The sequence below is a fragment of the Chelmon rostratus genome, chromosome 14, assembly GCF_017976325.1.
Source record: "Chelmon rostratus isolate fCheRos1 chromosome 14, fCheRos1.pri, whole genome shotgun sequence".
Lineage (NCBI taxonomy): Eukaryota > Metazoa > Chordata > Actinopteri > Chaetodontiformes > Chaetodontidae > Chelmon > Chelmon rostratus.
Window position 1 is genome coordinate 17,876,769 of NC_055671.1, and position 120,008 is coordinate 17,996,776.

Sequence of the window (120,008 nt, forward strand, 5' to 3'; positions counted from 1 at the left end):
AATGTCTATCTTAAAAAATTATGTAGTCTGGGAACAGAACTGTTCCACACCTGTGAATTTCATTCCTATTACGGTTTTGTTGTCCTTCAGTTGTCACTGTGTGTTTATTGTATTCAAATGTGATGGAGTTGCAAACTATTAAGGTGTGCCTTAAATAATGACTTTCTTTTTCAGAACCAATCTTAGTGTGCCTTGTGCTTTATTTCACATTGTCTTTCTGAATTATCATATTTAATTGAATAAGGACTATAAGTAATTAGTAATGAAAGCATCTCAATAGGAATAGTAAAAGGTAATAAAAGGGGAAAGGTGTTAATCATGCTGAAAGGCCTTTATCCTTCTCTAAACTTATATGATATTTATTGTATGAGTGTATATGTTGACTGCTCTCCACCATCCTAAATATAATGCTGCCCCCCAATGTTAACTGACTTGTAGTACAGTTAATAACTGACAGAGGGGTGGAGATACTTGGTATGACCACCCATGGCTAACGTGCAAAGAAAAAACTGAAAATAATCGAAGTGAAACATTTGAAATATAACAGGAGAAGAAGTGGAAACAAAAAGCAGTCCTCTCCAAAATGTCAGTGGCTGCTGTGCATCTTCAAATGAATCAGATCTAATTTGGCAAAGTGCTAGAGTACTCGTTTTACTCTCTCTCTCTCTCTCTCTCTTCCAGTGTGTCTCAGGGAATTCATTGATAATGAAGCAAACATTAACATATGCTTTTCCTATTCTCTCTCCCACCCACACGCATCCACAGTTTACAGATTTGTGTACACCACTTCCCTAGGTCATCTGGAGGGTACAATCTCTTCTCTCACACACAGTGGGCTGAGCTGAGGCAGCTCTTTTACACATTAATGGCTGATCTGAGGGGGCTTTCCAGTTGATAAATGCATTCACAATCTGCCTGGAACATCACAGATAAAAGCAGAAAACCTCGGTGTAACATAAATGTTTTAAAATACTTGTCATTATCTATCCGCTGTGCATGTTCACACAAGATCTTTCTTGTTTAAGAATTGGATAACAAAAACTAATGTGCATTATCCTCTCTCATTACAGTCAGACACATTTTCTCATTTGGTAACCGACAACACCAACATGCAACCACCACACACACCACTCTAGTTTAGCTTGAGGTTGCTGACTCATCTCACTATCCAGACCTAGTCAGCATTTTACGATCGTCATCTCTGCCATCAGACATGATTGCTATGATGTCATGAGACATTTACGCACCATTAAACAATGCATGTGGGACCTCACAGCAGTTTTACTGGTGGACCTCACATTGAGGGTGAGTGTGTATAACCCCTAATACTAGGGAACACTGTGGGACTGAGTCGATACTTTATTCAGCCAAGCAGGTAGACTCCAGAGTGAGAGTGTCATAAATGTGCTGTTTTGTTAAATTACTTTCACAGTGTGAACCCTTCATACCAGTAGGCTAATTTACACAGGGCAAAGCCTCTCATGACAAATATGATCAGAGTCTGTGATGCAGGAACACTCCTAATACTTATCCATTTGATAGAAAAGACAGTCTTTTAAAAAAAGACTTAAAGAAAAAAAGGTAAGAGATGTGACTTACTTTTGTATTTTTGCCCAAACAGCCATACGTGTGTCTTTTTTTGCCATTCCTCCCTGTAATATTGACAAAAAACACCTACATTTTCATATGTTCATGTAAGCCTGCTGTACTTTTACACCCTAAGGATTTAACAAGCAATAATGTTGTTAACTAAGGCCCCAGCAAACTGTAGGTGCTCCACAATAAAAGGCTTACAAAGGCAGTGAAAAGTGTTATGTTATCTCTAATTACTTTACAGCTGTTTGAAACTACTGCAGTCAGACATTACACATAATATCCTTTTTTAAAAAAAAAAAAAATTCTGCTTGTTACATTATGTGGGATAAAGAAAACTAGCAGTGAAGAAAGTAGTTAAAATTAAAGTGATGCTTAATGTGTAATGCATCAATAATCATAATACCATAATGTACAGATTACTCCAAGCATCCTCCATAATGAGGACTTTTATTTTTGATACTTGTAAGTATATTTCAATGTTAACTGGTGAAACTTTTGTACTTTTACTTATGGGTAACAGGTCTTTTTACTTGAAACAAAATACTTCTACACTGTGGTTTAGCTACTTTTACTTTACTTTTACCAGAGAAACCAGGTTGCAACACAAATTAAGCTTACCTGGCGTGTTGACAGATCTCACAGCAGTTTCTCCTTAACACCAGAGACCAGAGTTAGCAACCAGCCAAACTACGACCCCTTAGCTAAAACCAAGCAATGTACAGTTCTGTCCTCACTGAACATTTATGACGGGTCCCATCATCATTAAGTTGAATGATGCTGTCATAAACTAAAAGAATAAACGCTGCAATATGAATACAAATTTACCTCGAGGTGAAACTCCTCTATTTGTGGGAATCACGTACGCTCGTTTGTAAGTGTATGCTAACGTTAGTGGCGCCACCATGTTGCCATAGTTACTGTAGGTTGAATTAGCTAGCTAACTGTAGCCAAAACGTTTAACGGTCTTTCGGAACCATTTTTACACAATCCAGGAGGCCCATGACAGGTGTGTCGCGCAAATTAAGTGGCTTGTTGAACACACGCTTAACCTGTGAACAAACAGCTGCACAGGTGAACTACTCAGCATCAGCGAAGAAGAAATTTCGTCGCGCGCAGGTGGATATGTGCATTGCTGCCCCCGGTGGCCGTATAATAAATTGCATCAAAATAGGAGCATACTGTTGTCATTGACCTTGAGCTGTTGAGCTGTTGAAAATGTATTTGCCTTAAAACGCAATATTTTTCTTTTTTTCTTTTTTTTTACTAGGCTATTATGTGTGTGTGCGTGTGTGTGTGTGTGTGTGTGTTTATATATATATATATGCCCCATCAGAGAAACTCTGTGCCTGTGAAGGAGGTCAAGTGTCTCAGAGAGGCTGGAAATGATGATGCTGGTGTCAATCAAACCTCATCCACTGTTACTTAGATTATGCATGTTGCTCATTCAGTCTAAACCTCTCAGCTCAGTCACAGCCATGACTGACAGTCTAAATAAATGGGCTGTTCATTTACTGTGTAAACAGAGGAACAGACCCATAAAAGTGGGATTTGTAGGTGTATTAGCACCCAGAAAAGGTGTTGAGAGTAAAGCAATTCTGGTTTATTGAGAAATAATTTGGGATGATTTACATAAATTCATGCAAATTCCTTCCGCCTAGCGTAAGAGTACACTGCATATGGAATTTAGAGAGCTGCATATGATAACTATATCTGCAGCTTTGTATGCCTTTTTTTTATTGTTATTAGTATTATTATTTAAAATGCAAATGTAATGTTAATGCATATGCAAACTGAAAAAGTTAATCCATGAAACAGGGCATTTTTGGTTATCATTTACAATAACAATATATTATTAGATAAAAAATTGTTGCTTTCTTTTACACTTTATACCTAATGATAGTGAAGCCAGTAAGTTTAGATCTCCCTCTTAAGAGAACCATTTTATGTATTAATAAAGATGCATATTTAATACTTGAAAAATATGAATAAGACACCTAAGTCAGTCAGTTGCAACTCATGTTTATTCAGGAAACAAATCATACCTCCACAACACACCTTATTTTTGACCTGCCATCTCTGGGTTTTGATACAACAGTAAAAAAGAAACAACATAAAAACAATAACAAAGGTTGTCAAACTAACATAAATACATCAAACCACCACTTGTGCCTGCCTCAGAGTCTGCCACACCACTGCCAAATGAAAACGCCATCTCCTCCCCTCCCGCCCTCCCTCCCCCACAGTGGAACAGCGACAAAATAAAAGCTTCCCTTACTGCACCGCAACCCCCTGCCTTATCAGAAAAACAGCAGAGATGTAAAAAAGAGCTCCAAAGACCCCCAACACAATCAGATCCAGAGTGTTTCGGTACACTGAATTGGACCCACAGTTGTATTTAGGCTGATGTTCAATTAGTATTGGTCAGGATTGCGTTAGAAGGCAACGTTGGGATGACAAGGGAATGATGGTCTTCCTCTTTGTCCTAAGATGAGAGCCCAGTTTGTCAGCAATGAAAAAGTAAAGCCAGAGGTGAAGTGCTGTTATCTGAAAGCAGGTTTTTGTTACATATTCATTTCATTGCATCTGTTTTTTTGTTTTTTCTTTGCCCTCGATTGCAAAGCTGGTTACGGTTGCACTACAAGGGACAAGTTGAGTTTATTCGTGCTTCGTATGAACAGATTTTAATATTGTTTTTTTCCTCTATTCTCCTTCTCAAGATGATTTCAGGATGACAGGAGCAGGCAAATAGCTAGAAGCAAATGCAAAGGACGGTTTCTTACAATTTTTTTTTTTTATAGAGCCATGATGGAGCGCAGGAAACAAAAACTGATATAAACCTTTAGGGGATAAAGCATATTAAAACCCTTTCTAATATTTATTTTTTCTATTCTTTTGTCTGCACAAAATCTTCTCCTAAGCAGATGTGTCTATCTTCCTTTTTTAACACCAATAATTATGCAATCAAAACATCATGGGGATGGCATTTATCAAGCACCTCAGAGGAGGGGGGCAAAAGGATCATGGATCACGTCACCCATGTTAATGTGGCCCATGCAGCTCCACATCCGACAGCACTCCTGCTCTAAGACATGATAAATACCTTTTTTTGGTCCAGAAGGACCAAACAGGCTGCAACAACATCATTCACAAAGCTACATTACGGTTACCGTACATACAATGCCACCTAGAGCTAATCAATGGTACTGCATGAGAATACATGGCTAATGTGGGATCTAGTGTTTCGCTTTGCTGACTATGGAGAAAGCAGGCTACTGAAAACGGGGTGACATTGAAAGCCAAACAGGATGAAAGAACCATAGCATCATTCTGAGAAAAGCAGCACCCATTTTCCTTCAAGAGCATAGTTTGTTTTCTTGGTTGAATGTGGTGGTATGCAGATTTACCGGTGTATTATTCCATTACCAAAGCACCAGGTGAACATTTTCACTGTATTTGTGGTGTATTCTATACTGAGAGGACGTGAGGCTAAGACTGTTCATGTGTATTGTGCTTTGGTGGTGATTTTATTCTTTAGTAGCAACTCCAAACCACTTCAATACTTTAAATTCCCCAGGAAAAGGGATACTGTTCTCATCTGAGCAAGGTAGCATTGTGACAGGTAAGGCATGAGGATTCAGTGTTTTGCTCTTTTAACTTTTAACTAATCATGGTCCTATGCATCTCCTCCTCCCTCCCTCCCTCCCTCACTTCCCCTTTCCCTCCCTCCCACCCTCAATCCACTCTGGCTGCTCTCCTTTTCTGGAAGCGACCCCCTCGTCCTCCTGCTGTTTAACTGAGGGATGTGATGTTGGAACGACCACCAGGGGGCACTACGATACGGCGGCCAGCAGGCCTGATGGGGATGTCATCTGGGGTAGGGGGACCTGGACGGAGAAAAAAGGAGAGAAGATGAAGCAGGTTACATGGAGGCAGTTGGGGAAAGACTGTGGTGTGTACTCATGTTGTTCTGAGGGGAAATTAAGACAAACATGGCCTCAACTATAACAGCATTTAACAAGAATCCATCTTCATGGACCAATAAGGCGATGCAGATACTGATGATGAGATTTACTGGTATCATTTGTCAAGCCTTTCAAACTTACTCTACTCAGAATAGCCTTTATGCCGTCATAGCACACAAATAATTGTTGTTATGCACACACATTATTACTTTCCAGGCACTAGAGGTTTTTCAAGACACGTTATTATGGCCTATGATATACGGTATGTGTCACCGAGATGACAGGAAGTGCAAATTTCAGCAGACCGTGTGCTGCGTGAGCGCTGCTGAAATATTAACAGAAGGAACTACAGTTTGACATAAAGCATGCTGTTTCCAAAGGATGAGCCAGGGCTGCAACAAATCATCAGCGAGTGTGTATAAATGGAAAGTGGAGTGATGTCAGACTATGATACCCTGCATCTAACCAAACAATCCTTTCCATCTCCTTCAAGACAAGTAAATTAACTCTGCAGGTGGTGACCCTGGAAAAACTAAAATAGATAAGGGACTGACTCATTCTGAGAGAGCGCACACACATAGCAGAACACTTAAACACACATAGCCATTACAAAGCCTGGGAAAACCAGGAGCAGCCTCACTCCCCTCTAAATTCATGCACTCAAATCTGCAAATTCTTTCCAGCGCAGGTCACCTTCTTTTTTCATCGATGAGGTATCGCACATCAGCTACGCTTGTAAGGACAGGCTACCCAACAGGGCCGAAGGCTAAACACCGTTCTGTGGACTTCTCGTTCAGAATGAGTTATTCACCGTTAAAAATACTACAGGCACTCACAAAGAGGGCCCATATTGAGTGCAGCTGTGTGCTGTCCAGCTAAAAGGGGTAGCTGCCATTGATTTAAGGTCACACATGGACACATTTAGTCTGTCAGGGAGGACAGAATGACTGGCTACAACAACAGCTATCATTTCTCTGTTTGATTATAAAACAGTGGAAAAACTGATTGATCTGGTTCATCATTTAACCACGTGTACAAAAGTTCCACTATTTGGTAGCCTGACAAAAACAATTTCTCACACTGGTTTTCTAAATCTGAGATAATCCAAGGCTGACTTTACATATGGGCACAATCAGACTGTCACTCAGCAGCTCTGCATAACGGAACAGATGTTGAATGTGGATACACAGTGTTGTGATCTCTCACATTAGATAGGCTTTCTTAATGGACTGTGTCCAGATGCCTGGACTGAAATCTTGCACGCTGTATGGTTCAGGCCTCGAGCCAATTTGCTTATCCAGCGTGACTTACAAGTGCAACTCTGGAAAAAAAAACTAGATTTCCGACTATAGCTTGACATTACAAAGAGGCTGCAGTTAGAGGTCACAGTGTCCTTAAAGAGCTTTTTTTTTTTTTTTTTAGATGAGTCATTACAGAGAGTGACTGCTCCACCTGAGTTAGGAACATGGAGCTATTAAGATGTTGAGTTGAGCAAAATGCATGTTCCAAATATACTCTTGAATCTGCATGCATGCTTCAAATAAAATACAATAAGTGCTACAAAATACATGCAGGAATGCAGGATAATAGAAACCATCATTTGCTCAGTACAATGTGCACAACACAGAGATACACGAAAGTACTGGTCTCCCATCTTGAATGCTAACTCATCTAAAAAAGGTAGAATATAGCTCACGTCATGAGTGTGGGTCAAAAGTACTGTTTGTGTGGTTTTAATCTGGGGAAATGTTGACTTCATGTCAAACCACAAAAAAGCACAAAACAGAAAACCAGCCAACTTCAACTGGTTGTGTATATAAATTGAATTTAATGCCCTCTGCAGTGTGGCTCATTACAACTCAAAGGAGCTAAGGCCGCCAACTTAATGACATGCATAAACAGACAAATTGTCATATAAACAGTGAATAAACCCTTTTACAAAGGAGCGTGATGGACGGCAGACAACTGCATGCCATACTGTGAACTTCCTTAAGTTTGAAACAGGATAATGAGAGATTATTAGATTGCTCTACAGGCGTCACGCTTAACGCCACGGACTGTGAATGCATCATTCATGACGCAACGTGTTAAAAATCACATGATTGTTGTCCTTCACAGCATCAAGTAGTACCTGAGAAAACAGGGGAAAGTGTGATGGTAGATTGACTGATGCACATGCACAATCCTTTGATGTTTCCACATAAAAACTGAAAACTGATGAAACATAGGGCTGGGTGGTAGAAGGGTGGGAGTTGTATTCAGAAGCTGGGCTCACCGCATGGTGCAGGGTTACCTGCTAGACTAAATCCAGACTGGTGCAGGTTTCTGACGGGCTGTTTGGTGGGAGAGGTGCGTGCCGAGGCGGAGGGAGTACCACCACGGGACATGGAGAATTCGGACACCGGGCCGTCGTACATTCCCCTGGGCACTGCCCTCAGGACGGCCAGCTACGGGACATACAACAAGAGCAGAGATGGAGGAGGTGGAGAGAGAAGGCAGCAGAAGAAGAAAGGATGGGTAAGAACAAAGAGACATTATGCCGTTCACAAAAGATTTAATGTAACCAAATCCACACCTGTTTAGCATAATATGGTTGTTTATGCAACTGCTGGTGTCTGAATTATATGTGCATTTTCTCAGAGAGCCTTTTTCCTGCCAAGAACCAGTTCCAGATTTACACACACAAACACTAACCCAGACATACAAGTAAGCAAACTCTTTATAGACTGGAGCAGGAAATCACAATATACAGCATGTGTATGTTTTCAAAGCAAGTTGAAACTGCTAGTGAACAACCATTGTCTGTCTGTCTGCCTGTCTGTCTGTCTGTCTGTCTGTCTGCCTGTCGGCCTGTCTGCCTGTCTGTCTGTCAGTGGCATGACTCAGTGGAATCTTGGAAGCTCCGTCAAGAGTTAAAAAGAGACATCTGTGAATGAAGAAAGCATAACAGCGACTGCTACCAAGATAAACAGCGCACTGTTACTACAGCTCCATTTTCTCATCACCAGCCAGCTGCAAATTAGGAAATGGTTGAACAATGAGATTTCTGGCCCATAAATAAGACTTCAAGAGAGCAGAGAGCAGGGTCTGCTATGAGTTTAAATTGTTAGAAATCAAATGTTAACTCTTTATGCTTTGGAGGAAATTTCCTTTCCTATTGAAGTGCCTTTATGAGGCATTTTGAAGTCATTTGTGAGGCATTTGTGGAATTTTTCATTTAATGTAGCAGCACACTTCACACTTAAAATGCTATTTTCTTTTCATATTGCTTATATGCTTGAGGAGCAAATTTTAGATCATAACAAAGACTGATCTCTACAAATCTTACGGTACAATGTGAAAATCATTTCCAGTACACTGTTACAATTCCCATGCTAAATAGGGAAAATGCTACAGAAGCATTTAGCTTTTAGTGGAAATGTTTACCACCATGTCCATTATGGAGCAATTCTTTCTTCCTGGCAGGTGGTAAAACCCTTAAAAGTAGCGTATGGCTGCAGCACAACATGAAACAGGTGGGGTAGGTGATCAGAAATGGAAATATGGTCCCTTTCAGTAGGTTGAAAACATAGTTTGGGCTTTTTTCTATATAATTAAAAACTATTAATAAAAACATAATTCAGACTTTTGATGAATGTGTGACATGAGGCCTTTCTGTGTGTGTAGCTATAAATTTTATCCTGTAATTACAGTGTAAATGTTCACACTGGCTGCTGCTCAGGCTGTAACGTTGCTGTCGCAGTAAAGTCTTTCCAAACCTTTTGCCAAACTAGAGTCAGATCAGTCTTGTGTGACTACAGTAAATTGTCAATTTGGGACTCTTTGGTAACCCCTTTACTGTGTGTGTGTGTGTGTGTGTGTGTGTGTGTGTGTAGGTGTGTGTGTGTGTGTGTGTGTGTGTGTGTGTGAGGTCTCTCTGGAAAGTTATCCAAATCCAAACTCACTGCATCCTTGATGATGCAGTGCATCCATGATGACAAGGCCTCGACCACCCTTGCTGCGTGGACCCTTTACAGTACAGGGTAAAAGCGCAGCCAGCACCGCGTGGCTGAACTTTGCAGGCTGATGTCAGACTGTGTCTCCCCAACGTCCCACTTCACTGCCTCCACCCTCATTTCTCTCCACCATAGCAACTCCTGTTTCGGCTTCCTCCTTTACAATCCAAAAGACCTTGAGTTCTACCTTCAACCTTCCCTTATGGTCTATTGTGTGTGTCTTTAAATAAGTGTTATTATCCAAAGCAACAAATGTTCCTTCTTCCATCATGTTTGTTTTGATTTAGGCAAAAATTTTTTGTGCAAGTACTATGTTGTTATTTTGCAGTAACCTTCTCTTTCTGAATTGATCCTTTTTGTCTTCATCTGTGAAGCAGTTCAGTTTCATTTTGTATTAAAATGATTGTGTGGGTAGCTTCGAACTGCACAATCTAAAGAGTTTGCTTTTCAAACAGGATATAGCGTTAGATACAGTTTAAAGACAACTGTCTCGACAAAATGAATGTAAAACATATGTTTACCTGCTTCCTGGCTTTCACACGCTTGTAGGCAAAGTCAGGGAAGCCAGAGCAGGGGATGAAACGACCCACGCCGGAGGTCACATGCAGGTTCCCATCTTCCAGAATGATCTTCCCCTGGCAAATCACCACGAGCGGGGCTCCACGCAGCTCCATGCCCTCGAAGACATTGTACTCAGCAGCCTGAAGGACAAATATGAAATTCTTAGATGCTTGAGAAGAAATTAGGTTGTTGCAGCAGAAAAAGCAACAGAGCAGCAAGGGGAAATGTGCAACACACCAGCAAAAATGAACTAAAGCTATGAAATAGCCTAGAACACAGTACCCATTATAAGTGATGCAAAATACATACAGAATGTCTACAGTTTGGAAAGAAGTTAAAGAAGTATGCAGAATGATCATATGATGTTCAGCCCTGCCACACAAGCAGGTTTGTTAAATGATAGTTTTAAATTAAATTAAAACTTAAATCCATCCCATGACTCAGATCAAAGCTTTTAAGGTGGACGTACTGTTTAAAATTAACCAGAGGAGGAAGACAAGAGAGTAAATTCAAAGTACCAATAATCAGCAGTTACAGAGCTTTAACGTTTGAACAAATAACTCCACTGAGAGTTTTCAATAATTTGTCACGGGGGCTTTAGCATCATTTTGAGTCGGAAGACTGAATCAAAATTAAATTAGGTCAATCAAATTCGATTTCAAGAGAGAACATAAACAACAAATGAAACCCCCTCTTGAACCGTCCCTTGAAGGACTGATGACGGGCTGAAGGAGACAACAACAGGGGGCGCTGTAGGAGGATGGATGAGGTGACAGAAGGTGGAGGCTCCTTCTCTTTCTCCTCTACTCTCTCTTAATCCCACACTCTCTCTCGCCCACTCTTTATCATTCATCACCTTGCTCCTTCCACTTGTCTGTTCGGCATGTACAAACAGCTGCCGTCATCCAGCTGCTGTGTAACGCCCCTGTAGTGCTGCTCGCTCTCTTTCCCGTCCTCTCACTCTCTGCCTCCTTGCTCTTTCCAGTTGTCTCCTTCATCCATATATCCGTCTTTCTGCCTGGTTTTCATGCCCCATCTTTCCCTCCTTCACCCGTTCTTGCTTGATTTATGGAATTCTTCCAACTTCCTGTGTGCCAACTTTCTTTTCTCTACATGTTTGTGATCTGTGATGGTCCCCTCCCCTCATTCCATTGTTGCTTACTTCCTCTGCACACGGCCCTGTTTTCTGCTGCCGTCCAAATTCAGGCCAGAACAGGACATAACTAAGGCCCGCTGCGTGCCAAACATGATGTCATGACTAAGCCGAGTGTGTGTCAGAGTGTGTGTGTGCTGCTGCCCGTTCTTGTCTGCGTGTCAGGATATCCTTGTGTGCATCTATGTGTTTGTGTTGACAACAACAAGCAATTTAGACCAGATGTGGGCTAACTGATAACAAACTAAGGCACAGCAAGGTCTAAGTCATATTTGCTGTGCAGGGGGAAGCATTCCCCAGCAAAGTGCGCTGGTAAACAGGGCCGCTCCTGTTTGGCCTGCCATCAGACCATCCATTAAGGTGGATTTATTGGAACTGGGAGCTGCCGTGCTCTGGTCTTCTGCTCTCGTCTGTTTTATTTTATCTGGAAGGACGAGCAGCAGGAAATGAAAGGGTGACATCATTATGTAAGAACCCATGGATCCTCAGTGGATGTACTCCACATTTGGAGAAGGCATATTATTAGTCCAGTTCTCCCTCTCTTTCCACTCCTCTATTTGGAGGCGCAGCAATGTTCTTTCTCTTCGGCTAAAAAAGCCGCCATCAGGCCTTAAAGCAAGGCAAATTAAAATCTCTCATCATTCCTGAGACCAACCTACATTATTGTTAGTTTGCATTCTTCTCTCACTCATGTATTTCTGTATAAGCAGGATTTGTGCTACACTGGTAAAGCCTTAATTTCCTGTGTGGACACTTCCTCTGCTGCGAGTGGGCTGTTTGAGATGCCCTCATGTCTGTGTTATGGTACGACCCCCCATTCTGAAACAGCTGGGACGTTGCATCAAACATAAATATAACAGAATGTGATACCTCGCTAATCCTTTTTGACGTAAACGCAAACTCAAGTCAAGATATTTAATGTTTGACCATCATTAACTTCATTGATTTTTGTAAATATGTGGTTATTCTGAATTTGATGAGCAAACTCATTTCAAACAGGAGCAACAAAAGACTGGGAAAGCTGTCGAATGCTCCAAAATCACCTGCAAACCGGTTCATTGGTAACAGGTGATAGTATCATGACTGAGCATGAAATATACACATGGGCTCAGGAACACTTTGTAAAACTGTTGTCAGTAAACAGAGTTCGTTATTATTTACAGGAATATAAAGTGAGTGCGTGAGTATGACGGAATGTGTGTGTTGTGTGTTAGACCCTCAGACGGAGGACAAAAAACATCTGCAATGGGGTAACAGAGTCTCACATGTTTCTGATGCAGTGTCACTTGTTTCAACTCTGAACACATGACAATTGATAAAAATTGCTCAGTGTCAGAATGTCATTAAGGGCAATTTAAGAGAGTTATTGAATCACATGTCCAGACTAATGGTCTAGACGTTCAATAAAGAGAATCACTGGGACTGTTTCATCACATATGCAACACAGCTAGGCAGACCTTGAAGGACACAGCAGGACAAACGCAAATCAACACTAGCAGGCAATAGCATGTCAGTAGTTTTTTCCGAATATTAATATATGAAAATCGAGCAGTCTTCTAGCTGCGATTCATGGTCAGAACCTGAAACCCCTTTGGCCACCACGGCGCCCCAAATTGCAACAACGTCTGAGTCAAAGAAGTGGGCTGCAAGGGAGGAGGATGGAGTAAATGGCGGCCACGTTACACTCCCGCTTCTGATTCAGACTGCGTGTTGAGCGAGAAGTTTCCCATGTAATCAAACGTCTTATGACCAAAGCTGTTTGAGACGAGTTGTTTTTCCTACCAGCAGTGTGTACAGATGTTCCAGATCTCTGGGGTTTATGAAAGTATTTGAAATATTAGTGTTTACACAATCCTGTGCAATGAATGACATTCTTCAAACCCACTATGGTCGTCCAATCATGAAAACATTTTGAACGGATCCGTTCAAGTGAATGTGATATAGAGGATGGAAATACCTCTTGATTACACAGCATTAGATTCCCTGTAGTCGGACTTAACGGGACGTTTTGGGGAATGTTTGCATCGCTGGCAGAACGTTTGTTGCATCTGAATAATCCGTATGTTTCCCAATCTCTGCGTCAGTCATTACTGAGGGTTTGTGGATTTAGTGAGGTTCAACTTTACATCGAGAGCCGGTAATGTGGCGAGTAGAGTGTGAGTCGTTTTAGTAGCGAACATCCACTGAGACTTCATTTCCGTTCAGAGGAACTGAGAGCTCTCTGGAAGCTGCTCAAAAATGTGCTCTCTCTCCCTAACCACTCTCTCTCTCTCTTTATCTCATGTCTCCTGCACACACATACACACACAGATGTAGACACTTATCTCATATTCTGCTTTACTCTTTCCTTCAAAATCACCCTTTTTAACAGCATTTTTAATCTCTCTGAACAGAACATATTAAGTGATGGCACCGGGAATTACTGTAACAATAACGCCATTATTTTTTTAAATGTAGGTGTACATCACTCTGCTTTCACCCGCTCTAGTAAGATTGGGGATGTGCAGCGATAAATTTTCACTAGTTTAAAGCTCTACTTTTTCTTGAAGAGTGGAAGGAAAATCCCATCAGCTGCGAGCTGAGCAAACATTAGGACAAGCTTTGACCAGCGCACGCCGCACGTACCGAGTTGTGTGTCTTGGCGGTGATGGTGCGGATGGAGTCTGTGTCCCAGATGACCAGGTCGGCATCAGAGCCCACGGCGATCCGACCCTTACGAGGGTACAGGTTCAGGATCTTAGCTGCGTTGGTGCTGGTGACTGCCACAAACATGTTCTCGTCCATCTTGCCTGTAGTCTGGGAGGGAAATGAGCAAAATTGGGATTAGACAGCATTTCTCACAAAAAAAAGGGGTGACTGGCAGCTCTCTCGCCTGGTATGGAAAAGCATGTATGATGTTCATTGATATATGTACCTCTAGCTGGATTACATCTAGATGACATTCTCCTTTCAACACTTTAATCCTTACATTTCACGCTTAATTTTGTTTTCTTTTGTTGACTTTTTCTTAATGCCACTGATAAAGTGATACATTATACTGTAAATGACCTGATGTTGGATACTATGAGCAAGATATTATAGAAAATCTTATCTTTGGTTTCTAGCCAAGAGTTAGATGAGAAAGATCCAAACCATTTTTATGTGTGCATGGTGCTTTCATCAGGAAGCGATTAGCTTAGCTTAGCATGAAGTCTGGCTCCACAGAGAATTAAAAAAAGGCTGCATTCAGTCCAAGTTCGGTGTGAGCTTGGATTTGAAGGAACCTCTCTCGGGAAATTGATTAAGTGTAACTTTTTAAGGCCCGTCCACATTATGCAGGGAGTGCTGCACTCCACAGCTGTATAAACCTACATGCTCTGCATCTGTTAGCACTACACTGATGCAGTGATAACGAGAGAGAGGGAAGGGAAAAAAATGAGGGCAGTGTGCTGTATCCGAGGGTGAAGGAAAGGACAGATGTGCAGATAGAAAAGGAAAGGATAAAGACAGAGACAGTGACAACAAGACAGTGAAAGAAAGCTGGAGGGAGAGAGAGATGAATAGCTGAGGAGAGAAACGTCAGGAAAAATTGTGAAAGCCAGATAAAAGGAGGGAGACAGGGAACAAGAGCGGTCTTATAAAAATACGATAAGTAAAAATAGAAAACCACAGAGATGAGAAAGACGTGGATTTGACTGCCGAGCCGCAAGCTGCTCAAGCTGAGCATCACAGAACGGAGACCGATGATGTCTGGTTTAAAACAAAGCTCCGAAAAATAATGATTTTACTCTGGGGAAAAGGTTAGAGAGCAAGTGAATCAAGATGAAAATAAAAGCCAAGAATAAATCTCGCTCAGTGTTTTGTCCTCCTTCTTCTGAAGTCCTCACCACAGCTTTATCCCAGATGAGGGACATCCTCTCCTCCACTCCGTTGACACCTTCTGGGATCTGAGTGAAGTCGTCCTTGCCGATGGCCTTCTGGGACACGCTGAAGGTGCAGTGAGCGCTGCCGGTCACGCTCAGGTCTCCACTGGGGGACAAAGAGACAGGACAATACAGAGTTAAGGTGGAATTACATCAGCGCAGCATTCAGTGCACACAAGCAAAGTTCTGCAATCAAAACTAAAATGTTTATTTACTTCAACAGGATATGTACAACAAATCAGAAGGAGGACTGTGAGTGATTTAAATACGCCTCGTGCCAGAGTTTGCTCTTCCAGTGCAAACCGTTGCTAATGATTCCTCTTTCCACATGCGGCTCTAACTCACATGCCAGATGAAGTCCGCCATTAGCAGCTCAAAACCGCACAACTCCACTTTCATGCATTCGTTAAACTAAATGTCTAAATCTGTGCACACAGAGGCAGCAGGTGCATAGAAGGTCAAGCTCCTGTGGGCCATCAGCACTGCAGGTACATTTCTGAAGAGCTACGTTTCTATTCAAAGATCTTTATCATTATTTTCAACCGACTTTTGGATTCCAGCTCAAAGCAACGGCCTGGCCGAGGAACTGCCCTCTAATGAGGGAGTAACCTTTCAGCAAAGCATTGTAATTAAATCAGTTCTGCTTTATTTGTTGCTATATAAGCATATATGGCAACCGTGGAGTGTTTAAATGCAGTTCACTAACAAGCAGTGTGTGGTTTGGACAAGAATTTATGAGTACAATACGAGTGACTACACCATTTAAGCGTGCTGTAGTACTTTGCCTTGTGTTGTGTTACTTATGTGCACCAGTTATGATATACAATGCAGCATCATGTCAGATACTTAATAAAAACATGTTGTTTCACCCCCCCAGTGAAGCACAAGATGATAAGCAGGTCGACCAGAGGGAGGTGCTGTGATACCAACCTGGACAGCAGTGTGTTCAGATAGTCTGGAGTGGTGGGATCCGGGCTGAGAGGAGGTGATGTTACAAAAGAAGCCGCCTTGGCCCAGTTCTTGCTCCAGTAATGCGTCCCGTCAGTCCCCAGGCTGGCCGTGATTGGCTCCCCAAACACAACATTTCCTGGGAAAGAAACAATGGTAAAAATCTGTTAAGTATCCAATGACAGTGCATCAAAGTGATTTATTTTAGCTATTCTTGGCATTGCCAAAAAAAATTGCATCAATCAAGCCTGATTAATTCGTCAGCAGTTTAATCTCACTAAAAGCTTTGGTAATTCATCTGAGTGTTTGCATGAGAGGAACCACGCCTAATCTCTGCGAAGCCAAACATCACCCTTGGCAATGTATGAATTTCGCTTTGGCTCGGCTGTAGCTGAGCTAGTTCCTCCGTGCACGAAGAGCCGGGGTTTGACTCCTGTCACTAGCACTTGTCTGCTCTTGAATTGCTTCACGGTGCTTTTTGCTCTAACGCCTCGCAGTTTGATGGCCTTCCTGCTTTAAATGGGAAAGCTTGGGAATAGATCCGAACAAAGGTGTCAAGCCCACTGAGGTCCCAAAAGAGTGCACGTGACTGCAAGAAGTCGTCCTTTTGAGGTCACCAAAGACATTCGAGCACACATTCTTTCCTTTCCCTCCCCCGTGCTCCAAGTTCCATTCTCAAAAACTGTATATTTCATAACCCATGGCAGCCAGGCAGCCCCTTAGTTCACCCCTGCTCTTTCCTGGGATTGTGAGGAGTGGTCTGGGCGACAGCTGAAGCACCCTGAATGACAAAACTGAGAATTCCTGTGTGAATAGCATCTTTTTTTCATGACGTCAGGCAGAGCCAAAGTCTGTGTACATCTGCAGCTTCAGGACAGACGGTAAAATCATCTTATAAGGGCATAGGTGCAGCGATAGCGGGATGTGCATTCCAAACGCCTCAGAAGCCAGACAGAAGGATGGCAACCAATGAGCAGAAGGAAAATACCAACAGAGCGAAAAACAGCGGAAAAGTGGGCAGCAGGGTTAGGAAGACTACATTGTTTTAAAGGGAGGTTTCTTGTTTGTTTGTTCTGGTGTGAGGACCAAGAATTCGCAACAATGAAGCTAAACGAGAAAAACATGTAAAAGCTGTAAACAAGATCATAAGATGGGATCAAAATCATGTTTTGTCTTATTTAGTGAGCAACATGCGTTACTCTACTCTTCCACTGTTCCACTCTGATACACAATTAACTGAAGCACCGCAACATCCACAAAATAAAGCGCTTGATGCCCAGAGATTAAACAGATCTCAAGCGAGACGCAGTATCTGAGCTAAGAGCCATCAGATGTGCAACAACTATCACCTGAAGCTCAACATCAGCAGAACCGTCGAGCTTGTGGTGGACTGCAATGCTTCAAATATGGATGTTGCTGCAAAGAAGCTACAGATTGGCTGCTTCACACACATCGAGGTGGGACACCCAAGATTATTGTCAGCAGTTCAGTCGTGAGTGACATATGGTCAAACTCTCCCCTGTGATGGTGTTGAATAATGGCCAGAAAAGCGCTTTTGCACGTTATGATGTCACAGTGAAGTTGATCTTTAAGCTTTTGGATATGAAAAATTAGAAATTTGTGTGAAGTTTTGTCATAGTTTCGTTTGAATTCTTGAATATCTAAATCTAATCTAATCTAATCAGTTGGTCCATGAGCCCAAGTGGGCATTTGAAACGTGACGAAATTCCTGTCGGGTTAAAGAAATAATGAACGGACAACCTGAAATTGGGATTGTTGCGGGAGTGTACGTCACACCATCATGTACCTGGTCTGCAGGTGTATAGTAGTTTAAGATCTTCTCCATCGCTAAACACTGATCTTTACCTTTTTTCCGGGCCTGTGAGATGATGTCGGCGGCACTCTTGCTCATGACTCGGGTCACATAGAGAGGACAGTTGGTTTGGCTGGCGATGGTGATGGCACGAAACACCGCCTCGGCCTCCAGCTACAGAAGGGACAGGACATTGTGGTTGACTTGGAAATGTTTTTCCCATTAGGATTTTCTCAAATAAACTTCAAGCATCTTAACCACAGCAAATTATGTATTTTAGGGGCTATATTGCTGGACTAATTCATTTTGAGCCCAAATGAGGGGTGGAAGCTTATAATTTTAACATCATAATCTGGTTTATTCAGCTACAGTGAGTTATGGTACTTAAAAATAAATTAATTAGAGGAGCAAACAAATGCTAAAATAAACTCTGGTGAGGTCGGACATGAACACCTCATTTACTCTTTGCCTGATTTGAAGACTCTGAAATATTCACAAAAAAGTCAATAACATCCATTTAAACAAACACCTCTGGACACATTTTGGAGGCCTGTTCCACACTGGAGACCACCCAACAATTCATTGTGGTTATTAAAGTCCTACAATGTTCAGTTCTATATTTCCATGTTTGTGAAATCAAGTGTGCAAGTGGTTAAAAGAAGCCAAGCATGCATCCATTCGGGACGACAGCCTCCTGCTTGTGTTTTGTAGTTTGCAAGGTGACGCAAACACTTATTGTGCTCTAGTACACAAGCTAAACCCAGGACCAATAACCAATAAATTAAAACCAAACAGGACACCAGACCCTGATAAAACACTCTTCCAGCTCGGCCTCCGCACAATCAAATTATGCACCGAGCGCTCAAATCTTAAGACTCCACTTCGGGATGTGACACTCGGAGCGCGGTGGGACAGCCTCACTCCACTGCACCGCAGAGTGGAAAATTCCAGTCAAGATAAAGGCAGACAAGTTGCTGACTTGAGAGCATGGCTTTCATTTTGCTGTTTGTTGAAGAAACATTAGCAGCAACAGTTGAGGGAACCGGAGAATTTTCACCCAACGCCTCTAATATGTCTGAAACCACATGTGTGTAACAAGAACAATGTGTGTGTGACGACCAGTCCAACAACGTCACTGTGGAGAACGTGAGTGTGAGTGTGTGTGTGTGTGTGTGTTTATTTTACACATACCAGGGAGGATCATTGAAAAAACACGCTACAACACATAATACCCCAATAAAAACTAAGAATATGTATTAAAACACATGTAGTACCTCTTCCGGCCTGCTCAGCACATGTCCCTCTGGTCCAGTGATACCCATCTGCAGCATGCGGGCCTGCTCCTGTTGAACAAACACGCCGAAAGTGGGCCGTTAGCTGCTTGGCTCATAGATACATGCAAGGGAGCTTTTTTAATGTGTGAGTGCTTGGGCTGATGCAAAGTTTTGGTCACACTCCAAGATGGTATTCTGTTTCTGTGTCTTTGTGTGAAGGATGTGAGCAACAGTTTTGTCATCTGGGTCAGGCCACACATGGCGGGCTGCGGGTATCCGCGAGGGCCTTTGTGTACGCGTAGATCCACCTTCCGAAAGATCTGGCTGCACGTTTGTGTCGTAGTAAAAGCACAGGTGATGCCTGCGTGGAGACACTATTTTTCAACCGCTTTGACTTTGGTTCATGCTAACTTTGAGATACAGGCCTCGAGCTAAGCTACGTATATCAGCAGTAATTTGCGGCTCAGATCAACGTTGCTGTGGTGGGGACCGTTTCATCTTCCAAAAATCAACTAGAAGAGGCCAGCAGGACCAAACGGTTTAATCATAAAAACTTGTAATGACTGAAGAGTAGGAGGCATCAAGCTTGTTTCTTCCTGGAATTAGATGCCTATGCAGGTAGCTCCCATAGTGGGTTAATTTCTGTTTATTTCTGGGGGGCTCATGCTGTTTGCCCCCTTTGTCTGATGTTTGTCTATAGAGGAAAATTTCATTTAATATTTTCTTGATGTAAAAATGTTTTTCAAGACACTTTGTCAGGAAGTCAAAGTCAGGTTTCCTCAAATAAGCACCTAGTGGCCATAGGAGGAACTGCAGTGGTTTCAGCTCTGATCCACGGTGGGTGTCACTTGGTAACAGTGCTAACAACATTCATCACACGCAGGTCTAAACAAGGCCGGTCTATCTCAGGAGATCGAAAGCAAAGCCAGGTCATGACATAATCCGGGGGTTCAGACGTTTTTCGTCTTAAAGCTGATGAAAATCAGACTCCCTCAAAGTCTACGGCTGGATAGATCAGATCCAACACACACACGCATGCACACACAGTGACAGAACCCAGGCCCGGTCTGGAGCTCTGACTAATGCCTACCCCTCTCAATCCACCAACTATTACGGCTCATTCATTTTCATTTGTCCACAGTGCAGCGCAGGCCTGTGTATACTACACCCACACATTACTGTCCTCCAGGCAACACATTCTCCCTCTCATCAGTAACGGTGTGTTTAGTCTGCAGGTAGGGGAGATGCACCACGATAAGGCCCGACTACAAGGGTACACTGAAGCGAACTAAACTGGAATAAATCACACCAAACTAAACAGAACACACAGCTGGACATGAGACAAGTGCTTAGGTAGTAAAGAATATGAAGCAGGGGGGAAAGGGAGAAGAAGAAATGTCCAAGGGCTGAAACTGACAGTTTATTTATCTTTATTCTTACCTCAGCGATGATCTCGCCATTCTCAGCGTGGACCTGAGCGATGCCTCCCCTCTCTGCCAAGAAGGTGAAGACCTCATAGAGCTGGAGGAGGAAGACGCAGAAATTACAGTGGCGCTGCTTTTTATATTTAAAATCCCGCCCGGCTGTTTACACAAGAATCAGACGCTCACTTTTATCCGAGGGGTCAGCCTCAAGCCACAATTTTAAAGGAGCCCACAATTTACATGACGTCTACCACGACACGCTGCAATTACCGCGTGTGGTCTCCAGAAATGGTTAAACTCATGTGGGGCGAGCTGCAGTTGTTGGGATGTTGCTGCGCCGCAGTTCCTCAGCGAGCTGCATGACATCAGTTTTTCAGGCTGGACTATTTCAGCTGCCTCATGTGCTTCTCCAAATTATCTACGGCTGCATGAGAAACACGAAGAGTCCTGCCTCACACCGTCTGGCCGTTTGTTTTTCCACATCTACCGGCCAGATTTACAACACGAACTCACAGTGCACATCACGGGCTACAAGTTACATAAGGACAAAAAAGATTAATGAGTTTCTAAAACTTTACATTAAGTTGTAAATCTTGTGTTTTACGGTGAACACCAACAAAAGGTCATGATCTACTCACTTTTTAAGACACTGTGTCATACAGCCAGGTCACTGCTGTGTTGTCATGCTTCTTGACTAATCAGTTTCAGTCAGCAGTGATTGATTATACTGAGTGCAACTGCTCTTATTTCATTACTTAAATAAGATCATGACATTTAAATTACACAACCAGTGAAATCACAATCATACCACCACATGTTTGGGATTTCTGGTGCCTGAACCCTAACCCTGGCTCTCACCCTGACCATAACTCTAACCCCCTAGCCCTGTGGATCCCAGTGTGAAGTGATGAGGCACAAAAGCCACCGTCCTCGTCCCGTGCGAAGCTAATGTTAGGGCTTCGGTAGTCTGACATAACGAAACCCAAGTGGAAACCTTGCTTTTTAGTACAAACGTTCCAACTTTGTGTCTCCACTGACACAGTTTCCTTGCTGAGCTGCAGTGAGAGTCAGACTGCAGAAGCCTCATACTGGCTTGTGCATTTATTGACAAAGGAGGAACTGTGGATTTCGTCCCATATTGCTTCACTGCCAGTATGGAAAGAAAGACGAATTTCAGTGCGCAAAAACCTGTTTTAATGCATGTATGGCATACAAGTATTGTGTTCATACAGAACTAACCGAATCTTTAAAGGACCAGTGTGTAGGATTTAGTGGCGTGTAGTGTTGAGGTTGCAGATTGCAACCACATGAATACCCCTCACCTTACCCCTCCCTTTCCAAGCGTGTAGAAAAACTGATGGCTGCGAAACTAAATTTGCAAAAGAACCAGTGTTTGGTTTGTCTGTTCTAGGCTACTGTAGAAACATAGCGGCAGACAAGAGAGCTTATTCTAAGCTAACAAAAACACAGTGATTCTTATTTTCAAGTGATTATACACTGATGAAAACCTAATTATGAACATCATATTATACTTCTGCCAATAGACGCTCTTAAATCCCACACACTGGTCTCTTAAAGCTCACTAAGTTACAGTTATTGTACCTCACTGTTGCTCATCTGGTAGTAGTCCTTGTAAGCCATGTAGACCTGGAAAGAGTTCACACCTGTAACAAAGGAATGCAAAATGAAGAATGTGAAAAATGCCACTAAAAGCTCCCTAAAAAGGTCAAAGGTATATATATATATAACAATAGGAGGGAACAAGGGAAGCATTTTTGCTGTTCTGTTTAGGTTTCTAGCTTTATTTTTATGCTTTATACAATCAGAAGTAGTGAAAGCCTGCAGACAATCACTTCTTCAGGTAGAGGTTATGTTACACCTTCACGGCCTACCCTTCTCCTTGATGAGGGAATCCACCTCCTGCTTTATGCTGTCGTTCCAGTGGGTGATATCCACGTGGAGGGAGTAGTCGCAGCAGGCCTTCTCGTCAGCCCACTGCCTCCACTGGTCGTAGGCCTCCATCAGGCTGCTACCGGGCTCTGGGATCACGTGGTCCACTGGAGGAGATGGATGGCAGGGGAGAGAGGACAGAGGGATGAGGGGGTGATGAAAGGAGGAGAGGTTTACAGGGAGAAAAGGTCACAAAGGGGTGATGGAGAGGGGTGGGGTGGGGTTTTGGGAGTCCGGGAGAGGAAGACAGGTTGATGTCAGGACTTGTCTGCTGGTGTTTCCACTTTCTCCCTGCTCTGTTTATCTTGCGTAATCAGCTGTCTGTTCCTGCAGTGCTCAGCCACCGGGGACCAACCTTGTCAGATGTCACATTACATTTTGAGCGTCTGTGTCGGGGTGCGGGTGTTGATAAATGTAGGGGCCACTTCAACTGGGGATGTTTTCAGACTTTTGATTTTGGTTATGTAACCATGATCAATTTTTCATGAGTTCAGTCTAAAAATGTATTCAGTGGTGCGGCAAGGTGACTGCAATGGCGTACAACACATTATATGGACGCTGTCTCAGTCGCCCAGGTCATGGGTCAGGGTTATTCTTCAGTTCTAACTGACTGGTAGGGGGTCTCACCAGTCCCACTGGCTATTTATTAGAGCCGTTGGAGTCACCTGAGGCCAAGTGTAGACGACAGTATGGAAGTTCTTGTGTTACTGCATTTCGTGTATTTCATACACTCACTGAAGTGTGTAAACATAATATTGCCAGTAAGATTTAGCTAAGAATAGCGCCACAAAGCCTCCCTGCTGACGCATATTTCAATAAAGACCACCGTTTAAATGCACAAACTAGCAAAAAGTTTGATTGACAGACACTTGAGTGCACATTATAACAAAAATAAAAGAGATTATCTGAACAAAACAGCCCAACACCACTTTGACTGACAGTCAAAGTGGCATCTGCTCTGGTCGCCATTATCTGAAACAGATCTGAAAGCTATTCTTCACATGAAATCATATTTATCAACAAGCAAATAAGGACTAAGCTCAAGTACATAAATTACAAATATAAGAAAGTACATAGACGTGGATGCTGATGCTTACATTTGCATGATCTACTGCGCTTGTTGGAATAAAGAGAGCGCATGTTTGCCTTTGAGCATGGCCCTGAGGTGAATATATTTACTTTGGGAACATCTTTTGCGCCTTTTCTCACTGAAATTATTCATGGACAGTAAATCCTCATTGTACACAACAGTATCGACGTGCCCAGAATATCCCCCTCCATCTTACTCAGCTGTAATACAATAAGGCCGCCTGCCGGTTCACCACCTGACTGGCCTCTTTATCTCATTAAGGATGACCTAATCTCCTTATCTGGTCTTTGCATGTTAATGGGATAGAGCTGAAAACGGCACTCACTAAAACTGTTGTTTTCTATGTCAACCGTCTGAATCACTTGTTTGTTCACTGTCGCACAAACACAACATCATCTGTTAGTGGAGACGGACATATATAATGTACTACATGCACAGATACAAACCACAGTGCTTGTTTTCACTGTCTCTCCCACACATCAGACCCCAGATTATAATCCCTGGATGAATGGGGCCCATGAATAGAGCTACAGTAGCACGGCTGTTAGTGAACGTATTTGTTTAAACACGGAGCAGCAGAGCAGCAGCCAGCTCAGCGGCAGTTACTGGTATTAATGAGAGTGTGGTGCCTACCAGCTGTTGGCTGTGATAGCGTCTCTCAGCTACAAGAAGCGCACACATAAACCCACACTGTACCCAGACCAGCACGCAGACAGACACCGGTGTTGAATTTCCGTGGGAGCAGTGTTTTCACTCCGCGCCCCCCTTCCTGATCCCACCCCCTCGGATTCAGCCTTTTGTATGGTCCTCTTTTGGAGAGCTGCCCAAAAAGAGACAAAAAACCGCTTCCCATCCCTTCCTCTTGTCCTCTGTTGGGGCCTCGGCCCTCCTTCCCCTCCCTTTTTGCCCCTCGTTTTAGCTTTAGCCTGAAACTCAGCTTAACTGCGCGGACCTTTCCTGCAGCCCTTACCGATCATGGTCGTGCCCCCGGCGAGAGCAGCCTTTGATCCCTGGGTGAAGTCATCCACGGTTGTGGTTCCACGGTACGGCATCTGGAAGTGGGTGTGGATGTCAATGCCGCCGGGGATCACCATCTTCCCGTTGGCCTCGATGGTCTTCACCCCACCAGGGACGATCAGGTTGTCGCCGATCTGCCTGTTGAGAGCAGACAATGTTGTCATGAATGGATGATGATATGATGTCGCATCAACAAACGATGCTTAGACAGCAGAAAATTCTGTTTTTTCATCACTTGTGCTATGCATTACTTTCAAAGCTGATATATTTCCATGTAAATGACATGACATTTTATTATTTTGGCCAGATGTTTACAGTGCACCCTCAAACAAAGTCAGCCACACTTGAGCACATTGTCACCATGCCAACACATCAACATTCACCCCTGTTAAAAAACAAAATCCTGTTGTTCAGACTTTATAGAGGACAGGCAGAGGCTAGTGTCTCTGTGAGTTTGCCAGCAGCCCCATGGTCCAGCAGGCATCTGGGTGTTTATTATGCAACACCAGGCCTTCTGTGGGCGCCTCTCTCTGAGCTGCCTCACTAAGGGGCGGAGGGGGGGGACAAGGGGCCTATAACCGGAAAATCAAGTGGGAACAGACCAGGGGGAATGAGACGAAAGGCTGATCAAACTACCTCGTCTTCTGGGGCGGGGACATGCTCGTACTAGCACACAAAACTGGGGACGAGGACCCTAGAAACAAGGTTTTCGGTTCAGGTCAGCCAGCAGGACCCGGTGTGCCTGATCAAGCAGCTTGTTCTCATGCATTTATTCTCTGAAGTTTCCATATTACTCGTTCTGGAGGGAGAGTAAATTAGACTGCTATATTTAGTTTGGGTTCATTTAGACAATAATAGCGATATTTGCACTCGACTTGAAGTTTGTATCACTGAGAGTGATGCAACCAGTTTTACCTGCTAGTGTCACCTGTCTCAGGGTCAAGAAGTTTTATTTAACCTGTTACCGTCCCTTTATCCAATTTTTTTTAATCAGAATTAAACACTTTAATAATTAACCGTCTGTTTGAGATCATTACGAGTGGCGTTACTCTCATCTTGCCCAATTCTGACAAACCACCTTTGTTATGGACGACACACAGCAGCGAGTTCCAAGGGACTACTTTCTGTGTTTACTTTCAGTCGGACAAATTGAGATCTAACATTTTGCCCATGTCAACAGGAATTGTGTATTTTAATTTCTGCAATAGCCGTTAAATATGAGGGAGAGGGAACAGCTGGCATACCAACGACTTCACCGAAAGACAGCAAATGGATGATAAGTCTGAGTAGGAGCGGAGAGATGAAAGCAAATGGGAGTGAATAAAAGTAGAGGAGAAAGGAGGGCAGCCGAGGACTTACTTAATGAGGCCATCCTCCATGTAGATATCGGCATGGAAGGACTGGTCATCGTTCACGATCCTCCCGCCTTTGATCAGAAGCCGGTCGCTCTGCAGAGGAGAGAAGAGAGGAGGATAGAGATCATTCAGTGCGATTTCATTCCAACAAAGGCTCAGTTTGCCTTGAAACATTGTCAAGAAAAGCTTAATTGGATCATTCCTGTTCTATATTTAGAGGTGGTCAAGTTTTTTTTCTGTTTCTCTGTAGTTAGATTACGTCCTTTTTCCACCCACAGGAGACGAACAATGCTTCATTCAGTCATTCGTTCACTCCTGGCTAGGAAGAGACGGGACATGTTTGTCAGTCTTGTTCCATGTATACACACCGCAATTCAGTTTAGCTGTGGACCACCCTCTCGGTCTGTCTGCCTAGCTCTGCCTGCGGTCTTTTGCAGAAACGCGGCTTTGATTCCCCCTGCAAGCAACCCACGTCTCTATCAACATGTTCTCGATAACCTTGCTGACAGAGTCATCAAATCATGTAGCACTATCCCACAATGGTAAATGTGCATGAACTGAAGCAGAGACTTATTCTTAAACATGCACGATCAAAGAAAACCTCTCTGTTAACTTTGGTCATTTAACTTGCCCCTGTTGAATTTGCATGGATTTGTCATGCATGTGTCACCGCATTTGTAACGGTCATTTTAAACCTGAAGTTTGGGACTTTCACATCGAAATGAATGTCAGTTGTATTCAAGTCCTTGCCAAAAGAGTTCAAACGGGGCTGATTTAGGCGATCACCGCCAAAGGGTAAATAATGGAACGGAATGACTTTCATCATGGCCCACATCAAATGTTAGGATGTTTTTTGTGTTCGTGTAGCCCTCAGCAAGAATTTGTCAAAGACACAAGTGCTTCTTGCATCAAGGCTACAAAGGGTGTGACTGATTTTCTCTATTGCTTGTCTGCTCTGCGATCAGCGCGCCCTTTCAAATATGATTTAATGCAGTTGTTAATATAAGATTACTGGGGCACAAAGTGATGCTTGTGATCATCATGATCGTCAGCATCATCAAGGTATGTGCCTTCCAGCTTGCAAAGATAACATTGACTGCTACAGCTCTTGACTGGGTAGATCTGGGACTGCCAGTTTGATCACATGCTTTACAAAATCAGCAGCTAGAAGGTGTTCATGAAGACAGACAGAGCAGCTTTCTCTGTAACTTCTGTCCCCCTGCAGTGACATGACTTGGACCAGTCATGGCGATACATCTGGGAGGATGACAGTTTGCTGCTGGAAGCAGAACTGAAGCTGCTTTTAAGGACTGATCATGGATTAACATCTTAACCGAGTTTATCCAGATTTTGTTATGCAACAATCCCAGCTCTGGATGTCATTTTGTCAGCGTAATCCATTTATCCAACAGACCAAACCCAATCGCCAATATTGATTATTGATCATTCGAGGCAGGATAATTTTAATCTGCATGAGAAAATAACCCCTGCACACATCCCCAACTACATTGTTACATCTGAGGAACCTTTCAACTCCACATCCAGTCATATGGTCTGATCTGGGCGTTGCCATGGCGCCACACAGTCAGACATCAAATCTGCTGCTGCACCACAGTCTGACTCTAGCAGGCCGTTGTCATGGCAACGAGTTGGCTGCAGGGAGACAGACCAGAGAGGAGGGGAGACTGGGCCCTGGTTTACTTGTTGGACAGCTAATTCAGTGTACGACTGGCTGTGGAACTGGGTGGAGGGCTGCATGGATAGAGGACAGTACAGGTTTCTGTTGTGCACATTTATGCAAAAAGTGCATATTTAATTAGACAATGTCTCATTTGCATATTTCCACATAAAACATCAGAAAGTTGTAATAGCAAAAATAATTGTCTTAATACAAGGAACCAACTAGGGAAGTTTCATAGTGATATCTGTTAAATAGTTTAAAACAACACGTCAATGGAAATGATTCCAATCTATTAGTTGACTGACGGGAAATTAATATGCAGATATTTTGATGATGGATTCATTGCTCATTTTTCTCATTCAATGACTTGAAAAAGACTTCTTTGTTTTACTGGATACTAGACTGACTTTCTTTGGGTTTTTCAGCCAAAACGAGCTATCTGAAGGCAAATTACGACTGGCATTTTTAACTGTTTTCTAGTATTTTGCAAACCAAGTGATTAATTAGAAAAATAATCGGAACTTTGGAGATAAATCAATAATGCAATGTTGTTAGTTGCAGCCCAAGTAATGTATGCTACATTTTTGCTGATACAAGTTTCTCAGATGGGAAGATTAGCTGCAATCTCTGTTTCTGCATTTTAAGTTGAATGTTTCTGAGACAAAACAAACAAAACTTCATTAAAGGGTCAATTAGTCGTTCAAGGAAATTAGAGGCTGTCATGAACAGGTGTGGGTGAAGTAGACATCCCCTTTAAAGCAAAATAAACTATGCATCGGTCTGGAAACGCAAATGTGTCTCTCTAATTCATGACATTACTTGTTTTTTTCTTAGGTTGCAGCCTGAAAACAAGTGTCGCCTCAGTAATACGTTCACGCTCAGCTCCTCGCCCTGCTGAGAGAAACAGGCGTCCATATTTTCAGCCCATGTGTGCAGTGATTTGCACCCCTGGCTGTGGCCCCAGCGTTTCATCACTATAATGAACTGCAGCCTCTCCTTCACACGTCAGAAAAAAAAGAAAAGAGAATAATACGGGTTTGTACGAGGCTCCGATGACACAAGCTCAACAACGGCTGAGCTCATCAACAGACGTAATGTGCGTATTCTTGCGTCTTGGTGTTGGTGTGTGTGTGATGGTGATGGAGTAGTGTGAAACCCAAGAAACCACACCCTGAAGCAGCACATTGCAACACACAGTCACCAGCGACTGGATCGTACCGTAGAGCTGAGAGCGTTGCTTACTAGCTCACAGACAAGTCCTTCTTATTCTCATTTTGGACTTGAATACGGAACCTCACTTCACCTCTTTCATGGAAATACTGCAATAAGACGCTCAGTCTCGTGTGGATAAACCTTAAAATGTTTAAACTAAACAGAGAAGAAGAAAAGACCTTCGATCCAACATTTCCTGTTTCCAGCTTCGTTTTCAATGAATTGTTGCTTTTCTCTGTTTTGTCTATAACTATAAGTTGTCTTTGTGGAAAAAAAATATCTACTTCTAATTCCTTTCATTATCGAATAATGTGTCTCAATCATTGAGTCTAAATGGCTTGTTTTTCCCAACAACCAACAGTCCAACAGTCCAAAACCTTAATATACTCAATTTATTATCATTTGTGACAAATAAAAGCAGAAAATTTGAGAAGCTAAAACCAGAGACTGTTTGACTGATACATTAACTGAGCTGCAGAATATATTCCACTGATGGACTAATAGTTTGTTAAACAACTTGTTGAGGCTCTGAGGCAGCCGATTAATAACCTTAAAGCATTCAAGCATTTTAAAAGCAACCGGGATCAAAATGCACATTTATCGCTCAAAATGATGAGTTTGGGAGCTTTTTTTCTATTTTCTGTCATTTTATAGGCTGAACAATAGATTAATTCATGAATAAAAATAACCAGTAATAAGTGCAGCTCTTATACTGGATCATACTACAGTCATACTAGAGTCCAGCACAGCAGCACAGACCTGCTCTCATCAACTGTGTCAGGCGAGTGAAGATTTTTATTTGATTTATAAGACTGCAGTGAGGGGTGTGCCCCCATGCATGGGTGCCAGTCTCTCGCTCTCTTTCTCTCTCTCTCTCTCTCTCTCTCTCTCTCACACACACACACACACACACAAACAACATTGTGTTTCAATCACTTTTGGGGACTTACCCAAACCATAACCATTTAATTTAATGATTTACATTATGGGGACTTCTGTCCTCATAAGTAACAATGTGACTGTGTAAACAGATTTATATACCCACAACATGGGTAGTACATGTCAACACACACACACGCACACACACACGCACGCACGCACACACACACACACACACACACACCCCTTTGTCAGTTTCTGCCCATTCATGCAAGAGACCACAATCATTTCACAATCAATAGCTTTCCATTTCCATTACAACCCAGCAACTATCAGTGTGCTGATTTCAGTATTCCTCCGTTAGTGCATCCGCCAGTGAAATACATAATGAACTCAGAACCAGACTCCCGGTCGAGTGGAAAACTCCATGTTAAAGTGCTCAATGTCAACAACTCAAATCCTCATTCATAAAATGTAATGGCACAGGTCTTTTGAATGGAAACAAGCACGGCAAAACCGTCAAAAGAAGATCAAGAACACATTTCTTAGATTAACGGGTGGACGAGCTGTCAAGCTCAGTCAAAGACACATAATCTGAGGCAGGAGTTCTTTCATTAACACTCGCTAATCTCACTTCATAAATTCAAACTCAGACCCAGCATTTATTGTGGCCTTTCCCTGGAAACTGTGACAAACAGGCTGCCACGCTCGCCAGCGCTCCTGTCATTTAACCAGACACAGCAACATGCTAGACTTGAAACATTTCATGGAAAGTACAGACAGCGACACGATGCTGTTTCTTGCTGTGGCCACAGACCAAGATGGCGCCTTTTTGCTCCCGTTTGGGGTTTTTTTTGTCCTTGTTTTTGCTTATTTTTAGCATATTAGAGTTTCCAACAGCGTCAGTTTTTCTGAGAAACTCATAAATCGGTCTTCTCATCCAATCACTGCACATTTCATCTCAAAACTTAAAAACAGACTTTATACATGTGTGTTTTTTGTTAATGTTCCTGCTTGATTTTTGCTGAATTTTATCATATGCTCTGACCTACTTCGGCTCATTTTTTATTCTTATTCTTTTATGTTGTATTTATGGAGCAAATGCCAAGACACATTCTCTGTCCGCCTGCCTAATAAAACTGATTCTGATTATGCAGCGACTGTGTGCCAAAAGGCTGTGTATTGTTTCACAGTTTATCCACGGTTCTGTCACTTTTTCCTAACATTGTTTTGACTGTTTATGAAAGAAAAAAAAGGAACGTGTTTTTCCTGTAAGTGGGGACATTGTGGGCATGCGCCCCAGCCAATCATGTCACCAGGAGGTCTTCCCATCAGCTTAGTTCATTACGTTTTTACGATTTCCCATTAAAACAATTTTCTGCCCTATGAAACCGAACTCAGGCTCTTGTGACTGTTTAACGGTGACATTGCTGGAGTTAAACCATGTGTGCTATTATGCGGTTATGGGAATAAACCTAACCATTTGTTACAACATTAGCAGGACAGCGCCATCCACATGATGAGCGGATACCGCAGCCATAATGCTGGTTGAATTGCTGTTGCTGCTCTGACTTTGGGAGGGCCGCTTTAATGGCGTGCAGTGGCTGTCGCGGTTTTCACATGACGGAGTCGTGAGTCTGCGATGAGGCTGGTTGTCCACTACTGTTTCAAGATGGCGGGTTCAGACAAGGATAACATCACAGTGCACATGTGATGTGAAGCTTTTGGAGCAAGAACTCTGATTTCAAACAAGCTGGGAAGCTGTGTCAAACACAAATAAAACAGAATGTGATAATTTGCTGATCCTTTTTGAAATAAACACAATAAAAACAGTACAATGACAATATATTGAATGTTTGACCGCATCAGCTTCATTGATTTTAGTAAATATCTGCTTGTTCTGAAAAACACCTGTTTGGAGCATTCCACAGGTAAACAGGTTCATTGGTAAGAGGTGATAGTATCGTGACTGGGTACGAAAGAAGTATCCTGGAAAGGCTCAGCCGTTCACAAGCGAGGATGGAGCGAGGTTTTGTTAATGTTACGCTTATAGTCTGAATAGTCAAAAATATTGATTTAAAACTACACTACCCTTCTTCGGCACCCTGAGACATGTCTGTTTTTTTTTTTTAATTTCTTTTTCAAAAGTAAAATAATCATATTAAACCCCAAAGATTGATTTTTGCTTCATATTTCAGATTCTTGGCTCAGCGCAGGATTTGATGTTGGGTTACAATATTAACACGAGTCATCGCTGATGATCCTGATTTGCTCCGACCTTCCGGGGTCACCGACCATGGCCTTGTTTGTCAATCACGTCACTGCTACAGCGTCCAGTTTTTTGGAGGGGAAAAATAATCTCACTGGATGAGCTGTGCACGGCAGTCATAGGGAATAATGAAGGGGGTCGTTGCGTTCAGGCTGAAAACAGAGCACGAATGTTGCAGCCCGTTTTCATTTATGCGCCAAGCTGTTACTGGCCCATCAAAAACAAAGCAGACTGTGCGGCACGAATTGAGGCGCTAACACAAAACAACCAACGCAGCTGTAGAGTCCAACAAATCTACATAAAATATGCAACTTAAAAAAAAAATGATGTTTGGCAAAACATCCAGTGGAGCAATCAGAAAACCTCGCAGCTGATCTAAACCCTGGAAAAGAAACGTATCTTTAACAGATAATAAATAATCATCTAACAAATGTGTGTTTGCTTATTTGGGGGAAAGCAATGTACAGAGAACAACTGCTAGCAGAGACTTTTATGGCTCCAACCATCATACATGCTTCTTACACTTCCACATGTGCGCTTGCTTGTGCGTGTGTGCGTGACTGTGACCTACTCTCATTACTCTGTCTCTGGGTTAACGGTAGAGGATTTGGAGTTTTACTACTGTAAGTCACAGAGGGCAGGATTTCTTCAGCTGGCTGACAGTCGACGAATCAGGACAGTTGGAGGAGGATTAGCTTTTTTTTTTTTTTTTTTTAATGTCTTTAGGTCGGGGGGTTTTAATGCTCAAAGAATGTGAGCAAAGGTACATGTGAGAATACATTCACGTAAGTCAGCCTGAAGGGAAAACAGGGGTTGAAACTGAAACCCGTAAACAAATGCATGCACACAGATGTGCAAATATGATTAAAATTAGGTCATTAATTAACAGCCATCATAAAGATTTGTATTAAGTAACTGCATACAGTGTCTAATGATATACCTCCATACCGTCTTTATTTTTATTATTTAATTTTAAAGGTTCAATTGTGAATATGAAGGATTCGCTTTAATTCGACCACAAATGCTCACAAAAGGTCTGTTCCAAGTTCAAACAAATGTATACTGTCCTGAATATAAGCTGATGAAACGAACATCATAAACCTGCAGGGTTTAGAAGACTGTGAGCTTCCAGCTGCTCTGCTCTTCTGATGCATTTTAAGTATTTGAAGTCACTGGAAAAACAGTCATTTAAGCTCTTTCTACCTTCCTCCGCTGCATCTTCTTTCTTGTGCTGACAAGCTCATCAATTACAGCAAATGTCTGGCAACAAAGTAAAGTTCAGGTGGAAAAAAACACACAAAGCACCAAAAATAAAGCACTCCTAGCTGCACAGGAAACTGTCATTTTCTGCTACACAAGCCAGCCGAAATCAAAAATAGACAGCAGGATGTTGTTCTTGTGCTACTACGCTGATACGCACTGACAACTTTTTTCCACTTCCACCAGACTGGAGGGAGAAGCGCTCATAAACCGGGATGCAAATTACTGATCGCCACACCTCGGTGCTTAATAAGTGGGAATGACTGTGGAAAAGTCCACAGCAACAAAGTGGGCCAAAGGGACTGAGAGGATGTTGGAGGAGACCCTTGTGTGGGTGGAGAGAGCAGTGGGGAGGCAGACGGGAAACCAGTGGAAGAGGGAAGTCATCCTGAATGTGCACCAGGGCCTCTGCTGCAGCCCTGTTGCCTAGCGAGCAAAAATATTTACTCTTTACCCAAAACTGCACGGGACTTTTTTTCACATTCTGGAAAAGTGAAAACAATGAGACTTATCAATCTAAATTAATTGTGGCGGGTCCTGCCAGCCACGGTCAAAGAGAAATCCTGCTCGTCTGGAATGCTGATCTTGTGATAGGCGGGAGTCGTGTAACCATGGCGACAAAAACAGGGAAAAAAAAGAAAAAGAAATTAGAAAAACCCAGAATGGATTTGATTGAACCGGACAGGTTGAATTATAAACTCTCAGTCGAGAAGTGTCTGCTCGTGTGTGACTGAATCCAAGTGTGTGTCGATTCACATCCCCACACGGCAAAACCAAACAGGGGTTGTATTTTCCTGCTGGTCGCCATGGTGAGTCGCAACGTCTGGGTGGCCGCGGGGTATTTTGTTTGCACTCAAGCCCACTTGCGTGCCCACTGTTTTGTGGCGCGGCAACAAGGGGAGCGGGTTTCATTTCCCGGGCAGAGCCGCCGTCTGCCGGCCCAGCTTCGTGCCCACAGATGCCCGCTCCAGCTGGAGGGGATTACTGATGACATGTACCAACCTGGAACAACACTGAGGCTGAAGGGAAGAACCACACCTTAAAAATCTGACAGAGCCACTCTGGCAGCGAGCAGGCGTAAGGAAGCAGCTGGAATAGAGCGGGCAGGCTTGGAAATACAGGAGGAAAGTCTGGGAGGGGAGGAGGGTTACGAGCAGGTATGAGGTTGTTGTGTGGCAGTGTTACACCTTTACTGTAGAGTCTATTGTCCACTCAGAGATGATAACTTTACATGACATATTAAGTGAATGTGAATTTGTATTACGTGGTTAAAGAAACACTACAGCTGTTGACCATAAGCATCTTATGCTCCAAAGACTGGCTGAGTATTTCCTGCTCCAACTGAGGCCAAACCTTCAGGATTGCAGTGTTTCTGCCTTTGAGGGTTGCAGAACCAAGTATATGGCAGTTTTCCCTGTTACTCGTGGAGTCTGCTTTCCTGTTCAGCATTCAAATTGCTTTTTGATGCACAAGGGACTCACAGGAAATGATCAGTGCGGTAGTGGATGTGCCAAAGAAGAAGAAGAGTCATTCCTCTTGTAATTCAGTTGAAAGTGGAGTCTTCCTTCTGGCATTGTCGACCACCTTCTTTAGTGTTCTTCACTAAAACAATGTGACGATCCTCTCAGGTTGTTTGGGTGCGCCATCAACCAAAAGGGCTGCCCCCAGTGGTTGATGTAGGAATTATTTCGAACAGCTCCACCAAATTAAGCTGCCGTACCCTCTAGAGCAGGATGACCGCTCCAAAACACTTTTACTTACTTATGACCTCCACTTTTGCAGCATAGAGCATCGCTAACGTTCCTCCACCTTTCACAGCCTTTAGCAGATAGTCGTGCCTCGCCCCATGAGCTCAGCCTCACTGTTTGTTCTCCAGGGGATCTTTGTTTGCCTGCGTTTTCTTTCTCCTGGCCGTCTCCATTTTAGGGCCACTTTGAGGACCCGCTCTGGGGGTGACTGTTGTCGCATCCAAGCCATCTCTCTGTTAAATTTCTCTTGCTGACTTCGCTAATGTCGCATTCGCTTATTTGCCAACACTCAGCCCCATACAGTAGAACCAGACCAATTAAGGTGTTGTACAAGCGGATCTTGGTTTTGAGGGTGCAGGCGATAGACTTCCAGATCTGGACAGCTAAAGTACAGGTGCTGCAAGCTGTCCAGAGTGTGCTGTATACATTTTTGGGCGCTACAGCAGTTTGGCCAAGGTTTGATTAGATTCAGGCACAAAAACATCTAGAAGCCTAAAGTTACAGGACAACAGGAAACCAACGGGGCTCCTCTGTGTTAAAGTTTGATGTTTTGCTGACCCATGATCCACTCTGTCCTCCCTATGCGGATACTGTAGCTCTATAGTAATGTCACCTGACTTCCTCCTTTGCTCCCATTGTAACTATTATAGCCGGGCTTTGTCACCTGCAAAACAAACGTTGTTTTGCTGAAAAGACTGATTCTGCTGTTCGATCCAGGGAGGGCAGTGTAAGCGAATACGTGCGTTACTCTGCTGCATGTCTGAGCAGCCGCTAAGGGCGTGTTTGCTGCCCCCAGTGGTTGAGGCAGGTATCATTTTGAACAGAATGCTGTGCCTTTGTATCCTCACTTGCCATTACCACAAGTAACCATAGGTGTCGCCAAATCCACGAGGATTATACATTCAATCAGTTGAAATACAAGACTGGATTGACATGATGTGCTGAGGGCAGATGATGATGAAAGTGGTGGAGCAGTGTGAAAACCTCGCTCCGTTACATCACCTCTGAAAGCCAATAAATCAGGCTCATGTGAAGTGACGTGGTGTGAAGCCACCTTATCTCTGCTCTTGGCCGGAGATACTTTGTGCTGTGGTGGAAGCTGTTAGCATGTTGGCCGCAACTGGGTAGAGCTTGTCTGTGAGGATTACAGCAGTTTCCCAACTGAAGAATTTAACTTCCATGCCCAGATTGCGCGTGTCTTGAGGCCGTCACACTGCACACAACTCATGTTAAGGATTTTTCCAGTGTGTGACTTCTTGCCTCGGTATCAAACTCAGATGAGAGGAGACAGATTTTATTTTAGTGAATCTCTGCTGCAGTATCATATAACTGATTTTGTCTGTGGATGTGGGTGTTTTGACATAAATATGACACCTTATGCAAGTTTAACTCTGCGAAATTCTACCATAAGAGAAGTCTAAAGGAGAATTAAAAACACCTCTCTGTAGGCGGTTGGTAAAATTAATTCCTACAATGATTGTGTAAAACATGCGATGGAAAATTCTGGCCCACTTTAGCATATTATAGCGACATGCCCTACTTTAAGAGTAATGGCATCAAGAGCCTGTGTTTAGAATATGGACCCCTACAGGGCCAAACTACCCCAGTCTTCCCCCATATCACCCCTTTGGTATAATATCAGCTGAGGAGACGAGACAAAGGCTGTGTCTCCCACACCCCTGACTGCAGCCTGAGCTGCAACAATGAAAACTGGAAGGCAGGCATTTAGCACACACACATACAGAGAGAGGCAGAGGCAGTGGGAGAGGCTTCTCTGCAGCTGTGACACACACGCCAGCAACCAGCCGGCTGGCGGTGTGACACCAACCTGCCCTGAATTCAACCTCCAGCCGAGATGCTCTGACAGGAGCCTGAATCTCTCCCCTTCGCGTGATGCAGGACTTCGAGCGCCCCGTTACTAGGCCGGCTTATCACAGCTCATCACAAATGGGCGTGTGTGTCCCCCACCTCTCCTTCCCCTCCTCTCACTCTGCTCTGCGCCAGCCTGCAACATGCACAGCAGCCCCCGTCTGCAGGCTGCAGGGGACACATTTCATCCTTAATGTTAATATGAACGAGGCCTCGTGTGGAAGCAGTGAGCTGATTTCACATTGCTCGCTTTTTGTTCTGATTGTTTGCCAACTAAGAGCTTCAGGATAATATAACCAGGCGAGAGCATCTTTAGGACACTTTCAAGTCTGCCACTAAAAACTGTGCAGGAAAATGGCAAGAAAGGCTCACTGAGAATGAGGCTAACATCACTGCTGAGTAGCCTCCCACAGCAGTGATCAATTAGGCCCGAAACAATCTCCATTAGAGAGAAAGGGCTGAACACATTCTCATCAAAAAACATGATTTTAATCGCTTCACGCACATTGAAATGATGAGATCATCCTATTTTCGCAGCATTTCAGTAAAAATGTGTGAGGAATTGATTAAACATACAGCACAATATTATAACAACATGCTACAAAACTACATTAAAAATATATCATTAAGTTGGATCGGGTCACTCTAAACTGACAGCTGTGCGCTGCAGACAGCACAGGAATATTACAGTGATTTTTTTTTTTTTTTTTTTATGGGCGAGCCGGCTCTCCAGGCGCATGGATCCCCTCAACAAAGAAAGATGCAGGACACCTTTAAGAAAACGCCTCATCTCCCTGCCTGGCTGTCACTATGGCAGCCAGTCATGCCATTTCATGGTGCGCATTTTTTCCAGCGGCTTCCTGCAGTCAAGTCTGACGGCAGAAATACAAAAAAAAAAACACCTCACGCCCGGAGTCGCGCTGGTGGCCGCATATGTGCGTTTATGATCCATCGGCTGCGAAACGGCGGCGACACGCAAACGCAGTGATTTGCAACAGCGCGCATCAAAGTTCCCGCAGCCAATGAAGCAGAAATAACTCCCTTTACTCACTGTGATCTTTGGGATGTTCTTTTTTCCTTGGTAAGACATTTTTCGTCCGTTTCCACCTTTAAAACCAAGCTCTTGAAGTCGTATTCCCCTCTTTGCGGATGCTGCAGCGGCCCTCGCCTGGATGGGAGCTTCAGGGAATGGTCGCCCCTCTTGTCAGTGCGATGTAAAGTGCCTCGCTGAGTGCTATAGGAGCGTCTGTGGGCCGGCCCCTCCCTCAATAGGCTCGACCGGAGAGCGGCGCCGTCGCGATCTTTCCACCGGAGGGCGCAGTGGAGCAGCTGCTGAGCGGCCTCCAGCCGGCATCCAGCTGTCTGCGTGACTGAGCTGTCACACATTTTTCTTACACATATAAATCACATATTAGTCCTCACTCACCTGTCAGAGGGGGTACTATTGCTTCACATGAATCTGGTTTAGAATCAGCCAGTCTGTGGTCTGTTCTGCATCTGTGTATCACTGCCTCTGTGGTTAATGGATCTGAGTAGATTTCAGTAATGACTGATTGATTAGAGGAGAGTGTGCAGCACTGTGTAGCCAATAGGAAGAAGCAAAAGCATGACCCTCTGATCCCTGCAGGATAGAAATCACCATCATTATACCTGTTACTGTTATATTATCTGCTTTAGGTATTGAAATGACGTGGCTGCTTTAAGATCCTCCTGCATCACTGCGAGACAGTAAACCAGTTTGCTAATTAAATTAAATTAAATGGACTGCTGATACAAGGAAGTATATAAGTTGTAAGCAGTTATTGCCTTCACATTTTGGTGTTTTTGTTTTTCTCCAAACAGAGGAGGGGCGAGATGGTGTAGCAGCTGTCACAGAGCCTGCCCACCACATTACACACCCCACATGTCTACTCACCATGACACACACACACGCGCACACACACACTCTGCATGTCCCCACCCAGCCATGTGTCTCTTTTGTTTGGACCTAAAGTGGATCCCCCCTTCACTCCACCAGTCGTTTCCTCCGCCGCTCCCCCCTCCTCAGCACTAATGCACCCATAATGAGGAGGCACGTGACTGAGGGTGTGCCTGTGCATGTGTGTGTGTGTGTGTGTGTGTGTGTGTGCATGTGTGTACATCTATGACCATCTACTGGAAATCATACTCTTATTCATTTGTCTTTTTTTTTTTTAATTGCAATGTTTAAAGGTTTTACGCAAAAAAAAACTCATCTCTCTTTTTAGTATATTTATAAGTTTTATCATAGAAATCACTAACCCTGTGATTAATATTATGGGTTGAATATGACATTTTTTGGGCCTATGCAATGTGTTTATTGAAAACATTTCAAATGACTTGTTTTGTACATTTTCTGAGAAAATTTTTCACTGTTTTCAGATGTTTCAGAAATCCGTAAAACAAACATTTGTGGGATAAAAACTAAATTCCCCCATGTTACTTTCAGAATGCAGAATCATAATATATCATCATAATGTGGGTGTACAGCATCAAAGGGCTTAAACAGGGAATCATTTCATACTGTGCACATGTTTTCTAAGCTTCATTGCATCAGTTTTATCTGTTTGTGTTGGTGCTTTACGTGTGTGTGCAAAATACCTAGAAAACCTTGTGTTAATGCATTCAAGTGCACATGATTACTAGTGAAGTCATACAAAATAGACATCATATTTACTTCATATTTCTAAATATCTTTTTTTAACATTTAAATGCAGTATCTTAAACTGTGCATACAGGGAGGACACAAGCTTTTTTTCCTACAGACACCAGTCACCACTCATTGTTGTTCTCCTGCCTTTGGCTACAAGAGGACACAGCGCCTGCATGCTGACATGTCCTTTCATGGCAGTCTGGCAGTAAGGCATTACCTCAGCATTCCCAGGCCTTGGTGAATGCATCAACAACGCACATCAAGTTTGCAGGCTTGCTACCTCTGCAGAGCGCGTTGACCAGCTGACACTGACAGACAGACTGACAGACAGGACTCAGACAGATCAAGGATGCAGAAAAGACTCAGGTCATCACCGTTACAGCACACTTAGCACCTTGGTGATGCTAAATGGAAAAGACAAGTGAAAAACTTTCGTACTCTGCAATCATAGCAAATAACATCATTAACTTATACGCATGTCATGGTCATGTATCCTGGCTAATATGAGATCCCTTCAAACCAAAGGATACCAGAGAATTTAGGATCTACTGTGACAGTGTTTTTTTCTGGATGAAAAAGGCAACACACACACACACACACACACACACACACCAGAACAAGAGCCGCACATGGGTAATGGGACAAATCTGTGAGGAATTACAGACGTACTCCGACAATCCAGTAATGTATTTCCATACCGTTGGGAGGCAGATTAAAAAAAGATGGTCAACGCTGAAGAAGCAGAGGCTGAGATATCCCCAGTCTCTCCTATGAGTCGAGCCCCAAAAACACCAGATCCTACATTTCCCATAATGCAACTCAACAGTGTCTCTTCATTGTACCATCCAGGTTTTTTTAAACTTCACATCCCAGTATGAAACACAGACTTTCTGTTTTACAACCCCGATTCCAAAGCAGCTGGGATTCTTTATCCAATCATGTGTTCACAAAGCGGTGAACCTCGCTCCATCCTCGCTTGTGAACGGCGGAGCCTTTTGAGGATGCCCCTTTCATACCCAATCGTGATACTATCACGATGGTTTACCTACCATCAGTGTTATTTTCCTCCAGAGCCACTGAAGAAGCAATACAAACTGTTCTTACAGGCTGAGTAACACTCCCCATGACTAATAAACTGACCATTATGTGTAAACTTGGTGGAATGCCCCTTTAATCACTGGGCCTGATGCTCTCTTTCTCTTTTGGTGTCTTGAATCAAGATTATAACAACGTGTTTTACCCCTAAAGGATGCCTTCAAAATTGACTTTTTACACTTGCACCTCACATGCAGTAGGTAGATGTGTGTTTACATATAAGCTTAAATATGTTAGTATAGCTTAGTGCGAATTTTTACTGTGCATGTGTATAAAAGTGTATTAAGTGCTCCTCCCAGTCTGAACGCCATCCTGCAGGACAATGAGGGGGGTCGTCCTCAAACTGGCTCCCCTGGACATCTGGCTGACCACTCCCCATTCTCCACTCCATTACAGCAGCCGATTGCATTAGCTCTCGAGACAGGAGGAAACCAATAAAATCTATAATTATGATCATTATCATTTGCTGCTACTACAACATCAACACCAACTTGCACATATCTATTTTAACACAGCCATAAAATAACCCCATAAGAGCTCAAACAACTGCAGCATTATGAAGTCGATTAAACTCTGAATTAATTATAATCAAAGTGAAACAGGTGCATTTGATTGTCATGACAAACAGGCTGCTTCTCCACTTGACATGAGTGTGAGCATGACAGTGTTCCGATAAGCCTCACTACCATCCAGACTGTGCTAGATAACGTGAAGAGGAGTAAACATTATCTGACTCTGGTGTCAGTCTGATGTCCTCAAAAAGTCTCCAAACAAAGCAAAAAAAAAAAAAACAAAACAAAAAAAACATGCACACACACACTGTGTGTCTGCTGATTTCTGCTGAGTCATCTGGTCCCTCAGGAGGCGCAGTATTGCAGTTCAGAATCAGGCCACATGGGGGGGAATTGGCTGTCTGCCACACTGAAGACATCTACTGTACACAAATGCTTAGAGGAAAGGCATAATGTCACACCACGATGGACTGTGGCAGGAAAGGCTGCTAAAGGCCCGACACAGTTCACATTTAGAATTCAGGAGAGAGAAAGTAAATTATATTACCAGGATGGTGTGAGGATTCAAATAGGTTATAGGTTGCGTGCAACAGCCCGGTCCCAAACTGTCTACTCTCAGGCTGTGGATCAATAAGGGCACAGGAAGCACTGAGGCGTGAATGAAAAAGGACAAACAGTTCAAACAAAATCATGAAATTTCATCAATATTCTCAAATAAACTGAACTTTGTGGTCTCGATCAGTCCCCTGGCATTAGTCTCACAACAAGTCCTCTGCTCGCTACTGAGTCTCGACAGATGAGGGACCCGCCACCACAGCAGAAACAGCAGCTTGTTGTACTTCACATAGTAGGATCGAGATGCATTAATGCTGTAGGAACAGTGAGTGAGACTCACATCAAAGGTGTTTAGTAATTAGAAATCAGCAAAAGAAATAAATAGATTTTAAGTGATAATCTGGACTTTTCTAGAAAATGTGTCTCTTTTTTGGACATAATAGATTCTGCTGCAAAACTCATGACCTGGGTCAACCAACCTATTTCAGGTGGTCTCTCCTCTTTCCTTGTAAAAAAAACCCCAGATGAAGGTCTGAGTACAGAAAAGTCATTAAATAGTTCTGATTGCAGGTGAAGAGGACAGCATCAAGGAGTCTTTTGTTCTGTTTTGTGGTCTTTTCCTACACAGCCGTCAATCATCGGGTATGCAAAAGCTTTGCCTCAAAAATCATAAAATCCCATATCACAGATGCTGATTAAGTGCCTCTCAAGATAAATGTGCACACAGGAAGTGTTCCTTTTCAAGATTTTAATCTAAATAAATGTCTGTTAAGATACTAGTCATCACTGAATGAGGTGACACAATAAAAACAAATATGACAACAATTACAAAGGTATTGTTATATTTGCAGAATAACAAACTGGGTGTCATTCCCTGATAAAATGTTGCATTAAGTTACTACTAATGTAAACCAAGCATTTCCTACTGCCGCAGCTTCACATTAAAAGCCTTTAACTTGTGAGTTGAGTTTTATTATGAAGTTATTACAGGAGATGCAATGTGCTTGTCAGTGAACTTTGCACTTATAGCTATCATTAATTCATCCTTCTACAAGACTACAAGACAAAGGTCATTTTCTACATTTTTTGACAGTTTGAAATGTTGCAGGGAGCAATGGAGGAAGAAGGAACAGCCGCAGCGAGCTGTTAGATGAAGAGCTGAGACCTTCTCAACAAGGTAACCATTTTCCTTCACAGTGCCCTGCTGCCTGCAGACTCATGCTGTGTGCAGCATAAAACCACATCCCGGTCGCTCACACAGTGATGGAAGAAGGCCAATCATTGCCTGACCCCTTTATTAATGCGACAATAGTTTGTTCTGCAGCCCCCAGAAGTCTTTGACCTGCAGTGTTAAACTGCATTTGCTGTTAGGACCAATAACCACAGGTGTCACCTGATCACCTTTGTCTTTAAACACAGTATAAGACAGTACGTTGGTATCCTCTAAAGCCAAACACACCATGCACTGTCACTCTGTCCACAGCACAATCACTGCTGCTGCTGATTTCAGACCAGAGCTGACGTCAGGCCGATGATACGTTCATGCATCTGAGCAGACAATTAAATTTTATGAGCTCCTTCTTTGACTGCAATCTATGACATATTGCATTACATCAGATCATTCCGTCATGTTTAACTCTTTGCTGCTGCTTATAAGAAACAGTTTGCGCCACTGATGCTTGTATGAGTGTGTGTCAGTATGTTTGCCAGCCACGCAATGACTAACGAGTAATCACCCTCACTTCGTCTAATGGCGTCTTTCCTCTCTGAGACATAATTGCAAGTGTATGTGTGTTTGTGTGTGTGTGTGTGTGTGTGTGTGTGTGTGTGTGTGTGTGTGTGTGTGTGTGTGTGTGCGCGCGCCAAAGCCGGAGAGCGAGAGACATGAATCATCATTTTTTGGTGCCCAGAGAGTGATCTCAGTCTGACATTAGAAGAATCAACTTTCCTGCCTGCTAAAGACAAGTGTCATTTAACAGTGGATGTAGTAAATATTTAGTGTGTCTGCTTGGTAACGCGCACAGATATTATCAGCATCTTCTTCTTCTTCTTGCATCCATCTTTTTTTCCACACTTTTGGAGTCAGATACGATTGTAATTCAAAGCAGGCGGCATGATAAGTGCTGTGGTATGAATTTTGGCAGCTTTTTGGCAGAGTTGAGGATTGATCTTTTTATCGTTTTTTTGTCTTTATCGTTGTTGCTCTAAATGCTGAATTTGTTTTTAGGAGGGCGACAGAGAATAACCGAATAACCTGTTCTGAGATTTTAAAGCACATTGTCTCTGCGGTGCCACTAACACATATCAGTAAAACATGCTGCCCAGTGAGGACACCTACATAGGGAAACTGGCATTTTTTAGACATGTTGATGTGTCACAGTAGGAGGCAGAGGTGTAAATAAGAAAATAAATGATGGTTGAATTGCATTTAGCTTCTTCAGTTTCAAGATCAGGAACTTACTGGGACACTTGAATCCAACAGAGATGCTGTTAATGTTATTAGTAACAAAAAAGGCTTATCCTGCATATAGTTTTCAAGAAATCTGCAAAGCACTTTGAGTAGTAGGTTTAGATAATAGACCTCTGCAGCTACTACTAACACTACTGCTGCTTACCACTCCTACATCTGTTATTGCTACCTGTGGTACTCCTCAAAACACAGGCTAGAAACCAAATCACCATAATAATCAACTCATGCCATATTACAACCAAACAAAATCACTATACTATCCCAAACAGCCACCAAGAACACAACTTCACCCACATGAAAACCCCCTCCTGACCACCCAGAGCAGGTTTCGCAAACTTAAACATTAAAAATCGTTTTTTTGGTTTCATGCAATTTATCACACACAAACCACAGTCTCCAAAGCGACAATAGAGTTGAATTAACATCTTTCTCTCTAAAAAACAGATTAAAACTAAAAGAGTGCACTCAGTGCAAGTCTCAGGGGTCTGGGGGCATGTGAGTGGAGAACATGGAGTGCAAGGCAGGCTGGGTGTCCATCATGTCTGCATGAGAGAGATTGAATGAAGGGGAGACAACATGTCGGTTCAAGAGCACCAGCAATGTAAAATGCTCATTTCAAAATGAAAATACCACCTGGTGGAAACAAGACTCCAAACTGAAGCAGCGGTTGACCACTTGTGCCCCCTACTGGCCGGTTAAGAGCGGCGAGGCGACAGCAGTCAAACGGGTTTTTCAAAAATTGTGAATCAGCACAACTTCGGCATACAGTCATCGATGCCACAGAAAGTATGAGGCCGATGGTTCGAGCAGCATGTGAGGTTAGCAGCAGACGGACACACACGACCGAACACGTGAAGCAAAGCGTTACTCTGCTGCCACCTGAGGGCAGCATCGCTACTGCATCACTGAATCACAATGGCTCCTAATTTGCAGGCTACTGTTATGAAATCAGTCAGCACAACATTCCTGCAGGTGAACTGTCTTCACCTGGCCGCTATAGTGTTAGTCACCTGTCGTGGATTTTGTCAGCAGCCAGCTGCTCCAAGTGAAGCCTGCACACACCGTTTCGCTCTCATCCTTCCTGTACACATTCTGCAGGTCCGCAGGCGTTTCTGGGTTGCACTAAAAGTGTATTACATTTACACCTTGTGTGAAATACTATCACCTCCACAATGCATGCACACACCTTGGCAACAAAACACAAACCAGGATATGGCTGTCACGTGACTACAATTTCTCTCAGCGCCATGTCTTCTACAGCTTTGTCTCTGGCTTGCATTTTAGCTCGTTAATGGACGCACAGTTGTCACACAAGAACAGCGGGTCAGTATGTGTTAGAAATGTGTGGGCAACACTTGTTGCATTTGTTTCAGCGTAATATTTAGCCTCAGCTTGAGCCTTGCTCTGTGGCCTTGGCTGCTTTAGTCTTTTTGTTTTTTAACATCACTTCACTGTCTTGACACATTGCCTGAACTCTCCTGCATGATTCTTCAGGAGTTTAAATGCTGATGTCACCTTAAAAACTCAATCTGCCTCATTCCAGCACCACTCATGGCCATTAACTACTTGTTTCATGCTCTTTCTATAAGGTGCATTAATCAGTAATTACTTGTTAATGTGCTGTATCTATTCTAGAGTGCCGTTAAATTATCTACAGGGAGGTTTATACTCTTAAAAAAGTAATCCAATGTGACATATAGTGATGTGATACATCCAATCAACAATTTAGGGTCTCATCCATAACTGAGCTCCCAAATGCATTGTAAATCATTCCTCTTACAGGAGAATCAGTTTAATATTGAGGTGTGGCCCACAGCTTGACAGCATGCAGGGTCAGTGAAGGCATCTGTCAGTCAGTTAACTGTGCTCATTACTTGCAGTTTCAGAAAGGTGTGAGTGCGCGTATAATGCAGCTCCTATCATTATTGTCTAATAATACTTGCATTTCTGTTTTCCATCAGTGAATGCAGCTCTTACAGAGAGAGAAAAAGTCGAACAAAGAGTCCCAACAGTGCCACACACTGTGGAAACCACTCCTGTCACTCGCACATGCTGCACCAGTCCGCTGCCATTCACGCAAAAGTTACCTCTTCATCTCCCAGGTTCTGCAGCGCGTCTTTACCGCCGCCGGTCCGGATCTCAACCGGGGCTGAGTCTCTCTCTCTCTGCCTGTTCGCTGCGGGACCTTCCGCACCGGGCGAGCTCTTGCAGTCGCTCCCCGGGCTCCTCGCCTCCTCGCCGGTCTCCCGTTTGGCGGTCCTCGGGGTGCGGGAGCCCCTCTGGCCGACGCTCAGGGCATCAAAGTCTATGGTTTTGCTCTCAAACGCGCCCTCGACGCTGCAAAACAAGCCGCCGTATTTCTGCCGGGGCACCTGGTCGGCCGTGCCGGGTCGGGCGAGATAAACCGGCAGGTCGTCCTCTGCCTTGTCCCGGTTTCCCCTGCGCTCTGCCATGGTGGAGCCCTGCACAAGTGACGGAGAAAGACGGATAAACTAGTGCTGGAGTGGTGTGTGTGTGTGTGTGTGTGTGTGTGTGTGTGTGTGTGTGCGTGCTGTGAGGGAGCCTGAGCGGACAGTCAGGCAGGAGTTGAGTTGGAGCCAGAGGTGGCACTGTATTGGTGCAAAGGTAGCATATGATTTCTCTCAGGCTTTAAAGTTAGTTTAACTTAAATGCATGTGTGTTATAAGTCTGTGTGTTTGTCTGAGTTTGTGGTTTAAATTAGGCACACACGCACGTGCAGCAGAGGCCCTTTCACGCGGACATACAGCTCGATTTATGTAGCACACACAGCAAAAACTTTTGAAAGTTTTGTAGTTTTTGTAGTTGTAAAGTCAGCAGTTTCAGTAAAATTCACCTAATACTACCTGAGTGGACGCAGGTGTGCGCTCAGCAGGTACCTCAGGTTTAGACTGTCCCCTGTGTCGCTGTCCCTTCAGCACCGATTCACCCGTTTGACATGCGCCTCCACCTGCGCTCAAACCTCTCCGCCAGGCCACTTCGCCTCAAAGCAGGCTGACGTGTCTTCAAGTGCTGGTCCGGGCCTTCACCGGCGGCAGCTCCGGCCCGATCCCTGACGCCAGCACAAACCGGACATGGTGGTGTCAGCAGCGGCGGGAGGCGAGCAGCTGTCAGACCGGTAGACTGCTGAGTCTGAGGGGGCAACAAAGGGAAGCAGGAGTCAACACCGTCACTCATATATCAGCAGGTCTGAGCGGGGTCAGACTGGTGTCACCCAGTCTTTTGCTTTCTGGGCTTCTTCTTCTTCTCTTCTAATCCATAACTTTTCCCAGATAGTCCCGATGGAGGTAAGAACAAGAGGACAAGTGCTGCATGGCATTTCTCTGGATTTCAAATCCTGTAAACCACAATTACAACATTATATATCTGTATAAGCTGAAGTAGTCCTCTCAGGTGAAATAATATTATGCTTAATTTATAGTTTTTAAAGAAAGCACTAAGTGCACCTTGTTCTATTGTCACATTCAAAACTTAAGTGTACTCAAGTAGTCCTTGAGTACCACTTGAGTATACTTGAAGTGTAAATAGTACAACTTTCACAAACTTTCAGTGTACTGAAGTCCACCAGTGAAAATCCCTATTCATGAGCATTCAAAACACACTTGCAGTACAATTGTATTATATTACCAATGTGTTAGAAATATACTTAAATATACTTAAAATGAGGTGAAATTAAAGTACACTTTAATTAAGCATGTTAATAGTGTATTACAAAGGTCATGAAAATAAGTACACTTATAAATTGTATTAAAACTTTTGGTAATTTAGTAACATTTTTACACTTTTACACTTAAGTACAGTTTATAATACACTGACAATAAAGTACACTTTTTATGAGTACTTTCACATAGCACTTTCAGTGTTGCAGAATTAGTGCATTAGTTTTTAACACATTTAAGTAGAACTAAATGACATCTAGTTACACTTTTTAAAAGTATGTGTCAAAATGCTTTAAATTAAGCAGAAAAAGTAAAAGTGTAATGACTTTTCTGTTCTTAAATTATGTTTCTAATACACTAAAGCTAAATACTGTTTGAGCTGGGCACAGTGCCCTGTCTTCTATTTATCAGGTATAACACTGATTAGCCTTCATGGGAAGAATCACATTAATATTCTAACTGCTTAAATTAGGATTGTTGATATGGATTAAAACTGTGTGTCTGTGCAGTGTGAGGGTGGCTTTGGTGTCACTGTGAGGTTAAGGCTTGGTGGAAATTTTCATCAGCTGGATTAGAAATAACAAGCGACTACCCTCCAGATCCCACTGACGTGCGAAGTGTGTGTGTGTGTGTGTGTGTGTGTGTGTGTGTGTGTGAGAGAGAGAGAGAGAGAGAGAGAGAGAGCAACAGAGAGCCCATAGAGAAGTGAAGGAGTGTCAAGGTCAGCCGGGCTACAGTGGAATCAAACAGGGCACATCCTCAGGTCTCATCTAGCAGGTTGTCATCACTGAAATGAAGCTTCGGCTGCAGAGGGCTGCGTCATGGGGCACGGCAGTCGAGCCAGCGTCCAGCATTTCCCTGCTGTGCCCCTGTGGAGAAAACTAACTCATGCATGGCAACCAAACTTTAGCTTCCAAATGGCTGAGGCTGTTTTTGAAAGTGTGTCTGCGAGTGTGTAAGCTAGAGGAGAGCATCTAACTGTCTGCAGAAATGCACACTTTGAGAATAAATGCTAGCATGAAGGAAATTAAGGTTCCTCTCCTGCATTGGTTAAACCCCTAAAAACTTTTTCCATGAAAGAAATCCCTTGGTGCCTTAAAGTTGCTCAGATGCAACTCTATACCTTTGCCTTCATTTAGTATGCACACATCTATGAATGTGCAAATAGTTCCGTCTCTATCTCCACCCACCCCTCCGGCCTCTGTGTTAACAAGATTAAAAAGCTGATTTTCACTGGAGTGGGTGAAGTATATGTTCATTACTGGGCACAAATGTCCCCTTTAGATCAAGTGTGTTGTTATTTTGTCTCACAGTGGCTGACATCGCCCATTTTACATACTTTTCACTGACACTGACAGAGAGGGAGTTCAAATGCACAGTAGAGCATAAAAAAAAAAAAAAGAATGATCAAGCACTTTATTCTGAAAAGATGGCTTAGTGGAGATTTTCTTCAGGGGACTGAAGCTGAGCGAAAACATGATAAGTAGCTCTACTTCCACACATTCCTTGCTGAATATCACTGTCGCAGTTCCTGTGGCTCTGCTGGCATCTGGTGCAGCAACTTGTCGGGCCAGCAGAAATTTCCCCTCACATGAATGTGATTAAAGCATCGGGGTTTGCAGGGATGCCAAGAGCCCACCAAAGCGGCCTGCCTCTGTAATTCTCTGGTGACTTACTGAGTCTGTGTGTTCGGGGCTGTCTGTCCTGTCCTCTGTTTCCTCCAGTATGTTGCTTGTGTTTGGACAGTAAATAGTGTTGAGAGAAGGGGGACAAAACAAAAGACAGCTGACAGCATTTTTTTTTTAGATTTTCACCCATGCACACTGACACCAACTGGTTCGGACGACTTGAAAAGAACGAAATATTATGCGAAAGAACAGGGACAGCGCTCAAAGGCAGATGTTTGTCTTAAACTGCAGCCTGTTTAACTGCGGTCTGGACAGAGCAGACTGACTGGGAGGCACTGGAGCCATCAGCTCACACTGTCTGGCTTTCAATGTCGGCGATGTCATGATAGCTGCAAACCATAAAAACAAAACATCCAGCCGGTTGTTTGTTTCATTTGGGTGAATTTTTTCAGCGGTTCAAAGTAAGTCAGGACTTTGTGATGGATTGTCTGGTATCTTCCAGCAATTAATGACCAAAGATTTGGCTCTGCAGCTTTTGAATGACGTGCAGGAACCTGTGACAAGCAGAGTTTGGCAGCTGGTGGAGAAGCTCGCTCACAGGATATTACCCTGACTTAATGAGGCTTTTAAAGCAATGACAGCAGCAATGCAAGACCAAAGCAGGAGACTATCCACCATCTTTATATTAAAATGAATGTAAGGTAGGCCGGCCCTTAAAATGAATGTCCCCCATGAGACAATAGCTCTCATGTTGCCAGCGGCTTAAGTGCACGTTCATCCAGGCATGATGGAACGACGGCAGATAGGACAGAGTTTGGCAAATTCACGCCGAGTGCTCTTCATGGATTTGGCACAAGAGGCCTTGCGGCGAGTGAGACCTTTGAAGAAGTGGGTAAGTGGGCCACTGTTCCACAGGCGAGTCGGTGGGAGTTAATTCAAACGGGGGAATGATAACACATGATGTCTGACAAGTTTCAAGTGGGGTGCACCGTCTCTCTGTTGAGTACTGTCTAAAAAAATGGTGTTTTTCTGACACAAAATGTAATTTGCGAAACTTGGCAACATATACACTTGTTCAGTCTCGCAGCACTCCTGTACTGAGTCATGCAACTACCTGCCCTCACATCTGTATTTGGTGGCTCTGTTTTTCTCTTTCAAAAAACCCTGGTCTCCGTATAACATTAGTAGTAGTAGTTGTAGTAGTAGTAGTAGACAGTAGTAGAGCAGTAGCCCCCAGCAGCACTGAACCTTTGGCAGCATGCACAGGATGATCAGAGACTTTCATTCAAGACCTTTTTTGGATGCTTGGATGAGCCAGACTGAGGTCAAAGCTGCAGGAGAAAACACACCTCAGCTGCTTTGCACTGTACTGCACAATGTTGATGCAATTCCCAACAGATTTAGATTGTAATAAGTCACTTATTCTTTTCTTGAGGTTTCAGTCCTTGTCAATTTTGCAAACAGGGCTAACGCTACCGGTCGCATAACTGTGGAGGCAGCAAAACAAACTGTTGTTGTTTTCATAAAGAAATCAGGCAACAATTAGACTTATCCCTGTGAGCAACTGTGGACAGCAGGGCATGGTGAAAGGAGGTAGTTACCTTGCTGAGAAGTTGGAGGTGTGCAGCTGCAGCTCTTCATCTAACAGCTCACTGTGGCTTCTCCTTCTTCCGTGACTCCCTGCAACATTTCAAACTCATCCCATGTCATAAAATGCAGAAAATGACCTTTGTCTTTTTTTGTAGATGCATTTTTGACGAATGATAGCAGTAAGTGCAAAGGTCAATGACAAACACATTTTGCCAATTTTAAATGCTTTTAAAGTGAAGCTGCAGCTGTAGGAATTGTTCAGTAACTTAATTCAGCATTTTGTTCTGTAATTGTGGCCACAGACACACAGTTTGTAATGCTGCAAATACAGAAATATTGCAATACTTTCATCAGGGGGCTCGATCAACATTGTGTTAACGTGTTGGGCCATAGAAAGTGACTTAACAGGCATTTATTTAAATCAGAATCTTCCGGATTGGTACTTTAAGTGGCTTTAACACTTGCAATTCTTCCTAATTCCTTAAATCCTTTGCTGACTAGTTGTGGAAATGAATCTTAGCTCTCATTTTGGTTCAAAAGATGAAAAAGCTAACAAGTGAGTCCCCAGTCTCGCACATTTAATAGGAGTATGAGCCGTGAAGTCACTGTTGCTAAGCAGCTGAACTGAGCAGACTGGGCAGCTGCATCCGCCTGGGCTGGTTTGGCTGCTGACCAGCTGCTGCCGAAATAAGGTTAAAGAGCCTGCAAGGATGTACTGTCAGACATTTCAATCTTGTATCCCTTACGGCAAGTCGCGCTGTCTGACACACGGTGGCACGGGGTTTTTATGTCATACACAATGACTCATCACTAAAAAAAGAGTTTTCTGAGTTATGTTGAATGGGTTTAAGATAAAGGTCTGTGCTGGAAAAGCATCTCCAGCAGATTTGCTTGCAGAAGAAGACAAATATGCCTTTAAACACGTTCATAAATTGAAAAGGATGCAGGATTCAATGTAGATTCGAGAAAAAAGGGCATGCTAACTCCTTCAGTGGCATGTTTTTTTTTTCTTTATTTATCCCTTTAAATCATTTTTAGAAGGCAGTTATTCAGTCAGTGCACAATATGATCTCTGAGAGTGACCTCTATGTGACTGGTGAGTGGAGGACAGATAGAAGAGCTTTTATAACAGACATCCTTCGGCAGGGCGTACAGCACAAAACCTGGCTCGAGCCTTGTTCTCTTCTGGCTTGGCAAGGACAGTCATGGCTCAGGAAAAGTGAAAAGACAGACTGTTATCCTGGACTGACTCCGCTCTATGTCCTGCGTGACTATAAAAAAAAAAAGTGGAAAAGCCCACTGTTTAACGAGCTCGTGAAACAACTGAAGCCTTCACTGCTGCAGTGCACAGGAAGGTTTCATGATTCTCATACTGCACCACAAGCCTTAAAACCTTTTCATAACACTGAGCGTTGTGTGTTGGAGCTGGTTTTATGAATGAAGCTATGAAATACTTTTTAAAATACAACAGAAAATAATGACATTTCTGTGTACTGGCCTGCAACAGCAAAGGACGCACTGTGCAGCAGTGACCCCTGCTATATCTGTCCATTGAATGAAACATGCAGCAGACGGCAGAATAACCAATACCAGCCACAGCTCAAAACCCATTTCCCTCTTCCTGACCTGTACAGAGCACAACTCCATTAGCCGGGACAAGTGATGGCAGACACTAACACACACTGACAAGAGTCAATAAAATGCTGCATAATGTAAAATGAAATCCCGTTAACAAAAGTGCCACACAAGAAGATAAATGATGAGGCTGAAAGTTAATTCTTGCAGACAAAACAAATCCACATAAAGCTCCAGAATGGCTATTTCCAAGCCTTCACAAGGTCAAGAATTAACTTTCAGTCTTAACTTTTACACCATGGATGAGTAAGATGCATGTTAAGTCACTGAAGTGCTCGAAAAAAATAAAACGTGAACATCTGCAATTGCATGACAACCGAGGAACTCCAGCTGCTGTGGAAGATTGTGTGATACGATTGAAAGTTCCAGAAAGGCTCCTAAATGGACCTTGTTTTGTCAGATAAGCTAAATAACTAACAGCAAATAACGGCAACAAATAAAGAAATTAGATAAATGTCTCAAAAATATATATATATTTTTTTTTAACTCTTAACAATGTCTGAATTCTCTGATTTTGATTGATAGGGAATTGAAAATTCTGTGAATTTACAATGGAGTTAGGATGTCGGATACTGAAAGTTTAAAAAAGCAACAAGGAAGGAAAACTATAGCAAGGGTTAAAAACACTCACCAGCAGCACAAAACCCTGACCAAGCAGACCTGAAATAAACATGTGAAAGGAAGACAATTTAACCTTTATGGTCAAAAGGCCATGATTTTTTGTTTTTATTATTTTTTACAGCATTGCTCATTTTTTCAGTTTATTAAATAATCTAGACGTAGAAGTAGGAGGAGGGGTTAAATTCTCGCTGGAAGACAGACGGGGTAAAGATAAAAAAAAAAAGTCCTCTGTGAAATAAAAACAAACAAAAATATACATTACATGTAATATCAACCGCCTGAAAAAATAATTGTGGAAGAAAGGTGGAAGGGGTGCATTTAAGGCAACTGCTAGTTAGCTGAGTTTGCACGAAAATAGTCTCAGTCATTCCCCTTGGTAAAGTGAGTGGAGTGGGTCGTAGCTACTGTCCGCTATGTAATGAGATGCCTAGACACCCTAGACCTGTGAATGGAGCCCGACGGGTGGCATGATGGCAGATACACCAGCTCAGGTACGCAGGGAACAAGCACGGTCGACTAGTAAATATTGCAGGACTGAGCAGAGTTAGCCTGACAGGAGAGAGGTGGAGCAGGTGTAGTGTTGCATTCACTTTCTCCTGTTTCAATTTGTGGCTGCCTACATGGCAAGTTGTGTTTAGTAAAAGGAGGTTGTTAGTATCAAAGACGTTTTGGTTAGTAAAAAAAGAGGGGAAGAGAGAGAACCTGCAGTATTCTTGGGACAGAAAAACAGGTGAAGTTAGAATGTTCTTTCATATGAAATTCAACTGTTGAATTCAGGCTTTCGTCCATTGTCGTCTGATTCAGCTGTTAGATTTAAGTTTAAACCGACCAATCATCCAACCAGAGTCAGATGGATAAAGACCTTTTGTAAGGTAGTCTGAAAATATTTACAAGCTTGTTAAAAGATCGTGTAACTTTAAAGGGCGAGTTGAAAGTCGCTCAGGAGAAACCAGCACCCCCTGTTGGCCAACTGGAGCAACACATTTGAGACGGTAGAAGAATAAATACAGTATAGTGTGTGATCGAGGGCAGAAAAAGAGGAAAGGGGAGGCAAATATTCCGTTATTCCACATTCATATTCCAACGATTTTTCAGTTATAATTTTCAAGGAAATAAAGATCATCTTTGCAGCCGTCACCACAATAAAACAGAGCAGTTTTTACCCTTTTAAGTCATTTATAAACTGCCAAGTACAACAACTGTTCAAGCTGCTTCAGAGTAAAACAAAAGTGCAACTATTCACAGAAATAAAAGGGGAGATTACATGAAATAATTCAGACACATGTACATATCAACAAATGTATATATTACAGTACAGGATAGGGATGTTTATTCTCAGTGGAAATCTTGGGACACAGTATCTGAGTGGTGGGAGCTGTAAAAAAGAAAGGAGGGGGAAAAAAAAGAAAACCAGAGAGTAAAGCTCTTACAGTCTGCTGGTTTTAAGACAAATTAAGAAGCGGTTCGACAATCCGAAGCTTTTTCTGTGGAGATCCAGGATGAGTGGAGCTGGATCGGAGAGTGACAATCCCCCCGTGATCTTTTCTTTCTTTTTTCACCTCTCTTCACTCAGGTCTGTAGCGTGTATCTGGTGAAGGCGTGTCAACCTGAGTGTCCTGTATCCCCGTTCAGTGTCTGTACAGGCCAGTCTCTGCAGTGCAGTTCTGTCCTTTACCAGGTGTAACCTCTGGAGAGTCCAAGCACTCTCGTGTGAGCACCATTCTGGGAACGGCAAGGGCAAGCCGGCCGGTGACACACCATGTCCCGAGTGTTCCTTATTATAATCTGACCGGCCTCTGCACTCATGGGCCCTGAGTTGGCTCGCTCCTATACACCAAGAGGTTGCATTCTTGAAGAACGTCCTTCCAGGTTTGGAAAGGAAAGAGGAGAAAAAGAAGAGAAGTTGTGGTCTGGCGGTTCGTCTGCCTCGTTGTCTCTGAGCTTTTCTGTCTGTTTATATTCCCACTGTGGCTAAATGGCGGTGAATGACATATTATTACCCTGCATGGCAGAGAGAACATTTCCCAGGCTTTGGTTTGGATTTGTCAAAGCATGTGTGTGTGCATGTGTGTTTGCATCTGCATGCACAAGTGTCCATAAACTGTATGTATGCATGTGTGTGTGTGTGCATCTACTGTAGGTGTCTCTCAAATTGTGTGTCGTAACGTCCAACACCGCTCTAAAAAAAATCCTGGGCAGCATCCTGAGAACCCCACACCCCGCTTAAAAAGAACAAAAGGATAACATCTGAAGTGTGAACGTCCATGGCCAGCACACGACACATCCACCTACACTGACAGCAGTCACTGATGTCATGACGCTAGCACCCACTGCTACGCACATTATTCCACACTTGTCCGGAAAATAAATAACACTGCAGTCACAAACAAGATCTCCAAGCTGACACACCACCTGCGAGACGGAGAGAGAGGAAAGCGAAGTTAACATATGCTGCACATTTTACAGTATTTACAGTATACAGTACAGTATTTAGAAATCAACATTTTTTAAATGAGAGTAATGCAAGACACTTGGTACATCTACAGTATTCTGTGTAAGTAATCCATACAATACTCATACTTTCCTGTCTTACATTCCTCCCAAGTCTTGACTTGACTTACTGCTTTTAAATAGACATAATGCAGCTCATTCATTTCTCTCAATTGCTTGGGCATGGCCCTCATGTCCCACAGAGAACCATCACTGGAATCTGCAATCCCCCTAATCTCTGGTGAGCATTTTAGCATCTTTTAGCTCATTGTTTTGGTTTTTGGTGGCCAGCTGCTACGCTGCTGAGGTTCATTTTTTTCAGGAGTTGACCAAAACAGAGCTAATATACATGTGATTATTGGACTTAACAGTCTTCAGGTGGCCAGAAGCAAGAATCCAAATGAATACTAATGTTGCTTCATAGCTGCTGCATTGTAAATAAGCAACAGTTTGCTAACACATTAGCCATAATGACTTTGAGGTGAAGTCAGTGTTGTTTTTACAGTTTGCTGCCCCCAAGTGGCTGAAAGGTGACATACAACCCAGGTTTGTAAGGGGGGGAAAAAACATGCATAATTTGCATTCAAAACACACATAGAAACACACAACAAACAAAAACACAAGAGAGGAAGAGATGGTGATGCTGATGGCACCGTTTGTTCCCTGGAAATTTCTGAATAAGTAAAAATGATGAGAAAAAAAACATGAATGTTAACAGAAATGCCTAAGGGGAAAGATGCAAAGAGAAAGAGGGAATGACAGTGGAATATTTCTAAATGAAGGCGAGGTGAAGCAAGTAAATGTGTAGGAGGGCGAGTGAGCAGACCAGGGTCAAATAGGTTTTGCTTCTGGAAAGCACTGAGCCACCCAGTGGTCATATTGTCACCATGGTACAGTTTATAGCTAGTCTGGAGTTTCCTTTTTGAAACAACTATAGATTAAAAGTTAGTGTGAGAATTACGCACAGGCTGAGAGAAGTTTAATTAGGGTCAGTTAGGACAATATTTTTATTTCTTTTCAATCATTCTATTTTTAGAAATACTTATAAATCCTGAGCTTTTTTTCTGAAGGTCAGATGCTCATGCCAGGAAGCCTAAATAATGCAACAGAAATGCAGCTTGAGTGGGCGCCTGTCAAGGCCAATTGAGGCTCTGCTGCTGGAGTGTCCCCAGATTTCACTTTGGTGGCTGCACAAAGCCAAAACACTGACTGTGCAAGTTCTGCTTTCACAGAAAAGTGTTCGACCGAGGTCCAGAAGAGAGACAGCGGTGGTTTGAACTCTCGACTCAAAGCCCCCAGGACTCACCTCTGCTACAGGACACGCCCAAGACTTCAAGGCCAAAGGATAAAGGCAAGAGAAAAGAACAAGAACAGAAACAAAAACTGGAGAAAGAAAGAGACGAAGAAGGGACACAGAAAGAGAATTAGAGGAACACTCGAGATATGTTAGTAACAGCAGAGACAGAAACAGAGGTTCACTGTGCAGGGAAACTAGAAAAGTATCCATGAAACCACACTTGTGAATAGCACCTATGTAAACATCTAATGTGGCATTTTAACTGTGAGCTTTAATGAGAGTGGTTTCAGATACATAATGTGACACTCTACTCTTGTCTACCTGTAAGCAAAGGTTGCAAAACTGATGAACTTGCAGCATTTCATGGTGATTTTTGTGTTCAAGATGCTGATTTTTACTTCATCTACATATTCTCTTTAGAAGGAGACATCAAACGTGACCTACCTTTTCCTCCAGGTCTTTAATCTGCCTCCTCTGGATTTCTGTCTTGTCTTCAAGGTCACGAATTCTCTGCAAATATTCAGAGAGAAAAAGGTAAGGAATGTGTTTGTCGGCAGTGAGGCAGATTGAGGCAAATGCCATTAACAGCAGCTTTAAAAATGAGGGCCATTTCCACGCAAAGCTCTATCAGCACACACGTCTGTCACCGGTGCAGACTTAGACGGACCTGGTGTGCCTGGTGCAGCAGTTCCATCCTCTCCTGGAGGATCTGGCAGTCGTACTCTCGACTCTTCCTCAGCATCTGCCTCCTCAGCTTCTCCACCGCCGTCCGCAGCTCGTCCTTCTGCAGCTCATCCAGAGGCTCACCATACTTTATCACCTGGAGGACGAAGACAGGCATCAGACACAGTAGATACCATCATGTATTTTTTTTTTAAAAAGCAGTGTTTTGGTCTTATGTGAACTCTTGCATCAGCAAAGGCCCTAAAGGAATCATAAGATTTCAAGGAATCTCATTCTTCCTTGAAGCTATTCTTAATCTGTGTTCATAATTGCAATGGCTCCAACACTCATTTGCATGAAACCATGTTAAATCAGTCAGCCAGACTTTGTGTAGATAATGCAGATGCTCCAAACAAGTGGAACGTGCCTGATCACAAGGACGCATGTCAGAATTGTGACGCATTTCTTCACATTGTCAAAACTTGAAGAAATCCAGTACATAAATGACGTTAATGCAACCAGGACTGATGTTTTCGAAGGGGCTGATCCACTACAGGTTATTTTCTGTGAAATTTACAGCAGTTTTTCCAAAAACAGGGCTGTGAAATGTCATGAAATGAAGCACCTTATCCTGCTGCAGGGCATTGTATAACGTTGCTTCCAACTCCTGGATTTGCTGTTGGGAGGAGAAAAAAAAAACAGCTGTTATTACTTTTGATGTCATGTCCCTGCAGGCTTAACCTTATGAACCACCATCAAGCACCATGACTAGTCCATGCATAAGCCCAATCTAAACATGTCATGGTTCTAAGCACAACCCTGAAACCAAGAACTAATTATAAACCAGTCCAAACACTCTGACTTTGGCCCCAAAAAATGATACATATACACATGCATAAACACACTTACCATGTAGGCCTGGTCCAGGGCCTGCTTTCTGTAGTCCAGCTCCTCTTCTAGATATCCTTTCTGTTTACAGAACATCTCCTGTACAAAATAAGCAGATCAGAGACAGCTGTTTTATTTTTTTTTTGCAACTCAGTTGTAACAGTATACCTAATTTAAATAAATATTTTACAACTAGGGTCTAAGTGCCAGGGGAATATTCAATAAACCAGCTGCAAATTACTGTCAGGGGTGCAAACCTCTGTGCTGGCTAAGCGGGGTATTTCTTAAGACTACAGAATTAGTAAGTAAGCCCAGCCGCAGTTCATCTGTTTTGCATAAAGTGCCACTAAATAAGACCTGATGCCAGGCCGCTTCAGACACGTGGTGCTCGTGTCTGGAAAGCAGTGGAGTTTACTGCTGCTCGAATACTGGCTGAAGACACCTTCATCACATCGGATGAAGGCTGTGTCTGATGAAATATCAGTTATATAGCTTCATGTCATCAGCTCAGCATGAGGGCTTCAGAAAAATCATTTTGGATTTTTACTTAATAAGCATTACTGGCAGCCTCCATCATATCACACTAGACTAGAGCCATAAACAGTAAGAAAAAATGTATATTCAAGCAGGAGGCAACAGAAGTAAAAAAAAATAAAAATAAAATAATAAAAAAAAGGATGTTCCTGAACAGGATTGTTGTGACTCACCATTTCTATCTCAAGGTCCACCATCTTCTGGTGCAGCGCCGCTTCCGTCCCCTCAATCTGCTGGATCCACTAGAGGGCGACAAACAGCAAGACATGAGCACAGCACCAGCTACTCTGTGTGCTGATATTTTCAAGACATCATGTCAGGAACCAGAATAGTTTGCAAACGTACCTTTTCTGCTAATGATAAAACAGTGCTAGCCTGAATGATGGCCACTTGCTCCTCATTTCTTAAGTTCTACACAAAAGGGGGAAAAAATCACTGATTTAATAATGTTCCTGTTTTATCATCATGGTTTCGATGTGTTAACTCAACATGAGTTACCCCGTTGTCTCCCAGGATATCTAGAAGTTTGATGAGATCTGGGATGCACACATCCTGTGAAGAAAACATAATAAAAAACATCAGGAGCAGACAAAAAAAAAAAAAGGCCATTTACCTGTCATTTTTACTTTTACTCCAGATATTTAGGGACTATAAAAACCTTAACATTTGCTTGTTAAAATCTAAGTTCAGCTCTAAGTTTGCTTTGGTGAGAATAAGAAATAAATACTAATTGTGGGATCTGAAACATCCCTTTTGAGACTGAGAAACCTGCTCAGCCTCATGATTCATTACAAATGATAAAAGCACAGTACACAGCACAGAGGTCTCCTCCTCTGGCGTACCTTGACCCCCTCCTTCATACAGTAGATCTGCAGCGCGCTGACTCCCTCAGAGAAGGGATGCATTCTTAGGTGGTTGAATGGAGGGGACTTCCTCTCACGCTCCTAGAAGACAGATGTATATATTTCATTATAAAAAGGATCTTTAAATCAATGTTGAGATTCACAGCCAAAGAAGAGGCTGTTAGATGTTCTTACAGGTTACAAACATAACTCAGCCCTGGCTGTACTGACCCAGCTGCACTGTGTCAACAAACGTTTGCACTGCCAATAATCTTGAACCGGACTGTCATCAAATCAGGCCTCAGAATCTGATTAAAGCTGTACCTTCAAGATAAGTTTCCATCACTTCTTTGTTGTGTTTTGCTCTGTGTTTGCCAACATTCCCTGCAGCAATCCTCACTTCCACCCATTACTTTTTGATTTTTTCAGTGCTCAGGTGTCAGTAGGTGGTGCTCTTTGCTTTGTTCTGCCATGAAAATGCTGACCACCCATATTTACTATACTGTATCTACACCCGTGCATCTGCTCTCCTCTCTGCTAAGTAGCTGCTGTCAGGACCCGCACTGCAGCACGGCCAGATCACAAAGACCACTCTTAGTTGGTTATCGAGGCATGTGCACGGGTCAGCCACAAGTCACTGCACAACATTTGCCCCGTTTGAATCCTAATTGTGTAGCCTAGAAACCAGACACATCTGTAAGCTCTTGTTTTATTTGCTCTGGCAGATGCGCCCGGTCCATGTCCTGTTCATACAGATTTCCAGCTGATTTGCTTCCCAGCCAGGTTCGATGTGGTGACTGGACAGAGGAGCGCCATTGAGGCGTTTCTTCATATAAAAGCAAGATGGCTGCCGCACATGTGGAGTGTTCTGTTGAATCTGTTATCGAATCAATATTTAACACACTGGACGGCATATTTCCTATAAAAGGACAAACAACTACACTTGGAGCTCTGGTTAATCAGAACGATGTGTTTGCCAGACTTCCAACAGGATTTGTTTTAGCACAATACACAATGTTCATTGCTCTGATTGGTTGTAGGTCTATCCAACTGCATCCAGGGGCATTGAGGTCAGCACCTGAAAATGAACTTGAAGGCTAATTTGGGTTTGTGTTGGTCTGGCGATGTCAGGCCACTTATTTTTCTCCTTCCATTGAAGCAGGAGTTTGTAAACTATAAAACAAGTGCTATAATGTATTTAACTTCCTCCAACTTTATGACATGGCTGTTTATAATTTCTGAGACACCGACCTCCAGAAAACCACTTTCTGTTCAGTTCACTGTAGCTGGAAAACAACACCAGCACATTATTTCCCATTAAAAGGTGGCCAAGAGCTGATGTGTTACAGAATATCAAATATTGGTTTAATTGATTTAAGGCAAGATATTGTTTTAACGGGAAGAAACAATATATGAACCAGACATTTAAACCAAATAATAAACAATGTCAAAATGTTAATATGAGAATAAAGGCTTGGTGGGAAACACTTTGTGACTCACCTCTAGCTCCAGTATCCTAAACTCTAGCAGTTCATTCTGGTCTTTGGAGTCTTGTAGCTCCTGCTGCAGCTGACTGCACTCTGACTCCATCTTTTCCACCTGGACCACCACAGAGAATCAGAATTGACACGGAGACAGGAAAGGATAGTTGCCTACACATTAAGATTTTAGCTACAATATCTTATGCAACATGATCGAGATAAATTGGCAATTAGATAAGTAGTAAGTGTTGGAAAGTGCCTGGAGGCTGTAAAGCTTTAACTAATTCTAATTACCAAATCTGTGACAGGCAACTTCAACGTGACAAAATTCATACTTTTCCAGGCAATCATTAAGATTTTTCTAAATGATAAAAGCACTGTGACAAAACACGATTATCAAAACAACTTAAACACACTTTGGACAAATCGGATTTTCCGATGACGCTTTTGTAACAGTGCAGTCGACACAATCACAAACATCTTGTGCAAAACGTTGAGTCTAACCTTCTCTAAAAGCTCCTGGTTCCTTCGTAAGAACAGCTGCTTCTCCTCCACCCATTTGGAGTCCTGATCAAGCACAGAGACAGTTGATGTGAGGACATCGGTGCATCTATCAATGTGTGTATTTGTTATCTTTTTTTCAGTGTTTTTTACTGTATATTTTTCCCTGAATGACGTATAAATTAGACTTTTGGTAATTAAATACAGAATATACACCATATTTCATGTACCATGTGCTAAGTGTAAACTCCAATAATAACTTTACCTTGACACTGACAAGTTCATTTTGGAGGATGTGCTGCTAATTGTTACGGTGTGCCCAATACATTGCATGCCATTATACTGTCAGGTGTTCCTGCCGTTCTGTCTTCTACCTTATGCAAACAGTCATGCCTTCATTCATGCATGTGCTTGAGTGTCCTACCTGCCCCTTCAGGGTCAGTTCCTTCTCCAAGTCCTCTATTTTGGCTTTGTACCTGAGAACGTCTGCTTGGAGCTGCTCGTGAGCCTGAAACACGAGCAAAACGTACAGGTTTGAGCCACTAGAGCACTGTTTCTCATGCAGGGGGTTTGTGCTGCTGGGGAAGAGGATTTTTTTTTTATTTGAAATTGTTCATTAAAACCAGATATATATTAATCCAATTCATAATCTTTTAAAAACGCGTGATTATTAGACTCTACATTTGTGTCTAACAATCATTCCTCAGGCTGACAGCATTGATACAGGCCTGGTGCAGAGCCTTCACCCTGTCTACACTGGTTGTGTCGTGAAAGCATGTCAGCTCCATTCCTTTTTCTCTGTAAGTCTGGATCTGTTCTGGACAATACTCTGGGGACTCAAAAGTGTTTTGACAGCACTCATAATCCAATACACAATGTGGCTATGCACAGAAGTAGTAAGAAAATACACCTGAAGCATAATAGGTTGAAATGCTTTCTGTGGTGTTCATAAGTGCACTGGCATCCCTGTTATTGAACTGAATCTCTCTCCTTCACAGCCTTAAAGCAGCTTTTCAGTGAACAGAGTCTGCAGGGTCCTCTTCCCTCTCTTAGCACTTGCATGCTCTTACAGGAAAACTGAAGAACCACAACTGGCTTGCAGTTGCAGTAGGTTGTCCCGCACTACAGGATTCATTTACTGAATGTTATTTTGTTTTTACCAATCTGTGGACCATTGACTAACAAGTTTGAGAACCCCTCTTTTATACATTTACCTTCACTGGACTGCCATACAGCGACTTTGACCAAAATACCTCACTGACAGGGCTGTTTTAAATGTGTCTGTGATGGTAACTTTACAGTTTCAAAGCCTTTAAGCAACTTTATTAAGCACACGTAGTGGTTAAATGTGGTATTTGAAGACACGGGAGATCAGAAAACCACATATCAAAGGTAAGAATATTTAGGTGCACAAATAGACTTGATAGCAGTTAATAAAAGTGATTTCCTCCATGTGTATGTACCTTTGCCTCCATCTCAGCATCCAGAATGCCTCCTTTCTGTTCCTGCAGCAGGGCGTAGGCTCGCTGTAAGGCCTGATACTCTCTGGTCAGCTGACGGAAACGCAGCTCTGACTCCTCGTTGGATAGACCCTTGTTTGACACACACAGTTTAGGGGTCAAAGTCTGTGGTTGATATGAGCTTTCAGTATATCCCTTTTCAGAAGCAACTGAATGGATTTGATAGCAATGCTGGAAGTCATGAATTCTAACAGAACGGATATTGACATGAAAGCAAATGCAGCCACTCAAACTTATATGGTGACTTGAAGAATAAGGGGCAAGTTCTCACCTCTTCCAGGTCTTCATCGGGAGTAGCAGGTGTTCTGTCCATCCGGAACGAAGCCACAGAGGAAGTCTCTGAGTCCATGGACTCTTCATCATACCCAAAGAAGGTGTCTACTACGATGTGTCTCTGCAGAGAAGAAGGTTGAAAGATTTACAGATCTCAAAACCTCTGATGGTAAATGTCCTGAATAAACCTCTGTGATGGTGTCATGTACTCCTGCAATGTGAATGCAGGTTTGAGCTCAAGTCAGTTTTGATATTATGTGAGTGTCAGAAGTTGAGTCAAAGTTGTATTTTGGGTTTTTTTTATATGTTTTCTACAGCTTCTTTTTCTACAAGACTCACTGACTTGCATTAGTACATTCAAAGCCTTGAAACTAAAAATAGTTAATCAATAAGTCAAGAATACACAATAACTTCTTCACGTGTTTTTAAAGAATACGGTGTCACATGATCTGTTTACTGGTTTTATATAATTGCAACCAAACTGTAGACACTTAAAGATAAATAGCTTGAAGCAAATTCAATAATTTATACCTTTATCGGCCTCGAACTTCTTTTATGTCTTTTCTTTCTTAGTAGTTTCTCTCGATCCTGGGAAATGGAAAGAAAAAAGATAATCCACCGCTGCAAGATGAACATGGAATTTTTTCATTTTAGTCACAGCACGGAAACAAACTCTTGGCTAAACAGCAAACTCTTTGTTGCCATTCGATCAAGATTTTCCACCATAGCAATTTGTTTACTAATATCCTTGCAAGGGCTGAGCATGGGATTGCAACTTGAACATGTCACATGATCACATTATGCCTTGTGGTCATTTAGGACAATGATTACTAATTCAGCATTTCTAACTGCTGTTTCACATTGCAGAAGTTTTGTGGTCATTTTGTTGTTTCCAAGTCAGAGCTCTGCGTCTGCAGCCTGATCATTAAGGTTATTATTTAATTACATTTGTACAATTAGTCACACAGGGTTCCTTGTTACCAGAACATTAAGTTGATGGAGAAACTGCGTGTAGCCTGCAGAATATCTAGTATGCAAATAACATCCACATAAGCAGTTATGTAAGTTTTATGTTCTTGCAATTTATATGACTAGCAGTCACAAAATATGTCAAAATATGTCTCACACTATGCTGTGAATGTTTTCTGAGAGTGATTTTCACAACAAGACAAACAAAATGTTCCTTTAGCCATAGAGGGACATCTTGTTTCCACATTAGTTCAGGATTAACCCCCATGACCCCAACTGCAGACACTGCAAATTACTGAAAAACATCAAAGACACTTCACACAAATGCAAATTTACATCCTCATAATATAGAAAAAAAACACACTCTTGTCAGTTCATCAATCATGCTTTGTTGTTCCAGGACTTGAAGCTTGAGAAAGGCTATTTCCTGGTCATCGTGGGCCTGGTCCAGGTCATTCAGAGACTTCAGCTTCTTCAGTGGAGGATGGGAGCTGATCTTCTCCTTCTGCAGACACAAAACACACAAGAGACTCTAAAGATCAGGACATCCACCTCTCAGTCAGCCTGTCCCTCTTGCCAAAGAAGTACAAAATGCGTATGTGATGCTAATGTGACTTTGTGCTGACCATCTCAAGGTTCTCCTTGACCAGGCTCTTGAGTTTCTCCTCCAGCTTCTGGATAGTCTGAGTCAAGTCATCATTCCTCTTACTGAGCAGCTTGTTCTTGTCCAGCAGGGGCTTACACTGCTTCTCGGACTCTCGAACTCGTTTCAGCTGGCGGGGAGAAAGGGGGACAATGGATATATTAAACAGCGACAGATATGAGGAAAGTGGACAGTTAGAGACAGGCGCTCGGAATTCTGAGGGAAAGGCAGAAAAATGAAGATAAGTGAGACAGGGCGAGAGAGTGGAAGAAGTTTCAACTTAGTCGTTTGATCTTACCAGTTCATTCCTCTCATCAACAAGCAGTGAGTTGCGGTCTTCTAATTTGCGTATAGTCGAGTTGAGCTCAGCAATGCGCCTCTGGTTTCTCCTCAGGTCCTAAAAAACAAACAAACAAAAACAAAACAGCAATTTATCATTCCACAAATCCATTCACTCGCCAGATGTAGAGAAAAAAGACTCTCAACTATTTAACTGTAACATCAGAAGGTACATAGCATGATCACTTTGTAATTATAGACCAGTGCAACAATTAAACATTATTTCAGGTATTAGTTACAGGAAAACAGAGTTCAGCGGTCGCGGCATGTTGCAGGACGCATTACATGAGAAGGCAACAAAAACACATCCGTGAGGGTTACAATACTTTGATCCTTAATGTGCTTTCATCTCATGTACAGCAAATGTACAACTCATGAGCTGACATGCTTTGATCTCTCTTTTTTGTTCTGTTACTTTACATACTATGGACTGAGGTGTGAACACAATTGTATAATGGATACTACATTGGCTTCACGTTCATTTGCAAATGATTGCATTGTGTCTTTAATTATGTTTTATACAGTGTCACAACTTTCTTGGAATCGGGATCGGGGTTGTAGTAATTTTCTCTGTTAAAATGTTTCAGGAAATAAAGAACCCCTACACCTGGTTCAGAAATCACAATAGAAATCTGAGTTAACACAATAGTACACGTCACTATGTTACACAAATAGTAACTACTCTTCAAACTACCAAAGTAGTCGGCCATAATATCTTAGAAAGTAGATCATTTGTCAACAAATTAAAGATTTGAGTAAAGCTGTAAAAAGAAACCAAGAGTCAGAAAGCTTGAAATGAAGAGATCGATATTAATGTTTGATATGAATCGGTGGAGCATGAAACGTCTCCTTGCTGTTCTTTACTTACTGGGCTACCACAGTGCTCTGCTCCATCTCCAGCTCTGCCCGGAATCTCTCTTTTCGGGCTTCCAAGGCCGCACTCAGCCTCCTTGACGAGGAATAACTGTTCATCCAGGGCGTCTTTCTGAAGCTGCAGCTTCTGTAGGAAACCCGTCGTTGACTCCAGCTCCTTCTCCAGAGAAAAGATGGTGCGGTCTTTAGATTTGATTTCATCCACCTACAATGAAGGAGAGGGAAATAATAGTGAAGGGACATTACTTGCTTCTGTTGAAGCTGTTGATAACTTTCATCATTCACCTTGTTAATAGACAATGACAGCTATTATGTTGAAAACTAAGCTACATTTTTTGTCATTTACGAAGTAGAGATAAGAAACATTCTTCTTGCTTAATCTCAAATCTCAGTCTCAAAGTAAATACCTTTGGGATTTTTGACACAAAATAAATACTGGAACATTACTTTAATACATTTTATGGCCTAAAAGATTAAATCCTTAAAAAAAAGATTTGACAGATTAATTAATGACAAAAAACACAATTAGTTAATTTAATTTTAATTTAATTTAAAACTTTTTTTTGAAAATTCTAATTCTTTTTTATTTTTTTTAGTCAGCTAAGCTTCAAAATTATTCCTAGAAAGCCAAAAAAGGCTTCCCTGCAGCTCTACAACACATTCTTACACCAAGCCCATGGTGACCAGGAAATAGCCTTTCACATAGGTCAGAAAACAGAAATGTAGCTGCTGTAACAGAAAAAGCCCCCAATGTGCTGCACAGATATCCAACACAGCTTCAGCACTGGGTCTCACTTGTATTTAGGATATTCCTTATATTCACATCAGTTAGGTGTTTAGTAGCAGTGACTGAGCATACCAGTCGGCGGATGTCTCTCTCACAGTCCCACTTGATCTTGGAGATCTGCTCCTGGTGCTGCTGGTGCTCCACCCGCAGGTCACCAGCCTTCATCTTGTCGGCCTGGATCATGTTGCTGAGAGCCTCGTCAGTCTGCTTCTTAGAGGACTTCAGCTCCGCTATCTCCTGGAGGAGCTTCACCCTCTCCTGGTCAAAGAAGCGACGTGCGTCCTCCTTGGCTTCCAGGGTCAGCGCTGTGCGCACCTGAAGAGGCAGGGGGAGAAAGAGGAAGGGTGTTGATGTGGCTTGGCAGTATTTCCACAGTACATTTATGTCTTTTTTATATTATCTGGGGACAGGACAGGAGAGTAATGAGTATTTATTTCTAGTGCTCCCCCCATCAGGAGCTTTTTCTCAGACGTGAAAGTGACTGCCAAGCCCCTCTGACCTGGTTCAGTTCCACAGCTGCTGCTTTGGGATTTTGTTTTGGGTGAAATGATCTCTTCGTGCCTGCATATCTGTTTCACAGCTGCAAAGTCAAACCCTGCTATAACTTCACTCCCCTATCTTCACCTCACCTTCTCTCCGCTGCCATCGCGCATGGCACTCAGCGCGGCTTTAAGCCTCTGGTTCTCCTGGTCTTTGATTTTGGCGTGGCGGGCCAGCTCCTGCTCATGCTGCCGCGTCAGGTTTTCCCTGAGAGCCTGGAGCTCCTTCTGCTTTTCCTCGTGCCACTTGGCCCGCTGCTCTGTTAACATGGCAGTGTGACGGTGCTGCTCCTGCTCCCGCACCCGCTTCACCTCCTGCAGCTTGTCGCGCTCAAGTTTGCTCACCTTTGAGAGGAGCAACAGCAGAATGAGGAACTGGGTGGTTTTGCACAACCAACACAGCTACAACTGTGCCCCAAGCACGCTTTATTAATTCCGTATGACCATTTGGCTCTCTGGTTTCTATTTTCAACTTCGCTGATTTAATTGTAATGCATTCAGCTATCGTTAAAAGATTGTACATAATCTTGTGTTATTTCCAACCAAATTTCACATGATCAAATTACAAATTATGATTATCTCAAATGTAAGAAAGATATCTCATTTTGAGTGCATGCAACACAGCACAGTAAGTCAAACATGCTGTTCAATATTTAACCGTGCAAGCCTTGTGTAAAGGCCATAAAGATGTATATTAACAAGCATGTTATAGAGGTGAAGGCAAATAGTTTACATGTTGTACAATGTATTGTGCACCATATATAGGGTGTCGTTTAAAATATGACTAAGTCAATGTGACTTCAGACTTTGTGGAAGTAATAATCGACAAAGCTTACCCTGAAAGTGACCCAAGTAACAAAAACAGGGCAAACGTACATGTTTTGAGTTACAGTACCTTGCATTTTTCTTGGTGTAGCTCTATCTGAATGTCAGTCAGCTTGGACCTGAGATCTTCATTGGCTGCCTGTAGGGCAGAGATGAGCGCTTCGGGCTTCTCGCCCTTCGTACGCGCTTTCTTGGCCATTGAGTCAAATACTAAAGAAGCTCTTTTAATGCTTTCATCGAGACTTCACAGAAACTTTCCAGGGCGCTCCCAAGGTTTTCCAGTTCCTCCTCTTCCTCATTCTCCTATCAGACAAAAGGGCTTGGGGAATTGGAGGAGACACAAAGAGAGACAGACTGAGACATAGTATCGATTGCAGACTTGACATAATTGAGACCTTTTGTATGTGTATGTGTGTTTGTGTGAGCAGAGTGACTGGATAAGGGGCTTTAGTACAACATTACAGATGCAGGCCGACGAGGAGAGGATTGCTGGTTCTAATTCTCATGTTAAATGTGAACAAGTGAACACATGTGCCTCTGGAATGCTTGACTTCAAGCAGTGCTTGGAGTTCTTTGCTTATATCAGCATGCAAACATGGTCCACATGGCTGATGTTTAGCAGACTGAACTGTAAGCAGCGGAGTCGCATTGTGGGTGACGTAGACGAAAGGAGTGGAATAAAATACTGACATGGGAATATATCGTATTACTCACTGTTGCGATACATTATAGATACACTGGCGGCAAACATTGATTTTTTTTTTTTAGATTAAAACCTGCAGGCACTCTAAACGGATTCCTCTTCTAATTTGTCTTACCAGATGTGGACATGCTACACGTTAAATCAGTGGAGGACTCTTAGGTTATTACAATTTCTTCTACGGTGAAAATGTATGTCTGCACCAAATGTCGTGGTAATACATTCAATAGCCGTCTAAAGAGTTCACTCAAAACCAGAAATGTCAACTTCATGGTGTTGAGGGAAAGCATGAAAGGATCATGTCTGCACAAACTGTATAGCTCTATTTTTAGACTCAATATGTATTGCCGTATTACTCTCAGTTTCTAAATTTGTTATTACTTTGTCTTTGAGCTCAAGAAAAGACATCACATGTTTATCAAATACTGTTGTAACCCCAAGAAATTGGTAGTCACTGCATTCACTCATATTTTATTTGTATCTTTTACAACAGCTGTCATGTCTTTTGAGTTAACATAACAACATTAGATGTTGGTGCCGCAAAGATGAACTCCAAAAGAATACATCGGGTCACCAACACAAAATCAATGCATGAAAATTTAGATTTCTTGTGAACTATACTGGTTTTATTAAACAACTAAAAAGCTAATATGAAATGAATCAAAGCCTAACAAGGAGATTCACAAATTGACATGAGATGATCGGCTGACATTTTTCTACAGAAGATTCGATCAGATTTCATCTGCAGCCGGGGATGTTTCTCATTTTAACCAGCGTCCGTCAGCCTGCTACCAAACATGTAATGAGAACCTGTTGTGGAAAGGCAATGCACATATATACACTTTTCAATACTGTAGAAATATATACACTGTAGCCCTTAAGTTGGAATAAAATTTTTTTTTACCTCTTCTCGTGAAATGATTGTGACAACTTGATTTATTTTTGAGAGATAAAGTGTATGTCTTCTCAAAACTATACTGATCAATCTCTTCCAAACATATCACAGTGGACATTAAACCACAAACAAAATTGGGGCTATTGAACAATAGGAATAAGGGCTTTGTTTCAATTTTTCAACCTTGGTCAATTAAACGATACAAAACGAAACACATATTTGAGGGGATTCCATGCATAAGAATTTCCAATATTTTTCTTTCCATTGTCACTCAGTCACTACTAATAAGTATGGCCACCCCAGACATGGATCAATGTGTTAAGACGTTGTGGCATACTGTCCACAAGCTTGTTGTTGCTGTCAATGGGCAGGGCGTCCCACTCTTGGGTCAGGTCCAGACTCTGAGGGATATTGTCCCTCTCATTAAGGGCTCGTCGTGAGGTATCCCAGGCATGCTCAATCGGGTTCATATCAGAGGAGCAAGCAGGCCATGGCATCTGCTGCACTCCCTCTGCATCAAGAAATTGTCTCCCTGCAGCTGCCCTACATGCTTTCGCCTTGTTGCCTTGTGCTGCAAGGCGACAACACGTAACATATCGGAAGAGCGTTTTTCGGAACAATTGGTTGTCTCAGCATGCAAAAAGTCAGTGCTAATCCTTTCTGCCCTACTATTTGCCTTTCTTCATGCACAGCTTGAGATCAGCTGAAAGCCAGAGACCTGCTGAGCTCTGCAGACAGACAAGGGCTTATATAGGCAGCAGGGGTCAGATTATGACAAAGACTGAATGCTGTTGATGGACTGAAAACCAGCCAAAATCAATTTCTACATAATGAGTTTGGTTGTCAAAGCAAGAACTTTTGGTTCTTTTAGGAATCTTTAATTAAGCAGACATTCTTGAGTAATTTGAGGGCCAGCTCAGTTCTGAGTAGAACAATGATCTGCCATTAGTCTGCATGTAGTAAACTTAAACGTTTACATTTGACCATAAAATTCTGATTGAGAGGCTACATCACTGGGTTGGCGCAACTGGGACAGATCTGAAGTGGTTTTGTTCCCTCACTCTTCAGTAAATTGTGGAGTCCCTCAGGGGTCGATACTGGGACTGATTTTATTTTCACTATATATGAGATAAGATAAGGTAAGATAAAGCTTTATTAATCACCTGCTGGGGAAATTCAGGGAGAAATTATGTAGTTAAGATTCCCACATTTGAGGAATTTGCCATGGTCAGCACAACCAGAGTGCAATGCATGAGCCTCACCCTGGGTGAACCACATTCTTGATCATGCTATCTCGCCATCAAGTAAGCAAGTTCCTGCTTGGCCACATTATACAGAGACAAAAAACTTAATTCCACTGTTGCACTGATGACACGCAGCTATGTCACCCAGTAGAGCCAACCGAGACTACATACCTCTCAAGTCTTGCAAATTATCTTCCAGATGCTAAAAAAAATGGATGTCAGCAAATTCTCTTAAATTAAACTTGGAAAAAATATACTTTGGGTTGGGTTTGGGACAATTGGAATGGTATTTTAATGTGATTAAATCAGAAATCAGACTCTAAATTGTGCAAAATGTGGCAGCAAAACTTCAAGAATCAAGAAAAGAGAATTTTTATCATTATCGTAGAAGAGGTGGGGCCTATCATCGGGGTAGCAGGCAACTGAACTGTGTCTTTTTTCCTATCATCCTCCCTACCTACACATACCCATACAGCAAAGTTTTGCTTTTTCAAGGTTGAGACTCCAGGCCAGTCAAAGAACCACAAGTCGGCTTCAGTGCCTTGCTCAAGGGCATTTTGCAGGGAAACAGATGTCACTGCAGATGTACTACCAACCAGCCTCCATCTGTTACACACTTGCTCGCAGTGTGATGGACAGAGCAAGAAATGCTGGGGTTACTGGTTGGTTAAACTAATGTGGCTAGGCATTATTGATTAAAAACAAAATGACAAATACAATTACAGAACAAACCTAACAGAACAATTTAAAACTTGTTACAATAAATATGTGGTTACAGTAATTTGTATTTCACATGTCCCATAGTTTCCTTATATTTTCCAAGAAATTAATTAACACATAACTGTCATTTCTGCAGAAGGGTTCCTGAAAAAGACTTTCTAACAGCATCGGAAATTAACAGGGACAAAGACAAACCCCAGAGTGCCCCTCAAAACTTTATCAAGGGGCAATAATTCTTTTCATCTTAAAATTGCTTTCATTTTATTAAATTAATTTAATTTCCATTTCCACCTCTAACACACACTCACACAAACAGTGCTGGTATTCACACTACTGCTGTTATGATACCTTACAATGCTGCACCTGCAGTGAAGCTGGCTGTTGTAATGCAATATTCCAAAGAAATCAGCAAAGTTGGCTTGTCTGTCCCCATCCTGTCAGAATGCAAGCACTCTTTGGCGTATTGCCAGTTGTGTTGGACGAGGCATAGCCTAGGGAACGTCTGTGTCAAATTTGGTTGAAAATTATACAGCCAATTCTGAAAATGTGGACTTACTGCATACAGACTTTAGCTTCTGTAAAGTAAATATATATCATATATATTATATTTATTATCATATATACATTTATAAGCTCACCTGGGCCCTTAGATTCACCCTGCATCACTTTCTTTTTTATATATAATAATAAATTACTCTTACTGACTTACTCTTGTATATACAATCTATACATATGTTATTTTAGGTAAGTAAAAATCTCTCACTCTACACACACACACATTATTTACAGTGTGAGGTGTTCCAGTACAAACACAGATGTGAACATGGAGTAAACATGAAGTAAACAGTCAGTAAAAATAGTATTAAGGTAAAGTGACATCCATGTATCAGTGCGTTGCAAGAAAAGCATCATAGTGACGAGCTAGAAAGATAAACAACAAACAGTAATACATGTGAAAAATACCAGAAGAGTGTTTTTCGGGAACAATTGGTTGTCTCGGCATGCAAAGTCAGTGTTATTACTTTCCTTTTTTTTCTCCATGCACAGCTTGAGGTCAGCTGAAAGCCAGTGACCTGCTGAGCTCTGCAGACAGACATGGGGTTATATAGGCAGCAGGGGTCAGATTATGACAAAGACTGAATGCTGTTGATGGACTGCAAACCAGCCAGAATCACTTTCTACATAATGAGTTTGGTTGTCAAAGCAAGAACCTTTGGTTCTTTTGGGAATCTTTAATAAGGCAGACATTCTTGAGTAATTTGAGGGCCAGCTCAGTTCCGAGTAGAACAATGATCTGCCATTAGTCATGTGGTAAACTTCAACGTTTACATTTGACCATAAAATTCTGATTGAGAGGCTACATCACTGGGTTGGCACAACTGGGACAGATCTGAAGTGGTTTTGATCCCTCGCTCTTCAGCAAATTATGGAGTCCCTCAGGGGTCGATACTAGGACTGATTTTATTTTTACTTTATATGAGATAAGACTTTATCGCTCACCTGCTGGGGGAATTCAGGGAGAAATAATGCAGTCAAGATTCCCACATTTGAGGAATTTGCAAGGGTAAGTACAACCAGAGTGCAAAGGATGAGCCTCACATTCTCGATCATGCTATCTCCCCATCAGGTAAGTAAGTTCCTGCTTGGCCACATTATACAGAGACACTGAAATTGAATTCCACTGTTACTGGTTGGTTAAACTAATGTGGCTAGGTATTATTGATTAAAAACAAAATGACAAATACAATTACAGAACAAATGGAACAATTTAAAACTTGTTACAATAAATATGTGGTTACAGTAATTTGTATTTCACATATCCCATAGTTTCCTTATATATTCCAAGAAAATAATTGGTATGTAACTGTCATTTCTGCAGAAGGGTTCCTGAAAAAGACTTTCTAACAGCATCGGAAATTAACAGGGACAAAGGGCAAACCCCAGAGTGCCCCTAACAACTTTATCAACGGGCAATAATTCTTTCCATTTCAAAATTGATTTTATTTTTATTCAATTAATTTAATTTCCATTTCCACCTCTAACACACACTCACACAAACGGCACTGTTATTCATTATGATACCTTACAAAGCTGAACCTGCAGTGAAGCTGGCTGTTGTAATGGACCAGTAGCTTAACTCATTGTACAATAAGATTGTAACGAAAGTTGCAGCTTCTACAACTGAAAAATGGAAAACAGACTGGCTCTGTCTTAAAAAGGTGATTACAACGACTCACGCTGGGGTCACCCATCCAAACATAGCTTCAGACAGCTAAAAGCTAACTTAATTATGACATTAAAGGAAGCAAACAAGTAAAAGAGTATTCAGCTCACCACCACCAAACAAGCACGCACCATTGATAATGCTAATGCTAGAGACTCTAAAATGTCACGTTAGCCAACAGTGTCAGCAAGTTGGCAGTAAATGTTAGGTGACATGTGGGTCTTGCAGACTTGTGGTTGGATGGAATGATGAGTGTGGTGATCAGTGCTGTTGAATAACGTTATAAGCTCAATGCACCAAATGAAGTAAGCTTTTAATTCCCAAATCCAGATCAGATTTTTTCAGTCTACCAACTGATGATTCCAGTTCTGGATAGTTGACTGTATAATTTTATTTTATTCACGGTCAACACATCAGCATGACAAAAATGAGGGGATGGAATAAAGCATGCTAAAAGTTATTTCCATAACAGCATCAATTCAGAAGGAATATTACACTCATTTTGATTTATTTAACACTAAAGCTACTAGTCTGTAATTTTGTGAAAGTGGGACATCTGAAAACAGCATTATCTTCCTAACCAGAAATTCCAGTAAGTCTTGATCATGATCATGATCATTATCTTAAACTGTCATTTAGTGGTTTATACGGAAGGCTCTCCTTAAATTGAATCTTAGATGTTGTAAGGGCTCATTTCACATTAAAAACAGCAACTTTATACAGCAAACACAATTGTTTAAAAGTGCCCACCAATATTTTGTAAATACCCCAATTCTTTAGACATTGCCCCAAATATTTTTTTTTACATTTCCTAAATTGCTGTGTAACGTGATACTAATTATTGGGAAAATGTGTTCAGTTCCTACAGTGTCAACAGCGGTTAACAGGTAGCTGAACATGCAATATTCAATGCAACAAAAATGGAGTCTGAAGTTTCCTACAAATAAATTAATATTAACTTGGGATGCAATGGATGGATGTGAGTTATTCAAGTCATTAAGATTTATCTCAAAGAGATTCTGTGAGATTCAACAAGTCCTTATAAACCCTAGTCAGCTATACAGAGATTTCTTGAGAGGGCACTTACTTACTATGTGCATCGTCTCAATAGTTTCCTACAAAAATCCCATGGTTGTTTTCAAAAATCATCTGACTGACTGTGCACATGGTACTTGGTACCATGGTACTTCCTGCACATCATGACAAGCGTTTAGTTGTCATTTGGGTCACTGATTAAAGTCACATAATGACTTTGCTTGTTATTTATTTAGAATTCAATTAGAAACAGCTGTAATATTTAAAATCAGATGTCAATATGACATGGAAATAATTACGCATGCATGTTGAGAGGTTTCCTGACTATACTTCTGACTACCTACCCACAAAAGTGCACGTGCATATGTACTTGCACACCATCGTGCATAGCCATGATGACTCAGGAGGAGCTAGATGTGTCCGTCATAATCTGAGGAGGGATGACATAACATCGCTTAAAAGATTTTGAGATACAGATTAGAGATGAAGCAATCATCATCACCATGTTTAGTCTACATGGGCTCATCACTCTGCAGTGTTACGGGGCCTTTTGAAAGTGCTGCTGCTCTTTTTAAGTATCACTTATGGAGGCTGTCCAAAGAAACACTGATGAAAACTACTGGATTAGTAACTGTACACAAAGTACACGTAAGCACATCACGCAGAAATAATGGCAAAGTAGATGATTTACAATGTGGAATTGTTTCAAACACTTTGACAATGGACTGTAACAGACTGATGCTAATGCCTGTAATCAATTACGTTTTGATGGATATGTAACACTTCAGTGTACTTGACTTGGTGTGTTTGCTGCACAGTGTCATTGTATAGTTTCAGACAAGGCATCAGACCTATATAGTCAATATAGCTGCTATTTGTGCTATAACACACTGAAAATATACAGTTTTTGAGCAGCCACTGATATCTTTTGTGTAAATTCATTTCTAGATATAAAATCTATAAGTTAATGATTCACCCCACTGTATATAGTGTCACCATAGTGACAAATCACTATGAGTTTCCAAAAACATATTTTTTAATTAACAATGACATTTAAAACAAGAAAAGTATTATTATTATTATTAAAACATATGCTTCTCCTACTATGACAGTCAAAACGTCTGTTGTAAAAAAAAAAAGTCTAAAGTTTGTTAAGGTCCAAAGGGATAAATGATGTTTTCCTTGTACTTAACAACTCAACCCATCTCACCCTAAGCTTAAATGGGTCATCATTTCAGATTCTGTTTATGCCACTGTATCTATCTATGTCGGTCTGTCTGCCCTTGTGCATGTTGTTTTGAAAGAGGAGCAGATACAGATGATAGTTTCTGGACTGCATGAATATTTAGACAGCTTCTTTAAGTACAACTTCTGCAAGTATAGAAAGTGTAAACAAATGACCTCTGACTAAATGCATTAATAGAGTAGGTTAGTTTTTAGACTTTTGTCACACCATAGCCTATTCTGTTGGAACTTCTGGAGGTTTACATACATGTATGATGAACTAAGTTATTCTTTGGATTTGCATTGCACAACGAATAAAGAAAATAGTGACATAGTCATGCATTCTCTATGGAACACATCGGTGTGTTTTTCACAGTTACTTCCGTGGTTGAACACAATACTGGCTCAGTGCCTTTTTAAGAGACATGAATTAATATTGTTGCAGTTTTGGCAGAAGCCCATAGAGAAGTCCATTAGATGTTCACATTACAGTAATCGTCAAAGCAATTTGCAATATGCTATGATGCACGTTTTTGGTATTTTTGATGGCAATATCTCCTTTATATTTGCAAAATTCAGCAGTTTTAGACATTTTGGAGAACAATGTTTGTATTACTTTTGAAAGCTTACTTGCTCACTGCATTTGTGTTTAGACCTTCCTGATTAGCAGGTTATGGGTACAGCTGAAACAATTAGCGGATTAACAGATATGGTAAATCTATCAACAGGACAGTAATTGGCAACCATTTTGTTGTCTGATTTGTCAAATCAAAAATACTATTATTGCAACTAAAAATAGAAATAATTCTTAAGATTCACCCTTTCCTTATTATAGGATTGTAAGTGAAACATCATTGAACTGTTTAGCCTGTTTGCCAAACAAAACAATCAACTTAAAGATGCCACGCTGGGCTATTGGAGGTTACAAGAGGAATACAATAAATCAATCAATAATGAAAATAATAATTAATTGCAAAACTGATATGTTGGGGAACCTTTAGGCTTATCTCCTATCTGAGGCTTAGCTGTTAACATATTGGACACATTTACAGTAGTGTTCTTCTGTCACATCAGGCGACATGTGATGTACGTAATGTACACCACTCTTATGGCGTCAGGGCAGGGATCCTGCAACCTGCTACAGCCTGTTCCTTCCTATGCTTTACTTATGGGTCATCCTTACTGAACAGTCCATTCTTCCCCTGACAGCCTTTACATGTAGAGTTGGTTTACTATTTGAACACACATAGTTACAGCAGCAAGGGGAGGTTTAACCAATAACAGCCTCTGCTAGTGAACCATTCTTAGCAGATAAATGACGCTTTTTTAACCTTTTTCAGCCCTCTACATTTTCACACTATCTCAACAATATTCCCAAGCTCAAGGCTGGAGTCACTGTTGCTTTTCTCTCATACCATAGTTATTTCAGCAATTGTACCAGTCATTTGTCCAATATACTGGTGCTGATCGATGGATATTTGGGTCATATTCCTATACTTTGATAGGTTTGATTACACACATATATTCTGCTAATAGTTAGATTACATGCATATGCTTACGTTAATGATAGTTGGATCTTATTCATATTTTCTGCTGATGGATTGTGTGACTGAATAATCAACAGAAATTCTACTTCTCCCGATTAAGTTTTTCCTTTATTATTCATAGAAGTGATTTAGACGAGGAGTGATTCTTTGTGTGCAAAATATATCTAAGGCCAGTGTGACCTAGAACAGGAGGTTTTGAGATAGAGGCCTGGCATGGGAGACATCTTGGGGCCCTCGACTTGAGATAGAACAGGTTGCCGTCAGGGATAAGGGTGTCTCTAGATTTGTCCTTGCAAACAGGTTGCTGGGCTGGTGACGTTGGATTCTCGAAGATGACCAAGCAAAGGAGAGAGAGCGCCCGACAGCAACAAGGAGGAGCCAACAACTGTTTCAGCATTTCCTCATGTTCTGTCTATAAAATACTGGGTCAGGGAGAGGTAGTGTGTCAGACTTTGTGAACTGACCCAACTCTGTTGTGGATCAGGCAAAGGTTAAGTCGAGACCCAGAGCTCTGTAACCTTGCACATTCTACTTATGTTAAAATAAACGCACATTCTATTGATGTTAAAATAAAACAGATTTTTTTGGGACTCAACATCTTCTCCTATTGCTTCATTAAAAGAACCCAGAGGACCAGAGATTTTTGAGACATGTCCTCGACATGATGTAGTAGATAGATAGATAGATATACTTTATTTATCCGAAGCTGGGAAATTGCAGTGCAGCAGCAGCATTACACACAGTGAAATAAGTGAAAATAAGACTATAAAGACCAAACTATACATAATAAAATATAAAAATAGCGAGCAGTAAAAAGATTATATACATAATAATAAAATAGCCAAATAATAAACAGTAGTAAAAGTATTGCACAAAAAAGAATATCAAATGCAAAATGAGTATCAAAATAAGAATATCAAAAGCAAATGGCAGTGAAAATAAAATGTACCGTGACTGTAAGAACAAACTATACATAATAAAATATAAAAATAGCGAGCAGTAAAAAATTATATACATAATAATAAAATATCAAAAGCAAACAGTAGTGGTAAGAAGTATTGTATTATTATTATTAGATTATTATTATTATTTTTTTAGCTGTTATTGAACAGTGTAATGGCATGTGGCATCAAGATTTCCTGTATCTGTCCCTTCGTAAAGTAAAATAATGTTCTAGACATTCCAATTTTATCCGCAAACGGATAAAATTGGAAGAGCTGCAATGGTAAAAAACTTGATAATAAAATAACCTTTAAAAAAAAAAAAAAAACTGCAAATCATTCTCTGGTTCTAGCTTCTCCAATATGTAGATTTTCTGCTTTTCTTTGTTTTATATCATTGTAAGGAGAATATGGTGGACTGGACTCTGGAAACATCTGATGGACATTTTCCACTGTTGTCTCACATCTGATAAACACTTATTTGATTGAGAAAATAATCTGTATATTAATCAAAAATAAAAATAATTGTTGGTTGAAGCTGAATTATATGGTGCTGTTATTATTGTATTTTCATTTTTATTCTTTGACTGGTCAAGCTAAGCAACAATCTGCATACTAACTAGTTCTCATGAAGGGAAAAACAGTGGTGGTGACGATGATTCACTGGTGATTCATCTATATTCATCTTAGTCCAACCGAACACAACACCATACAAAGGCAACCACAACTCACCATGACTACTAATACTGTATTAACCTACAAACCATTCACAGCAGCCAGACACTACTCTGAAGGGTTAGACTAGATATGAATTTGCTGTGAGCCTCAATCTGATTACTGTCATATTTCATTTTCAGACTGCACTGGGAAATAATCCGTTGGCTAGTCAAGTGAACATACACCCACAGAGCGGCATCAAGGGCAATACAGGGCCATGCACCGGATGTTGCCTGAACTAATGATAATAATAAATAATAAGAATAATAAGAACGCTTTATTTGTATAGCACCTTTCATACAAGAATTGCTGATCGAAGTGCAGAAAGAAATCACATGCACCAAGGGAGTGCGTGTGTGAGACAGACTGGACATGAAAAGAGGGATGAAAAATTAATGTAAAATAAGATGGAGAATAAAACCCACTTTATAATGATTGTAAAAGTAAGATAGAATCAGGATGAGAATAATAATAAAGACAATGGATAAAATCACACAATAAAATAATAAAATATAGGTAAAAACAGATGCAGAAGAAGAATGCATAAAATCAAGTAAAAACAACAACAACAACAACAACAACAGCAGCGCATTAGCATGAGGAAAAGCACAAAACTTTGCTGTGTCAGGAATTCATGGCTACTTAAAGGCTAAACTGAAGACATAGGTTTTTAGCCTTCTTTTAAAAAAAATTAGGGACCTGCTTCCCTGATACCTATAGGCAGTGTGTTTCAGAGCTTTGGGCCGTAATGGACAAAGGCTGCATCCCCAATTTTCTTTTGCCTGTTGCTGGAAACCTCCAGTAGACCTGCAGCAGATGATGACAGTGTTCTTGAAAGCAAATAATAAATGAGGGAGTAAGCTATTGTCATGTCTCGTCAAATCTGTTAAGTGTTTTTGTTCACTAGCGTCATGTCTTGTCATACACTTCCTGTTTTATTGTGAAACCTAACTCTCCTCTCGTTTCAGGCCCTTGACTTCCCGGTGTGTTTCCCGCCAGTCTGATTGTCTACCCCGCCCTAATTGTCTCCACCTGTTCATTGTTACCTCGTGTATATATAGTCCGCGTCTCCCTTTGTCCTGTGCCAGATTGTCATGTGCCTTGTCTCGTACTCGCCTTGCTCTCTAGCGTCCTTGATCCTTGTCTGTGTAAGTCTAGTTGTCAGTATTGCCTTGAGATCCTTTGTTTGTTACTTTGCACCTAGTCAAGTTTTGTATCTTTTGTTTGCTACTTTGCTTCCTGCCTTGAGATTAGTTCAGCCTCTCTCCTTTTGTTTGTACTTTGTTATTGCATCAGCCTTCGTGCTTTGATAGTTTGCTTTCTAGTTTTCAAGTTATCCTTAGCGTTTTCTGTTGTACTTTGTACCTCCCTCAGTTGCATTATCCTGAGCGCCTTGAGTTCAATAAAACCTTTTATTTTTGAAACTCTGCTGAGCTGTCTGTGGTCTGCATCTTGAGTCCTCAAATCTTGTGCCTCCGGGCTTGTCAGCTATCTAACTTGGTCCTAGTTCATTAAGGGCTTTGTATACAAGGAGGAGGACGTTAAAATCAGAGCAGCTAAAACTGGAATAACATGCTCTCTCCTGTTGGTTCTGGTTACCAGCCGAGCTGCAGAGTTACGCTCAATGTTTTTTGTTTTTTTTGGGGGGGGGGGGGGCAGTAAATAGTGTGTTACAGTAATCGAGTCAGCTTGAAATACAGTCATGAATCAGTTTTACAGCATATTCTACCTTGTGCAACTCCAAAACATTTGATGTATGTTTTCAACCAGCTTAACACACAGTCAGAAAGACCAACCAACTGCTCAATTGATTAATAAAGGTATCATGGTCAATCATATCAAACGCTGCACTTGGGTCAAACCAAGACCTTATTTTCATCAGAATTTAGTATGACATCACTGATTATTTTAGTCAGAGCAGTTTCAGTGCTGTGCTATGTTCTAAAGCCTTATTGAAATTCCTCCAGGGTGTTATTTTCTTTAAGATGGTGGTATGGTGTTAATTTGCACTGAAACTATATTTTCCAGTATCTTACTGATGTTAATACAGATTGATGCACTGATCTCGTGACACCAAGTGCAATCAGCACTGAGAATTCCTGCAAAAACAGTGATGAATGTCTTGGTGGCCGATAAAATGTAATGACGAGCACTGATCATTCTGCTTTGAGCTCAAGATATTGAACTGATGTAAATTCACAAACGCCAATGTCATTGCAGACAAACTGTGTAGAAAAAATGCCGGCAATGCCTTCTCCTTGCCTGTTTTGTCTGACTGATTGACAAAAGCATAATTTGAAGGACAAGCCTCGATCAGTGTTGCCACACCAGTATTGCTGTTTAGTCAGGTCTCAACTAGAAACATAAAATGCTCATTCTTTTCACTTATAAGATAATTAACCAAAACCAATTGTTGGCCAATGATCTGACTTTAAAAAGAGCTAATTAGGGATTCTGTGATAGGCGAGACTGACTGTGGCTGTGATTGCTACAATGTGTTTGATGCGACCGGCTGTTTAAGATCGCCAGTATGTTTAAGGAAGCGGCATGGCCTCATTTCTGATCACTCATACACCTGATAATGTCAGTGGTTATTGTTGTTTAATAGTTCACCAGTTTGACTGAGCTTGAGTGTGGCAGCTTGAACTAACTCCTTGATTGGTGACTGTTGTAAAAACTGAGTCCCTGGAGAATGTGATGGAGAGGGGGACAAAGGGAGTTGGATCCCTGACTGGGACAGAGACCTCTAAATACCTTGGGTCATGTGAAGAAGCAGAGGGTCGGGTGAGCCTTTCTACCTCTGCAGGCTGACCTCGGTGCCTATCTGTGCATTCTTGTTTTTAGATGGGGAGTTAGCAATATCTCTCCTGGCCTTGGGCCTTGTCGTGGTCTTGGAGCTGTTTCTTGGGTTTTGGACAGCGTTAATGTACATTGTGTAACAAGCTTCTCTGGCCTCAACATAGTTAGTTTATCAAACCTGACTGTAGCTGAACATTGACAAATTTAAGACTACTGAGACAGGTATCAGATGGTCTGTGATTGCTATGATGTGTTTGACCATGCCACCGGCTGTTTAAGATCATTGGTATGTTTAACCTACCTTCCATTTCTATTTTAAATATATTATTTTCACTGTTTATCACTGTGCTGTGTGAATACTGAAGGTTAGTGTCACTGCGTTGGCCCTTTGTTATCGAGATTAACAAGAAGCAGGCATCCTTATTGATTTCTATTTCTTGAAGGAATATCAAATACATGTTCTTACTCAGCACTCTGTTCCTTTTACAGAATAGGCAGTGCAAGTGAATAACTTAAATAACTTGAGTTTTAGCAGGACACATCTTGTTCAAAAAACAGATTTAGAGGCAGATCTTCTGAGAATCATGGTTCTATAAACTGACAGTAAAACAAGGTATTTTAATAGACTTTGTTTTCCTATAAAGTTTAGAAAACGCCTTGTGGAACTCCTCCTCTACCATGCCGACTGATTTCAATCCAAAACATAACAACAACACCAAACTTGAGACCATTTTCTTAACTTAGCATGAAGACAGACTGGTGTTACAGCAACATAGTTAATACAACACCAATCGCCATAGAGTCTCTGCTAAAGCAACATCATGAGTCAACATCAATGTAGGACTTGAGAAATAATAAACTATATCAAAGCTAGAATTACTGCCTTGCAGTTGTATGCCCCCGCCAACCAGTCAAGTCACCAGGTGAGGTCACAGTGATCCTGACCTTTGACCTGAGAGCCTCAAAAAAAAAAAAAAAAAAGTAAAAGTAAAAACGTGTGTTAACTTTGAAATTCCCTCTGGGCGTTTCTGAGATATCATGTTCATCAGAATGGGACGGACAGAGGGACAACCTGAAAGCATAATGCCTCTGACCACGGTCGTTGCTGACACAGAGTATGTTATATTGCCAGAACCTTACACAGCACTCTTGGTAGCTGTCAAAACAGACAAGGACACCCAGTAGCTACAGTGTGCCGCACTAGCTCCTTCGACAAGAAATGGCATCACCTGACAAAATTGAAGACCAGTTTATATAAACTGACACAAGTAATGAAATTTCTACTGCCATGCTGGAAAGGGTTTAACTGGATCATGTAAAAGCTGGGACTAGTGAGCAAGTCAAACAGATGACGCATCCATCACACTTATCCATTGAAGCGTAATTTAAATGACCCAATCAACACTCAACAGCATCTCTCCAGTTATGCTAACAACAAGGATGTTACTTACTGGTCCAAAACATGCTGCTAAGTGCCACTTAGCTACAGCTGAGCATAACACTGAATCAAATCAATAAAACAGACATGTTTGTGGAATTGAGGGTGAGGTGATTATTTACAGCTGCAGTCATTTTTTGTTTTTCTCTTTGGTCAATGGGAGTTAGCTGTTAGCACAACGCTGACATACTAATATTACCATCTAATAAAACTGACCCAGCAAACATGTTAGCAAACCGTTGCCTACTTTCAAATCTTCCCAGACACGTAACGATAGCAGCATTAGCATTCATTTGACATTATCACGTAAAATAAAATAAAATAAAATAAAATAAAATAAAAGTTCATTACCTTTTAGCTCAGTTTTGGTCTCTACCAACACCTGGGAGAAACATTGAGAAACGTCGCCCTGCACAACTGAAGTGACCCCCCCGGCTCCGGACGCAAAGATTTACATGTACGCATGCGCGAGTTTAAATGAGAGTCGGTAACGTTACATCCAGAGCCATGTTGAGAGAGGGTTACAGCAAGGGTTTTACACATTCGGCATGGGCGAATTTGACTGATAGTCATAGTACCCACAGCTCTGGATAGCGAGGGTTACACCAAGAATTTTACACGTGCGCATGCGTTGGTAAGGCGTCAGCTAAATAGAGTTTTAATGTTAACGTTTTCGACAGCCCTCAGCAGTGGTTAACTTAATTTATTAAACTAACGCTAGCTAGCTACTTTTAATGTCAGCCTATCCTTTGTAACGCCCCGGGAACCGGCCAAAGCTTGAATTTTATCGAATTTTACATTTAGTTTGTAGATAGATTCATTCATCCATTCACTGTGAATGAAACTGAAAAACTGAATGAAAACTTTTGACATTTTTTATCTATTTTGCTCCTCATATGTGCAGTGTGTCAGTCATTTCAAAAAGTAGCAGAAATACTAATGACTATCACTATTAATTGTTCCGTGTTTTAGGCGCACCTCAATTAATTGCCCCCAAACTGTCTATCATAATGTAACAATATTGTGTTGTTGATAAAGTTTAAAAAACGACCAAAAGACTGAAAAGCTGCTAGCGCATGCGTACATCTGAAACCGTTGCTGCGTCAGGAAGTGCAGCGGCTCTCCGGCTCCACAGGTTGATTATTTTGAAATGTCCACCTCCTAAGCAGCTAGTCGCTAATCTTGTTTGTCTGCTGTTTGGTGCCGAGCAGCTATCGCACTGGGTTTAACCTTCACTGAAAACAGCTGCCTGCTGCTGCAAACCAGGGCAGAAGAGTTGTAAAAGAAGGCGACTCAGGCATTCAGGGGCTGACTTGTTATAGCCCTGTTTAGTTGTTATTGCTAACGTGATAGCGAAGTTGCCCACTAACACATCCAGCCGAAACTCTAATGTGAACTGTAAATGTACTGCTCTCTTTCAGTCTCCCTTAACTGCTGAGAAAAAAAGATTTGGGTCGTTAGCTGCTACATATTTGACTGTCCGCACCTCCTAGTCGCTTGGTGATAATCCTCTGGAGGTTGTTAACTGCGCAACACCTTCCACATGAAGCACACTGGCACCATGACCCACTTTTGACTCCTCAGACATCAATTTTACTGACAGAAAAGCTCACAAGCCTGGCTGCTGACTGTCTGCTCCAGCCTGATGCCACTCTCAAAATAAAAGCAGTGTAGAAATGGTTGATGAGTTTTAAAGAAACACTTTTGCTCCTATTAAAAGACTTCCACTCCTTTTCTTGACATTTTGGACTGCATGCCAGTGCTGCATTTAATATTATGCTACATCAACCATTCAATGTTATACTATGTCACAAAGACAAATGACAGAGGAGGCTTCTGTGTTCCGCAGTTTGCTTCAACATTCGACTATTCACATTTAGAAATGTGCATTCACGTTCATTTCGGAGCATGTAATAGCTGAGATGAGACATAAGTGGGCATCGTCCTTTCTGCTCATAAACAAAAGGCTGTTGAGTTCTGTCGCTATCAGTTCCCAAAATAAATCTTTCAACCTTGAGCCAATTTTTTCTATATCTGGACCTGCCATCTGTCATCCACTGCCCAGGCAAGCTACCCTACAAGCCATATTTTGCCTCGGGTTAAGGTTAGGATTAAAGAACAAGATAAGCTTTGGTTGCTTTTGGGGATCATATTTGGAATTTCCATTAGCCCTCTACAGCTGCGTTAAGAACATCAGCCAGGCAAAATATAAGCAGCTCTGTAGCGAAGCACTTCACAAAATTTTGGTCAGAATTGATCAGTGGGGTAAAAAAACTAAAACAGCTACTGGGAAATCTTTTGGAAACTACACTCCAAGCAGTATTGGATTGATTGTTGACAAGATCAAGGTCTAGGACACTCTCTCTGTAATGAGTCATGAGTCCATAATGGATCATCATGAAATGCATGTTATATGTTTATCGTTAATTTAAAGTCATCTTGATGTCACCAAATACGACTGCAGAACATTTTCAGGAAAGTGAGGGTTGGATTCTACCTGGTCATATGACAGAAAAAAAAAAGCCAAAACATCGCTTAGCGTGTAATCTGGTTATGATTGGTGAATTTTGTTTACTACATAAAAATTGAAACGTGATAGATATTACATAAAGAGATTAGCTCTTCCTGCATTGCAACTCTAGTTAATAACATCTTTATGCCACATGTTCATGCTGATTTATATAAATATTGATGTGTCTGTTTAGTAAAGTTTAATTTACTGTCACAGTCTCAGGATTGATAGATGAGACAAAATTTTTTAAAAAAATTACCTGAGCCTTGAGCTAGATCAAAAATATATACATGTTAACACAGACTGAGTGCTGTCTGCAACTGACCAAACCTTTCCTTATACCAGACCTCATCTAGATTAATCAATCTTACTGTTGTGGACTTCATAGCAAACAAAATCCTACATTTTGGTTTTTCTATTTACTAATCCATCTTATGCAACCGAGTCAGCAAAAGTGAATCAGACTAACGGCAGAACTGCCCCAGTGTCATTGAGCAACTTAATCAGTGTGGCGTCCGGTTGTGACCTAAGTTGGTACCATCTGCCATCACATGGGCTGGGATCATGCAGCACTCTCCTGCTCGTTTGTGGACTATGTTTTGTCTGCTTCTAGTTCAGGTCTTACATGACTTCTAGTCTATCTGACCTCAAACTATCGACCCTGTGTGTGAACAGAACTCTATTAAGGCTGGACACAGTGCGGGAAAGTGAATCAAAATGGTCTGGGTTCACATCTGCTCCATGGTTCGCTGTGTAAAGTACATTATAGCTCTCAAACAATAAATACAATGAACATTCACTGTATTAGTTGTTATAACCAAACATGGTTTATCAGTGTGATCCAGGTCTGTACTGTGCAACATATATGCCACACATACTACAAAAAAACCAGTCAGTGCAATAAATGAAATTACCGCAGTAGCCCATGCCTCTTATGTAGACAGGAATCATTCTATAATATAATATTTAAGCTGAACTTTCCTGATGAAATTAGTTCCTAGGTATGATCTTTCTTGAAAATGAAAATTGGCTGTCATGATATAATTTTGTTGATAATTTTGGCATACATAAATTACAACAAACACTTAAGTTCAAAAATTCATACTTCACACTTATGCACAAAGCGGTGAACCTCACTCCATCCTTGCTTGTGAACAACTGAGCCTCTTGAGGATGCCCCTTTCATGCCCAATCATGATACTATCACCTGCTACCTGCACGTCAGTCTGATTCACCTGTGGAACAGGTGTTTTTGGAGCATTCCATTCCATCTCCAGCAGGGGCAGGATCCTCCTTGTGGCACTGGCAGGTAATGGCACCACCTTCTATGGCAGCCTGTGGCAGGCGGCGCTAGGTCGGCAGATGATTGGTCGGGGTCAAATTTCTCTGCTTGGTTTGTTGTCATGACAGCTAAGCAGCTGGAAATCTGTTATACTTTTTTTTCATTCTTTTTATGTAACTATTTCAGCCACAGATATTATGATTTCACCCCTTCAGCTCAGTAAAAAGGAATAAAAATACACTTTATACTAAAAATTACTTTTTGTGTGTATTGTACCCATCAGTTACAATACACACAGGAGTGCCACTAGCTGCCACGGGAGTGCCACTAGGTGACAGTATTGGGCCATATAAATACAGTATTTGGCCATGCAAATTACAGAAAGATGCAGAATAGCAGTAGAATCTAAAAAATGTAAACATCAATTAAGACATTAAAAATCCCACAAGATCACTACAAGCATAATCAATATAATCACAAGACTGACATAATAGGTTCAAATTAAAAATCTTAAATGTTTTTGATTAAATGCTGAGTCACGTAGTGCTTATAGTTAAAAAAATGAACATCGGTATTTTTGATTGGCCTTTTTACATAGCTAAACAATCAAAACCATATCTTCTATGGCAGAAATAACTGCATAAAGGGAAGTGTCTCTCAACTGTGGGCCGAGTGACACTCACCTGCCACAGGTAGCCACAGGCTGCCAGTGCCACTAGGAGGATATCAGTGTCTCTCACTTTCCCAGTTTTTTGTTGCTCCTGTCCCAACCCGTTTGAAACATGTTCCTGGCATCAAATCCAGAATAAGCATAAATGTACAATAATCAATGCAGTTGATCAGGTAAAACATTAAATATGTTGTTTTTGTGCTATTTTCAATAAGTATGTCAAAAAGGATTCGCGAATGATCACATTCTGTTTTATTTATGTTTTACGCAGCATCACCACCGGTTTTGGAATCAGGTTTGCACAATTGAAAATGAAGCAGTTTATACGGAGTGATGAACAATACAAATTTAGCTCTAATCTCATATAAATATGTAAAAAGGTTGTTGATGATTGATAAACCACTCATCCACATAAACCGCACTGATAGAGATATTCTTACCTGACATAGGTTACGTTTAATCTAACATCAGGACAGGCAAGATTGATGTTAATCAACACAGTCACAATGCTGCAACAGTAAAATATTGTTAAATAACAATAGATTCTTACTATTTGATCAATATTAATCATGACATTGTATGATGATATAAATTTATTGAGATTTGCTCATTCGAAGCATAATACTATATATATAGTATATGGATGTTTTGTACAGCAAGAGGTACTATTTCCCTGTCATTTGCCATTATGGGCAAATAAAGAAAATGTTTGCCTGAAAAGACTTTGCATGCAACATTAATGTCCTCTGCCGGTCACGTGCCTGTTTCAGTGATGACCTGCACAACTTGTGGTTGCTGTTAGAGAGAATAACAGATGTTCAGCGCTCATGCTACAATTACTAAAAGTTAATGTACAGCCCTGTGATCCAACAAAACTACTGGGATGAGAGACCATTCGCCGGACCAATGCCAGGACTGCCCCGATGTCAATGAGCAACTTAAGTTTAATCAGTCTGGGATCTGGTTTTGACAAAGTTGGTTTAAAGAGCTCAGCAGCACTCTCCTGCTTGTTTGTGGATTATGTTTTGCCCGCTTCTCAGTTCAGGCCAAAAATGGCTTCTTATCCATCTGCCTCAGGTCAAAATACCAACATAGTGTATGAACAGAGCTCTACTAATGCTTCCTGCTCCATGGTTGCATGTGACTGGAATGATCCATTTGCATTGTATTTTTTAAGTGCATTATAGCTCTCAGACAATGAATGCAATGAAACTGTATTAGTTGTCATGACCAAACACAATTTATCTGTGTGAACCAACAGACCTGCTGGGATTCTTTTGGTTGAGACTGTTTGTGTTTTATGTAACGCAACTGTCCAATCTCAATCTGATGTTCTGTTAGTTCTTTACAGTCAGTTTGACCTTCATTAGAAGTCATTTTTAAAAGCATTAACTTGTTGTGCAGTACAGCTGAAATCCAACGTAATGCTTCGTGTAACAGCTGATTGCATGGGTGAAGATTGTCCACTGATGGCGGATGAGAAGTAACACATGACGGGGAATATATCTATGGAGCTATGTGGCAATGTGCAGTAAGACCTGATGGCAGGTTGATGCAGAAATTAATATACAGTGCCACTGTCACCCTCTTTAAAGGACACTTAAAGAAAATCTACTGAAGTTGTGACAAATTTGTAATATTAATATGACAGCACCAATCAAAATGCAGAGAAACAATAACACTGTCTGCAAATGCTGCCTATTATTGTGATTTAGGTGATTTATCCAACTTTATTGGCCTATTTTATCTGTTCGCTTATTTTTTTTGCCCCATCGATCTGTGCTACTGAGCTTTGCAATTAAATCCATAAACTATTAACTACTGGTCAGTCACTAGCCTACATCTGTGCTCACCCTGAAACAATACTGTGACAAACGCCTTCCTAGCAGGGCTGATGTGTGCTAAATCAGGCCAGTGTAACACCCTGAGGCGGCTGCAGGCTAGAGACACTGTGCCTCAGTCTGGAGGCCCTGCCAGCCCACTCTGGACTGTAGCATCCTCTTGCAACATCACTGCAGCATCCTCTCAAAACATGTCCAGTGATGTCTGATGACCTGTCAAGCAGAAAAAAAATCACATGCTGCGTAAGTGTATGTAGAGAAGCCAGCGCGCATCTGGCTTTACCTGAGGCACGGGCATCAACAGCTGGAAGCTACGCTGCACAACAAGTACGGGCTACCAAAAAAAGCCCACCAGCCGCAGAAATCCCCCCCAAACACAGACGATGCTCGGTGCAGCCTGAGCATCCGTCGTGTGTGCTGGCCCCTGCCATGGCGAGGAAAATCACCAGGCGGCCACAAGCTCCATCCTCGTCATCTTCGAAGGGCTTGCTAGTGTAGGCCGAGCTCTGCCACTTCCGACTTGCAGGGCTGAGCCGATGCTACACGCTACAAATGAGACAAAATTTTCGCGTGTGTGTGTGATATCGTGAACGGTGATGCCATCGCTGCAACGGTACCTTTTTGGTTCAAAGCGGCAGTGAAATGAAATGAGCCTAATATGTAATCTCGCAGCGCCGCTTAGATGATCAGCCTGACTCAAACCAGCAGGCCCGCTAGTCCCAGAGACTCCCAGCCCAGACGCTCACAAACCGAACATATTTACAAGCAGCTTTCGTCGCCTTACCTCGTCATCGATCCTCGTCGCGTGCGGAGTCCTAATCTGCGTGAAGCCGTGTCCATGACATGATCCTTTACCGGTGTAAAAATCGGCCCCCTCCGCTATGATCCCAGCATCAGCAGCAGCCCGTACAATGAAGCGGTGATGGCCGGTGGTGATGATGCTGGGAGCCCCGCCCTCCTCTCCGTGCAGCCAGAATGAGCTCACTGGTTTTCAGCTCCGCCGGCCCCCGGTGCCGCCGCAGTCCAGCAGCACGCAGCGCACAGACACCCCTCACCCCAGAACGCGTCCACCTGACGGCCCGTGACGCTTCCGAGAAGCTCTGTAAACGGTTTAATTTAAGCGATTTGTATTTTAAGTCTACACATTTTAGTTTAGAATGGAGTATTGACAACAATTAGTTTCATCTGTATTCATACATAGTTGATGTACTAGTAGCTATAATTTAAAGCTAATGAAGCTGTAGTTTTTAGCCATTTCTAATAAAGGGTGGCATAAAGGGTTTTCCACACACGTGTGGAGTTTAATTCTATTGTGGCATACTTGTCCAAGTAACTAATGTACTCATCAACAATGGGGACAAGGGGTGTTTTCCATACATTGGCAATAAGCCAGCCAATATCATGGGGGTCAAGCATTGCCCCTGCAGCAATGTTTGACTCCGCTCTGCATCAACGAGCTCAACTCTAAGCTCCGTGGAGCTCCTGCATTTGTAGTTTTATAATGCGCATGTTGTACAGGCCAGAGAACCATTTGTCGTATTTGCTTTTTAAACTATTATATTTACACAACTATTAGAGAGTTTTCGTGTATTTATGTACTCACACTATCCTATGTTTGTTTCCATGAGTAGAAATGCAAAGACAAAAAAAACTTCAACTGGTGTATTTTTCCTCTAGCCTACAGGTTTAATGAACAACTTTCACATTGTATATGGAGTGTGTGAAAATCTTCCCCTAAATGATCTTGCAACATCTTTTTTTTTAAAGTTTAAGTGCATTAAAACGAACATACGTCATTGGTTCAAAAAGTGAATCTTGAAAAATCACTTTAATTGTGTGTGTGTGCTTTATATAATATCCTACACCACATGCTGCAGTGTGAATGATGCAGTGCAAATTGAGTGAGAGCTAGTGCCATCTAACGGTCGGTCCCAGAATTGTGAGTGACTCCCAGACGCTTTCGGTGTCTGAACTCTGTCCGGATTAAGACACTTGATAAACCCCTATAGCATATTCAGATGAGACCCACTCGCTGATGCAGGCGTCATGAATTCCTCTCGGCCTTAGTCTTAGTTTGGCACATTTCTGAAATGTGACTCATCACGTTTTGATTTTACTGAACAATATCCGAAGTGTAGTTTGGTTTAAAGGTCCAAGCAAGCCGGACACCGACACTGTCTTCCAGCTGCCACTCATGTTTAAAATTAACATATCACTGCCTATGCGTTTTTAAGTGAGGATGGATAAAGACAACTTAAGGTGATGAATGATGAAGAAGAGTGGAGGCGGAACGGCCCACATGTACCGCCCCTCGTAAACTGTTTCCAAGCTTCTCCTATCCAGCTCCCCCTCACTCCTCCCACCCTATCCCCCAAAACATACATCTCTGTAGGCGACCTACAACAAGTGGCTATTGTCTCAGCCTACACCATTCGCAGTAAAGGGACTGCCAGAGCAGCGATCACATCTATGCCTACAACACATTTTCAGCTGCGTGCAATCTGTGCCAAAACCCAATTTGTGAGGTTTTGTCCAGTACGCACAAAATCTTACGCGCGCACCGAATCCTATAGAGCAGCTTAAGGAATCTAAGTGATTTGAAGGGGGTAGGATGGCCATGAACAGAAAGAATGGCACCTGCACAGCTTCTGTCACAAAGGCGCACCAGGACGCGTCGAAGGAGTTGGAGGAACGGGGTTACTGGGGGACCAAAGCCGAGTTCATCCTGACTGTGATGGGAGCAATCATCGGACCTGGGAATGTATGGAGGTTCCCGTACCTGTGCTACAGAAACGGCGGGGGTGAGTGATGTTACACAGCAACTGTTGCGCTCAGTTTGTCCAGCCATGTTTCCGCTGTCCACCAGGTGCATTAAGAAGAACATATCTTCCCTACCTTTTTCCTTTCCTTTCCTTTCCTTTTCTTTTCTTTTCTTTTTCTTTTTTTTTTGCAGGTGTGTTCTTCATCCCATACATCTTGTTCATGTTTACATGCGGAGTCCCCTTATTCTTCCTCGAAACCGCCTTAGGACAATACACTAGTCAGGGAGGGATCACGTGCTGGAGAAGGATTTGTCCGCTTTTCCAAGGTAAATAAAATGCATGAATTTCCCTTTAATCTAATTTGAAGACATTAATGATAATGTATTTAATATGTCTTCATACCAAGGCGCGCGCAATTACGCACAAAGTTGATCGTATTGACCTTACCACCGACTGTCACCAGATGGGTTTGGAGCAGAAACATCGCGCGTTTGTTCGTTATCACAGCATAATGTTTTTGTTTTAAATTGATAATTGCAGAGGCTACTCTGTGCCACAGACAGTTATACGTTCAACAACAGAATATTTTCTTGTAATTTTCTTTTTTTTTCAGGCATGGGTTATGCAAGCCACTTAATCATTGCATTCAGTGCCACCTCCTATATTATCATCATTGCATGGGCTTTCTTTTACCTGTGGTCATCCTTCAGTGCGGAATTGCCTTGGGCCACATGTGACCACTACTGGAACACAGGTAGGCTTGTCCTGCACTTTTTGGCTTGGGCTTCAGAACACTGTTGGTGTAAAGTATCGTCTATAAACTTAACCTGCAGCATAATTCCTCCCAATGTACAGTGTAATTATTGATACTAACAGCGTACCAGCAGTGTACGTATGGATATATACATGTAGGAAGGGGAACAAGATGTCATGTTAGGAATAAGAGAATTTAAAAATAATTGATCATGGAGGTATTCTTTTAACTACTGGGCACCTATTCTGTTATTATGCAGTCCAATATGGCCTCAGTCTGGCGTTTGGGAGACATTTCAAGTGATCTTCTACTGTATTTTTAACTACTGGATACAAATTGTACCATGAGCGTGACCACCCTTGACAGAACTCATTAGCCCATCTAACCCCAAATGTCTATATTTTTAGCCCTGTAGCTCATACTGTGCCCTATAATAAAAGCGCCCTGCAAAACACATGCAGCATAAATTCTTTTTTAGTTCCCAGATTGTTACCCATTTCTTCCCCTTCACACCTTATTAAGTGTATTAAGTGTAGTTTAGACAGCTTTATTTTCCTTAGATAGGCAGTTTGTGTCACAGCAGCCAGTACAGGTAGGTGGACACAGAAACACATCACAGAAACTACCCAGGAGAAATATGAAACAGCACCTAAAGAAATAACTGCAATCTAAACCCAAAGATAGATATCTCTGAGGGAAGCAAACAAGGCATGTTTTAAGTTCACCTTTGAATCTGAATATGTGCATTTTTACATCCCCAGTGTTTTATTTTCTTATACTAGACTCATGCTTGGACCTCAACCATCCAAATCTGAGCCTCAGCATGACAGCCAGACTGAACGCCTCTCTTCCTGTTGTGGAGTTCTGGCAGTAAGCATGTAGTCAACTCACACGAGCTTAACTAGATGTATTAATATTCTTTCTCCCTCTTCCTTCTCTTCTCTGAACCCCTCCCTGTCACTCCAGATCCTCTCTTCCTCCCCTCCACTCAGCCCAACTTTGAATTTCTCCCCTCCCCTCCTCTCATTCACCCACCCTCTCATCCTGACACTCAGTTTTCCTCCCTTTCACCTGTCATTCATTTTTGCTCTCCCTCTCGCCCTCTCACACCCACCATTGCTCCCTTCCTCTGTCCAGGCGCAGGGTCTTAAAAATCTCTGGCGGTATCGAGGAGATGGGCAGCTTGAGGTGGGAACTGGCCCTGTGTCTCATCCTAAGCTGGGTCATTTGCTACTTTTGCGTGTGGAAGGGCATTAAGTCAACAGGAAAAGTAAGATTCTCAAACTTTGAATAACATAAAGAAATGTTTCGCACATTGTTGTAAAAATCTCCACAAAACTCTGGTTCAAAAGAAATTTTTAGCATCAGTTATGTTCTCAACAGCACTTTCATGTATTTCAAGTTATTTAAGATATGGCTAAATCTGACATCTACATATCTAGGTCACACTTTTCCAGAAAAGATGCTAATTATACTGTAAATACTAATTGCATGTGCTACTATAAATATATTCAGCAATAGCCAAACATTTTTAATAAACAAATTTGTCACTAAAGTCATAAAATTCCCTATATTATATTGAAAAGGATATTACATTATGTGCTCAACAGCCGATTATTGCATAACCAGCTATGATTTTTGATCATGTTATCCATATTAATCATGCAATTACAGATTATTCCATTATTGCCTCCTTATTGTAGTGGAGGGGTTTGTGTATCCCTGTGACTCTGGAAGTTGTGTTGTCAGGGGCAATAGTTAGTAGGGTCTCCCAAGGCAAATTTGTCCCAGATACGGGGCCAGACTAAGACTCATTCATAGACATCACATGAATCGACTAAGAAGGAGCTGCATCACTTTACCCGGAAAAGGAAAACCACGGCCCCCTCTTCAATCCAGGGATTTTTGAGTTTAAATCAAGGATTATATGAATGTGTGGTGGCCTGGCCTTGGGTCCAGTCCAAAAGACCTACATGTAGCTGCCGCCCTGTGGGCCCACCACCCATAGGGGTAGGCACAGGGGTTGGTATTTATTTGGTCAAGGGATTCAAGAGGACTTTCTCATATACAGTGAAACCAGTTATACAGTGATGGTGGCTGGACAGGTGATGGCATTCAGATGATGCAGCCTATCAAGCCAGTGAGGTCAGCGATGATAGTAAGGCCAGGTGACGCTGCACAGTATCTGGCCTTTGCTTGAGTGAGAGTGAGGGTTAACGGCAGCTCAGAGGTCAATTAGGTCAAGGCTAGAAAACGGTGTTGTGTGTCTTGCATCATACTATATAGATATAGATATTTAACAGCGCAGCATGATACCCACTGCAGGGCCATCTATTGATAACTACATGTGTAAGATAAGATATATCTTTATTAATCCCCCGCGGAAAAATTTGGGTGTTACAGACAGCAACAGTAGTGGTAATATGAAAGAGGATATAGAAGAGAATAAAAAATACAAAAGTCAGCTATATGTATTCATATTCTATACAAAAAGGGGGGGGGGGGGATTTGAAAAATAATATGAATAATATGAAAATTGCACATGGTAATTGAAACAAAATAATAAACCTACCTAATATGTGTAGGCCTGGTGTGAAGAGAAAAATATGTAATATTGAAGAGAAAAATATGTAATATTGCAAAAGATATTGCATGGATGAAATAGTAAGATACTGAAACATAAATCACACAGTAGTGCAAACAGCATAAATGTAAATGCAGTGCTACATTAAAAAATGCTAGAGTTTAGAGGTGAGGTGAAGAACGGTAAGAATCCTATGTGTTTGCATACTGTAAGTCTAAAAGAAAGGTAAAGGCCTGACGGGGGCCTCTTTTATCTATTGGGGTTCCAGGAAATAGAAACAGCCCACCACTGAAGTAATGATCTATTGTCTCTGGTGTGGTATTTAACATACTGGATGAAGGTGGGGAGAGTTGAGGACAGGGAAGCATGAAGTCTCCAGAGATAAGGAGGAGGGCCTGGGGGCGCAATGTCTGCAGCTATAAAACCACAGTGTGTAGGAGTTTACATGCTGCTACAGCATTTGCCAGTGGGGGGATGTACCCATCACAATGACGTGTGAGAGCTCCCCTGGGAGGTAATATGGCTGAATGCTTACAGCTAGCACCTCTATGTCTCCTGTCGACTCTCAGCCGCTGAAATCAATTCAAAACGTAAAATACAGCACGCATTTTTAGACACTATTTGTAAAAAACAAAAAAACAAATATACAATACTGTATATGTAAAGGCAACATATCTGAATCAGCAGATAACCTAAAATATCCAGAATAATGTGTTCATAGTGAACATTGTTTTAGGAGAGGGTTGCATGGTGTTTGTTTCTCCAATGTAAAATGATTCTAAATGAGTTTAATTGTCACACCATGGACACTGCTTGCATCAGCGGATTATCTTTCACCTGTTTTACTGAGGCTTCAGCATCTGGCTCATCAACACAGTATATACACAGTATCAGCTGCTTTCAGTCATATTCATACAAGTAAAAGGCGACCTGTACACCTGTATACTCCGGCATTTCTCAACACTACTACACTGATACCCTCATGCCAATACTGCTTGTTGCTGCAGCTCCCTCCAATGGCCTTGAAGTTTTCTCACATTGGTATCTCATGTTTACAGATCTGTCTGATCTTTGCACTAGAACACAGTTTATTTCTTTAGATTGTTCTTCTAAATCTAACTAAACAATTTGCAGTTAATGGCCGCCTCACTGACGTAAGATGGAAAATGCATGAATGAATGATCAATTTCATATTTCATTGCTTTCTTCATTGACGCAATTTACACAGCTCTGATGTTTTGGGACCAACGCCCTTCCTTGCACATACACATGCACACACACACACACACACACACACACACACACACAGGACCAACTCCAAAAAGTGATTGAAACGCTTCCAGCTTGAGCTGATGTTATATGGGCACAATTGACAGTGAGTTATAGGTCCATAAAACAGCTGGGAAAGACTCAAAGCAATTCACACTTTGTTGTCATCATGTCCCAGTGTCACCCTGCAGTTTATAGGAGTTGTCCCAACCAATAAAACAAACTGAAGTTTGACATATCAGCAATGCACTGCATGTAATACTCATATAGGAGTCAGTGTATAACTTGACAGCTTGCGTTATGAGCACCAGAACTGCCCGCTAACCATATTCCTGTGATAAGTGGAGCATTAAAAATGGGACCATATGAGTTAGCTTTTGGCCACAGGCTGCTGGTTCAGACCCGACACTGAAGTTGTAAAACAGCCACTTAATGCAGCAGGTATCCATAGTGCCGATCCTCCCCCTCTCAGCACTACAGGCAGGAATTCACCATTGTCCACGCATGTGATGGCCAAAAGGAAGGTCTAGCAATTCAGGAATTGTCGCTGTTGCTACTCTTATCTGGTAGTTGTTATAACCATACTTGCTCCTGTCTATGGTGTGACTGTGTTTCAGTCCCTCATTTGCTTTTTCCCCCCAAAAGCTGAGTGTTTTAGGCTTTAGAATTGGGTCCCTACAATGTTTGTGGGAGCCCAAGTATATTTTGGGGTTACAAGTTGTTATGACTTGGTTTTAAGTGAATTAAGTTTGAGTTGTGGTTAGAGTAAATGTTTTTGTTTTTTTTTTGTGGGGGGGTAGGTTTGAGTGTTAGGTCCTAGGAAAGGAACATAGCCCTACAAGGATGGCGAGACAAGTTTGCATTTGCTCCCCCCGTGTCGACCAGGCATTCAGGGTAATATGGTGAAGGTGAAGGTGAACTGTTGAACAAAAGGATAAGAGCCAGAGATGCTCCAGGGGCAAAGTGGTTGGGATCAGGCAATACAAGTGACAAGGGTTAAAATCAGGGCAAACTGTTGGTTGAGGGGATAAGATCAAGGATTAGGATTAGAAAACCCATGATGTGTTTGAGGGTCCAATACCAGGTGCAGGGGTTTGGTGTGGTGTTTTATAATAGAGTAAATATTCACATTCATCAATACAAGATCCAATAAACATATTTCCCCAATATAATTTAAACGTGACTGGTGTTTTGTTTTAGGTATCACAGAAGGACCAAAAGTTAACATTACAGAGGCTGCACCTTATATACAGGAAACAATTTGTGCAATTTTTAAATTTCCTATTGAATAGTGCTTAATTAGCTTTAAGTTAATATTCATTCACATGTTGAGAACTAGTCAAAAATTAATCAGCAACTATTTTGATAGTCTATTAATCATTGATCTGCATTTATTAAGCATATATGTATACATTTGTTGTTTCCAGCCTCCCAAATGTGAGGATTTGCTGCTTTTATATCACTGTAAACTGAACATCTTTGGGTTTTGGTAGGTCGGTTGGAAAAAAAGACATTTGAAGATGTCATATTTCACAAATGTTCAACGCACACTAAGGGTTGTAGTGAGGTGCTGATCACTGGAAGCAGGCTTGAGATTAGAAAAGAGCGTTGTATGCTCCGGCTCCGCATTTCTCTTCAGGATCTTCGGGCCTTCTTGAAGATCGAAAATCATATTGATTGAATGATTGTTGATCTTGAAGAACACCTGACGGTCGAAACCTCATCTGCATGAAACAGGAATACATGTGGGACACTTTTTACTACTCTAAGAACATAGAACGGTGCCAGCTGGCTCTCACTTTCTGCTTCCTCTTTCCTTTCAGGCAGCGTTCTTCACCGCCACCTTTCCCTTCATCATGCTGTTGGTTTTGCTCATACGTGGCGTTACCCTACCGGGGGCAATGGATGGGATTATTTACTACCTGTACCCTGATATCTCTCGCCTTTCAGATCCCCAGGTAAGAACACACAAACAATCGTTGGAGCAGTGCTGCCACACAGAGACACGCACACACACAAGTATTTGTCTGACCTTCAGGTGTGGATGGACGCTGGCACTCAGATCTTCTTCTCTTATGCGATCGGTTTTGGGTTCCTCACCTCTCTGGGGAGTTACAACACATACAACAATGACTGTTACAGGTAGGCGCAGGGCTGATCTGTCGAAACTATCCGACTGGAAATGAAATGTAGCTGCAGGATATCTGAATAGCTAAAGAAAATGATAGTGTTTCTTGTGCGCTACATAGTATGCACATTTGATTGCACTTGAATGTTGAATGTGAACATTTTAAGTAAAATGTAATGCTGCAACTCCAAGTATTTCTTCAGAAGAAAATAAAACAGTTCACAGGCCTGTGATTAATATTAGCTAATAAATTAAGCATCACTTTTGCAAGAATTTGTATCAACTGCTTCCACATTCCAAGAACTGCATTCGTTTTTCTTGCAGGGACTGTTTCTACTTGTGCTTGCTGAACAGTGCCACCAGCGTTGTGGCCGGCTTTGCCATTTTCTCTGTTCTGGGTTTCATGACCTATGAGCAAGGAGTGGATATTTCTGAAGTAGCCGAATCAGGCGAGTACTGAGTCAGTCAAGTTCAACTTTATAGTGAGCATTGGCGTGACAAACTGTGTTCATGGATTTCCTGTAATTCTTGTTGTGCTTGTAGCTTTCACAGCCAGATGCTGCACCCTGCCACTTCTCCCTGTGTGGAAATTGTGCCAAATCATGTGATGTTTCTTTATCCTCATCCCCTTGTCTTTCCTACCTAAGAGGCATTTTGGCAGGCTCGATATGTTCTCCTTAAAATCGAAACATTCGGTTCAGGTCTGGTGAGCATGATTGCAGATAACCAGCAAGCAGAAGGAATGCAGAGCTAAAGACAAAAGAAGATTACTGAGAGTCAGTTTTGGCATTAATCATGACTTACATTTTAGGAATCACGAAGTAATCTGTGAGCTGTGCTGACTTTTCAGAACAGCTCGTAACAAAAACTGCACCCACAGGTCTTTGGTTCTGCTACTCACATCTCTCTCCCGACTGCAGACATTTGCAGCTGGACCACATTGTAGACCACAAGACAAAGCACCAACCTTCACTGAATCCCATTAAGAAGCATGTGACACAATTTTGCTTCATGAAGCTCGTCAAACTCAGTAGTGTCTCTCCTGTAGTTCCCACTCTGTTGACATTGTGTGAATGCAACTACTGCGTGGATTGATATGAAATTTGGCACACTCATGTGCCCCTCAGGACGAAATTGTAAACAGTATAATAAGTTAGTGAGCCTTTGACTTTATGTGCAGTGCCATCATCATGTCAAAGTTTCAATTTGTCCCAAACCTTTAACACTTCTGTCAGCCTCAGCTGCACTTTGTGTTTAGTGAGAAGTAGCGCATGTTAGCATGCTAAACTAAAATGCTGAACATCATCAACATCGTATCGGCTCAGCATTAGCATGCTAGCTTTGTCCTTATGAGGATGTAAGCATGCCGATGTTAGCATTTAGCTCAGTAATGCAGCTTGCCAATCACAGCACACCCTTCGATCAAATGCCGTGTTTATTTGCAGAGATGGTGGTTGAATGCTTTGACTTACGATCTGCAGTTCATTTAAGCTGCTGCATATATCACAACCGGATTCTGGGTTCACTTGTTGACGTTGTATTGCTCATCAACTTGTCCTTGAGCCATCAAGCCTCTAATAAAGAGTTCAATGGTGGGAAGTCCAAGAAGTTCCAGATCTGAGTCTCAGAGAGAGCAGACAGACGGGGTCCAAAACGAGGTCCACAGGTAGGGATTTGGGTGACCCCAGGTGTCGGCTGAAAGAGCTGACAGACTGGGTCCAGACGGGGGATGGAGTGGCAGGATTTCCACACGAGGTCTCACAGGGAGAGTAGACAGGCAGAGCACAGATTAAGAGCAGGTGACTGGAATCACCTGAGCACAAAACACAGGAACAGGTCAGGTAACTGAGCACAAAACGATTCGAGACAGACTGAGAGACCACAGGTACATAAAGAGGTCTTTGTCATTACCACACTGTCAGGCAGACAATTCGGCTAATACTGGTTGATTCTCCGGGGCTTATATACAGTGTGTAGGCATGTGATCTTGACTGTTTCAAGGGAAAAGGGAGAGGAGACTGCAGATCTCCACAGTTTTCAGTCTTTGCATGTGTTTTCTTTTTCTCCATGCTTGAAATGCATCATTAAGATTATCAACTTATTGAATATTCTTTTTCCATCGTTTGTATTTCCTCAAGTTGTTGTGAGTTACGCTCTGTCGAGCTCTGTGCACTTTCCTTAAAATCAGAACTAATCCCTCACAAGTTTAAAAAAGACAATAACCTCAATGCAGAAGAGTGACAGTCAGATATACACAAGTCTGCTCAAGTTGCATTTTATTTATGTTGGTATTATATCTTGTTGTGTGTGTTTAGGTCCAGGGTTGGCATTCATTGTCTACCCACGGGCTGTAGCCATGATGCCCATGCCTCAGGTGTGGTCAGTGTGTTTCTTCGTCATGATAATTCTGCTTGGACTGGACAGTCAGGTGACAGAAAACCCCCAAACCTTTGTGAATGAATGGCTGAATGAATGAATGAAGCCCTGACTCGCTTTCCTTCCACTGGTTCCAGTTTGTTGGTCTGGAATGTCTGATGACGTCACTGGTTGATCTGTTCCCGACCTACATGCGCCAAGGCTGCAGACGTCAGCTGGTTCTGCTGGGTATCTGCTGTACCTGCTGTTTGCTGGGACTCTCCCTGGTCACTGAGGTTGGTGCAGTACACTCCGAGCTGGACAGTTAGCAAAACCCTTCCTCAATGTTTTTGTGTGTTTGACTATTTTGTGGTCAGGAGCAGTGGCTTCTTGACCGCCAGATCAGCTGTTTCCCCTCCAGTGTTTATGTAAATGTTTCAATTTCTTAGTTAGTGCGAGTCGAAAATTTCGCCTGCTAGATGCTGCCATTTCTCTCCAGTTGAGCATGAATCCAGTGTTCTGTAGCAATGCTATACAAGTATTAACTAATACATTTTACTGTCTTGTCATCTTACATCAGACACCAGTTACTCTGCCAAAAACAGTACTCTTACAGTGCTAGTAGCCTTCATTACAGCCCTGTTTCTGTCAAAAGTAGACACATTCAAGCTACTGATGATTAGTTTATACAATAAAACTGAGGGAGGGAGGTACTTCAGCCTCCCTCTGCTGTTCTGCAGGGCTGACAGGAAAACCTACCAAACCAGTATTCAGACGATTTAATTTCTTAGACATTGAGATCTCAATCTTCAGTGCAAAAGGGTTAGACATAATTTTAGCTACATGATACCTTGATAAAAAAAAAAAAAAAAGCTGTCGAAAAGGGTTCAGGGATTTTCCTTTCAAATTAGATACACACTTTCCAGGGCCTGGAGGAAACCTTTTTTTCTGTGTTCAGTGATGACAGCACTGGCTGTAGCAATTGCATTACTGATGTTACATCATAATAATATAATGTGATTATGGTTGTTTGCTATCAGGATTTTGGTAGGGTCATGACCATGATTTGTTTACTTTTACTTTTGACCTTTGATTTGTGTTATGCATCCTCTGCAGGAGGGTTGTGATGAGTAAAAATCGGGACAGACACATTCGATGACTGGATATACTTGTCAAAATGGTTCAAAGCCAGAACCATCAGAAGGGCTTTTGTTTCAATTGTAGGGAATGCGTGATGATGACGGTTGAACTTTATGGAGGAGTACAACACTGGGTGTTGATGCTCCTTCAGCACAAACCTGGAGCAGAACAGCTCTTGACCCAAATTCACTCAATTGCCAGCTTAAATGGCTGATCAAAGTTAGGCAAGCACAGGAGCATCCGTCATCAGGGCTTTAATCTGGTATAGAGCATGTGGACAACTGTCAGACCACACAAACTGAACTTCTGAGTTTAACAAGTCAGTTAATGGTGCTGCAGCCCCCAGTAACAGACATCCATGATCAGGCTTAGTCAGACTTGTGAACAAGCAGGCATGAAGAACTCCACAAGCTTGAACTGGACTCAGCAGTTCTCTCTTTAAATGACAATGCCTATCAGGATTAACATGATGTGCATGTTGTTTAATTGGTGGCGAATCACCTATATTAAATCAATATTGTGCTGCAAGATGGTCACAGAAAACAACAGTTCATGTGACAGAATCAGCTCCACGATGTTTGCACACTGAGCATCAGGCAATCGAGCCAAATGAAGATAAAGCTTAGCTAATATCTTGGTTCTGCAACCTCCCCTGCACCACTGCTTTCAGTGGAACGGCATCAGTTTGCTTGTCATACCAGCCCTTCTTCTGAGCAGCATTCATGTCATCTTTCGCAAAATCACAAGCACGGCACAGCTTGAAACACAGGCCACACACAGTCCGACCAATTCTGAGGTTTAACTTCACCTGGCCATTTTTCTTTTAACAGCTTCAACAGGCCACGCACAGAGTGAGCAAATAACGCTTCAGTGGGACTAAATCCATAGAATTCCTGTTCAACCTCTCAGTGAAAGCATCAAATGAACTCCATCATCCCAGGCTTTTTCAAATTCCAAGCAGTACGCATGCAACATTGACTTGAACGTCTGGTGAAATTGCTCAGGTGCCCCCTGCGACTCAAGATGGTGCACACTCAAATACATTTGCTACAAGCTGCGCGAGAACTTATAACAAATGACAAATACCTGTGACATGAAGTTTGACCCTTGGTCGGTTTGACTAAGCTTTCAAAGCTTTCACCACAGCAGTTATTTTACACAGTGGTATCCCTTCAGGAAAACATGCTGTTGCACACGTCATAGTAAGCAGAATATTAGTTATTACTGACTTGCTATGTGGGAATGCAACGCAACACACGTTTGGTTTTTTCCTTAAGCTCTGTTAAGATCTTTCAACCTCACCAGTTCAGCTCAACCTGCCTCCTCAAATTTAGGATAAGTAACCATGCCCACCCCAGCTGACAGCAATACTTGGTCCACTGAGGCAAACAAAACCTGCTCCTTTCTCATTTCTTTCTGGCCTTGTTTGCTGATAGGAATGAACAACAATAACAACGATACAGTTACTAACAAAGCAACTCCCAGTATTCAAAGACAGAAAACCCACAACCCACACCTCGGGACAGCACCACCACTCAACAGCCAAAAACACATGAAACATACTTTATTGAACGTAATTAACAATACCCTACATCACCAAACCCACAGCTGCCTACACAGCCACAAGCCACCAAATGTGTTATGGCCATGAAAAAAATTGTTACCTTTTATTGACAACTGCCACCAACATTTAACCAAAACTATGAGTGGCTGGAGGCCAAAAAGAACAAAAGAATGGAGAAAGTCTGGGCCGGCCATGCAATGGGTCATAGGACCCAGAGCTTCTCCCAGAGCTCTCAGAAAAGTGCTCCTCCTCAACAGAAGGGAAAAAAGAAAAGGAAAAAAACAAACAAATACTAAGCAACAAGAAACTGCATCGTCTAGAAGAGAGAGCGCTCCTTCTCCTCCAACTTCCCTTTAATATGGGACAGGGCCAACCACTAATCGTATTACTGTTACTTCCTTGTTTATAGGGAGGGATGTACTTACTTCAGCTGCTGGACCATCATGTCTGCAGCGGCACCACCCTGCTCCTCCTCTCCCTCTGCCAGTCTGTCAGCATCGCATGGGTGTATGGTAAGTCCTAGACAACACAAGCAACCAAACTAAGAACTGCATCACGTCGAAAACAGACGCAACTCTTCTTCAGATTATGAGAAACTTGGGTTACAATTATTTCCAATGGTGGTAAAAACCACTGTATGCATTGACCTCTCTAATGTCTTTTCTTTTTCTTAAGGTGCTGACCGTTTCTACAACAACATCACAGACATGATTGGTTATCGTCCGTTCCCATTAATGAAGTACTGCTGGACATACATCACTCCATTCATCTGTTTTGTAAGGCCTCAGTCCTTTCATTCATTCACAGATGTATGTGTTCCATCTGTGTTGGTGCTGTTTCTCAGTCAAGTGTGCGCATTAATGAGAGTGAAGGACCGCCGCCCCAGTGGGAGTTACGTGCAGATCACAAGCACTGATGCAGTTAAAGTGCAATCCATCCCAACTGAATATTACACCCCATACACACAACCTTAACTACTGCCATGTTTGTTGGAAGGTGAATATGCATCATGTTCATGGAAGGGTTTATCCTCATTTATCCCATTTTAAGCTATCCGGTATTTAATGACTTTTTGGAAAAGAAGACCTTGTGAATTCAGGGCCAATTAGAGTAGGTGTCTTGTCTTTTGAGTTATGTAATTACAGACTGCAGTGTTGAAAGCTAACCCCCCTCTGTCTCCTCCAATCACAGGGCACGTTCATCTTCTCCATTGTCAAATATTCCCCGCTGAGGTACAGCAACAGTTATGTCTATCCGCTCTGGGCCAACATCTTGGGCTGGTTCATTGCCAGCATTTCCCTCTCCCTCATCCCACTGTTTGTGCTATTTAAATTAGTTCGTGGAGAAGGTACTCTTCGACAGGTGAGCATGCTCCTATTGTTTCTCTCTGAAGTGTTTAAATGCTGTTAAGTCTTAACTTTCAAACCTGTGATATATAGATGAAATGGTCTTTTTGAGCTGGTTGGTAGTGAAATTCTAACTGTGCTGCTGGGAAAGTGCCTAAAAAACATGTTTTAATCTGTTAAACAGTTGCTGAGATCAGTTTTCCACTGTTCATAAAGAGCTCTGTGGTGCGGATGTACGACATGCTGCATGTCTTTTGCGTTGACTTCACTCAAATCTTGTCTTATCTAGTGGGACTCTGGGTACGTGCAGGGGTTAAAGTACTGCTCGGTGTATAAAATAAGATTCCTGGCGTTTCTCTGGGATTTCTTGACAGGACTCCTGAAAACTTCTTCCGTATAAAAAGTTTGGCAGAAAACCACAGTAGGAGAATTACTTGTGAAGCATTTGAACGTGTGACTGTAGGCTATTTCCTGTTTAAAGGATGCAAGTCTGGTGATATCCTAGATTTTTATTGTCGTCAACAAATCCCATTAAAAAAAGACCAAAACCAACAATGAATTGATCCTACTAACAAGTATTGTGTGTGCATTCAAAGCCTGATATGCCTGATTCTTCTGTGCCACAGAGCTCCATTCTTGTCCAGAAATTATTAAAAACACGTCAATGAGCCACGTGTTGCACTGATTGTCCCTCTCATTACCATGAACATGGCCACTCTAGTTGATTTTAAATGAATCTCTCATAAACTGCCCTGCTGCCATTAATATTCTCCAATACACAAAATGTGTATTCATCTGCAGCTGAAAATAGTCCCCAACAATTGCAACATTTACTTTTAATTCAAGTACAATGTGGCCAGGTGGAATGAACAGGATTGGGGCTCAGAGCCAAAGAGTCGGAAAGCAATGAGATATGGACTAACACATTGTTGGTTTTGGCCTTTTCATGGGAAATACTGAATATTACCTGCCTCTGCCATTAATCTACAGATGAATTGTATTGACTTGTAATGTATTGGTTGGTTGTGTTAGTGCAAAGAATCAATCCTTGTATGCACTAAACAATAAATGCAGTGTTGTTTATTCTACTCAGTGAACTCCACCTCAGTCTTGTATCTTTTTTCTCCTCCTCAGCGATTCTTGTTGCTCTGCCGGCCTGTGGACGAACTCCCTTCACAACAAAAATGTCTTCCTACAGAGGGAACCAAAGGCACCACTGCACACAAAGAGCTCAAACCCTTATCCCACCCTGAGGAGATCACTTCATGAACACCAACGGACTGTTCAGCTGAGAGGTGTACTGTAAATTAGTGCTTGGCCTTCTCCACCCAAATTCATCAAACGCCTAAGAATTACACATCGAAGCAGCTCAGCAGTAACAGTGTGTAATCCTGTCAGATGTGCCTTTGGAGATAACAGCTGATGAGAACACAGCAACTGCAAATAACAAGCAACTCATACCAAACTCCAAAACATTTGTCAGAGGGTGCACTCTCACTTCTGTTTCTGTATTGTAGCCATCTAAGACCCTGACAGGCTACTCTCTACCAACTTTTTGAAACTTCAGGTGCGTACTGAGAGAGTTGTTTTTGCAAGTCAAAAGCAATTTGACATATAGCTTAATTCACAGGTGATTTTTTTAAAAATACATTTCAGTTGAATCCAAAATTTCACGTAACGCTCCCCTTAACGCCGATTGTCGCGAATTTGCATCATACTGCTTTAATCCACATTGCAGCCGAATCGTGCATGCATTCCTCTAATGCCGGTTTGTGCATATTCAACACACACCTAGGAACCTTTTGCAAGCACTGGTTTCTCGTCGGACCGGTCAAAGTGAAAACTACATCCGTTGTGTTGTTGTTACAATGTAATGGTTGTAAGCCAATTTTCATGGCTGTTTTGATGAAATAAATGAATTTTGAATGGCTTTTATGATGCACATTTATGAATTTTGAAAAAATATTTTTATTGCATTTAAGCATTAACGCCTGTTGTCGCTAATTTGCATCATACCTAAATTTATATCTATTGTATGTGCGACAGAAAAATTAACAAACTCCTCTTAATTTAGGATCAATTTGAAAGCAAAAACAAAAAGAATTAAATTTTTAATATAATTCTAAATAAATTCAGGCGTCAAGGGGTTAAGCAGGTCTCATCACCACAACACAGTTGTTAGTTTAACTTTAAATAAATAAATAAAAAACATTATTTTACAGGGATAATGAAATTGTCTCATTTGGTAAAGGTGTATTTTATCTCCACAATATGGACTGCAAGGATTTACAGCTGTAACCGTATTATGAACACAACATATGCAACATTATGCTCGTGCACATGCTGTGATCACAAAGGTCAGTTTGTTGACTACTACCTGACCTGTTGCATTTGAATGTGTGTATTCTTGCCACCTTTTGTAACTTGAGGAAAATTCTGGTGAAAATTGAATTAGGTTTTTGTATCAAGCATGATACATCAGCCCATTTTGTATTATAGCATATTTACGAGCTTTTTTTTGTTTTTGTTTTTTAAATTGCATGTTGTATGAACTTGTTAGGCTTTATGCTTTGAGCCCCGGTACCCTTTGATTTTATATTCACTTTATATTCAAACACATACCTTAATAAAGAGCTGTGAAGGGGATATTGCGTCTGTCATTCCTGTTATTTGCCTGCACAGTTTTAGATTATAGGCTATAGACTAGGCTATGCAATTACATTACAGCCAATACTGCACATTTAGAGGTAGCTGCACAGTGGAGTATGTGGCCACTGCATAATATAACCAAAGTATGCATTATTACTTTGGGAGTATTGATCGAACAAGTGTATTTGTGCACCTGCAGCAAAGGATATTGCGCCTGGGTTCAACCTATGTTTAGTCATTTGTAATGGACTTGGTCAAGAATAAGTATCTTTCATCACCAATGGTGTCATTCTATTCGGGTGCCCCAATACGCCGTGACAGTGAGTCAACAAGCACAATACCAGCATCCCGAAACTGAAGCAGCTAAATGGAATCCAACCGTCAGTCATTTCATTGTTTCCACCTGTGCTCTTCCTATGGTGACATGGCAAAATGTCATCTGTGAAAGAAGGCCTATTACTGCTGAGTCCACTCGTCTATAAGCTAAAAAGCGATGGCCATTCTCTTCAGCTGGGTCATGCACCCAGGTAGCATGATATCAATTCTCATTTCAGTCGAGATTTATCAACGTCTCTGGACACATTGTCAAGCAACCATGAGCAAATCCGATCCAGCCTTGCCACCATGCAATGGAATGCAATGCAATGCAACACTGCAAACATTTTTACTGTCATCAGAGCTGACGGTTTGAAGATGTGCTCTAAATATCAATAGTCTGGGGCACCACTCTCAGGAGAAAATCCGAAAACCACCTGGCAAACATTTGTAAAGCCTAAAACAGGTGTTTCGAATCAGAGCAATCAGGAAAATTGACTTGAAAGACACAGAAATAGAGTTGCTGCAGAAAGACCATTCATACAGTAATGAAGTGAAGTAAATGATTGCATTGTTTGGTGTCTGCCTGAGAGTCAGCACCTCACAAGAACATACTCAATACTCAATATATTGTACCCATAATAACCCATCACAATAAGTATAACAAGTATAATCCGAGGCATATTTCAGGTTCCTGCTCCTGTTCTGGGGCCCCTTGACTTTTCTGGTCAGACTCCCCCATGTTCCTCTAAAATTACACCTCTGCATCACTTAACATAAGACTGAGTCGATGTTGTTTCCCCATTACATCACAAACCATCTGTTTTTCACTAATGTTACTTATGCCAACATTTGCTCATATCCTTTACTCATTGTGCAATATTGCATGTTTTCTTACTGTTTTTGTATTTTTTCTTCTACTGTGCAATACTGTTAACACTGTATTTATTATCCGTTTTATCTGAAGGCAACATATATTTTTTATACTTTTTTATTGACTATTTTTATCCTATGATGTTGTAACAATTTAATTTCCCAGACGTAAGATTAATAAAGTGTTATCTAAGCTCCAGTAGGGCAGGTACTGTAAATCTTTTTTCATAACATTACCTGTCTCAAAGGACATAAAAACATCATGCTGGATGATCTACACTAATCATGAATACATAAATCAGTTCACACAGAGACGTTGAAGCAACGGGAAATGGAATTTCACCGCAGCCTTTGGGTCGTTTCCAGGAACCGAGGTCGACATTTGAGGAAAAAAGAGCAACTCTTGAGTTAATGGGCTCTCAATCTTGTTAGAGAACTCCTGTGACTATACATACAATACATTAAAACACATGCAATAGGTTCAATGTGTAAGTCTGCATGAAGGCGGGTGAATGCAATGGATGCCTATGACTGCCGACTGTGGAAAGGCAGGCGTTTCCGAACGATCAAAGCAACCCTCAGACAGGCTTTAGGTTTAAGGTTCCCATAAAGCGGCAGTGGCTTCAGTGCTATTTTATATCTATGTCACACACTCAAGGAAGTGAAGTGAAACTATAGCCTGCACATTGAAAAAGAATAACAGCTCGTCTTCTATACAACCGCCACAGAACTGGCATTTTAGATTATTATGTCCCGCTATGTAATAATATTGTGTCTACCTTATAAACATGCTTGTGGTTTACCCCTGCAGCTTTAACAGTTTGGGAGTTTACCTTCCCATCCCTCCCACTTTACGTTCCAGCCAAATTCAACCCTATCCAACACACACTATCTAGTCATTCGTTTTAAGCCCATTCAATCATTCTGTCTTCAGCATGACAGTCAGGACAGATGAAAGATGTTGTTTTCTAATCAGCCCTGAGCCCAGTTCACATTAAATCTGTGTGAACAAGTCAGTGAACCCCCAAGGGGATACCAGTCAGAAAGAAATGTCCTGTCGGAGCCAACGGAGACTTATCAAATGTGCAAATGAGAGGTGGGGTTACATCAAAAATTGTGTTTACGCTGATTTATGACTGAAACATGGGTTTTCCGTCTCTATTTTCTAGTCATAATTGTCATATTTTACATATTTTGAATCAGCCTTGAGCAAACCAGTTATTGCTGGACTGACTTTGCAGATTATGTAAATTTTTAAAATCAGCTGTTTAATGGAAGAGGCTTTTCTCAGACTTCTTCCTGTAATATGTCACTTTTTCCTCAGTCAGGTTTTTGTTCTTGCTGTGTCTCTTTTAGGTTATCATTACTGTGTTTTTGTTGTGAAGCACTTTGAGTCTGTGTTCCCTAAATGCACCATTCAGATATTTCACTCTCTTTCAGTCAGGGGTGGGCGATGACTGGCCTATAGGACGTTTGCGTCCTGCAAGATGATCTGGCCAGAGAGGCAATTCATAAATACAAAAAAGCAACTCAGAAATTGCAAAAAATGTTCTAGACAGCAATTACATTTTTCTGATATAAAAGGAAATAATAATAAAATAGTAGACTAACGTCCTCCAGGGTGGTCCCTGAACGCAACATGGAAGTAGCGGCTATTTTGCTGTCAAGTCGATGACAGCATGCATCACGGTAACTGTCAAGAAAAGTGCAGTTGATGCGAGAAAGAAATCACCAGAAGTGAAATCAAAGCTGTGGCAAGAGCAACTGGAAAGACGCAACACTGTGCATTTTCCTGCTCTGCAAGAACAAAAGCCTGCAATGATATCTAAGTGAGGGAGTGTGAAAATTCCTTCAGACATCTGATGAGAGATTTCAGGACATGAAAAGTCAACAAAGGTACTGATCATGTTTCCTACACTGTTTAATGTGGAACCAGCTGATGTGCCTGACAACCTACAACATGAAATCAATGAGCTGCAAAGCGCTGACAAGCCAGATGGATCCAATAACCTCCCTTCGCTCGAGGTCAATAACCTGTATGTACGTCCTGAGGGTTCTCCCACTCTGAGGAGACATGCACGAAAGTTTTCATCTCTATTTGGGACAACCTACTGCTGTGAGCAGCTCTTTTCAAAACTGACGCTTGCAACCACTCTGTGATTCCTTGCGATGCCATATACCGTGTGAGTGTTTTCCCTGATGTTGTCTCTGTTCTTGTCCATGTAAGTGTAATCTAGTCTTGTCTTTGTCTGGGTGACCTTGCCATGTCATGTACCTCGTGAATGTTTTCCAAGTCTCGTCCTTGTTCATTAACCATACCACGTATCATGCAGGTGTTTGTCCACCGTCTTCTAGGGTTGTCAGTGATTGTTTGCCACACCATGCTTAATGTAAGTGTTCTTTAGTGTTTTCTTAGTCAAGCCACATTCTTGTTACTGTTTTTCTAGTGTTGTCTTTGTCCATGAGCCATGCCACATTTGATGTAAGTGATTGTTCAGTGTTTCCCTGTGTTGTCTTCATCCCCCGTGTCATGCCTGACTACCCAAGTGTTTCCAGTGATTTTTGTGATTTTGGCTTTGTTCTCTCTTTTTTGAACTCAGTTAGATTCCCTTGTGGATTTTCTTACTTTAACCTTTTGAAACTTTGGATTTTTGTTAGACTCTTACCTGCTTACCTGTGTTTACCATCATCTTAGTTAACCCCACTTCCCGACAGACTCGATTCTGCTCGAGGAATTTAAGAGAGCAATTCCAGCCATCGCAGTAGAGGTTTATGAGTTCTATTCCATTTTTTCCCTCAAAGGATGGTATGAAAATTTAAGTCAAGAAGTTTCCCCACTCCTGCTTTGGGGGAGCTATTGACATATAAATCCAGATGCTGAAGCAGCAGGACATGGGATTTCTCTACATTATTTCCAGGAACAAATCCAAGTTCAGAGGAAAAGGAACGGTCCATCGATGTGGTCAGACAACTCATGTGGCTGCGAAACACACAAAACATGTGCAAATGGAATATACAGCATTTGCACAAAGAGACCCAACTTGTGCCACAAATTTGAGACTAGGGATGTCTGCCTGATAAAGTTCTTCTGCAGACATGTTTTAACACGTATGCACTGTAAATTGCTATACTTTCAATGATAATTAATATCTGATATGTACTTTTCACAGAAAAAAAATAGTCATCTTGTTAAAATCTTTGAATTGACATTTAAACTTTCTTCTAGCTACATCAGCTAAAATTACTGCCCTGCTGTTTTTTTTTTTTTAATCTTGTATGCCTCCCCAAACCAGTCAAGTTGCAGTTTCAATCCATGCCTGTCCAGACTCATACAACATATGCAGTGTTGACTTAATGGAATCAATGAAAGGTATAAAGTGGAGGTTACCACTATATTGTGATGTATGATTCCAGTGAATAACTTCCAGGTAGATACATGTTGTCTTCACTTTGACTATTTTTCCAGAGGAGCACAGATCACATGGTGCAACGACAATCACCTGAAGCTCAATATCAGCAAAACCAGTGAGCTTGTAAACCAGCAGCACAGAATATCTTTACAATCACCATAGTTTCAAGGTGTCAGTGTCACTAATTCAGTATCTGACCAAATGTGAAACACAGTCACAATCCCCCCTTTTGTTCCTGAGTCGTTTGTGTGAAATGTTCTTGAGTTATGGTCAAAAATGTGTTTTGTGTGGTCACACAGACCTTTGACCATCAGAATTAAGTCAGTTCATCCTTGAATCCAAGTGAACATTTGTGACAAATTCGAAGAAATCGCCTGAAAGCATTCATGCGATATTGCATACATGAGAATGGGACAGACAGACGGACAGACATTATTTGGTGTTTGGTAACTCACCGTCATGACCATGATCACTTAATTGCTGGAAGGTCCTCGGCAACAGATTTACAAAGGGGCAATGTAACACAAGCCGCGACTTAAACAATACTATAAAATGCTAACGCAGCTCTATATCTATTTAAAATCACAATTTACTACAAATGCTTTTAATTAGGGACACGGGGCACGCTCCGAGGCACTTATTACTATCCCGCGCGTTTCTTCTTCTTCTTCTTATTAGGGACACGGGGCAACGTCCCGAGTCACTGGCTCCTACAGCTATTTCATAGCTGCAGGAGCCAGTGACTCGGGGCGTAGCCCCGAGTCACTTATTACTATCCGCGCGTTTCTTCTTCTTCTTCTTATTAGGGACACGGGGCTACGCCCCGAGTCACTGGCTCCTGCAGCTATGAGGACCTTCCCCGTGTCCCTAATAATAATAAGAAGAAGAAACGCGCGGGATAGTAATAAGTGACGTTGAGTCACTTATTACTATCCCGCGCGTTTCTTCTTCTTCTTCTTCTTCTTCTTATTTTTCATCCTCCTCCAAGTTTTCGTCCCTTAACTCGCCCCGCAGCTTTGAGAAAACCCTGGCAAATTATATATCAAAACGTGCGGTTTGATTGGGATCGGTGTGCTATTACTTTTCTCAAATTTATCGCAGTTTTTCGCGTCGTAAGAAAGAAAAGAAAAACGTAAGAAAAACTTTCAAACATCTGTAGCTCAGGCATACATTCACCGAGAGACTTCATTTCAACTTTAAAATGTAGACCCAAGTCTGGTCTATTGGTGTGTTCATCCACATTTTGATTGGTCCTATAGTTTTTGACCCCTAACCCTGACCCTCGGCACATTTTGATATCTCTTACGGTTTTCGAGCTATGACCATCGAAGGCCGACGTAAGACGCAAACAACTGCGATAAATTTCCCATAAGAAATGAATGGGGAAATTTCCTCAAATTTCAGCCTTTTTCAATTGTCCGCTGCTCGGCCATACTTTGTCCTAGAGACTTCATTCAAACTTTAAAACGTAGATAATTTTGTCGGCTCCAACACACCCCGTGTCCCTTTCAAAATTTCCCAGGGGGAATTTTCTAGTTGCAATTGCAATTGAGATGTATACACATTTAAATTTAATAAGACAACATGGCTTCTGTTGCAAGCATGTGGCCAAGTAGCCCTTCACAAGAACATACGGCGAAACACCCATGAGATTACTTGCTGTTATTAATTGGGTCACAATACGGCAAGTCATTTAGAGAGCAGCCATCCAATGAGTGTAAAGGAAAACCAGCCAAGAGTGAGAAAGTTTATGTTTGTTACTTTTAAAGTCAGCAGGTGTTCTTCACTTCCATGTGTGGCACCTGTAAGGAGGAAGTCTTTTATAATACCTGGCCAAATCCTTTTATGTAACATTGTGATCATTTCTTGGTTAAAATTTTTGTTTCACTTACTGCACTTGCCAGCAGGTGACAGAGTACACTGTGTGTGGTACATAACTGTAGGCTGCAAAGTCATAGTCTTGCCAGCAAAGTGATAAATATTAACATTCCTCTACACTACTAATATCACCCCGATTGAATGGTGTAACACATGCAATACATGGGTAAACGTGGTGTTTTCATCTTGTTAAACCTGTACAGGATTGCATTACACTACATAGGTGCTCCTATTAAACTGTTGAAACTATAAAACCAAAATGTATTGCCATGTCATTATGTCTACATGTACCTGGCACGCCCCCGTCAGTGTGTGCTTGTGTGCGTAAGTGGCTAAAGGGGACAAGCTTCAGTAGTAAGTGAGAGTGCTGCAGCAGCTATGGAATGGGCTGCAATGCAGTCCCTCCGGGCATCAATGTATGTCCATTAAAAGTGCTCGTTTTAGCCACTGACTGGCTCAGATTGTTATTGTTCTTGTCTGAGAACATGATGGAAAAGGATCCCTACAGACAGAGACCTTCTTGTTAAAGAGTAAAATCCCTTCTTTTTGGCCCAAAGCAGCTGCCCCAATAATTTCTTAATGATCCACAAACAGTTTCTTCAGTTGTGTTCAACTGGTTAAATTTAGCCATTTTTCTCCTGGTCTTTATTTCAAATAATGTTGGCGCCAAAGACCTATTTGGACGCCCGTTTAAGTATCTACATTTCATTTTCTTCCACCACAGAACTACTCTTCACAAAACACAGCAGTTATTTTTCACAGAATCAGCTAATATAAACATAATAAAAAAGAAGTCTCCACTTACTCAGAAGTGCCACTTGTCAGGATGTTTACTGCTAGGTTTAAAATATGGAGCATTTCTTACAGGAGACTGCTCATTATTATTCATCTTTGTAGTCTCTATCCAAACTTAAGAAGATTTGCACAAAGTAAAAAATCAAAAAATCACAGTGTATTGTCCACAGCATATGGCGCTTATTTAAAAATGTATAAGACACCCCCCCCCCCTGCATAAAATGGTCACACCCAGATCTCTACTTTAAAAAAAATGCACACACAGCATGCTGGAACAATATTGATGATTTCACCACAATGCAATGTCGATGACATCTTTTCAACATTGAAAATATAACAAGGTTGGATTTTAAACCTTTACAAAAAAAAAAAACTTGTTGATTGAACTCAATGCTGATTTAATAATTTTTGCTATCTGCTATCCACCACTGTGCTCAGCCTGCACATAATCACCAGCACACAGGTATACACTCTGTGAATAAAGTCACCCACTGGCTTTATTGTGGTTTCTTCTTCATTCATCTTTACCTCTGCAGCTTTGACACTTGAATTTAGCTTCCCATGCCTCCCATTTCACACTCCTCACGCCAGCCTTCACATCCTCATGCCTCGAGATGCAGAGGGAGAGCTCGTGTTGACTTGTTTGCAACAGTTTGCTGCCATCTGATGATGTTTGTAGAGTTTTGTTTTTGATGAATCAGCACATTGCTCCACCCTGGAGCTGAGCTCACTGATTCATTTTCATTTTATTGCCAATTTGAAACCACCCAGTAACTAAAAGATTTAGCCAAGATGTGTGTGCAAAGCACAAAGGCTGGTTTACAGGATTTGGTTTACAGACTGAAATTTCTTTAAGAGAAGCTAAGTACATGTCCAACATCCATGCAGATTTCCTTACTCAGTAAGGTGCACATTTCACCATTGTGGTGGCTGTATATCTTTGAGCGGAGACACACATCCTGGAATATATTTTGCCAATCCAAGGCATACCCAAAGTAAACCGATAGCTGTTCTTGAACCATTTGGAGTACATGCATGTTTTTGGTCTCATTTGAAAGTTAACACTCTGAACTTTTATCTCTAACTTTCAGAAACACTGTAAGTGCTGCTGGCATTGAGTAATAGAAGTTTTTTTTGCAGCTGGATAACACAATGGGACCACAGCATGAGGCCGTACCCCAGTCCAAGTTCAATAGAAAGGGATAACAATACCACAGAAACTTAATCTTTTCATGTTTTCGCGAGAAGTATATCCAGGCATTTTTCCAAAAAAATCAATTTTTGGCTGTGTATCTTTAAATTGAGGCCATTTACTGTATTTATCAGTTCAAATTCTATGTATTATTGCTATTTGTGTCTGGAGATGTAAATAACACATTGAGGTGGCATGTCGCCGTGTTCAGAATTTCATTGGCAAGTCATCAGCAAAATCAGATTCATTTGGCTTGATGTTCACACAGAAGAAGAGAAGGAGGGCCTTCTGTTATTGGCTTCTCTTGTTGCTAGGCTTCATATAGTAGTTTGTGACTGGTCATTCAGGAGTCATTTGAAACCTGAGACTCCACAGAGACAAGACAGGACAGGACAGTGCCCTTCTGTAGAGGCTTCCAGAAGTTGTAACTGGGAAAACACAGAAGACAAGGAGAAGACGACCACATCGCCTGCTAGTTTGGAAGGAGAAAACACCTTTTTGGGGATTGTTATCAAGTTTTGGACTAAATATTTCTACTGCAGTGGATCGCATGGACGTGGATGTTAGCAGACTTCACTGTTTTTCATGGAATGTAAATCAGTGAGTTGCCTCGACGTTGCAACAGCGGTTGTTTGTCTGCTGTTGCTGTTTTTTGTGCCTCCTGTTACGATTGCATCGCAAAGTGGTTTGCATGAATCGAATTACGAGAATCTTCGCTTTCTAACGGCCATGCCGCCTTGATGTCGCATCAGAATTCCCGCTCATGAATACGAACATCCGAGCTGCACCGAGTCGTTAACATGTGGATCTTTCCCATTATTGCTTTCCCTCCTATATGACGTTAATGCAGCAACATTATAGTTTAAAGAAGATATAAAAGAAATGGAAATAGTAGTTGGAGTGCTTGAAATTCAGTAGTTAGTCATTCCACCCTGAGAGCTCTTTCTTGAGCGTACGAAGGTCTCTCAGATCAGAGGTCTAATACGTGCCAAGGCCGATTCTGTTTTCTATCTAAAGTTCTTAGAAAGCATCAGTATGATGACAATGTTACTGCTGATTACACTCTGTTGGATGATATAGCACATCTGGTTTTCCACAGTTTAGTACAGTACATACGGCACTGACTATCAGTTGAGACAGTTCTTTTTGCATGGAAAGCATATTTTCTTCCATACACACACAACAACCATGACAGAGTTGTAGTTTAAATAAAAACCTGGGCCAAGACCTCGCATTATAGACTGGGCCTCTTCAGCTCTGCAAGAGTCCATCAGGAGATGTTGCTGTGTTTCATCGTGACAGTGAATCATGGCACGTTCTTTCTTTGTTATACAACAGCTCTGTGAGACAACTGCTGGAACAGGACGTCTGCTAACAGAGATGAGCCACCGAACATCTCTGATGCTCTCTGGGGTAAAAGTCTATTTACCTGGTGTTCAAAGGGGCTGTTTCTGACCATGCAGGATGCCTAAACTTTCTGGATACTTCATCCAGAAAAAGAGCACATGAATGTTCATGACTAGAGGCAAGAAGAGTGAAATTGAATCAAGATAACCTTCCTTTCAGGTGATAGATGATAACAGCAAGATAATAAGAAGAAGAATAAGGGAACAAAACCAAGAGAAATCGTACCATTTTTATGCCATTTTCCCCCAGAACAAAGCAGTCCACCAATCCTGCCTGGGAACGTCTTGCATCAGCATGCTACAGCACTTTATGAAAGCTACGGTAAACAGTCTCAAACAAAAGCGATGAGTCAGCACTGGATGATGTGTGTGTTTATGACAAGGCAATCAACTGACAAAGACGGTGATTATCATGCCTCAGCATGCAAGGATAGCAGCAGGCGGCAAAGAGAAACGATAAACACAACACAACACACCAAATGTGTCTTACTGTGTGTCATGAGTGCATGAAGCTCTTTAAACTGTTAAAAGGCAATAAAAAGGTGAACTGTGATCCTATTAAAACAGTGTTTCTAATTACTTATGATCTCAAGTCACATAAATTTGCTATGCCATCAGTTCACAAAGACCATATCTAATCAAGATATTCAAGATATTTTTTTGAAATTTGGTTGACAATGACAAAGTCCTGGAGAGTCAAACTTTTTGCAATATGTTAATAATCATCAATCATCACAGATCGTTTGGATTCTGGAGATGAAACGGTGTAAAAGGTTTGATATGTGTCCAAAACTGAGGCTGTACTGACTGGAGAGTTATGTTGTCTGGCATCCTCTGGTCTCTCTCCCTTTGTGTCTCTATGTTTGTGAACTCTCTTCACACCCACATCGATTTCTACAATGCATTAATGACGAACAGCCACA

At 41.8% G+C, this 120,008-nt stretch overlaps 3 protein-coding genes and 2 pseudogenes across 4 annotated transcripts; 1 reads left to right on the forward strand and 4 right to left on the reverse strand.

Annotated features, from left to right (window-relative positions):
• Nucleotides 1-5,334: 5,334 nt before the first annotated feature.
• On the reverse strand, nucleotides 5,335-38,176 carry dpysl3 (dihydropyrimidinase like 3). 2 transcript variants are annotated; one of them, XM_041951721.1, is made up of 14 exons: nucleotides 38,010-38,176; nucleotides 26,045-26,133; nucleotides 24,639-24,823; nucleotides 22,521-22,685; nucleotides 22,231-22,292; nucleotides 20,645-20,725; nucleotides 19,205-19,273; nucleotides 17,984-18,104; nucleotides 16,100-16,256; nucleotides 15,134-15,275; nucleotides 13,893-14,063; nucleotides 10,075-10,254; nucleotides 7,852-8,005; nucleotides 5,335-5,480 (listed from the first exon to the last, which is right to left on the reverse strand). In XM_041951721.1, exons 1-14 carry the CDS (start codon nucleotides 38,046-38,048, stop codon nucleotides 5,386-5,388), a joined length of 1,710 nt encoding a protein of 569 aa, XP_041807655.1. In that variant the 5' UTR covers nucleotides 38,049-38,176; the 3' UTR covers nucleotides 5,335-5,385. The 2 variants fall into 2 exon arrangements, with proteins under 2 accessions (XP_041807655.1, XP_041807654.1); XM_041951720.1 differs by having other exon boundaries at nucleotides 7,834-8,005.
• Nucleotides 38,177-53,578: 15,402 nt separating this feature from the next.
• On the reverse strand, nucleotides 53,579-91,583 carry jakmip2 (janus kinase and microtubule interacting protein 2). The gene is made up of 23 exons (XM_041951679.1): nucleotides 91,450-91,583; nucleotides 68,947-69,195; nucleotides 68,142-68,396; nucleotides 67,585-67,827; nucleotides 66,721-66,930; nucleotides 65,812-65,910; nucleotides 65,497-65,643; nucleotides 65,235-65,375; nucleotides 64,433-64,489; nucleotides 63,900-64,022; nucleotides 63,572-63,700; nucleotides 62,533-62,616; nucleotides 62,112-62,174; nucleotides 61,627-61,725; nucleotides 60,127-60,228; nucleotides 59,783-59,836; nucleotides 59,630-59,695; nucleotides 59,458-59,526; nucleotides 58,772-58,849; nucleotides 58,488-58,538; nucleotides 57,867-58,019; nucleotides 57,644-57,709; nucleotides 53,579-55,824 (listed from the first exon to the last, which is right to left on the reverse strand). Exons 2-23 carry the CDS (start codon nucleotides 69,073-69,075, stop codon nucleotides 55,636-55,638), a joined length of 2,607 nt encoding a protein of 868 aa, XP_041807613.1. The 5' UTR covers nucleotides 69,076-69,195; nucleotides 91,450-91,583; the 3' UTR covers nucleotides 53,579-55,635.
• LOC121617863 lies at nucleotides 71,643-71,783 on the reverse strand (annotated as a pseudogene).
• LOC121617864 lies at nucleotides 73,945-74,070 on the reverse strand (annotated as a pseudogene).
• A 1,459-nt stretch (nucleotides 91,584-93,042) lies between the features above and the next one.
• On the forward strand, nucleotides 93,043-108,374 carry LOC121616855 (sodium- and chloride-dependent GABA transporter 2-like). The gene is made up of 14 exons (XM_041951682.1): nucleotides 93,043-93,466; nucleotides 93,619-93,753; nucleotides 94,041-94,181; nucleotides 94,964-95,051; nucleotides 95,319-95,451; nucleotides 99,858-99,992; nucleotides 100,073-100,176; nucleotides 100,487-100,611; nucleotides 102,478-102,590; nucleotides 102,676-102,813; nucleotides 105,631-105,733; nucleotides 105,897-105,997; nucleotides 106,413-106,583; nucleotides 107,702-108,374. Exons 1-14 carry the CDS (start codon nucleotides 93,277-93,279, stop codon nucleotides 107,834-107,836), a joined length of 1,812 nt encoding a protein of 603 aa, XP_041807616.1. The 5' UTR covers nucleotides 93,043-93,276; the 3' UTR covers nucleotides 107,837-108,374.
• The last annotated feature ends 11,634 nt before the right edge of the window (nucleotides 108,375-120,008 follow it).

What these genes read in the sequence shown, in the direction of transcription:
- dpysl3 (XM_041951720.1), bottom strand. Translation starts at nt 38,048, where the DNA reads ATGTCTTACCAAGGAAAAAAGAACATCCCAAAGATCACA. An exon ending in TGCTGAGCAGGCCGGAAGAG is followed by an intron (nt 18,105 to 19,204) that starts GTACTACATGTG and finishes TCCCTTCTGTAG; the next exon opens with CTGGAGGCCGAGGCGGTGTT. An exon ending in CTCACAGGCCCGGAAAAAAG is followed by an intron (nt 16,257 to 17,983) that starts GTAAAGATCAGT and finishes TTTCTTTCCCAG; the next exon opens with GAAATGTTGTGTTTGGGGAG.
- jakmip2 (XM_041951679.1), bottom strand. Translation starts at nt 69,075, where the DNA reads ATGGCCAAGAAAGCGCGTACGAAGGGCGAGAAGCCCGAAGCGCTCATC. An exon ending in ATGCTGAGATGGAGGCAAAG is followed by an intron (nt 62,617 to 63,571) that starts GTACATACACAT and finishes CTCGTGTTTCAG; the next exon opens with GCTCACGAGCAGCTCCAAGC. An exon ending in TTTTATCATTAGCAGAAAAG is followed by an intron (nt 59,527 to 59,629) that starts GTACGTTTGCAA and finishes GTCGCCCTCTAG; the next exon opens with TGGATCCAGCAGATTGAGGG.
- LOC121616855 (XM_041951682.1), top strand. Translation starts at nt 93,277, where the DNA reads ATGGCCATGAACAGAAAGAATGGCACCTGCACAGCTTCTGTCACAAAG. An exon ending in GTGCTACAGAAACGGCGGGG is followed by an intron (nt 93,467 to 93,618) that starts GTGAGTGATGTT and finishes TTTTTTTTGCAG; the next exon opens with GTGTGTTCTTCATCCCATAC. An exon ending in TACAACAATGACTGTTACAG is followed by an intron (nt 100,177 to 100,486) that starts GTAGGCGCAGGG and finishes TTTTTCTTGCAG; the next exon opens with GGACTGTTTCTACTTGTGCT.